This window comes from Lygodium microphyllum, chromosome 14 (genome assembly GCF_053477565.2).
Source record: "Lygodium microphyllum isolate KBCC chromosome 14, Lygodium_microphyllum_v1.1.10, whole genome shotgun sequence".
In the NCBI taxonomy this organism is placed as follows: Eukaryota; Viridiplantae; Streptophyta; class Polypodiopsida; order Schizaeales; family Lygodiaceae; genus Lygodium; species Lygodium microphyllum.
In genome coordinates this window covers 109959133-110103311 of record NC_141148.1, presented here as the reverse complement: position 1 = coordinate 110103311, position 144179 = coordinate 109959133, and the positions used below count along the sequence as shown (strand labels likewise).

General features: G+C 40.6%; 1 protein-coding gene across 1 annotated transcript; it reads right to left on the bottom strand.

Moving 5' to 3' along the window:
* Positions 1-8100: 8100 nt before the first annotated feature.
* On the bottom strand, positions 8101-9672 carry LOC148025979 (uncharacterized). Its single transcript, XM_087692036.1, has 2 exons — positions 9170-9672; positions 8101-8200 (listed from the first exon to the last, which is right to left on the bottom strand). Exons 1-2 carry the CDS (start codon positions 9670-9672, stop codon positions 8101-8103), a joined length of 603 nt encoding a protein of 200 aa, XP_087548162.1.
* Between the last annotated feature and the right edge of the window lie 134507 nt (positions 9673-144179).

Sequence of the window (144179 nt, the reverse complement as noted above, 5' to 3'; positions counted from 1 at the left end):
TCCACTATGATTGGGGTGCTTGTCGTTGTCACTGTGATGGTCAGGGTATTGGGCAAGAGGTTAGAGGAGGTTAGGTGGAGTGCGGACTTTCCCTTTCCTTCTAGGATAGGTGGAGGTAATTCTTCCGACACTTGGGCACTGGTTTCCAGCCTCTCTTGTCGAGGTAGGCTCATTGCTGCTAGTTCCTCCTACCTGCACTATTGTTCTATGGACATGTGCAAGCTGAGTCCTCATCTTCTTTCCTTCTCAACTTCTCCTCCTGTTTAGCAACTTTTCTCCTCCTCTCTTCCTCGGCTCTTTTTGACTCAACCTTAGCTTTTAGTAGGTCCGCTTGCTCTTTTTTCTTCCTCTCTTCCTCCTGCTTCTTCTTTTTCGTATACTTTTTAGGCGTCTTCACCTTCCTCTTGCTGGATTGAGCTTCTTGCTCTCCCTCTTCTTCACTAATTGTCCTCTTGCTTGATTGTTCTTTGTTGTGACAAGGAGGTGACCTCTCAAGCATTTCATTTTATCCCTCTTCTTTGTCTTGCACCTCTTTTATCACCTTCCGAATAAGGATGGTCAAGAATCCTCCATACCCTATGAATGAGGCCTTGGCTGGGGGCTTCTTCCTATCAATTCCCTTTGATGCTAGGGATTTTCCACCAATCATTCTGCTTCCAAGGTCTAGTGTCTTGACTGATTGGTCTATGGTTTTCTTGACATAGGCATTCCAATCCACTTCATGCAATGAATGAGCCACCATGCTCTCCAGCACGAGCATGTTGATCCTATGTATGATCGAATTGTATCTTAGGCTAGAGAAGAGGGCATGGATTACCTTGGCTTGAAATCTAACCTCTACGTCGAGGATGTCCTAGATACGTATGCCATCATTTGTTAAGACACTTTCCTTCTTCATCCCCAACATGACATAGACATCTCTTTTATGCCTCTTCTCCACCTTTGGTTCCAACCCCAATGCCTTCTTTACTAAGGCCTTGCTGAGCAGGACCTGCACTTGCTTGATTCTTTCTCTGCTTGCCAAGGACACTATCCCACTCTCCTTATTGGGGTCATACGTCCTCAGGAATTCCACACACCTAGTGTGGAACTCTTCAATATACGTGGTGAGGTTGCATTGATCCACAATCCTCCTGACGACTTCCTCACTGGTCACTACCCCTTTGATATTGTGGATGCTCCTAAACTTGAGCTAGTTGTACACCCAATTTTCAAGGAGAGACTGTACATCACTCTTTTCTCTTTCGTGAAGGTAGGAAAATGGGCTTGGTCTTGCTGCGACATCTTCAACTCCTATCATAAGCCATGGTTTGCCAATAGTGCAAATAATTACTCAATGAAAGAAAAGACTTCATGCTTGGTAGATTAAATTTTTTTAAGTATAGAATTAGAATTTTTCCTCCAATAATCCTAAGTCTATTGCTTTCAAATTTTATTGTCAATTCCTCAATCACAAGTTGCTTCATCCTACCATTGAGGTCTCTCATGTGTGATCTTCCTTTATGGTTTTTCTTATGTGTTTGGTTTGATTCACCTTACCTCCCCCCTCTTTGAATTGAAAAGAATCCTTCCTAGGATTATAGGGTTAGAGGATGAAATGTGTTCAACACATAATCTTAGTGCTTTACCTTCATATGAGCCAGGCATAGAATTTTGGATTTTACTCAAAATTAGCATAGTTATCCATGTCGAAAGGGAGGATATCTTCGTGCATAATGTAAGTGAGGATGTCAAGCAAGAAGTCATTGGACTCCACTCGACTAGCGACATGCAACTCCTCTTGAGTGAGGATGCGATCTAAATAAGGATGTCCCCTTAATGTGTTCGTCCAAGGGTCAGTTATTACGAATGGAAGTCAACACCCTATAGGAAGTTGGAGCAACATAGGTTAGGTCATATTCAGATTCCTTGATTGCAGGTCATTGTTCAGGTTTGGTCATTATTTGGCATCCCTCTAGCTCCCATTGCCCATGTAAAGTGTACCATTTTCACAAGAAGCAGGAGTTGTGGTTGGTAAGCTGTTTCAACTTCTCAATTTCTTAGTTTGTGGCCATGATTGTATTCTTGCTATACGATGAAATGAGAAACTACTTGATTGCTTGCTCTTGGGATATCTGAGTTGTAATTAACTCCCGAGCTGCTTCAGAAGCCTTAACGAATACAAATTTTGACTCCTCTCAAGAGCAAGGGAGTGTTTGTACTTCCATTGTTATAGGTTTTTCCAAGAGGCCTAAGTCTAATCGATCATAGCTTTTAGCCAAGGTCATGAAAGTAGCGTCCAAGTGTCAAAAGCCAGTAATCAAGTCATCCTCTTATTTTCAGCTAAGTCTCTGGCTAAGGTTAGAATTGATCGTCGCTCATAAGAGAGTCAAAGGCCAGTGGCTTGATAGGACTAGAGAGTCTAGTAGCTATAGTCGCAGCTTGGTTTTCTCTTTAGGTTAGAACTTGGCCTCATGTTCGATGGGTTTAGTGGTAGTTTTGGTTATCATGCTACTAGATGCATTTGAGATTTGAGGGGTATCATCAGTGCAAGAACTGGGCATTTTTATTAATAGCAAACCATAATTTTGGGCAATAGACTGGTTCAGGCCCTACTAAGCTATGCTTTGGGGGTTCAATGGACTTAGCAGTTGTATTCTCTTGTGTTGTGAGTGTCTCTAGCATGATGTTTTTTGTGGTAAAAAGCTTGGGGGTGGAATTTGTGTAAGGACTTTAGTTTCTTTGATTTTAGGCAGTCAAATATAGGTGCTACCTGCACAATAGCCTTATGCTTGCAATAAGGCCTTGGGGACCCATTGCGGCACCATACATCGGTGTTTATAGTGTCATCTTGACATCCTAGGTTTTGGGTGGGGATCATTAGCCTTGCGAGGCTGTGGGTTGCTATTCCTAGGTGGCACTCTATGTTTAGGTACCCATCTAAATTGGGGTTCATGGGCTTCAACGTTGGTTCTAGCAAGTTGCTGGTATCAAGGCTTAGTAGGTTGCGATGAGCCATGACCCCCCTCCTTAGTCTTGACAGTGGGTTCCTCTATTGGTGGCTTTGTGGTCTTGGAAAGAGTTGCGCCGCCCTTAACACAATATTAGTGAGTTTGGGAATCTCCCAATTTCCATTTTTCCAATACTAAAAAAGTGGAGCCTGGATAACATGCCCATAAGTTTCTCAAAACTATATGATGTACCTATCATTGGAAAGCTCTTGAAAAATTGAATCTATTGAGATATAGAGTGCTTGATTCGGAGTTATAGTGTTCAAGTTATGACAAATCCAAAGTTTTGACCACCTATCCCAAACTTATGGGAAATTCCCGTATTCCCCAATATGGTGTTTCTTGTAGAAAGCTATAACAATGCGAACGTTGCTGATGGCTAGGCGGATACGCAGTGTTGACTGATAGTCGACATTGCAACGATCTTGCTTCTTGAAAGTTCGTCCTAACAGCGATTTCGTGCTTGCATTCTTAGTGCTAGGCAACACATAGAAGATTATTGGTATGCTTTTAGACATGACAGACATTGCAACCTTGCACTTTCCTAACAATGTGTAGGGTTAGCCTCCATAAGGCTTGAGAATAGCATTAGTGGATTGCAACTGAAATTTGCCAATTTGGATCCAATGGTCACGAGTCAAGATATTAAAATCATCTCCTTCATCAATGAATGCATTGATGGTGCATGTGTATTTAGTGGTGACTATCATGCATAGGTAAGCTAGTGGTACTGCTTCCTCATCCTCACCATCCACCTCCATGATAGTGGCTACTCGTACATGGATATGGGGTGCTAGCATTGGGGGCTCATGCAATGGGTGTGTGGAAGGGAAATACTTCTTTATGAAGTTGCCATTGAAGAAGCCTATGCCCTCACCCTCTAGGATTTCTAGTTCTACGTTACTAGTTTGGCTGATGGTTTGAACCTTAAAAGGTCTTAGCCCACGAAACTTCAGTTTTTGTTTATGTCTTTTGATTGAGTATAGTGGTACTAAGTCACCCTATTTGAAGCTGCACTGCTTAACATGCTTGTCAAACTAGCTTTTGCATCTTGCCTTCTCACATATGAGCACATGGGTGGCTAGAAGCCGGGTTTCCGTTAAGCGCTCGAGTTCAATCAAGCATTCGGTCCATGCCCCCTTCCCATCCCATCTTTCTTGAAGGGCTATCTTGAGGCCACTTGGTATAAAGAATTCCAAGGGAAGGAGTGCCTCTGTACATGTCAATTTAAAGGGGGTCTACCTCTTGTAAGCCGTGCGATAGGCCCACAAGGACATTTGGTTAGGACATTAACTAGGAAACTTTATTTGTTAATTCGTCTTGACCGTTTGCCTGTGGGTAATAAGGTGAGGATTTTCGAGGGATGATTAGGAAGGAGGACAGGAGGTGACCTATCACTTCGTTAATGAGGTGTGTACCTTGGTCGCTAATTAGTTCAGATGGGGCAGCCAAATTGTGAGATCACTTGCTCCCATAGTAACTTAGCAGTGATTTGAGTGTCATTGTTTCTTGTAGCTCGTGCTTCTGCCCCTTTTGTCACATATGTGGTAACCACAATGATGTATTTGGCTTGTGAATATTGTGCTACAAGACTAATAGGTCTGATGAAGTCAATCCCCCATTTCTTAAAGGATTGCCATGTGATAATTAGGGTTAGCTCCTATCAAGATTGTGGGAGAGAAGGAAGGAGTCTCACTTGTAGCTTTCTTGCTTGCACAATGGGGGAATACACACACAGGTGGAGGCTGAAAACAATTTTCTTCTTCTTAGTTGTGTAAGCCAAAAAGAACTCAAGTACATAGAAATAGAAGAACCCTATATATGGGTCTCAAACCAAACTCAACTAACTAAGGTAGCATACTAACTGAGCCACGAACTAGAGTAGATAAGGATAGCTGTCAACTAGCTATTATTCATGGGCGGTGTACCAATTGCATCTGCCAACTGACAAGTCACTGACATAAATGCACAACGATCACCCTGGCATATAACAAGTGGAGCTCGATATCTCAACACTCCCCCTCGAGCTCAATCCCAATTCCTGCACACCAAGCAGGTCTCTGAACTTGCGCAGCTTCTCTGCGCCCAATGCCTTCGTGAATATGTCAGCTACCTGATCCTCTATGCTGACATAAACTAGATCAATAAGACCTAGTAAAACCCTCTCCCGTACATAGTGATAATGCACCTCAATGTGCTTTGTTCTAGCACGATAGACTGGGTTATTTTCCAAGTGTATACTGCTCATGTTGTCACAATAAATGACAACTGGCCCATTTGTAGGCTGATGCATATCATAAAGTAGCTTATGCAATCAAGCTACCTCACATGCAGCCATTGCTGTACCCCTGTATTCAGCCTCTGTGCTCGACAAGGCAACTGTAGGCTATTTCTTGCTTCTCCAAGTGACTGCAGCACTCCCAAAAGAGAACACATATCCACTGGTAGATCGTCTATCAGATATACTACCAGCCCAATCAGCATCAGTGTATCCATGCAACTATATCTGAACTCCAATCTCATAAAGTAGTCCATACTGCAATGTGGACTTCACATACCTGAGTATACGTATAGCTCAAACTGGCCTGGTAATAGTCATATAAATCAAACTTCCTACTATGTGTCTGTACATAGTAGGGTCTTCCAGAAGCTCACCTGCATCTGCGCTCAGCTTCACATTCTGCTCCAAAGGAACTGAAATAGGCTTAGAGCCTGTCATCCCATATTTGAATAGCATGTCCAATCCATACTGCCTCTGCAAGATTCGTATCCCACTTGGTGATCTAATCACCTCAAGGCCCAAGAAATAATGCAGCTCTCCCAAATCCTTCATCTCAAACATATGCTTCAATAGCATTTTCACATGAAGGATATCTTCATCACTGTCACCTGTCATAATCAAATCATCAACATAAATGACAAGTAGCATAATATCTTTCTCTGTTTTTCTCACATAAAGTGAGAAATCTGCCTTGGAAATTTGAAAGCAAATAGTGACAAGATACTGTCCTATCTTGTCAGACCATGCTCTAGGTTCTTGCTTCAAGCCATACAAGGCTTTCTTCAACCTGCAAACAAACTCAGGATGAACAGCATGCACATAACCTAGTGGTTGCTCCATATAGACCTCTTCTTGCAAATCACCATGCAAGAAGGCATTCTTTACATCCATCTGATATAAAGACCCCATCCCTTTGATGCAGCCATAGCAATGACTGCTCTTACGGTTGCCATCCTTGCAACCGGATTGAATGTTTCTTCATAATCAATGCCATATATTTGTGCATACCCCTTGACTACTAATCTTGCCTTGTACCTATTCAGAGAAACATCTGCATTGTGTTTCACCTTATAAACCCACTTACAACCAATTGCATTCTTATCTTTAGGCAAAGGTACCAATGCCCATGTAGCATTTGCTTCCAAGGCATCCATTTCTTTATCAATGGCTTTCTCCCATTTTTCTTTTCCCATAGCTTGCTCAAAAGAAGTGGGTTCTGGTTCCTGTATCACTTTGACCATATATGCATAATGAATGGCTGTAAATCCATCAAATTTCAGCCTATCCACAGGATACCTAGCTCTGGTAGACCTGCGCAAAGTAGGTTCACTCCCAGGTGCTCTCAAAACATCCCTGGTCTTCCTTACTCCAGGTGTAACAATAGAAGGAATACCCAATTCATCATCAATGCTCTGTTCTGAGCCACAAGATTCACCATCCACATAAGAGTGACCTGCATTCACATCAAACATGGGCTGATCTACCTTCTTTTTTCCTTTTCGTGATACTTGCATACCACTATCTACATTGCTTTGAGAAGATTCTCCTTATCTCAATCTGCCTATCCAGGGCGAAGAATGTGAACCACTGCTAGAGGATGCTCCAGGTCCACTAATATCTTGTGACTACTACTGTGAATTCTGTGTAGCATTACCATTTTGTGCATCTACATTATCAATCACATTTAGTGGTTTATACCAGCTACTCATCTCATCAAAAACAACATCTTTTCTCACTGTAAACTTACGAATAGAAGGGTTATAGCATCTATACCCTTTCTGCTGCAAAGAGTAACCAATAAAGATGCACTTCTCAGCTTTTGGATCCAACTTGGATCTCAACTCATCTGGCACATGAAACATAGGCAATGCAACCAAAAATTTTCAAATGAGAAATATTTGGTTTCCTATCAGTATACCTCTCCTCTGGAGTCATCCCATGTATTGCTGCAGTGGGAGTCCTGTTCATTATGTAGACTACTATAGCAACTGCCTCAGCCCGATAAAAATCAGGCAGGTCTTTTTCATTGAGCATGGCACGAGATACCTCTCCAATATGCCTGTTTTTCCTTTCTGCAATTCCATTTTGTTGTAGGGTATGACTGCATGAATATTGCTGCTTTATGCCATGCTCCTACAGGAACCTTGCAAACTCATTTGAGAGGTACTCTCCCCCTCCATCTGACCTTAGGTATTTTATTTGCAGGCCTGTTTCTTTTTCAAACATAGCTTTAAGAGTTTTGAAATGCCCAAAAACTTCACTTTTCTTTTTCATAAAATACACCCAAACTTTTTTGCTATAGTCATCAATAAAAGTGACAAAATAATGACAGCCTCCAAGAGATACAGCTTTAGTAGTCCACACATCAGAGTGGATTAATTCCAATGGCTTCTTACTCTCTTGAACATGTCTAGGAAATGGCTTCCTTGCCTGTTTTCCAAATTGATAGGATTCACATACCTTATGCATTTCTGCAACCTTGAATTTAGGCAATCCTGCAACAATATTTTGGGCCTGCATTGATTTAAGTCGCTGTACATTAACATGACCAATGCATTTATGCCAGATATCAATATCTGCAACTACACCGGTCCCATGTGCAAACATTGCTGCACTCAATTCAGGCATGTCTACATCCAACGTAAACATTCTGCCTTTCTTCTTTCCTTTTGCTATCAAGTGACCTTTATTTTTCATATCCTCAACAAAGCATCCATGAGGATTAAATCTGACCTGCAAGCCCTGCTGAATCATTTGACCAACAGAAACCAGATTCTTGGTGATATTCGGGACATGAAATACATCGGACAGGTATTTCTTTTTCCCATCCTACATAGACAAAGGAATTTTTCCAATCTGCACAATAGGATGTGCAGTATTATCACTAGTCTCCACAAATCTTAGTTTTTCCATTTTCCTTGCATCCTCCATCCATTCTGCATGACCTGTCATGTGGTTTGATGCACCTGAGTCAACATACCATACATCGTTGCTTTGTTTTACACTTGTCACAGAATTTTTCATGTGCTGTACCATAAACAAATGCTCATTTTTGTCATCACTGTCGAAATGAGCGGGATCTAGGACATGGCAGTGAGCTATGGTGGATGGAAGAAGAAGAATGAACTCATGATGATAGAGACAAAGACATTGTTTGTTACACAAGTGAATTAGGTTCCAAGATTGAGACTTGGACTCATAAACACAATCTTGTGTATGACTGACAATGACATGACACTTAACTGAAAGTACAAAGCATCATGACATTGTATTCATTCCATATGAAAAATGGTAGTCAAGTACAATGCTTTATAGTTGTTGGATGGGTAGCAATCTTCCCTCTCTGTGCATATGGGATTACTACAGTCTGCATGTCCTAAACCTAGACTGCCTCATACAAAGAGTCTACATTAGGTGTGATTGCAAATATCTCAACACCCCTCCTCAATCACAACCAGAAAGTACAAAGTGTGTAGAGGCTTTAGTGAAAGTAACACCTGCAAAGTGTGGGCACACCATAAACATAGCAAAACACCAGAGGCTGTCGCAAAAAAGGTTAGGTGTGGGTACCACAAACATGATGGTCATTCAGAGGCTGTAGCAAGGGCCTTACAGAGGCTGTAGTACAAGGCTATATGAGAAGTTTTACAAGCTTATGATAAAGACATTTGGGCTAGACATTACAAGGCTAAAGAAGTTAGTAAAAAATTGATGGATCAAGGACCACAGGCCCTTGTGGTTTTCAGTCTTTTTAGGTATGCCATTATGAGCATAACAAATCTTCTTGTCCTTCTTCATCTCGATGTAGGTTTTCTTCTTCTTCTTTTTCTCCACCGTTTTGCTTGCATTGGTCATTTGGTCCTCTTCAGTCTCTTGGTCTTTAATTGCATTGGTAGTCTTCATGTCCATGTCCAACCCTTCAATCTCCTGATCCTTGCGATACATCTCATGAACTATAAAACGCCTCATACTCTCAACAACATCAAGTTTCCTTTTCTTTCCAGAAACCCACCCACGAGGGTATGAAGCTGCTTCAAAATCTGGAGGTGGTAGCAGACTCTCTGGCAACCTCTCATGACCCCTCTTGGGACCCAGAGGTTCAAACAAGGAGCATCTGCGCTCACTCATCATCTCCACATCGTTTCCTACAGCCACCTGGTCACCAGCCTCTGAATCTGGCGCCTGTTTTTTTCCCACAGACAGCCTTAGCCTAGCTGGTGTCCTTGCTCCAAATGTGGGTGTGCTAAAAAGGTCCTCATCCAGAAGCTCATCTGCTACTATTTCAATGTTCTTCCTGCTGCGAAGCCTCACAAATGTCTTTGAACCAGAGTGCAATGGAGCATCAATGTTTGAAACCTTGGTGTGACTAAGCTCGAGGCCCTGTAGCATGGGAACCTTCATCACTTCTACTCTGTATATAGGCAATTATATGTGCATAGATATGACCATCAAGGGAATTGAGTATCAATCGAGCCACTGCAGATCACAAGCTCAGAGTGAAATGATTGTTAAAGGCTTCAAAATCAGATTTATCAATCACTCTGGCGGCGCTGATTTCCTGTCAGCTATGCACCCGCATAAGCAGCTTTCTTCAACAAATTTTTCCTTGGTTTGTTCTCTGAAGGCCCACCACATCACCATAGGTTCCCAGCTCAGGCCTTTGGTCTTGTTGAGTAAATCTATCACTATGACAGGCTCACCCTAAAGCCAATGTTGTTGGAAATGATGCAACCTCTCTTTTTCAAGCTTCAATATTGAGGGGCAGTAGACAAAATTGTCAAATGATGCACTCCTATTGGCAGCTCGCTATAAGCTGAGGAAACCCGCTTTTGAAACAAGTCTTGTAGATGCACACGATGTGTAGACGGCTCATATGGTGGAATGGAGGATCGAGGAGAGACCTTCGATCTAGGCAGATGTTCTCGTCTTCTGAGGAAGGACAGGTAGTTGCTCTCTTGGAAGAAGAAGAGAAGACGGGGACAAAGGGAGAAATTAGGTGTTGCAATTCAGACGATCCATCTAAAATCTGTTCAGAAATAGGCCTGCGTAGGAGATATTGATGGTGTGATGCAATCTGAGAAAGGCCATATATCTGGAATCCCTGATGATTGACTCTTGGAGAGACCACTGCCGATGCTGTGAGTGGTGCAAGCAGTGAATTCACAGGACACACAGGCTACAGTCAGCTTTGAGATCGAGTGAATTCACAAGACACACAGGTTGCAGTTAGTCACCCTGGCAAAGGAGGTCAATTTTAAGATCCAAGATGCAGTCGTGCAAGCTCCAATCAACAGGACGATGTTGTAGATGTTTGAGTCCACAGGAGGAGGACGATTGCTCTCGGGTAGAAAAAAACAATGAATGATGAAGAGACAAATGGGAGAGGCTGGAGGCTATGGCGTAACCTAGTTTTAAGGTGGTGTGTGTGGCCTGGAGGGGTTCCCAAATTTTTTGAGAGGAATCAAGAAAGGCTAGAGAAGCAATGCCATGCCCGACTGGGCTCTGATACCATGTCCAAATGAGCGGGATCTAGAACATGGCAGTGAGCTATGGTGGATGGAAGAAAAAGAATGAACTCATGATGATAGAGACAAAGACATTGTTTGTTACACAAGTGAATTAGGTTCCAAGATTGAGACTTGGACTCATAAACACAATCTTGTGTATGACTAACAATGACATGACACTTAACTGAAAGTACAAAGCATCATGACATTGTATTCATTCCATATGAAAAGTGACAGTCAAGTACAATGCTTTATAGTTGTTGGATGGGTAGCAATCTTCCCTCTCTATGCATATGGGATTACTACAGCCTGCATGTCCTAAGCCTAGACTGCCTCATACAAAGAGTCTACATTAGGTGTGATTGCAAATATCTCAACAATCACCCTGTCTACTAGAAGATGCATAATTCCCTTGTTGCAATTTTCCATTTATGATGTCATTCTGCTTTTTATTGCAGTCTTTAGCCATATGACCCATTTTACCATAGTAGTAGCATTCAACATTACTGTTTGCATTTTGGTCTCTTTGCCATCCACCATGACATCTTTGGCTCCCCCTGCCTCTAGAGTTACCACATCCTCCTCCATAGGACTGGTTTTCTTGAGTTTTCTGCATATTCTGATTTCTACCACGGCCTCCAAATCGGCCTCCTCTACCTCTGCCTCTACCTCTTCCAGCATTTGAGTAGAAGACTGCTTCTTTTGAAGTTCCTCCTGAAGAAGATGCACCACCATTTCTCTGCTCCTCAGAAATTAGAAGAGCAATCAACTCCTCAAAATCAGGAAATCTTTCACGAACAGAAATGGATGTTCGGAACTGTGCATAATCCTTTCCTAGACCATTCAAGGTCACAGAAACTAAATCATCATCTTCCACTGGCGACCCAATGGAAGGAAGTGCATCTGCAATCTTCTTCACCTTCATGTGGTAGTCATTAATGCTCATACTTTCTCTTTGCACATTGTGCAACTCTTGCTTGAGGTGCATTTTCTTGGCTTGCGTATTTGTGCTATACATTTTTGACAAAGTATCCCATGCCTCCTTTGGCGTACTTGCATCTTGAATATGCACAATCATAGAGTCTAAAATGCTGATAGAAAGCCAGTATATAACTTTCCTGGCTCTCTCACGCCATGCTTTAAATGCCTGCATTTGCTGTTGATTGGGAACATTAGGAAGAACTGGTTCTTCTTCATTTCCTGCAATGAATTCCCAATATCCTTTTCCCATAAGGAAATTCGTCATTCTGAACTTCCATGCTTGGAAGTTGTTCTTGTCAAGCTTTTCAGTGACAATTTGTGAAAGAGAATCAGACGCCATTACAGAACACTGCAAAAAATTCTGTCACTGCAAAGAACATAGCTTTAGCCTCACAAGGGAAAATCTACAAAACTAACGAAAGTGGTATTTTGCCACACAGTCACTTCCTAGTGACGATTTTGCATCAACAGGCAACAAGGATGATTCTATAACTCCCAATGTCTCTGTGCACAGGCATACGATGCAATTTCTACAGTAACTTTTCACCGACCTGTAGAATAGTGGTCGCATAGCATAAAATAGGGCCTTTTCTTGAGTGCATGCAGAAAACTTCCGCCTCCAAAACAGGCCCCGAAATGGCCTCAAATAAAAAAAAACAGAGCAACCAAAGGCTAAAGCCCTCACTCGCAGCATATACTGCCCTGTTGCTACACCGCGAAGGGCGTCTCAATCTGAGACAATGCACTCTTGCACTTTCCGGCTGTGCTACCTACAGAGACTTGCTCCCAAAACAGAAAAATGAAAGCAACACTGGTCCTCTTACCAAAACACCGTGAACTTGGCTTGCTTTCTTGAGCTCCATACCATGAAGAAGGCTCTGATAACATGTCAAGATTGTGGGAGAGAAGGAAGGAGTCTCACTTGTAGCTTTCTTGCTTGCACAATGGGGGAATACACACACAAGTGGAGGCTGAAAACAGTTTTCCTCTTCTTAGTTGTGTAAGCAAAAAAGAACTCAAGTACATAGAAATAGAAGAACCCTATATATGGGTCTCAAACCAAACTCAACTAACTAAGGTGGCATACTAACTGAGCCATGAACTAGAGTAGATAAGGATAGCTGCCATCTAGCTATTATTCATGGGCGGTGTACCAACCGCATCTGCCAACTGACAAGTCGATGACATAGATGCACAATGGTCACCCTGGCATATCACGAGTGGAGCTCGATATCTCAACAGCTCCATGCTGTCTTTGTCCAGTTGCTCATCATTTTCCAGGTTCTGACATATGTCTTCTTGTTGGTCGAGGATTAGAATCCAATTGTATCTCAAGTTTAAATCGTGTATCTTGGACCATTTCCTTTCAAGCTCGTCCAAGAGGTCTTGGAGCGGCTTAAGATTCGTTGTTAGATTGCTAGCCGGATTGCTAGCCGACTTATCAGTTAAGTTTCCTAGAATCTCCAAGATCTCTCATCTATTGTTTGGGACTTAGAATGCAACATGATTGGGTCTTCAACATGTAGGCATCGTGTAGACTGCCACACTGAAGGTGTGTCCTTGAGCTTACCAGTTACCTTGATGGCATGTTTGTACTCCTTAGTGTCTGAGAGCATCAAATTGATGGCAGCAAAGACATGCATCCAGTCTTGCTCATCTTGAGGGCATGGGATATTCTTAATAATGGTCCCATAGGATCCCCTAGTCAGTTGTCCGTCGCCCTTCATTAGTATGGTGGAGATGGCATCAAGGTCGACTAGCATAGTCTTCCAAGTGTCCATCTCTACTCTTATAGCCTCTGTTTGATTGCCTAAGAAGATAAGACTAGTGCCCCAATCTTCTACGACTCTCACGTTGCACATTGACGGTTGGCCTAGCAGGATGTCGTAGTCCACTCCCTTCATGATGATGAAGTCAACCAATAATTGGATTCCTGAAATCTTCACTAGCCAATTTTCTAACACTTTGAATGGTTTCACCTTCATTCCATTAGCCAACATGACATTGAACCTAGTAGTCTTGACCAGTGGGTTACCCCACGTCTAGAGTACTGCATGGCTTAGCACACTCACTCATGCCCTTATGTCTACAATCCCCTTTCTTGTGACATCTCCTAGAGCTAGGACCTGACAATGCCGCATGCATTTTCATACCTTCCAAAAAAGCATTAACATGCAAGGATTTAGGCATGGAATGCAACGTCAGACTCAGTATTTGAGTTTTACATCATTCCCAGGCAAGCCTGTGGTAATTGGCTCATTTGATTCTTTAACCCATTGTTTCAGCTCTAGCCATAGCATTGGATGTTGCCTAAGTAGGTTGCCCAAGCTGAGAGTTACAAAGGTGGTAACTAGTGTATTGAGGAGGTTGCTAGTCACTTGCCTCTCTCCTAAGTCTATGGTTCTTGGCCAATGGCCTTGATTGTGTTGCTAGCTTGAAGCATTTATCCTTTGTCTAGGTGGCTCTGCTAAAAAAAATGTGGATCTAGAGCATGGTTATGGCACATGGAAGATGAATATTAAGCTCATGAAAACATAGACAAGACTTGACCTATTACACAATTGAATAAGGTTCTAAGATGGAAGCTTGGACTCATAAACACAATCTTGTGTATAAGACTAACAATGACAAGACACTAACTTAAATGGTAAAGCATCATGATTTTGCATTCATCATATGTATGTAAAATTGGTAGTCAAGTACAATGCTTTATAGTTGTTGGATGGGTAGTAGTTTCCCGTTCTGTGCATATGGGATTCAGTCTGCATGCATGTCCTAAGCCCATAACTTCCTTAGACAAAGAGGCAACAGTAGGTGTGATTGCAAATATCTCAACACCCCTCCTCAATCACAACCAGAAAGTACAAAGTGTGTAGAGGCTTTAGTGAAAGCAACACCTACAAATTCTGGGCACACCATAAACATGGCAAAACACTAGAGGCTATCACAAAAAAGGCTAAGTGATGAGGAGTTTACAAACTTATGTCAGAAGCATTAGGGCTAGGCAATACAAGGCTGGAAATAGTCTAGTAAAAAATTGGGTCAAGCATCGGCAAGTCCTTGTAGTTTTCAACATTTCCTTTGACATAGATCTTCAATTTATGGTAGGTCTTCTTGTCAGTGTAGTCCATCTTGCTCTTTTTTTATACTGTACTTGTTCTTCACTTTTCTTGAAACTTCAGTGTCCACCACCTTGATCTTTTGGTCCTTTTCTTCTAGGTTCTCTTGGTCTACTTCTTTATTGACTTTTCTTGCAACAGTTGCATCAATCTTCATGTTCATGTTTCCCTCAAGCAAAGGTATCATCTTTAAGGCAACGGAAATGAATTCAATCGCTTGCACTTTTTTCGAGGTAAGGCATGTCTTTAGGTTCTTCAAATGAATACATTGATTGCTCTTTGGTGTAGGTAGCTTCATGCCCTCCTACAAGTGGATCACAAGAATCTTTTATGTATTGTAGATAAACAACACAAGTCATGTTACTCTTCATGAAGTGTATCCAAATAGATATCTTCTTGTTTGTTATTGACATCAGCATCAAGTAAGTGAGATCATACCAGTAATGAGTTGATCTTTGAATATACTAAAGAGCATAAGCGCCAAGAAGCACTATCTTAGTATTAAGAGATACTATGTTGATGAGCTTGATGTTGATGCTGATTCCTTCAATGTGACTCCCCTCCTTGCTAATGTGATGGATAAATCTTGCTAGTAAATCAATTGAATATTTGTTGGATACTCAGTTCAAAGAGAGAGAGAGAGGCAAAATCTCCAGTGGAGTGGAAGGAGTGGGAAGAGTGAGATTGATGATGCTTGAAGTCTTCAAATGCACTAAGGTCTCCACACATTTCCCCTTCTTGATGATTTGATGGGCAAGTGTTTGCTCAAATCAAAGTGGCAAAATCTTTGTTTGACTGGCACGAGACAGAAAATGAAGAAAATTGAAGCTTTTGAGAAGTTGGTTATGGCTGCCAACTCTAGGGTTTATGGACGTGGTTTTTCAGCTCATGTATTTTGTGGATGTAACCATTTTGCACAAGACTTGATGAGAAGGAAGCTTAGGTAATGAGCTTCAGTTGCCCTATGGAGATGGACTAGATCACAACATGTAGAGGCAATTCGAACTTGTTACAATATAGGCTTTACATCATCCTCCCCCTTTGGGATATTTCCTCTATAGCACAAAAATTTTCTTCTCTTATAGTCAACTATTGACTTTATATTAGTTCGGTTTGCTGCCAAAGCATAAGATGAGAGGACCAAAAAGTATCCTTCTCTAGAAAGAGAGAAACTAGGACCATAACCAAAATCCGAGCCCACTAGGTTCTAGTGAACTATAGGATTTGGGAGGCTTCAATCTCCTCTTCCTTTCTAATGTTAGATCTAACTTTGTCTAGGGAGGACCTCCTGATTGAATTCATAGACGAGTTAGGATTAAATATAGAGTATACTCAATATACCTTGATGCTTTTTTCTCCTTGCTAATTTTGGCAATTTATAGTTTTGACCATCATGAGGAGTTGCCAATGCTATGTATATCTAGGTTTTAGGCTAAGGAAATGGACCAATATGAGAAATGGCATTGACAATGTTTTAAACATGCTACAAGTTAAATAAGTAATTACAACAGTCACAGATTAATTGGCAAAATTCAAATACATAAGCAAATGTAGAGCGGTTACCTTGTCATAGCTTTCGAAGTTTTGTTTTTGCTACTTGACGAGTGTCTCCATCTCCAAATGTGGAAGTGAGCTCGCAAAGAAATACCTCATAGTTATGAATTACTGGCATATTCTTTTCCAAGATTGGGGTGAACCATGTTCAAGGTTGACCACAAAGAAAATTCCTAATGAATCCCACCTTGGAAGCATAATCTAGATACCTATCTAGTTTCTTGTGGATATAGATCTTGTTGCACAAATACCCTGAAATTTGAACCATCACCATTGATTTTCTCTCACATCATAATCTTGGTTCTCCTATTGAGGTTGATAAACATAGAGTCATCTAGTCACTTCCTTGTTTGTTCTGTAAGTCTCTGATCTGGTCTTGCATCTCCTAAAGCATAGAGCCTAGATGCATAGGGTGTTCTATTTTAGGTTGCACTTATCATTCAATCAAGACTTCAAAAAAAATTTTGGAGGTTCTGAAGGGAGGCCATGATTCTTTCAAGGGTTGCCTACATGGTGCTCAGTAGGGCTAGAAAGTAGTCTTGCCAACCTATTATGGAAGCACTAGACTATGCTTGAGATACTAGACTAGATGCAAGATTTGTTACAAGAATTGTGATTTGAAGATAATCGCATGTAGGGGAACAAGATATAATGATAACTTAACAAGATACATAAAATCCCACAATCCAAGACCATAGATATAGACAACAAGACTCAATAGGATATGAAGGATCACACAATGTGGGACTGTAGGTATGGATACAAGTTATCAAAATTACAAGAACTCCCTTGATGGGAATGAACAAGATACAAAGATAGTACTAGACAAGACCTCGTGCTACGAGATTACAAGGTGAAAAGAGGACATGAGTATAATGGAAGACAAGACAAGACTAGATACCATGACTACATGAGAACTAGATCTTTATATGGCCAAATTAGTGAAAGATGAGTTGGATTGACTCCTAAAGATAAGTTTCATTGCTCTAGTAGACCTGTGGATTGAACACAGATTGAACATCCCCGGTTGTCATTGTTCCCAAAATGAATAAGAAGCTGTGGATATATGTGGATTACTAGAAGCCGAATGGATTCATAATCCCAGATCCTTTCCCTATCCCTTACTTGGATACCGTACTAGATAAAATAGTTAGCCATGAGATGTACTCTTTCCTCGATGGTTTCAATGGATACGATCAAGTGTGCCTTGCCTTCGAGAAGACCAAGCTAAGACAACTTTCATTATTGCATAGGGAGTGTATGTATGCATATGATGTGGTTCAGCCTCAAGAATGTGTTGAGAGTATAGGCATATGAACTCTCCTTATGTAGGAGTGGATAAGGGCAAGCAGGTGTGAATGGTCCTGAGAGGGGAAGGGGAAACCCTAACCCTAGCCAGTTGGGACTATATAAACAACCCGGGGGTAAATCAACCTTTGAGTGAGAGTGACCCAAGTTGTACTTTCATGAGCAACTGAATAAGCAAGACTTGTTCTTGTACTTGTGAGCTCTTCTCTCCCTCTTGTGCAACCTTCAATCTTGGCTTCCACTCTAATTATTCACATAGTATCAGAGCCACCTCTGAGCTTCCCTCAACCTCATTACACCTCTAATTGCACATGAGCCTTCATATTCTTCTTCTTGCGTCTTGGCCTCCATAGCCACAACTTGACTGACCTCCGTTGGAGGACATGGGGAGATCATTTTAGGTCAAGTTTCCTTCTACAGACTTCATCCCTAGTTCAAGGCACCTCAATAAAACACTTCAAACATAGAGATTAGATAGCCATGAAGACGTCATTGCTAGAATTTGTGAATTTGGTGAAGTTTTTGCTGACTCCAATTCAGCTCCTTAGTATGGCTTGTTGTGGGCATAATCTCATTAGCTATCATAGGGGTATTGTAGCCCCTATAGTAGGCCAACCTTCCTTTAAGAGGGTTTGACCTAATTCCTCTCCTATTTTCTACTTTCCTCAAAAACCTAGCTATGGGTTTCCTAGAAGCCATAGCCAAAAAGCTTCAAGCTTTCCTATTCTCACTTTTTTCAATTTGGCCATTATCAACATAGTGATTCTAATAAATGAAAAACCATTGTCAAGATTTGTTACTTCCCTATGGAGTAATGCAAAGTTTCTTCTCATTCCATGGGCACTACTAAGCTCATAAAGATCGACCTTCATTATGAGTAGAATAATGGAAGTTGGTACAAGTGCTTCTTAGGTATTGATGCATTCAGCTGATGTTTCCTACTATTTGCTGCTAGAAAATAAGAGAAATGAGTATTATTGTGCTCTCCTCCTCTGATTCATCCCATGGAATAGAGTTGATTGATAAGCAGTGTTCCTCCAAGAACTCCTCTAATAGGCCACATTATCAAGAGGAGCCAGAAGTGCAATCTAAGCTTACTTCACTAAAGCTAAGGAAAACAATCAAGCACAAAAAAAGGGTTGGTCAAAGGCAAGGACCACCTAAGTCCTATTTTGAAATGCTCCATATGTGTAATTTTCAACCATTCTCAACCTTGAAGTGCTAGTTGTAAAATCTACATTATTGTCATCCTTGCACTAGTGGCCCTTGTAAAGGATTAGACATTGTTACTTGCACTAAGCAAGTAGTAAGACCTTCCTATGGCCTTAGCCTATGCTGATATTTGTCCTCAAATTCATAAATTTGAGGCAGAGACTTTCACTCATGGCAAGTACTCATTAAGTACAAAATGATGGAGAGAGATTATTGGCCTCTCATTCAAGGGACTAGAGTTGTTGATCCTACAAATCTTTCTGATGTGGAGCATGATCAACATGCTCAAGAAATAATCATGTTACACTTAGATGAATCCTTGATTCATCACGTTGATCAACTCTCCACTACCAAGGAAAAATGGGATGAGCTTGAAAAGATCTATGGTTCTATAGGTAAAAACACTAAGATTTCCTTAAGATTGAATTCTTCATCCTAGAATATAAGAAGGAGAAGACTGGGGACAATTTATTTCTCATATGAACGGCCTCATGACACAACTTTCTTCAGTGCAAGCACCAATCCATGATGAAGATACTATTGCCATTCTTTTAAAAGCAATCAAAAAGGTCTTTTCCACACTTGTAGCAACCCTTACTAGTATTCCCAATCCTACCTTGGCAAGTACTATCCAATCTTGTTTGGATGAAGAAAAAAGGAATCACAGAAGAAGGAAGCACCAGTCAGACATCTACTCCAACATCCCCTGACCAAGTCTTGGTGCATACAGTTGCCAATAAGTGTATTTCTTGTAAAAATAAGGGGCATATTGCAAACAACTATGCGAAAAAAACCAAAAAAAGATGAAATATAATAAATGCAAGAAGACAGGACATATTACAAGTAAATGTCCTAACCATCCTAAACTACCTAAAGAATTGGAGGCCAATTTTTCCTCTCAATCCACAGATGATCGACTCTTATGAGTCCTATATCCCTTCTACCTATAACCATCCTTGTAAGCCTATTCTATAAATGCATCCTTATTTGGGTTAAGGGGGGCATTCTCTTATGATTTGTATTCCAATGCCACCTGGCATTGACAGGGGGTGTTGAGAGTATAGGCATATGAGCTCTCCTTATGTAGGAGTGGATAAGGACAGGTAGGTGTGAATGGTCTTGAGGAGAAGGGGAAACTCTAACCCTAGCTAGTTGGGGCTATATAAATAGCCCTGGGGTCTACAGGTTAAGCTTGTGGCTCTGCCTTTACCACCTCAAAGTGATGGGTTGACTAAAACACTATAAGATACAGGCCTGATACTAATGTTCAAAGTGACAAGGAAAATGTTCATTTATAAAAATTTCCCCCATCTGCACTAAACGCGTCAGTATGAGCATCTCTATGAAACCATCGCAACTTGCGTTGGTATTGTGACACAAATACACATAAAAATTGTGACAGTTTGCGATACGTATTGTGATGCAAATAGTGACTCATGCAATAAATTTATGATGCTAATAGCAACAGTTACAAAGAAAAAAAAGTATGTAGCAGGGTAGCAAGCTGTCCTGCACACATAGTACTATGCAATGTATTTATATTCTATAAATGGATTACATATTAAGTGTGTAATGGTCGTCAAGATGAGCACAAAATGTACTTGAACCCATAAGACTGATACATAGAATAAGTGCAAGATCACTGATGAAAACTCATGGAATCATGGCAAGATACAAAGGATGATAACAGCATATTACAGAGAAGATGTTTGCATAAATCACATGACCAAAAAGAAAGAGGATGTGTGCTTCACAAATCCAAGCACGAGCTATAGATCCTCACCATCCAAAAGCTCGCATCCCATTTGTACTAAGACCATGTCTCTCTTCATATCGAGTCTTCCGGCTAGTGGGATCACGTTTTGTAATGGAGTGCTGCAAAGAAAACATAATACGACTATTGGAAACATGATTTTTTAGTACAAGGGATATTGCAAATAAGAAAGAAAGAAGAACAAAAGAAAAACTTACAAAGTTCTCCAGATAAGTCCTATGGTTGCCACTCCCAAGATGATGGACCACCCCTACCTCGAGTCGTGCCTTCATTGCATCTCGCTGTTGTCGCCAATGTCCTAGAGAATGTAGCCTTCTCCCTAAGTCTCCGCACAATTCATCTATGTCTATCCACTTGAGCTTTGAGGCCCCACTCTTGAGTGGCTTGCCGATTGTCTATGTGACATGTACACACAAATGCACTCCATCATTCACACTATGAAAAACCTATTTGTCACAATGAATACCAGAAACTTCTCATGCAAGGATATTACTATGTAGTTCTTTCTCCCCTTTGGTATATTCTTCTAATGGTCCAAGACAAGTGTGACATATCCTACAGGAGGGGACACAAGTGCACTAGAACAATGAGATGGAGACACTGCATTGGTGCCTCCACAACAACCACCTAACCACCCTCTCTTGAATCTGCACAAGAGCAAGGAGTAGCACTGTATCTCAAGCCAATCACGGGCTCACATCATCCATGTCTCTACAATACCCCCCAGAACCATTCCCTTTGTCTGGGCCTAGTCTGGAGCGTTGATCTTGCCTACTAGAAATCAAAGCATTAGACCATGCCAAAGTAGATCTAAGAAAACGGCTTGATGGTGTCTGAGACAGCTCATGGTCCACCATATCTTTGAATTGGGCCATCTGATCTGGAGACATACATGTGAATATCTTCTACAACTCCTCGTTGCTCATCCCTTGACTCATCCTATTCTCTAAATATCGCCAAAGTTCACTTGCATAGACAGAAAGTGATGTTAGCATAATCAATATAAAGATTCAAGAAAAGCACGATAATATAACTCTAAAAATAATAATGTTACTTAAAATTCAAATTTTAGAGTACCCTTATAAGCAATTTATCAATGAATTGAGTAGGCGGATACTGCAAGTATGGCATAGCCTATGGTCCCATGTCAATCTCCTAGCACAACTCCGCATACACTGGAAGGTCGATAGACAAGTCATCACAAAAGGATGAGTCCACCTCATTCTCACAGAATTATTGGCCTCCTGTCTTTCCATCATCATTACCCGATTGTGCCTCCTCTACACACTCCAAGCCATCTTTGACATCCACCCCTTGCGATATCATCCCCTCCATCTACATATTATCCTCATTTATTCTGGGAACATTGCTTTCATAATTCACTCTTGCACTTTGGGGAGCTAAAGGCATAATATACCACCATCGAGGTTGTCGGGAGTTTGGATAGAAAATTACATGTTCAAAATCACATATAAGAGAGATTCAACATTTGTGACATATTTGTGTTGTGAAACTTCTTTTAAAAATAGTTCATGCACCTGTTCACAATGGACCGACAAGATAAACATAGTGCGTAGATCCATCCATCTTTTCTCAGAATCTATTTTGAGAAATCTAGATGGACCAAGCTACCTTCTAACCAAGCACGTTGTCACACAAAGCCTTTCAGGGTTTTCATGAAGCAGTCCAAGAAGAATATCCATCGTGTATGGACAGGTCTCACAATCTCCACTTCATCTACAAGATGCACCACGAGGTGGGTTTGTATCATGAGCATGTTAGTAGGCAGGTACTTCTCAAAGAGACAGACTGTCTCCACTGCTCCTCGCCTAGTGGATTCAATAGAGGATGTCTTGATCTCCTTTTGTGAGATCCATTACACTAAATTTTACAACCTATAAATTTCCCCACGTATTTCTAGAGTGAGGCATCTTGTGATCGCAATCAATATTACAATCTGCTACAAATGAAGAAGCATTATGAATCCAAATAGTAAAATACTCAGGCCACTTACAATCAAGGCAAGTATAAACCTGACATATCTTATACCAATCATGGGATTTTAACCCTGATAATTGGTCGTCTTTAGAAAAAACAAATATGAGAGAACGCATCATACCCATTGGGGTGCAGATAGACCTCATAATTTGCTTTAAAATGTGCTCTTCTTTAGTGGAAAAAACCCAAGGAGCGTAAGGTAGTTGCAAGTGACCATCAATACTCAACTATGGCCCAAAGCACCTCCATCTTGCCTACCTCCTTCAAATCCATTCATGCCCCTACATTGTCTCTCTTTCCTATGATATGTTCCCATAGTAAGATGCCAACATTCTTGAAAATATGGATGGGATCCAACAAGTGGTTGATTTGTAAGTGGATCCAATATGGAAACTTGTAGAAAAACAAGAACTATTGCATTCTGTTTGGATGTGACTCTGTGTGGATCATTTTCAAATCGTACAATCTTTGGGCATTCATTCGTGCTGGAGGTTATCCAAGAAAACCTTTCCTTAGTTCATGACCCTCCGTCAAGAAAGCAACGTGTCCTTGATATACCATCTTCTTCATGGTTTGTGACCTTTGAGAGTCTAATTGTGGCCCACACAATGGATATGCATGATAGCCTAAGGTAACTAGACCTATCCCAACACCCTTATTTAGTGAACAAAAACTTAAAAAAGATATGATAGATATCACTAATAAGAATGGAAGCGTACTTACCTAAGCGCTCCTTGAATCCTCAAAAGTCATGCATGGTCCACATGAGAATGGCTTGTATATTGACAGACCGTCAACCATCGTGTTTGCTCATATCTTCCACAAAAACCCCCTCCTCCCACAAAATCTTAAGCGCATGGACTAATAGATGGAGATAAACGTCCATATTCTTGACTTTGTAGCAGCCACGAATGAGCGAGCTAAGAATCAGGTGTCCTTTCTTCATAGAAATCCATTGTGGAATATTGTAGTTAACAAGGACTACAAGCCACACACTGTAAGAAGTTGAGCGTAAGCCAAATGGTTTCACGCCATCCATAGCAAGACCGAGCTAAAGATTCCTTGGCTCTCATGCAAAGTGTGGAAAGGTAGACTCAATGTGGCTCCATACGCATGAATCCACTGATATTTTTTGGACTCCATCTATGGATCTATTTTGCACATGCCACATTATCTGAGGGATGGTTTGGCCTTGCAAGTCTTGTTGATACCTATGAGCATCACACTTTGGACATGTCTTCATAGTCTCGTACTCTCCTTGAAAGAGTGTGCAGTTGTTGACACATGCATGGATGTTGTTATAGTCCATGCTAAGCTTTCATACAACATGTTGCACATCATCACGAGACTCATGTATGGTATTTACAAATGGTGATATATGATGCTTTAGTAACTTGAAAAGAAATCATAAAACACCTTGAAAAAGCACAATTTTTTTTAATATTAGTACCCAAAAAAATCAACGAAGCGTACGTAGAATATACATGAATAACTCCGTTACACTCGCATCGCTCCACCCGTTTTTTTTCTTTTTTGCACACTTAGGATTCCAAGCAGTATCTTCAGGCGAGATACTCGGCACCCATCATATAATGGTATGGATGCTTCCTCTCTTAGTAAATCAGATGTCTCAGCATCCATGGGCATCGATGCATTGATCATTGCCTCCATCTCAAGCTCCAAGATTAAAGGAATGTTCGAAAGACTACTTGTCTCCTCTGGTATTGATGGTATAGACTAATTTGAGCCTTCCAAGTGGTGGATTGGCTCAGGCACTCCATCCATCACACGCCCCATGAACTCTTCTAGCTGGCTACAATAGGTGCATTCCTCCTTGGCATGAGATGTCACCTCCCTATATAAATTTTATGGCCACGTCTAATGTTTTTGTATATGATATTCAATTAGTTTGTGAAATTTCAATATAAGTCATGATTGATACACAATTTTCTTACAGTTTGCTCAAAGTGTGAGATCATCTGATCAATGATCTTCAATTGGAACTTGCCAAAGTGTCGTACATGTTTCTATAGACAAGTGATGCTTTTGTCTGATTGCCAACTTGCATTGAGAGTAAGGACACGGGACACGCTGATTAAGATACACCGCCTCGTGATCTTGAACATCACAATCAACATCGTTTTCCATTTTGTCTACATTACAATAAAAAATTATTTTTAATCTTATTTTCTCTTTTTTTTAAAAAAAAATTCAGAAGGGATTTCTTTTCTTGTAACTCAATAGTATGAATGTCAACTGAAACATCTTGGTTTACAACACATAACAAACTAGTTTAATATACATTATAAAGATTTCATATAAACTTTCTTATATTTTAATATAAAATTTTAGGAGCTATTGAGCTTACACAAGTAGAAGGCAAAGAGTCATCTTTTAGTTAAGTTTTCCCAATATTACATCATGATAAGAATCCTATTATAAAGATTTACCCATGAAAATTAGATACATTAAAAGTATGGTTAACCATAGATTCCTTCAAGATAAACATTAAACAACTTTTAGACTTTCCATCCACTATATCTACTTAAGGTTGGTTCTAATATAGGGAAGATGATTGGCATTGATAAAGCAATACATGCCATTCCATATTTAACACATTTCATAATATAGAAAGATCATAAAGTCAATCTAACATGTGCACAAATTGATCCCTTTTCATCCAAATTCTAGAGAGTGCATGGCTTTGCAAATCTAGAGACTATCGTCATATCTAGGTGCATATCTATATTTGTAACATGTCTATCCCTTGAATCCTAATGGCACAAATTTATCAAGAGGTAATCAATGTAACTTCCGCTCAAAAATCCCTTGTAATTATAATTAGATTGTATTACCTCAAACTACTTAAGTCTACCTCCTCATAGGGAAAGTTCCACCTCAACCCCACAAGGATCAAGCTAAAGCAAGCCTTAATCGTGACTATAGTCTCCTACCATGGTTATCTAACATTAGCTTAAGATAACTAGTTTTCTATCATCTCTCAGACTTAAGTGGAACATTGTATTGATTTAAAGAGAGTGAGAAATGAGGGGGAGTAATTTGCAACATCAATCACTTTATTAATAAGATATAGTCTCAAATTAGGCCCCCTAGAATAACATTGATTTGGATCTAGGATGACACACTAGGATAGTTGACATTCAATCATTTCTAAACTTAACTTAATCTAGCATTTCAAAATTTTAATGCAATTCTCTTGGCTATAACTAAGATCATTTTGTTATATAAAAAATCCATGGGCAATTTAAACACCCCTTTCCCCCCAAGAGTAGCTTTAGTTTTCTAACTAACCTAATACAATTTATCCACCTCTCTCTGCACTCATCATTTCATGTTCTCTCCCCCTTCTCTTTCTTTCTCTCTCTCTCTCTTTCTTTGTTGCCCCTCTCTTTGTTTCTCTCCACCCCCTCATGTTTTCTCACTCATTCTCCCCTCTCTCTCCCTTTCTCTCTCTCTTTCTTTCTTATCTTTCATGTTTATTCTCTCGTTCTCTCTTCCTTTTTCTTCCTTCTTCTCCCTCTCTCATTTCCTCTCTTTATTCCTCACTACACCTCATTCTCAAGAAAAACAAATAAAATAAAATAAAAAAGAATAACAAACCAAGTGGAGGCAATGTACTCACCGCAAAGGCCTAAGTATGGATTCTTTGTCCTCTCTTCATATGACAGCCCGTCTTCTTCCTTCCTGCACTTCCTCCTCTTCTTCGCAAATGGCAACGGGCAGTGGCAGCGGTAAGAAGCTCTACTTCTCTCTCTTTCTCTCCCTCTACCTCACAAAGCCATGATCTCTTTCACTCTCTCTTTTTCTCTCTCTCAAACTCTTTGTGGAAAAATACCATGCTCGAGTTTTGCCCGCTTTTTTTTTCTCATAGTAGTATCACTAATTTGCATCGAAAATGTCCATCGCTATACCCCCATTCCCTTGTAGTGAAAAGTGTCTCAACAACCTACTTTGTAGGATCCACATTGAGTAGGACATAAATTTACATCTGAAATTTCACAAAAGCTAAAAATTGGTGATACATGCTTTCTTTTGCTTGCAGAAAGAGCTTGTTTCTTGTAGATATTGGAAAGGTATGGGATAGCCTTCACATTTTAGCCAGATGAAATTGGATGTATTGATACCATAGTTGCACCTATGGTGATATTTACAGTACCTCATGTGCCATGGAATTTAAAGCCTATTTCAGTGCTTAGGGCATATTTTCCTAAGCTGCTAGATCTTTTGAATGAGAAGATTAGAATGCAGATTTCGAAGCCTTTTTTAGCTCTATATTCCAATTGGTGGTTTACTATTCCAAAGAAGAATGGTTCTTTGAGGTTTATAGAGGATTTACAACCAGTTAATAAAGTTACCATAAGGAATGTTGGATCATGTCTAATAGTGGATGAATTTGTAGAAGCATTTTCACACAAGGCAATTTACTCTATGGGACATTTTTATTCAGGATATGATCAGTTTCAGCTTGCATTAGAAAGTCAGGGTATCACTACCATGAAGACACCACTTGGATTGGTTAGGATGTATATGCTTCCATAGGGAGAAACCAATTCAATGGCGCATATGATGAATGCTATGCATAAAGTTTTGAGGGATTCTTTCCTCATTTGACCTTACCCTTTCCTGATGATGTGCTGATCAAAGGATACAATCTCTATGAGAAGAATGAAGAGTTGAATGAGCATGGATGTAGAAGATTTATGGCTGATCATATTGTTGATTGTGACATGATTTTGAGCCGTCTTGAAGAAGATTTATGGCTGATCATATTGTTGATTGTGACAGGAGAAAAGTGAGTTTTTGGAGTGGAGGAAGTACTAGTTGTTGGGCACATGTGTGGACCATATGGAAGAAAGCCCTCACCAGTAGAGATTGATGCCATAAGTAGGATGCACGAGATATGTTTGAATTTATATGAGGTAAGAATATTTTTGGGTGCATGTGTCTTTTACTTGATATGGATTCCGCATTTTTCTCATGTGGCTAAAATTTTATATCAGCTCTTGAGAAAAGGGCAAAAGTTTTGGTGGGATAAACAACATACGAAGGCATTTTAGAAGTTAAAGAGCTTATTGATTTCAACCCCAATACTAAAGAGAGAAAATTATGAGAATGGGCAACCTATTATTCTCATCATGGAAACAAGCCTAATTGGCATTGGTTGGGTAGTGGGTCAAGATGATGCTGATGGGAATAGGTTTGCCATTCAATTTGGAGCAAAGGTCCTCAATGAACAACAACGGCAATATTCTCAAGTCAAAAGAGAGCTTTGGGGTGTAGTGACAACCCTTAAGTGTGATAGGGAGTATTTTATGGGAGCTCATGCAAGGACACGATGAAAGAGTAGCTAAGAATTTCAGCCTTTGCTTTATGTCCTGATACGACCACTCATAATGTCGTTATAGGATATATGCCTATTGAATTAATGTATGGAGACTATTTCTACTTGGAGTGTTCTATCATAGGAAGGGGGTTTGAATAGAGAAGAGTTGTTGTTCCTTTGCATTAGATAATTAGGAAGAAGACCTAAAGACATTGACACAGCCATGAAAAAGCTGAAGACCTCAAGGATCAAGAACAAGAAGAGGTTTGACAAGCGACATAGACTTTGACCACGAGCTATACAAGAAGGGGATTTGGTGCTGGTTTATGAGAGTGGCTTGGAAAATCAGCATAGTGCCAATCGGAAGATGGAAAAGTGATGGTTTGGTCCATGTGTGGTAAGGTTTATTTTTTTACAATGCTACCTATGCATTAAATGAGATGGATGGGACAACTCTAAGGATTCCAGTGGAGCTAGAAAATGTATCAAGCTATTTAAACATAGGGAGTTTTCAGCATATGAGTTGAAGGAGTTAGATACTGAGCATGAACATGAGAATATGGAAGAAGATGAAGACATTAACATGGCACAAGATACTTCTTTTGACATTGTAGATCCATAAGACTTTAGCACATGCCAAAGGATGTCCAAGTTAAGAGGGGGTGGATGTTGTGCCGCTACGCATACATAGTGTGAAAAAATCTAGAGTGCATCATCATTCGACTTTCTTATTAATCTAGAGACTCAATGCCATATTAGTCATTAGTGTCAGTGTCTATAGTGTGGATGGTTCAAAAATATTAGATTTTTGGACAATGTTTAGCCTATTTTAAATCTTTTAGATATTATTTCTTGTAAATATTCAAAATTTGTAGACAACTTCTAGAATAGGATGACATGTTTTTAAAAAAAACAAGTGGTTTTCAGACATTTTTGAGAGATTTTATGCAAAAAGAAGGATTGTTGAAATCACGTGATCGCAATTTATAGGTAGCAAACAACACTTCGAACTGGGAGAAGAAGGAGTGATCCGAGAGAATTCTGACCAAGTGTTTTGGTATTTTATCTCCCTTTTAGAGCCAACAGAAGCATCAAACTAGTGGTCTGAGTAGTAGAGAGAAAGCTATTGTTTTATGCATGTTTTTAATTTATAAGAGATTTATCTTCTCAGAATGCAAAAATAAATTGACAGGCTTCACCTCTATGAATATTAGTCTATTTCTTTAAACCCCTTCTCTTCTGTCTACTCATCTCCCTAAATCTTCCTTAACCCTACTATCTCTTTTCCTTGTGGTAGACTTTCGACCCCAAACGCTCCGACATCGGATATGGTTATGATATTCTTTGGCACTTGGATTTGAGCTACATTTGATGTATTTGGGCTTTGGTCATGGGTTTTGGTCACTTACTTTGAGCTTTTATACTTACTTATGGATATTGAAGCTTCATTTGACACCTACACTCCAGTATATATTTGTGATGTGCTTGGGTTTTCTAGTTACTTTGATGTATATATATTGAGCTTTTTTTGCTCACTTTCTAGTCTGCATAAATATGTTTATACTTAGTAGATCTTGGTTCTTTGAGACAATAGGACTCTTGGTCCATGTATATGCTCTCTTATATGCTATTGCATATAGTTACCTCCATTTGTGGGTTAATTTGTTTTTTTGTGCTTTGGAAACCAATACTTACCTATCTTTGTAGTTTGTGAGTGATATACAAGTTTATGGGATGTATGGTTTACTAACGCTTTGAGTTTTTGATACTACAAAAGGAACATTTAGTAGTCACAATATGTACTAAGAGTTGGTTTGTTGAAGTAGATGTCGATCTGGTGCTAAACAAGACTTTGATCAAGAGACTAGTATTTATCTACATGTGGAAGGTTACATGAAAATATATTGATGGCGATACCCCTTTAGCACATAAGTCTTTTAGACCTATGTAATGCAAGTATGGTTGTGCTACCAATATGCATACACACTCTTTTTGAAGAATTTTGAGGTGATATTCTTTAGCAATAATTAGACAACATCGATATACTATATTGATAATGTTGAGATACAAGGACAAAATTTAGAGTTATATCAAGCTTTGATGTATTTTGATCTTTTCTCCTATTTTACTTTTGTTTTATTGAAATTTGGTGGCTAATTTGCAGTCATTTACAGCAGTCCATTCTCTTAGGTTTTATATCAGTATATTGTTATTATGGCATGTTCTTCAAATGATAGTGCTATTTTTAATATTGAAAAGCTTGATGGTACAAATGTCACCTATTGGAAGATGCAAATATGGTAGATATTGGTTCAAAACAAGCATACTAAGCCTTTGAAAACCAAGAGTGTAAGCCCAAAGGCATTGATTATGATGCTTTAGATAAGTTGAATGAGCTTATATCCACTACCATATTGTCATTATCAAAACAAGTTTATTTCAATGTTGTGGCACCTAAGGATAATAATTGGAAATCATGGAAGAAGATAGGTGATCTTTATGATAAGCAAGGTTATGCTTCACAAATGTATTGGTTGAAATAACTCATGAACCTTTGCATGAAGGAAATGACTACTATACCCTTGCATTTGAATGCGTTTCACTTGATTTTTAGCTATTTAACTTCCCATGGCATTGAGTTTAAGGATAATCTTTCTTCCTTGTTCTTGCTTGTGACACTTCTTAAGTCATGGGCCACTTTCTCTACTGCCATGTTTGTGTGCCAATATGCTTAAGGATGGATTGAAACTTCAAGATGTTGAGGGTGCCTTGCCCAAAGAGGACTTGGTAAAATATAAAGAATGTGGATGTAGCATATACTTCTCATAGCTTGGCTATTAAGGGTAGACATGATGGTAAGAGCAATAATGACCACTATGGTAGACTCACAGAGGTCTCACTCTCATGGGCAGTCTTGGAATAAGTCCCATGGTCATAAGGCCTCTCTTACATGTCCTTATTGTGGAAAATAGGGTCATATTAGAGGGCATGTACTTGCATGAGGATATTTGAGGGATATTTTGAATTGAAAATCTGAACAACACAATATTAGTGAGTTTGGGAATCTCCTAATTCCCATTTTTTCAATACTAAAAAGGTGGTATCCAAATAACATACCCACAAGTTTCTCAAAACCATATGATGTGACCTATCATTGGAAAGCGCTTAAAAAATAGAGTCTATTGAGCTATAGAGTTCTCCATTTGGAGTTATAGTGCTCAAGTTATGACAAATCCAAAGATTTGACCATGTATCCCAAACTTATGGAAAATTCCCATATTCCCCAATATGGTGTTGAATTGCAATTATTATTTGAGCAATTGATGATATTTGAAACTAGAACCTACAAACTATGACAAGTTTTTGAGGATTATCTAATAGCACTGTGGTTGCCTAGCTGAAAAGATACTGCATTGTCTTGAAGTGTTGAATATTGCATTATGCTACTGCAACAAAAAACTGATAATATTACTCAAATTATGGGGGAAAAACTTGACATCAAGAACTATTCTTTACGGATATTTACAATGCAAAACTTCCTAATTGGAAGAGGCTACTAGGATCTTTGCAGATGAGATGAAGTATAACTGAGACTCCCAGAGAGAAATCCAACTATAAAGCACCTGAGAGCTCATAGGTAGTGGTCAGAAAGAGCTAGTAAACTTTTGCATTGGTTGTCAGTATGCATCTCACATACAATGGCTATGCAAATTACTAGTTATCAAACTTCAAAGGATGATTGGAAAATTCTCATGAAGAAATTTGGTAATATTTCTCATGCATGAAATATTCAACTAAAACAATAGTTCAATAATATGACAAGGAATCACATGAGAATTTAGGCTTATATGATAGAGATTAAAACCTTGTAGATCAATTTGCTATTAAATTTGGTTTCGAAGTTGATTATGATGATATGATTGTAGTTACCTTGAATGGTTTGAGAAAGGAATAGAAGGCCTTTGACACATCAATCTTTGTAAGGACAAACCCCCTAATAGGGATGAGCTACTTGCTTTGTTACTGCATGAGGAAGTCAAGCTTTGCTTGAGTTGAGTACCTCTCAAAGTAGAGATATTGTATTCTACTCAAGTCACTGAGCTAGAGGTGGTAGAGCTTGTGGAGCTTTTTGAGGTCATGGAGACACAAGAATACCTATGGACATCAATTAAAAAATGCATAGCAGATTCAAAATGCACAAGACCAGCAAGGATCTAGATCCTTTAGAGGTAGGGGGGATCACCTAGATACATAGGTGGTTCTTGGAAGTCTCATGATCAGTCTAACATAGACAAATCTTATCAATACTATGGGAAGTATGGACATATAGCAAAGGACTATCATGAAAAGTAAGCTGGCATGAAAGCAAAAGGTAAATCACATGGTAACTATGCATCCTCTAGTAATGATACTAATGTGCGATGAACAAGCGACAACTGCCTAATCATTTAGCAAAGTGGTTAATCACTTTGTAGGAGTTTGATTACGAGATTAGGAGTAAGCCACCGAAGCTACAGGGTGTTGTGGAATGCCTTATGGATTTTGGGGAGTCAAAAGAGACTTTGGTTGAAGAAAGGGATATTGAGGAAATATTTAAAACTGATACGGCCTCCATTCCATCTTGGTATGTTGTATCATGCATTACCTATCAATAGGAGAGACTGGATGATGCCAGGAGGCATATTCCACGGTGGATTCCGTGAGGTTTTACGATGGATTCTGTAAACTTAGATGACCGGGGCTCATACACAAAGTGGATTCTTTGTGCGAGAAGTTGATGGGGATGCCTGTCCTTTTCGGGCATTTTATTAATTTAGTGTGTACATGGGTGATTCCATAGCGGGTGATTCCGCAAAATGCATATTAAATTAATAAATGTTTATGAGTTTAGAGTGCGCACTCGTAATAAATTAAGGTTAGGATTTATTTCTAACCAGTTGATTTATTTATGTAGCTGAAGACTGCTAGGTATTCACTTTTCTCAATTTAATTGTATTATTTTACTAATGATTGTGAATGCTTCAGTTGATGTGTAGAGATAGCAGCAGTGGCGGAGGAAAGCATCGGAGTCTAGCGAGTATTCGACCTATGGATTATATTTTGATAGGCGTCACGCCTATATTTTGTTATGTCTATTGAGGCATCGACTATTTATTATTATTTTGTATGCGCCTATGCGCACGGATATGTTATTTCTATTTGGACATTGAGATTGGGAGTGCTAGACTCTATGGGCACTGTCCATTGGCTTTATTTCCTATTTTTGTAAAAGCAAACTCAAAAGCTAAAAGCTTGTCATATTTTTGTAAATTGGGCTATTATTGAGCATGAAGATGGAAATATACATAAAATACATACTTTGTGAAGCGCTCACACAAGGCATGGGGGGAGATTGAACCCAATTGGTCTCTTGCTCTTGTCGTTCATGCTTCTTACATTGTTTTTTGTGCAAAAAGGTAGAGTTCATTGTTCTTGGGGACCTTCCGGGATTCACTACGTGAGCATACTGCGACCGATCTGCGCACCAATGGTATTAGAGTGGAGCTGAGATCAAGAGCTTCCAATCGCTACCCATCTCGTGCGAAGGCGGAGCTCCTGGAACGATCGGGCTCTACAGTCAATCTCGTCACAAACCGTCAATACAGGCAGACTTCTGGCGATCAAGAACCCCTGTTTCTACTCTCATATCGCGAAGGACCAGGTTGTACAGGCGGAGGACCACTCCATCATCTCCATAAAGAAGTCGTGGAAATACAGTAAGAAGCTCATATCTATCTTCTTCAAAAAGCTTAGTCTTAAAGCTTAAAGGCTTAAGGAATTTAAGAAGCTTCACAAAACTTGTCATCGAGATGCAAGAAGATGCCCGCAATTTCCGTGATGTCAGCAAACGGCTGCCCATGTCCTCCACGATTTGCGTCATTTTCCTCAATTACCCCCCCTTCCATAATTTAAGCTATTAAGCTTAAGCCACTAAGCTTTCATCAAGTCAGACAAGACAATCAAGTGAACAAACTCCAGGTCCTACACTTCCAAAATCAAGTCCTGCAAGTCGGCTATAATCAAGTCCTGCAAGTTTTGCAAGTCGGCTAAGTCTGCAAGTCGGCTAAGTTTGCAACTCTGCAAGTCAGACTAGTCAACTGGAGTCAGAACTGACTAGTGCTCAAAACTCCTAGAAGGGTTGTTCCTACGCAGAAACTCTAAACTGCAAAGTTGTTTGTGGCAAGGTATTCTACCCATACCCAGGTTCGCTAAAGTATTTTCAGCATACGAGGAAGGAAATATTGCAGATTTTCTGAAAATTGAGAAAGAAATACCCAAAAATACATAGCCTTGTAACCCCGAATTTGAGGTACGCTCATCCCGCTAACCTGATTTTGAGTGAGAAAGGTCTTTTGAGTTTTACAGGATGACGACACCACATATGGATGACCCTATGGCTAAAGACGACCTACCTGAGCCTACCATGGAACAAAAGATGGATCTCATCATGCTGCAATTGGAAGAAGAACGAAGGGCTAGGCAAGCATTGCAAGCGCAATTGACCAAATTACAAAGAGCGTCTACCGACAAAGAAGAACCTCAAGCTGAAGATTTGATTCGACGTACCATCGACGCCACCCTTGAAGCTCAAACCATTCGCAAGGAATCAAAGATAAGTAAAGGAAGTTTCAAATTTCGCACTTTCAATGGCATACAAGAAGGAAAGACTGTTTTATCATTCATTAGCTAGTTTGATGACTATTTCCATGAGGAAACCTATCCAGAAAAAGATAAAATCAAGTGTGTTACTAATCATTTGGTAGACAAAGTATCACTTTGGTGGACTGTAGTATGCAAGAGCATAGAATGTCCTGCTACTTGGGAAGATTTCAAGAAGAAGTTCATGCAGAATTTTCTACCACCGCAATTCCATGAGAAGGCTATCAAGCAATGGGATCTACTTCAACAACGGGATCGTGAGCCTATACCACTGTATACAGAGCGTTTTTGGAATGCACTCCTACAACTACGCATGCTTGAAGACGTACCAGAGACGACACATAAGCAGAAGTATATGTCTGGACTTCTTGGACATTACTACGCTGAAGTGAACATGTTCAAGCCTGCTACCCTTGAAGACGCCATCTCACTAGCTCACGACACTGAAGATAAGTTATGTGGTAGAGACAGACGACCACAGCAATTCCAAGCCAATGGTAATTATGGATCTAAATAGTTCAATTCCAATTTTAGAAGGTTTAATCCAGGTCGTTTCTCTTCACCATCTTTCCACAAGAATTGGGCTAAACCACCTGCATTACCATCTAATGTCAATCCAAATCCTAAGCCTATTCCACAAGCAAATCCAAATGTACCCAGACTTCTAGCCATTGCAAATAATGTAACCAAAGCCAAGCCAATAGTATGCTATAAATATCACCAGCCTGGACATCTCGCAGCAAATTGTCATTCAAAGAAGCCACCAGCTCATATCAACTATCTTGGAGACATGGACGAAGACGAACATGAGGATATGCCTGATTTCACTGAAGATGAGGACGACACTACTACTACTACTTCCGACACTTTACCAGGTATGTCTACTCCACATTCATTATTGACTATGAAATGTTTGGTGCATGGAAAGGAAAAGACTATCTTGCATGATGACGGTAGTACTCATGACTTTATTTCAGCAAAATTGGTAAAGGAATTGAAATTACAGACTGTACCTATGCATTATCGTATAAAAGCTACATTTTTAGGTACTAGGTATAATGGTACACAAGAAGTACAAGACTTAGAGATTCAAATTGGTTCATACACTGAAAGAAGAAATTTCTTAGTTGTTCCATTACAGTCAAGTGACATTATTTTAAGAATGCCTTGGCGACACCAGCATAACCCCGATATAGATTATTCCACACACACAATGAATATTGATTTTCAAGGAAAATCTATTACATTATATGGTATGCATGCATCTAATGTTTTTCCATTGCTTTCGCATACTCAAGCAAAACGTGCATTACGCAAGAGTACTAAATCATATCTCATTTGGGTGAATGAATTGCAAGCAAAGGAAAATCATATGCACCCTAGGCATAAAGAATTTCTTGCATATTTTAAGGACTGTTTTGCAGAAGACCTACCACCAGGTTTACCACCTTCACGTCCAGAAGACCATAAGATTGATTTGATCCCTGGCACACAATCACCTTGCAAAGCACCATATAGGCACAATCAGATAGAGCAAAAAGAAATCCAGAGTCAAGTTGAAGAATTACTAAATAGAGGTTTAATTCAACCTAGCAGTTCTCCATTCGGTGCACCTGTACTCTTATTCAAGAAAAAGAATAATACCTATCGTATGTGTATTGACTACCGAGCTTTAAATAAGATCACTGTAAAGAATAGGTATCCTATACCTAGAGTTGATGACCTTATGGACAAACTGCAAGGATATTCTATATTTAGTAAAATTGACCTTAAGCCTGGATATCATCAGGTGAGGCTAGATAAATCTGGCATATTTAAAACTGCATTCAGAACACAGTTTGGCCATTACGAATTCTTAGTCATGCCATTCGGATTGACTAATGCACCTGCCACTTTCAGTAGAATGATAAACCGTATCTTTTTAAAATATCAGTACTGTGTGATTGTTTTCTTTGATGATATTTTTGTGTTTAGTCAAAATGAGAAAGAGCATTATAAGCATTTGTCATTAGTTTTTCAGTTATTGAAAGAAAATCAATTGTTTGCAAATCCTGACAAGAGTGAATTCTTTAAGACTGAAATTGAGTATTTAGGTCATATTGTATCATCTGAAGGAATTAAAGTTGATCCTAAGAAAATTGATGCAATATTGAATTGTCCTGTTCCTAAAAACGTGCATGAGTTATGCTCATTCCTTGGTCTTGCTAGTTTCTATAGGAAGTTTGTACGTAATTTTTCATTACTTGCTTTACCATTAACCAAACTTCTCAAGAAAGGAATTGTTTATCAATGGACGGAAAATCAACAGAAATCCTTTGACTTACTGAAACATGCATTAACCAATGCCCCTGTTTTACAGTTGCCTGATTTTAATAGACCATTCTTTCTAGTTGTGACTAATGCTAGCGGATCAGGAATAGGAGCCGTACTAATGCAAGACAATCATCCAATAGCATATTCTAGTTGTAAGCTGAAACCCTCTGAGCTGAAATATTCCACATATGACAAAGAACTATTAGCAGTAGTACAAGCATTAAGACAGTGGAAACACTACTTAATGGGTTCAGAATTTATGATAAAGACCGACCAACAAAGCATTAGACATTTACTTAGCCAACCCCAAATTTCTGACCGTCATATCAAATGGGCTTCCTTTATTCAAAGTTTTCATCCTATCATTCAATACCAACCTGGAAAAGAAAATGTAGTTGCTGACGCATTGAGTAGAAGACCTACAATTCATAATATTTCTGTCATATCTTTTGATTCTTTGATTGCTATGAAAGATACATATCACCAGGATATTACTTTTCATTCTGATTGGAATAAATTAGTTCAAAATAATTTTATTCCTGTTGATTCATTGTTATATAATGATGGATTTATGTTTTATGAAAAGAGACTGTGTGTTACTATTCCATTTCGATCTTTTGTTTTAAATGAAATTCATTGTCCCCCATATCAAGGTCATAGAGGTATCATATCTACATTACATATGTTAACTGAAGATTTTTATTGGCCGCATATGGATGCAGATGTATCTAATTTCATTTCTGAATGTTTGATTTGTCAAAGAGTTAAGAGACATCATGGTAAACAGTATGGATTACTAATGCCTTTGTCTATTCCATCTAAACCTTGGGAACATATTTCTATGGATTTCATTACTGGTTTACCAAATACTAAATCTAACCATGACATGATTTGGACAGTTGTAGATAGATTTAGTAAGCAAGCATATTTCATTCCATGTAAGAAAACTTTAACAGCATCACAAGCAGCACAATTATTTTTGAAAACTGTTTTTACTAACCATGGATTGCCAAAAGTGATTATTTCAGATCGTGACTCTAGATTTTGTAACAATTTTTGGATTACCCTGTTTGCTAATCTAGGCACAAAGATTGATTTCTCATCTGCATTTCATCTAGAAAAAAATGGACAAACAGAAGCCACAAATAGCACCATTCTAGATCTTTTACGTGCATATACTATCTCTAAACCTCAGACATGGGACACTCATTTGCATTTATTACAGTTTGCATATAACAATACCCCGCACACATCTACAAAGAAAGCACCGTTTGAAGTCATTTATGGATATAGATTATCTACACCTGTTGCATCTTTGTCTAATAGAATTCAGAGTGCTGATGATATTGCTAGTATTCATAACAGTATTTTTGATGAGGTTAAGGATATGATTGCTAAAGCCCAGCAATCATATACTAAACAAGCCAACAAGAAAAGACAAGCCATGAATTTCAAAGTTGATGATTATGTTTGGTTGAGAATAGAAAAACATAGGCTGCAAAGTGTAGATAGACATCCAGTTGTCAAATTAGCTCCTAGATTCTATGGACCATTTAGAATCATTCATAAAATTAATGATAATGCATTCAAGTTAGAATTACCATCTCATTGGAAAACTCACAATACATTTTACATTAGCTTATTGAGACCATTTAGAGGCCAATTACCTATCCACCCTATTTATGAAAACCCACCTTTATTAGAGGAAGAGACTGAAATACTTGAACCAGAAGCTATCATAGACACTGACTTTATGACCACTAGAACTGGCCGAAGGTATTCTAGATATCTAGTAAAATTTAAGAATCATCCTGTAGAGGAAGCACAATGGATGCACGCTAGAGACTTAAATGCTTTCCCCACTCTGTTAGCTCCACATTGAGCTAATAGCAATTGAGGTCAATTGCTATCCCACCCCGGGGGTATGATGCTAGGAGGCATATTCCACGGTGGATTCCGTGAGGTTTTACGGTGGATTCCGTAAACTTAGATGACCGCGGCTCATACACAAAGTGGATTCTTTGTGCGAGAAGTTGATGGGGACGCCTGTCCTTTTCGGGCGTTTTATTAATTTAGTGTGTACATGGGTGATTCCATAGCGGGTGATTCCGCAAAATGCATATTAAATTAATAAACGTTTATGAGTTTAGAATGCGCACTCGTAATAAATTAAGGTTAAGATTTATTTCTAACCAGTTGATTTATTTATGTAGCTGAAGACTACTAGGTATTCACTTTGTCGGTTTAATTGTATTATTTTACTAACGATTGTGAATGCTTCAGTTGATGTGTAGAGATAGCAGCAGTGGCGGAGGAAAGCATTGGAGTCTAGCGAGTATTCGACCTATGGATTATATTTTGATAGGCGCCACGCCTATATTTTGTTATGTCTATTGAGGCATCGACTATTTATTATTATTTTGTATGCGCCTATGCGCACGGATATGTTATTTCTATTTGGACATTGAGATTGGGCGTGCCAAACTCTATGGGCACCGTCCATTAGCTTTATTTCCTATTTTTGTAAAAGCAAACTCAAAAGCTAAAAGCGTGTCATATTTTTGTAAATTGGGCTATTATTGAGCATGAAGATGGAAATATACATAAAATACATACTTTGTGAAGCGCTCACACAAGGCATGGGGGGAAATTGAACCCAATTGGTCTCTTGCTCTTGTCGTTCATGCTTTTTCATTGTTTTTTGTGCAAAAAGGTAGAGTTCATTATTCTTAGGGACCTTCCGTGATTCACTACGTGAGCATACTGCGACCGATCTGCGCATCACTGGAGCGAGTTTATTAGAATCAGAAAAGAGCAAAATTAGACAGTAGGCTTTGAAATTTTCCTTGGTCACAAGAACATTATATCAGCAGGGGGATCAATGATATCTATCATCGATGTGTGCTGCCTGACAAGGTTCCATTCATTTTGGAAGAGTGCAATGATTCCTCTTGTGGAGGAAATTTTGTTGGACGACTGACTACCCAAAAAGCTTTAAGAGTCGGATATTGGTGGCCGTCCATTTTCCAAGATGCATTCGAGTATGTTAAGAGATGTGATACTTGTCAATGACATGACAGTAGAGAGGATAGGAAGTGACCACTTACTTTGATTATGGCTATACTTCCATTTGAGAAGTGGGGCATCGACTTTGTGGGTCGTATTACCTTGTCATCTTCTACACAGAAGAGATATATCATAGTGGCTAGGTTGACTACTTTACAAAGTGGTTAGAAGCACAAGCGGCAAGGAAGGATGACGCAGAGGAGACTGCTAGCTTCCTATTAGAGCAAATTATATGTCAATTCAATCCACCAAAAGAATTAGTATCGGACCGTGGAACCCATTTCCTAAATAAGGTGATTAAAAGCCTGGGTAAAGCGTGGCAAATTAAGCATAATAAGACAACTCCTTATAACCAATATGCAAATAGGCACGTTGAAAGTACTAATAAAAATCTTGTGGGTATTTTATCGAAGATAGTGTTAGAAAAGAAGCAAGGCTGGGATAAGTAACTATATGTAGTTGTGTAGGCATATAAGATGACATTTAAACAAGCCACTGGCCACACCCTGTTCAAGTTAGTATATGGGGAGAGTGTGTTTTTCCCTTTGAGATTGAGTGGCCAACTGTAAGATTTGCAATCAATCCTTCTTTGGGTGACGAGGATGCACTCTTCGAGAGATTTACGACTTTGGCCCACTTGGATGAGCTTAAATTGCAGATTATATTGCATCAAGAAGTGGCTAAGGGTCGGATGAAGCAATTGCATGGTTTAAAAGTGCAGAAATATACCTTTAAGAAGGGACAATTAGTTCTATATTATGATGCACATAGAGAGTTGTTTCTAGGAAAACTTGAGCCCAGATGGGATGGTCCCTACAAAGAACGTAAGAATAGGAAAAAATAAGGGAAGATCAGAGCATACCCTATATGGCAAGCGATGGTTAGTATGGGTGATGCAAATCAAAGTGTTTTGTCATCACTACTTACAAATTCTAACAAGCATCTCTTTTATATACAACGAGAAGGTGGGATGGAGCCTTCAATACATCCTCTGAATATAAATTTGACTATCATAATTATGAGTAGAGGTGACCATGGCTGGCTATGTGAACCTATTGTGAATGTACGCATTGTATTTTGATGGAGCGTCCAGGGGTCCAAGGAAGACAGGGACTATAGGGGTAGTTATTAGAGATCCCCAACGTAGAGTCGTGATGAAATTAGCTATTTATCTTGGGGTTGGATTTAACGATAACACGGTGGAATATAAAGCTTTGATCGTGGGCCTGAATTTTGCTAAGAAGGGCAACATCCGTCAGTTTGTTAGTAAAGGGGGATTCCCAATTGGTATTGAACCAACTAAATGGGACTTACACAATATGAAATCCCATTCTTTCTATATATTATCGCATTTCTATGACCATGCTCGACGGGTTTGAGAGAGTGTCTCTTTAGTTGGTTCCATGTTATTGGAATCCGTTTGTGGACTTGTTAGCAAACTTTGCTTATGAAGAAGACATTTTCTTCAATTGTGGTCCTAGTTTGGATATCTCTATTAATAATGAGATAGGACGGGGTCGATTATGGGGAATATCAAAGCATACCCTATATGGCAAGCGATAGTTAGTATGGGTGATGCAAAGAGTGGTCGAGACCCATTTTCCTTTGTTATCTTGGACCTATAGGTTGGTCAGACGACACCTATGCGTACACCCCTTGCTATTTATGCAGAAGGCATGGGTCACAATTTGATGCATTTAATTTAGGGAAAGAGCCCTATTTCCTCCTTAGGATGGATCATCTTGTTGAATATTAGCAAGATTTCAAAAGGGGGGATATATACGAGATATTTTGTTTTATTCTGTTAGGCAAAGAGGGGCAGTTCTTTTTATGGTTTTAATTCTTGAATTCCTTAGGCCAAGAGGGCCAATTTTGTGGGGTGTGAATTTTGATATTTCCTTAGGGCAAGAAGGCCATATGTCTGTTTGGTGCAAGTACGTTTAATGTTTTTCTGTTTTAGTAGTTTCATCAACCAGCTTTCTTGGAGGGAGCCTTTACTACATGGAAGCTTATTGTGGCCATTGTAGGTGGTGTCGTCCGCTTTTTTGAGTTTTTCCCTTAAGTAGATAATGTTATATGTGTATGTAAGGGTTATTTTCTTTTTGTTGTTGGGGACTGGCAATCAAGGCATGCCGTCCTAGGGTTGGTTAGGTATATCTAGGGGAGATTTGAGCAATTGTCTACTTCCTGTTAGGACATTGTGAGGCAATAAAGACCTGTGATAGAGGCTAGTCCTTGTGACCCTGTCCTTCCTACTTGCTAGGCAGTCATTCTAGGAGTCCTTGCTACTATGAGGCAATTAGAGAAGCCTACCAAAATATTAAAGAGAAGAGCAAGTTCTAAATCAATCTAAAAATAAAACTTATAGAGGTGTGTAAAAATGGATTCTAACCCTTCACTAAGAAAAGGAAAATAAAAAGGAAGAAAGTTCCTATAAGCACTTGACTATCGCCTTCTGGAGGCTTGGTACATTCTTGGGGATGAGTCAAGGATGAGAGACCGAGGGTCGATGCCTTGCCTATTGGGGTAGCAGCTAGGCAAAAGAAAAGAAATGAAGGCTAGAGTGAAAACAAAAGTGAGCATTAAAAACAAGATTAAGTGTCACCTCGTGAGAGCTTGGTAGGTTATTAGGTACCGAGTCAGGACATGAGGTCGATGCCCTATTCTCCTTAGGTCATTCTACGCTCAGCTCTCTCCTTTTTAGATGCCACAGTTTAAAACCTTGAACTAAAAATGTGTTACAAGAAAAATATGATGACCAAGCTATAGAAATCCTCGCCTAGTAGGAGGTCCTAGTCCAGTTGTCCTAAGCTAGATAGGTAGTTCATACCACCACTAGGATTACCTCTTTGATTGGCTTTTTTGACAGTCCATGTTCAAGCAGTTGGTTAGAGACTTGCTGTGGATTTCTATCAGATTATGTTTGAACACACATTTCAAGTACATGATTCATAGAAATTCACAAATTAGGATATTGATAAATAGGCCATGAACGCACGCTATATAGAGAATATATATATATATATATATAGTGAACCCCCCAAGGGCCTATCCCTTGTGGATTTTCCTGCCTTGATTCTATCAAAGGGTAGGGTGAGAGCTCCGGGTTTTTTTGTTGTGTATTTTTTTGTATCAACTTGATGCTTTCTCTAGTTATGTTTGTGCAGATCTGTTCGTGGGATTCGATGGGGGTTAAGTTACCCTATCCCATGGTCGCCAATGAGAGCAAAATTTAAAGACCATTAAAATGCAAGAAAGATACGCAGAAGAGCCCATTAAAGTGCAAGAAAGATATGGAGAAGAGTATATTTAAGGTGGGAATTGGACCTTGTCGGAAAGCAATAGAGATAGATTTGACAATTTTTACGAGTCGTGGAAGACGGAATTTCAAAGTGATTTTGAAGAGAACTTGTAGATTTTTCATAATTTTTCCAGACATTGGATTGCCCTAGAGCGAGTGACCGGTAGTTCAGGACCTTGAGTCAAGCAAATAGAAAATTTTAGAGGTTTCGGAGGCCCAATGGGCAAGATTTACAAGGCAGGCGGGCCAAAGGGATAAAAAATTTTGGGCATGGGCACTGTGGAGCCCCCCTAATTTTAAGAAAATAATCGTGATTATGGGGGTGCTGCCATTTCAAAATGGTGCCAAAAAACGTGATCCCCCTAGGGGACGATTTTTACTATGGAGGCCATCATAGGCAGAGAGAAAACCCCCCATTTGATCACAGTAGTGAGTTCTTCATCTTTCTCACCTCTGATCATTGCCTTTGCTGGGTGAAATGGCTATCTGATCAGAGAGATCCAAACTGAGTCATTTTCTCTCCTCCATCTCTCTCCCCCAAGAGGTGCTTTACATGCAGAAAATCAAGAAGAGGATGAGATGAAGGATACTTGTCCAACGTGGACCGGATTGCTCCAAGATTGAAAGTAGGATGATAGGAAATATCCAACATGGTCGAGGAAGTGATAAGGGATCCGTTGGTTGCCCATAACTATTTAAAAAACTCATGCAACATGTAAATAAGCAATATGCTCAATTTTTACAAAGAAAATTTCATTGTTTTGATGTTTAATGGCTTTAATGATGTGCACATGGAAATGAAATTTCTATGAATCATGTTTGAAGTAAGTTTGAGGGTTGTACATGATAAAATGTAGAACCCATAGTCGTAATTAATAATTTAAAACCCAAAATACGTCATAAATGAAGAAGAAATGATGATTTATTCCGTTTCAGGTTGGGGAATAAAGTTCATATGGAATAAAAAACTAATAAAAATCAGTGTTCACTCAATATGATCAATCAAGTTACATGAATAAAAAAATATCACATTTTTTATGGACAAATAAATGGGAAATTTTAGAGAAAATAAGAGAAATTTTAGTTTTGGCCTAAAAATTTAGAAAAAATACACTTTATGTTCATGAGAGTATAACAAGGCTGGAACATGAGGATTAAGCCTTAATCGAGACTTTTTTTAATGTTAGAGTATGTTTTTATTGATTTTTATATGAAAGATTACATAAAAATGAACGTTACACCTACCCAACGAATGCAAAACATAAACTGTAGGGGGAAGAGGGTTTGCGAATGTGGTTGATTGCTGAAAATGATTTAAATTATAATCTATTTGTTTATGCATAACATATAGGACTGACTATCATTTGAGCTAAGGAGACTAGTAGCACGAAGAAATTCGATGCTAGTCTCTATCAACGCCACATGCATGAAAATCATTGAAGGGTTGTTTCTGCACTTCACCTAGTTGGCTTCAAATGATAAAATGCTTGAGCACAATGGTCATCCACACTTGCATTGAGCATAACGTGGTATCAAACCTAGATACATTGCAATTGTTTTCCAAACATTGACCTATGTGGAGTGTGTAAGAAAACCCAAGCTGTAGGGTAGATGAATGGTTTTTTGGAGCAAGCTTGGTAAGGAAATATCAAATCTCCTAGATCGTTCAAAATATATCAGAGTGGAGATTGTTCATATGTTCTTTATGTTAGAGCAGTGCATGTTGAGGCCAATCCTCAAGGTGTAGAATAGCTATAATGGGACCATGGCATTCAGCCGAGGAGTTGCCTCCTATGTTTATGTTACATGGTATATTATACGAAGATGTATGGGATCTTCCTCTGAGGAGTAAGGAAGGGAAATCGTTGGACTATGTTCTACTACAAATGCGATATCTATAGTAGCAATTAGGGCAGTGTGTCCCTTGGACGCTCCTGGCCACGAGGCCATGTGGGGTTATCTTCTGAGTGTTAGAGAGGCTCGGCTAGTGCCTATAGCTAGTGTTGGGCATGTTTTAGGTCCCAACACTTATTGATGGATAATTTTGTGACTGCATACCAAAAACATGGAGTCCCAAGAATAACACTAAGCAAACAGAGAAAATAAGAAAATCTATCTTGTTATACCAAAAATCATGTTTTTCATATTTTAATCAACCATAAGAAGAAAAAGAGAATAACTAATCTTCATGCAACATCATATAGTTAATCTCCCATGGATTTATCACAAAAAATATTGATTATATTCTTCATAAAAACCATTAAATAATCACAAGAATGCAAAATAATGATAAAATTGGAATGAAATTCATCATATATCATTCATATTTTGTCATCTTTATAGTCTTCATATTCTTCCTCTTAATATCTTATGTAAATACAATGTTTCTTCATAAAAATTGGCTATCTCTCATATACACTCTCCCTCACACATGATTTCTCTAAATAGTAAATGATAATAATAAAGAATTAACCATAATAATCATCTCTTGTTCATGGATACCCCTCCTAAGAGGTATGCCTGATATAAAGAGGCACCAGAGCCACTATATTGTCCCTTCAGAGCTCATCAATATCATTGTCACTTCAGTCTTTAGTTCAAGTCTTCATCAGCTAATTTTTTTCCTAATTCAAGCTATTAAGAGCTTCCATTCTTCTCTTTTCAAGATTATAAAAAATCCCTAAGCTAAACATCCATCCATCAGAATACTTACATAAGCATACAGAAGGCAACAGAAGGTATATAGAAACTTAACAATACTCTACAGAAGGTCTACAGAAGGCATAAAAACCATATAACTCAAACAAAACCAACTCAAACTATCAAAAAACATCCAATACACTCTTAATCCTTCCTCAAACCATGCATTCACAATTATAACCTCTCAAATAGAAAGAAAATAGATCAAAACAAAAACAAAACAAACCCACAAGAACCAAACAAAAACACCATAGAACCAATTGGTACATCATAACTCAACTAAAATCCATAATGATCTTATCAAATATACTCATTCCATTCCAAAACTCTTCAAAATACTTTCAAACCATTCAAAAGTCAATCAATAAAGCAAAAAATCAAACAAAAACCACTCAAAAATCCAACAAAAACTAGCTAAAAATATAGTCATTTCAACACTCAACATCTAGACAAAGAAGGCCAAAAGGAAGAAAGAGAAATAGAGAAAGAAGAGAAAGGGAATGAGAAGAAGAAGGAAAATTCAAACGTCAAGACACCTCCCAAGCTAAGCTTGTGGCTAAGTATGAAGCAAACCCTAATTTCAATTCAAGGTCACACCCCATCCAAGCCAAATCAGACCAAAGGAGGAATCAAGTTGCAGTTTGAGCTGTTGTGCCAAACACACACCGTATACACAAGAGGAAGCTCACTCAGTGTCACCACACAACAACACACAATAATTTCTCCTCAAATGACATTTCTTACATAAAAGGTAAAGTGATTAGTAAAAATATTATTAGATAATGAAATTTTTGAATCAGGAAATGAGAATTTCCACATCAATCAATTCATACATTCCATGCAAGCATATTTTTACTAAAACAAGAAAAAAAATCCATTCATCATTTTCTTTTGAAATTCAACTCCTATTTTAATTTTTCATTCTCATTCACCTTCCACTTTACCACCTACCCCTTGGAAATGATGAAAATCCTTGCTAGGATTGTGGAAGTAAAGGTATAAGGGCCATCATTGTGTCCTTGGTGCGCCTTATCATTTCTAGAGCTAGTCATAAAAATTTGGGTTATACTCGAGTGTCACGTGACATTTCATTTCCTATGTGGATCGATGCCCACCTACGTGATATAAGTCAATAGTCACCCGAGTTGATTTGGCTTGCAATCTAGAGTTTCTCCTCTGTTATGATCCTATTCAAGTATGGATGTAACATGATATTGTCTTCTAACAGCCAATTCTTGTCAGTGCTAATATCCTAAATGAAGTTGGGGCCACATTTTTTTGGTCATACTCAGAAGTCTTGATGGCATGTCGTTGCTTCACATTGTTCATGATTTGATAATCCTCTTGTGCCCATTTAATGCATAGAGTATATCACTTGTATAAAAAAATAGACTCAAATTTGACTAATTATTGGAGCTTAGCAAGTTCCTATGTGGTGTCATGGGTTTTTTCCTCTTCTTGAAGGATGTGATTAAGCTTTGACTTAAGACACGTTCTCTCTAAATTTCATCGGGAATTAACTTTTTTGCAATGGTGGGGGCCTTTGTGAAGATGAATTCTATATTCTTCCCAACCTCATTTGCTATTTTTTCATCTAGTAGGCCTAGGTCCAAGCATTCATAACTTCTAGCAAACAATGTGAAAGTTGGTTCCAATCATTGGATGCACATTACTAAGTCATCTTCTATGTCCATGGCCATATTGGAAGCCACTTTAAGAATGGATCTTCATTATTATAATGGCTTAAGGCTTGCTCTCGTGGCTTTGTTTTAGTTAGACTAGACAAGTTGGTACATGGTATTTCTACTTTGGGATTCTCATTGGGTTTGGTGAACATGGTTTAAGAAGTTAATTGGGTTTGGAGTTCAATTGATGCTTAATCATAGTTATTAGAGCTAGGAGCTCCTTAATGATTAGTTGCTTATTGAAACTTAGTTGAGCTTTTGGTCAATAGATCACAGGAGCACTCATGGATTGAGTATTCTTCCTTTTGGTTTTTCTCCTACCCTATTTTGATTTATGTTGTGGGCCTTTTTTTTTGGAGCATGAGGTTGAGAGGCATACATACCACTTGTGAGTTTAGGTAGCCACACCAAGGTGTTACCTTCATAGTAGACTTGGGCATGCAATGGAACTTTTGAAACCTACTGTGGTCTAGTCATCTGTGCACCATAGGAGCACCAACTCCTCCTTTTAGGTTTAGAGTGTGAGGCATGAAAGTTGTGAGTTTTGAATGATCGACTTTTGTGGGGCTCTAGTCTAGGCTTAGGAACACACTTGGTTGTTTGGTCCATACCTTTCATTGTGGTTTTTCTAGATGATGGTAGTTGGACTTCATAATGGGTGTATGTTACAATGCACTACCCACTTCCTCAGGGTTGAAACTATGGCTCACTATCAATGGTACTTCAAGCTTTTGCATGGCTGTGGTACCCTTGGTAAAATCTGTTACTATTCTAACATTTTATATGGCAAGGTGGATGCATTGCGAGTCATAGTTGACATTAGAGTGAACTTATTTTTTGAACATGCAACCCAATAGTGGTTCCTACCAACACTTTGTTTGTTAGGTAGCACATAAAACTTGATGGGTAGACTCTTAGTCTTGATAGAAACCATTAGTTTGAACTTCCCTAAGAGTGAATAGGATTGTCCCCAAAATAGGCTAAGTTTTGCATTGGTTGGTTGCAATTGGGACCGTCTAGTGATCATATGTTAAGATATTAGAGTGAGATCCCTCATCAATTGATGCATCAAAGGTGTATGCCTTCTAAGTGGTCAGTGCTATATGCAAGTTGGTTGGTGCTACTACTTCCTCATCCTCATGCTCTAATTCAATGATGATTGCAATGTTGACATTCATTGGGGGTTCCATCATTGGAGGTTTATGGAGTGGACATAACATAGGATAATATTTTTTTATATGACTTCTATTGAAAAATCCTATGCCTTCCCCCTCTAAGATTTTGAGTTTGACATTGCATGTTCTATTGATATTGCAAACCTTGAAAGGTCTCAATCCCATGGATTTCACCTTCTGCTTGTGTCCCTTAACAGAATACAGTAAGACTGTCTCCTTGCTTGAATTCTCATTTTTTGAGGTGTTTGTCAAACCAAATTTTGTGACATGCCATCTCATAGATTAGTGTATGGGTTACAATGAGACAAGTTTTAGATATGCATTCTAGCTCTACCAACCAATTTGTCCATGCTTCATTGCCCTCCCATCTCTCATGGACTGCTATTCTCAAGCTTGGAACAAAGAATTATATTCGTAGAATTGCTTCAATTTCATAGGTCAATTTGAATGGGGTCTATCCTCCTATGGCCATTTTGTAGGCCATCCTATATGCCCATATAAAGGTTCCATGCACTTGTTGTCCCAGTCATTGCATGAAGCAAAGACTATCTTTGTTAGAACATTCACCAAGATCTTGTTCATGGACTCAGCTTGATTGTTAGCTTGAGGATAATATGGTGAGGATTTATTGTGGATTTTCAAGAAGGTAGACAACAAGTGAGCAACCACTTCATTGATGAAATGTGTACCTTGGTCACTAACTAACTCTATGGGACAACCAAACCATGAGATTACTTACTCCCAAAGGAACTTGGCTATGGTTCTTGAATTTTTACAAGTTCCTTGAGCTTCTAATCACTTGGTGAAATAATCTGTGGCAACAATGATGTACTCGGCTTGTAAATACTATGTTGCAAAGTTGATTGGGCCAACAAAGTTAAATTTCCATTTCTCAAATGGTTGATATGCAATCACTAGGGTCAACTTCACTTTTCCTTTCACAAATAGGGACTTTGGTCCATTGGCACTCATCATAGTGCTTCATAAAACTTAGCTACATCATGGAATAGCGTAGGCCACCATAGTTGAGACTAGAGCACCTTGGATGATGTAGTGTCTCTACTAAAATCTCCTCTAACGATCCCACCATGTGCTTACATGAGCATATCATGCATTTTGTGTTCACAAATACATCTCATTAAAATTCCATCTTATCGTGATTGATATAACTGACCAGCAATCAACTAATTGGGTTTGATCTTCAAGATTTTTCTTTTTAAACTAGCATTTTCTATGGGTCATTCAAGAAATCCCTTCTCTAGGATGTGGACTATATCATCTACCCAATATTGTTTGAGGTCTACTCTAAATAAGTCTCATTCATCATTGGATATTCTAAACATATGTGCATTTGATAGGTCACCAATGATGCCCTGTCCAACCACTTTACCTGCTATGAGTATACGAGATATATGATCTCCCATACAATGCATTTATCTTTGCTACCATAGAGAATTTAAATTCCAACATAAGAAGTAACCATCAAGCAATGAGTTTGGTTGTGCAAGGTTTGTTCACAAGATAAAGCAATGCTTGATGATCCATGAAGAAGGTAAAGGGCATCACTAGAAGATAATGCCTAAACTTCTTTATAGCAAATACCATAGCTAACCCTTCCCTCTCTATTGTGAAATGGTTCATTTCTATATCAATGAATTGTTTGCTAGCAAAGGTCACTAGATAATCAAGGTTATGCTCACCAAGTTGGCACAATATTGCCCCTACAGAAAACTTTGATGTATCAATGTGTACATGTGATGGGACTTGAAATGGACCGGCACTGGCTATGGCACTAGCCGGACCTCATGCTCATAACAGACAAACACACCCTCACGACCTCGCGGACCAAGAGTGTCAATCTGTTGCTAAAGGACAAACTGCCCTAAAGCCTAATCTATTGCGTTTATAGTCTTATAGTTTTGTAGTCCAATGTTTCCCTTTGTATAAACTCCTCAGAGGGAGAACCCATACACATTGGCAATAAATACCACGATAATCACATACATGGGAGGCAACCTCTCGGTAGAAACACCGCAGCCCCATTGCAGCTCTCCTACATTGCAGGGATTAGCCCCTTGATGCGTTGCTCAACATATAAAACAAACAAAAAAACTCCACTCTTCAATTTCGAAAGTAATCCAAGAGATGATAACATGTGTCCTTATTAAAAAATCCCCCAAGAAACGAATGTATATTCTACGGCTTAGGATGTCTTTTCACACTCAACATGATCATTGTCATTGAAAGCAGGTGCTATGTATCCAGATTTTTTTATTCCGATACCATGGTTCCATACACATGCAAAGGTGAATGATTCTAAAGTGCTCAAACATCATTTTCAAATCAGCAATGTGCTTTGTGCACAATCAGGCTTTCAATGCTTATTCCCTAACTCGTTGCGGCAATGAAAGGATAGCACCGAGACAATACTCGTGCTACTATCCTCTTAATCAAAATAACACAAACTCTATGTCATGGTATGCATTAAAAAATCAGCAACAATGAGCACGCAAATCACACCATTCAAACATCCCAACCCCCTACGTTTAGGTATTGCTTTTATTGCACAGGTGTAAAGGTTCATTTTGTCGCATTTTGATGTAGAAAAAGTAATAAATCACAAACTTTGACAAGGAGATAGAGCAAATTGAGGCTAAACCTCATACTCCACCACTACCATACATCCACGAACAATTCTTATATTTTTCCTTATTTTTCCAAGACGTATTTCTATTTTTCTCCTTATTTATTCCATTTATTTAGCAATAAAATATGATATTTTCTAGTTTTTCTTGTTCCAATCACTTCAGCCTACTAACATTTAATTTATCTTCCATATTCCTTCCATGGGAACACTTTTGCCCCTCCCGAAACGGAAAAACTACCACTTTGCCACTTAAAAACCGTATTTCGGGCTTACGAGAATTAAATAAAGCATGTAAATAATTGCAAAACCAGGATTTTCTAATACACAGCAATTATTCATAATGCAAACAGCTTACAAACAAATTTTCATCCAATAAGAACATAATTATCATCATAAACTATCAAAAATCCGTCATTTTCTTCATAGAAATGGTCATACCGTGTTTTTACATAACCCGAGACACCTTGAATGATTGCATACTCAGCAAACAGAGCCTCTATTTCTCTCAATCTAATGCTGTACTTCAATCTTCAGCATCTCCATCCGTTTCCATCACCATTTTCTTCATTCTCCCTCCCCGATTCCTTCATCAAGATGGCACACATGAACAACCCATAGAGAAGAGAGAGGGAGGAGAGAGAAAGACTAGAATCTATTCTCTTTATCCATAGAGCCATTGCTTGCGCGAAGGGCGGCGATAAGACCAGCCAAGAGAGAGAAGTTGGCCCTCAGTGTCCATTGCATAGGTTCTTCATAGCCAGCAATCACCATGATGAGGATTCATGGCGTAAATTTCGGCGCCATCAGACGTCCACGCTTTCTTCATCTCTCCATGATTTCTTTCATGCCCACTTGATCAAAAATTTAAGGGGGGTTAAAATTCCCCAAAGGGCACCCCCCCTTTGGTCCAAGTTGTGACCACCCTTTCAAATGTTGCCCATCTTGTGGCCATTTCCTCGTCCGGACTCCGATTCAAACTCTGAAAAATCTTGGGCATCCGGCTTGACATCCCACACTGACTGGAAACTCCTAACATCCTGCACTGTAGTCGGAAAAATTATAAAAAATCCACAAGTGTCGCTTGGGCGCCTTTTTAAAGCAGTCTTTCACTTGGTGCTTAAAATCATCCTAGCTATAGCCGCCGCCTTCGATGTTAAATATTTTTTTCCTAAATTCTGGATATTTTGGTAAATTTTAGGCACATCCTAGGCTCAGAACTACGCTCTCATTGGCGACCATGGGATAAGGCAACTCAGTGCGTCGAATCCCACAACAGATCTGCACAAAACAACCAAAGGAAGCATCAAGCTGATACAAAATAAATACATACTAAAACACATCACAATGCTCACCCTACCCCTTGACAAAACCAAGGCAAGAAATCGACAAGGAGTAGGCCTAGCATAATCTGATAGAAAGTCTGAAGCCAGCCCCTAACTGACTGCTCCAACACGGCCAAACTAAAAAGAACTATCAAAGAGGTCGCCCTAAGTGGTGGTCTGAACTACCTATCTAACTAAGGACAACACAACTAGGAGCTCCTACTAGGCGAGGACTCCTATAGCTTGATCAAGAAGTATTTTCTTTTAGCACATTTCTTCTTTTAGGTTTTTATTTTTCCATACTCGGGCATGTAAAAAGGAGGGAGCTGAGCGTAGTGGCCCAAGGAGAATAGGGCATCGGCCTCAGGTCTTGTCTCGATACCCAAGAACCTACCAAGCCCTCGCAAGGTGACACTTAATCCTTTTTTTATGCTCACTTTTATTTTCGCTCCAACCTTCCTAACTTTCTTCTTTTCCAGCAAGACGCCACCCCTAGGAAGACAAGGCATCGGCCCCAGGTTTGACTCGTCCCCAGGAACCTACCAAGCCCTCACTAGGCGATGAGCAACTGCTTATAAATTTTCCTTTCTTTTCTGTTCTATTTTTATAGGGGTTAAAACCCCTTTTTACACACCTTTGTATCCATTTATTGTCTTTAAGATATTCAGAGTTTTTTTTCCCCTCTCAATCATCATCATTTTTCCTCGGCAGGCTTCTCTAACTGCCTCACAACTAAGTAAGAACTCCTAGATTGGCTGCCTAGCAGGCTAACAGAACAGGGTCACTAGAACTGCCTTCTAAAACAGGTCTTTTGATGCCTGGCAATGTCTTTACAGGAGGCAATGACTAGTCAGATCTCCCTCAGACAGACCTAAACTTGGGACTTCATGCCTTGGACGCCGGTCGACCCAACAAGAAAAGAAAATCCCCTACAAGTACACAAACACATATAGCATAAAAACACGGTACTCATAAAGGAGAGATATCACCTGGATAGGGCCATGAGAAGCTTCCACGCGACAAAGGCTCCTTCCAAGCTCTTCTTTAAACCTATCTAGCACAGAACTAAAACAAAAAACCATTAACTGCACCCATACTTAACAGACGAGTGGCCCTCTTGGCCTAATGAAATAAAACATTTCACTACAAAAAATTGATCGGCCCTCTTGGCCTAACGAAATAAAACAAAATAGCACCTACACATCCCTCCCAGAAATAGTACAGACATACAATAATATGCTCCTTTCCAAGGAGGAAAAATAGGACTCACAGCGCTAAGCTAAATGCATAAGCTTATGACCCATCCCTCCTGCATATATAGTAAGAGGCGTATGCATAACATGTTGTCTAATCAACCTATGCGTCCAGGATAACAACGGTAGATTGGTTTTGGCTACTCTTTGCATCACCCATATCCACCATCGCCTGCCATATATTTCATGCTCTAATAACATTCCCCACAAGTGATCGGGTCCTCTCTCATTATTGATAGCAATATCCAAACTAGGACCACAGTTGAAGAAAAGGTCTTCTTCATAAGCAAGATTTGCCAGTGAATCTGCAAACTGATTCGAGTAACGTGGAATTAGTTGAAGAGACACTCTCTCAAACTCCTCAAGGAGGGTCATCGCAGATTGATGATACATACAAAGGATGGGATTCTGCACTGTGTATGTCCTGTCTAGCTGATTCAAGAGCAACTCGGAATCCCCAAACAACCGCTGAATACCACCTTGCTTGGCAATATGCAGTCCCATAATCAAGGCTTTATACTCCACCATATTGTTAGTAAATCCTACCCCGAGATAAGTAGCTAACTTCATTGTAACTCTACGTCGGGGATCTCATATTACTACTCCAACACTTCCTTTTTTATTAGGGCCCTTGGACGCTCTGTCAAAATGTAATGTGTACATCCATAATGGGTTTACACAGCCTGGCATCATGAACTCCTCTATTCCTAATTATGATAGTCAAAATTTAACATGTTTAGAGGATGAACTGACGGCTCCATCCCACCTTCTTCATTAAACTCAACAGGGATACTTGTCAACATTCGTAAGTAGTGATGGTAGAAGACTTTGATCTCCCACACAAATGTTCCGTCTTCCTGCTCAATCACTTTGTATCCTTTGCTCCACCAGATAAGTTTCCCCTGATGGTATCTCTGTTCCAGATATGGGTGCTCCAAATAAGGAATTAACTGCCCCATCAACCAGCTTTAAGCTCTTTTGCAGGTCTCAAATCAGCCCCAGCATGGACCTGCAATGCACTCCTGTTGATAGATAATGCGTAATAGCAGCATACCAAGATGGGATAGAAGCTGTATCAATTTTAAACATTTATTGCACTTCCTTCAGCCAACGCCTCTTTCGGCTCCCTGAAATCCACAAGGCATTCCACAATACCCTGCAACCTCGGTGGCTTACTCTTAATCTCATAATCCAACTTCTACAAAGTAATTAACCACTTTGCCAAATGATCAGGCAGTTTCAACTTGTTCGTAAGCAATCTAAGCCCTTCCGCCTTTGTATAGAAAACTGCCTTATCATAGAGGATGTAGTGCTTGAATTTTTTAGTCGCAAAGACCATCGCAAGGCACAACTTCTCAATGTAGGTGTAGTTAATTTCTCATATGCCCAATTTTGGACTAGCAAAAGTTATCGGTTGATACCACTTTTCCTCCTAGATTTGGACTAAACAGCAGCAGCTGATACTATGCATGGTGGCTGCTGAAAATATGTAAAATACCTCATTTCTTTTAGGTGCTTTTAAAACGGGTGCTTTTACTAGCTCCCTTATCACATCCTCGAAAGCTACCTTACAAGGGTCACTCCATACAAATAGACAGCTAAAGGATAACAAGTTCGTTAATGGCAACGTCCTTTTTTCCAAGGCATTTATGAACCTACGATAATACCCTATCGATTGACAGAAAGCTATGTACCTCTTTCGAAGTGCGTGGTGGACTCATAACGACTATGACCTATAAAATATTACACGGCGCAGCGAACAGAATCTGAGAAAGAGATAGAGAGTACACAACAGATAAGAGGAGAATCAGTAAATTCTTTAACTCCAAACAACTGATACAAAGATGGCTCTGTCCACCCGTGCGCTTCCACTGTGTGAAGCTTAGATGGCGATCTAGACAGAAGATAGGTGAAGAGCTTAAGGCTAGCTGGAACAACAACTCTGACTGGGTGAAAGATGAGTGAGTGATGGCTGCGCAAGGGTTTAGCTTTTATAGCCCGCAAAGGTTGTTAGGTCGGCCTGCTGACCCACCTACCATATGAGCCTCCACTAGTCGGCCAGGGAATATTCCCTTTACAATAGGGGCCTCTTTTAACTCCCTTACACCGCAACTCGATGCAATGCGCCTCGAGTTGCTACCAGCTTAACCACTCCGTCTAACCCAAAGATTAGACCCACAATGGTCACCTTTTTGCCATCCGGTCACATAGACCTCATCTGCAAGTCAGGACTCCACCAATGTCCGGGCTCACACTTGGCTTCTCCTCATAATGGGGGCCTTACAACTTTGAGCACCATGGATCATTGGTAGCACCTAATGAGGGTGGGGCATTGATCATATCTAACACCCCCCCTCAATGTCCACCCATAGGTGAACTATCTCCTCGGCCCAATGCCGAGTCTCTGAAGATGAACTTGAAGCAGATCCTTCGTAAGTGCTTTGGTGAAGATATCTACTCCATTCTCCTCTATTGGACAGTAGACCAATTCCACTATCCCATCCTCCATCAAATCACGCACATAGTGATACTGGATCTCTATATGTTTGGTGCGTGCATGAAACACTGGATTTTTTGGCAATGGCGATGCAACTCTGATTGTCACATCTCAGCACAGTTGGTTCTTCATCCTGCACTCCCATATGCCATAGAATCCTTCTCAACCATACGGCCTCACATGCAGCAAAACAAGCTGCCTTGTACTCTGCTTCGATAGAAGACAATGCCACTGTTGGTTGCTTCTTACTAATCCAAGAGAAAATTCCTGAACCCAAAGAGAAACAATAACCAGAAACTGACTTCCTGGAATCAATGTCTCCTGCCCAATCTGAGTCATGGTTCCCCACAAGAGAAGTTCCAAAACTGTATGTGATACCATAGTCGAGTTTTCTTCAAGTATCTGAGCACCCGCATCCCAGCCTTCCAATGACTCTCATGAGGTTTGTTTGAGAACCTACTCAAAACACCAACAGCAAAACTGATATCTGGTCTGGTGTTACACAAGTAGATCAGACTGCCGACCAACCTCCTATACCTCCCAATGTCTGCTAGTACTGATGTATCCTTGACGAATAACTTTGCATTCACTTCCATAGGTGTAGCTATCTCCTTGCACTCGATCATGCCAAATGCCTTCAAGATCTCCCATGCATACTTCTTCTGAGAGATGAAGATCTTTCCTGGCCCTTGCCAGACTTCAATCCCCAAACAATAGTGCAGCAAGCCCAAGTCTGTCATTTCAAACTCAAAACTCAAAGCCTTTCGAGTTTGGTTGATCATATCTTCATAGTCACCTGTAATAAGAAGGTAGTCCACATATAGAACAATCACTACAGACTTTTTACCATCCCTGTAAACATACAAGCTAGCATCTGAGGAACATCTTTTGAAGTTTAGGTTTAAAAAGAACCTATCTATCCGCTGATACCATGCTCTGGGGGCTTGTTTCAGCCCATACAATGCCTTCTTCAGTTTACACACTTTGTTCTCAGAATGGGGTGCCTCAAACCCTGGTGGCTGAGCCACGTGCACCTCCTCCTTGAGGTCACCATTTAAGAACGCTGACTTAACATCCATTTGGTACACTAGCCACTTCTCATGGGCAGCCACTGCAAGTACTGTGCGAATAGTGGTCATTCTGGCAGTTGGGGCAAATGACTCTTGAAAATCAAACCCTTCAACTTGTGAAAATCCTTGGGCAACCAGTCTAGCTTTGTACTTTTCTAAGGTACCATCAGCCTTGTACTTTACCTTCCAGATCCACTTGGTGCCAATAACCTTCCGCTTTACTGGTCGATCCACTAGCTCCCAAGTGTCATTCTTCATTATGCTGTCATACTCGGCCTGCATAGCAGCCTTCCATGATGGATCTGCAAGTGCTTCTTCTAAGTCAGTTGGGTCCTTTACTTCTCTCATAATCTCAACCATCAAGGCCATATTGACTATGTGAGCAGAAGCCCTCCTTTGCTCCTCTATTCTCTGAGACCTCCTTGGTCCGTCTGCCTTCTCCTCAACAGATGCATGCATAGGATTATTGTGGTCATAGAGCTGCTTCACCCAGCGCGACAATGGCTTTTCTGGTGGGGTGATGTCAGGTTGGTGAACTTTTTCCTCATCATCTGAAGATGATGCTTCCTCCTCCTTAAGGATAGGGATAGCTCTCGGGACAGGTTCATAGTGGACTACTTCTTCGCTTGATGATAAAGTGGAAGAACTTGCCTTCTCCTCCTCCACTGTATGCGGCTCCTCCTTGAACACCACATCACGGCTCGCAATGATCTTCTTTGCCTCTTGGTCATATAATTTGTAAGCCTTCTGCTCATCACTATAACCCAAGAAGATACATTTTCTACTTTTTGGTTGTAACTTGTTTCTCTTCTCATCTGGAACATGTGCATAACATTCACATCCAAAAATTCTGAAATGTGAGACAGATGGTTTCTTACCAGTGTAAGCCTCATGAGGTGTTTTTTCCTTGAGAGCCTTTGTATAGCTCCGATTTAGAATGTAGACTGAAGTATTAACAGCTTCAGCCCAAAAATGGTTAGGCCATCTCCACAATGGTGCGATTCCTGTGTTCCACAACACCATTCTGCTGAGGTGTGTGAGGCATCGTCAATTGACGCTTGATCCCTTTGCTCTTGCAAAAGCCTTCAAACTCCTTTGAGTTGAACTCACCACCACCATCTATTCTAAATTTCTTCACACTTTTCCCTGTTTCATTCTCAACAAGTATTAGCCATTCTTTAAACTTACCAAAAGCTTGAGCCTTATCACGAAGGAAGTACACCCACATCTTCCTACTGTAGTCGTCGACAATCAACATAAAATAAGAAGATCCCCCCAAGGCCTGTGTAGGCATCTTACCACACAAGTCAGCATGCACCAACTCTAGAGGAGCCTGTGCTCTATTCTTGCTTTCTTGTGGAAATGCCTTTCTTTGTTGCCTGCCCATCATACAAGCTTCATATGGTTCCTTCAATTCAGTTATTGTAGGTAGGTGAGCAACCATACCTTGCTTTTGCATCTCCTTCAATACTGCAAATCCGATGTGTCCAAACCTTTCATGCCAAAGCTTACTTGTGCCCACTCCAGCGGTGGCTGTAAGAGCACTTAGCTCATACAGGTTGTTCCTTCTTTCTCCTTTGCCAACAATTGTGCCAGCACTATCAATAATTTCTGCACTTGTCTTCTTGAACCTCACTTCATGACCAAGATAAGTTATGGCAGCAAACTGATAGAGATTTCTCCTGATTTCGGGAACATACAACACATTTGAAAGCTTTTTGACTTCACCATTTGCAGCAACAAAAGAAATAGTACTTGTGCCTGCAGCAGGGCATTTAGCATCATTTCCAACCGTCACAGTGATGGATTCTTGTAGAGGCTGCATAGAATTGTATAGACCTTTCTTGTTGGTCATGTGACGGGAGGCCCCACTATCCAACACCCAAGAGTCAGTGGTAGATTCTTCTTGCGCCGAGGAGTACACTTCCTCAATGGTCGCCATGAATAATTCCAACTCTGCTTCAGCCGTATTGGCTGTCTCTTTCCCTTTACTTTTAAAGGTACCATTGTTTTCATCTGCCTTCTTGACACGACAATCTGCAATTGCATGTCCTTTCTTCTTACAGTAGAACCACTCTCCTTGAAACTTCTTCTTGCCGCCCTTCTTCTTTTTGTCACCATCATTTTTGGTGGAGGAAACACCTTTGCCTTTTGCATTGGCAGAGAATGCAGCATTTCCATTGTTGCTTCCTTCTCGGGCTTTCAGCCTCAACTCCTCCCCCATTAATAATGCACAAAAATCCTCAAAAGTCAAAGCTTGAGGTCTCACCTGAGTATTAAGGGCAGTTACTAGTCCATCAAACTTTTGTGGACAAATCCGAAGACACCTCCAAGCTAGCTCTTCGCTAGTCTTTTGTATCCCAACACTAGCCATCTGGTCGCGCAGATTCTTAATCCGAGTGATGAATGCTTCAACTGTCTCTCCTTCAACAAACTTCTCCGCTGCTAGTTGATTCTCCAAGTTTTGAATCCTTGTTTGGTTTTGTGTTTCATACTGACTCCTTAGTACATTCCAAGCCTCTGATGCTTTGGTTGTATGCTGAATCAAAGTCAAAACACTATCAGAACAGCTTGTAACTAAGGCACACAATGCATATGCATTCCTTCGTTTCCAAGCTCATAGAAAATCTACATTTGGAGGAATCATCACACTAGGATTTGATGGGTCGGGGATAGGCTGTGGTTCTGCGTCAGTCCCCAGCACAGTCTCCAGAAGCTCATAATAATCAAGGATAGTTGTAATTTTGAACTTCCACAAGGTGTAGTTTGTACCATCTAACTTGCCTTCGTTGAAGGTTGGTGGACGAATCCTCAATGTTTGAATAGCTGGTATAGCAGCACCACCTCCTGCACTGCTTCCTGATGCGCCAGAACCGCTTCCCGGAGTCAACATAGTTTCTCTTTGCTATTGAAGCCTTTGCCTCTTGCACGCTCTCCGATCTCTAGAGCCCCCTGGGCTCTGATACCATGTAAAATATTACATGGTGCAGCGAACAGAATCTGAGAAAGAGATAGAGAGTACACAACAGATAAGAGGAGAATCAGTAAATTCTTTAACTCCAAACAACTGATACAAAGATGGCTCTGTCCACCTGTGCGCTTCCACTGTGTGAAGCTTAGATGGCGATCTAGACAGAAGATAGGTGAAGAGCTTAAGGCTAGTTGGAACAACAACTCTGACTGGGTGAAAGATGAGTGAGTGATGGCTGCGAAGGGGTTTAGCTTTTATAGCCCACGAAGGTCGTTAGGTCGGCCTGCTGACCCACCTACCATATGAGCCTCCACTAGTCGGCCAGGGAATATTCCAAGGAATATTCCCTTTACCATCGGGAATATTCCCTTTACAATAGGGGCCCCTTTTAACTCCCTTACACCGCAACTCGATGCAATGCGCCTCGAGTTGCTACCAACTTAACCACTCTGTCTAACCCAAAGATTAGACCCACAATGGTCACCTTTTTGCCATCCGGTCACATAGACCTCATCTGATATTCAAGTCAGGACTCCACCAATGTCCGGGCTCACACTTGGCTTCTTCTCATAATGGGGGCCTTACAACTTTGAGCACCATGGATCATTGGTAGCACCTAATGAGGGTGGGGCATTGATCATATCTAACAGACCTTGATCTTTTCAGGGTCAGTTGTTGCGATCCCTTCTACTGAACTGACCACATGGCCTAGCAATAGCCCATAAGGCACTCCAAATACACACTTCCGTGGGTTAAGAGCGATACAAAATTATCTGCAGCACTCAAAGCACTTTCTTAAAATAATCAACATCCTTTCCCTTATAATGGCTACCCCCAAGTCATCGATAAATACTTTCAACTCATTTGGGGAGATGTCACCAAAGGTATTGTTTGCTGTTCGTTGCCATGATCCAGGTTCATTGCACAAACCAAAGGCCATCTCATGGTATGAAAAAGTACCACAGACAGTGATAAAAGTCGTTTTCAACTTGTCCTCGTCTACAATTGCCATCTGGTTGTAACCCGCAAAGCAGTCCATAAACTAATATATTTCCCTACCCACTAATTGATCCAAAATCTAGTCAATAAATGGCAACGGGTAGTAATCCTTAACCATTTTGCTTATTCAGCTCTCTAAAATCTACACATAGTCGGATCTGGTTGTTTTTCTTCTTCCTGATAACAACTGGTGAATACCATTTTGTGTGCTGAACAGGGAAGATTAAACTAGCTTTTCGTAACTTCTGTAACTCCTCAAACAACCCGTCCCTCAATTCAAAAGGCATACACCTTACTTTTTGACGCACAAGATGACTACCTTCTTTTACATGAATAGTATGAATAGCCAGATTGGGAGGAAGGCCTCTCAGCTCATCATAGCTCCAAGCAAAGATGTCGTGGAATTCTTGAATCAAGGACACATAATAATCCCTTTCTGCTAAACTAAGCATGGAACCTAATTTAATTGGCCGCGAATCATTCGGCGTGCCAAGGTCTAACTCAATCATATCCGCGTCTCTTATCCTATCTTGCGGCTCTATCGGCTCATTGAGAGTTATCTGATAAATATCCTCTGTAGTGGACCCCTCTCTAGATTCATCACTGGATGATGTCTCACTAACCAGATGGATCATCTACTGTTTCTAATTCAGTAGAGGATAAATGAGCTCTCTCACTCTAAGGAAACTCAGGGTAAGCATCGACTAGTACTCTATTAGCACCTCTTCCTAGAACCACTCAACCAGCGGCTATATCGACTTGACAATCTATTCGTAAGATCCAAGGCCTACCTAGCAAGACTCGATAGCTAGGACGTCCTGCAAATCTTATCACCCTAAAGTCCAAGAAGCATTCTATACTTGCGACTGTAACATGGACCTTAGTAGTGCAACCTTCTGGTTGCCTTAGACTATCATCAGCCATTCTAGGAAGGGTGGAACCATCTTTTTGAATGCCTAGACCCAACCTCTCCATCAACTCTGAACTCATGATATTGAGGGAGGACCCAGTGTCTACGATGGCATGCTCTACTAATATTCCATCCACGTATGTTGGAACCCTAGGGCAATTCTTTTCAAAATGATCATGCCAATCTTCCCCTACTCGTGCTATGCCCAAAGGTTCTACAATATACCCAATACGCAGGATCTTCTTAGAATCCTTGCATACTCCTAGAGATAATTTAATCAATTGTAAGAGGTTCATATCTGGTTTAACTTTGCAAAGAGAACTTGCTAAATCAAAATCATGATAAGTAGCCAAAGTTCTCTTTTCTCACCAAACCATCCTCTCTTTTGGTCTTGGGACCGGCTTTGGTGCTTCTTTTTTGGCTCTTGCCTTCTTTCTTGGCACTTCCTCATCCTCCTTAGGATCGACTCTTTTGTCAACAGGCCTTAGAGGTCCACCTTCTACGCTAGGATTCAGGACTTGCATCCCCTTATCCCCTTGCTTAGGGTTTTCCTCAACAGGTTTTACATTATCTTTATCACCCTCTTTAGCCTTTTGGCCTCTTGTCACGGCTCATAGGTTAGAGGTTTTAGCGCCATTGACACGTACAGCCTCAATAAGGCTGACTCCATTGCCTTGTGGCAACTCTTCTATGAAGGTTTTTCCCCTTTGTAGTATTTGTCTTGGTCCATCATTTTGCTGCAGGTTATTACCTTGCGCTCTATAATTAACTCGACTTGGCTATTTACTCCCTTGTTGGAGGGAACTAATCTTACTCCAATAGGTAGCAGCTAAGTGGCCCAACTTCCCACAAATATTACATTTAACATTTGGATAGTTTCTAAGAAAATGTTGTCTGCCACACCACTTACAGAATCTTGAGGGACCACCCTCTTCAAGGTGTCGACTTCTTATCAGATTCTGCTGCTTCTTCAGGAAATTGACGTCAACAGCTATTTGCCGATATTGTTCGAAAATCATGTCAGTGTAGTGCTTCATCTTATCCTTAACTTTGCCAAGGACATTAGAGCACTTGACTCATAGCCTTGATCGTCTATCCGTCGTTCCATTGGCCTAACAATTTGATTGGGCATTGGTTGTTGACTCACAGGAACAACATTAGGGTTCAAAACTTGGCCTCCAACATTTGGTGGAGCCAACTAACTAGCCATAGGCATAGTCACACTGGGAGGAGCTAGCAACAAAGGTACATTTTGAACCATGCTTCCTCTCCCATTAGGGTTATTCATAGGCATCCCTTGACTTCCATTCATTAATGGTAAATTTCCTCCAAGTACTAAACCCACATTAAGATTTATTCGAGAGGAGTAGGCCATATGTAATCGTCCAAGTACTAAACCCACATTAAGATTTATTTGAGAGGAGTAGGCCATTTGTAATCGTGACTTTACTCCTTCTGCCCGCATGATGGCGGTGTCTATATCAACCAAAGCCACACTGCTTAATTGTACCTGAATATTGAAATCCAATCCATGCAAGAAGTATTGCAATCGGGCAACCGACGGAATAGGAATGTAAGTTTGTAACTTACGAAACACTTCCTTAAGATTCTTGGCATAGGCTTTCACATTCTCATGGGGGTCTTGGCATGTTACATTCAAAACACGTACCCAGTATTGGCCACCTCTTTCAAGGGCATATTCTCCTCGGAAAGCTGCATAAAATTGTTGGATTGTGGTTATGGTTCCAGTCTCTATGCTATGATACCATACTGCAGCCCTTCCTTTTAATGTCATGTTAAAGAACATCATAAGATGTCCCTCATCTTGAATATGGTAATTAAACATTAGTCTTTGGAATTCACAAATGTGAAACTCCGCACCTTCTTTGGCTAACCCATTAAAAATGGGCAAAGGAACTCCTAAAGCTAGCAAATTCAGCGTCCCTGCAAGAATTGCAATCAGTTGTGCCATGACGACAATCGCATTGACAATACGAGTTTGGACCAATGGGATCACACCCCCACTTGAAGTGGGTTGACTTGGCGGAAGGGGGGAAGAACTTATGCTTCCTCCTGCACCTAAAGGACTATATTCAGCAGCTGGGTTACTAAGACCACTGCCTCTTATATGTATCGGGCTACTCCTTTGAGGAGAATAGCGACTTACGATCTTCAATTGCCATCTAGCCCTCTCAGCACGTTTTGTTTTTTGTATTTCAGCTTGACGGTCCTTGTCAGAGGACATAAACCAACTTCTTGGTCCCTAAAAACCCTAGATTCGAGAACCACCACTTATTGGTAGCTCCTGGCAAACGCACCAGTGATGGGACCTGAAATGGGCCGGCACTGGCTATGGCACTAGTTGGACCTCATGCTCATAACAAACAAACACACCCTCACGGCCTCGCGGACCAGGAGCGTCAATCTACTGCTAAAGGACAAACTATCCTAAAGCCTAATCTATTGTGTTTATAGTCTTATAGTTTTGTAGTCCAACGTTTCCCTTTCTATAAACTCCTCAGAGGGAGAACCCATACACATTGGCAATAAATACCACGATAATCACATACATGGGAGGCAACCTCTCGGTAGAAACACCGCGGCCCCATTGTAGCTCTCAATCCTTCAACTGCAAAATCCCCCAAGAGATGATAACATTGCAGCTCTCAATCCTTCAACTAGTTGGGGGATAATTTAGTAAGGACACATATAAAACAAACAAAAAAACTCCACTCTTCAATTTCGAAAGTAATCCAGGAGATGATAACATGTGTCCTTACTAAATAATCCCCCAAGAAACGAACATCTATCCTACGGCTTAGGATACCTTTCCACACTCAACGTGGTCATTGTCATTGAAAATAGGTGCTATGTATCCACGTTTTTTTATTCCGATACCATGGTTCCATGCAGATGCAAAGGTGAATGATTCTAAAGTGCTCAAACATCATTTTTAAATCAGCAATGTGCTTTGTGCACAATCAGGCTTTCAATGCTTATTCCCTAACTCGTTGCGATGATGAAAGGATAGCACCGAGACAATACTCGTGCTACTATCCTCTTAATCAAAATAACACGGGCTCTATGTCATGGTATGCATTAAAAAATCAGCAATAATCAACACGCAAATCACACCATTCAAACATCCCAACCCCCTACATTTAGGTATTGCTTTCGTTGCACAGGTGTAAAGGTTCATTTTGTTGTATTTTGATGTAGAAAAAGCAATAAATCACACAATTTGACAAGGAGATAGGGCAAACTAAGGCTAAACCTCATGGTTTGCCACTACCATACATCCACGAACAATTCTTATATTTTTCCTTATTTTTTCAAGACGTATTTCTATTTTTCTCCTTATTTTTCTCATTTTCTTGATTTATTTAGCAATAAAATATGCTATTTTCTGGTTTTTCTTGTTCCAATCACTTCATCCTACTAACATTCAATTTATCTTCCATATTCCCCCCATGGGAACACTTTTCCCCCTCCCGAAATGGAAAAACTACCATTTTGCCACTTAAAAACCATATTTCGGGCTTATGAGAATTAAATAAAGCATGTAAATCATTGCAAAATCAAGATTTTCTGATACACAGCAATTACTCATAATGCAAATAGCCCACAAACAAATTTTCATCCAATAAGAACATAATTATCATCATAAAAATTAAAAAATCCTTCATTTTCTTCATAAAAATGGTCATACCATGTTCTTACGTAACCCAAGACGCCTTAATGATTGCATACTCAGCAAACAGAGCCTCCATTTCTCTCAATCCAATGATGTACTTCAATCTTCAGCATCTCCATCCATTTCCATCACCATTTTCTTCATTCTCCCTCCCCGATTTCTTCATCAAGATGGCACACATGAACATCCCATAGAGAAGAGAGAGAGGGAGGAGAGAGAAATACTAGAATCTGTTCTCTTCATCCACACAGCCATTGCTCGCATGAAGGACGGCAATAAGACCAGCCAAGAGAGAGAAGTTGGCCTCCAATGTCCATTGCATAGGTTCTTCAGAGCCAGCAATCACCATCATGAGGATTCATGGCGCAAATTTTGGTGCCATCAGACATCCACGTTTTCTTCATCTCTCCACGATTTCTTTCATGCCCACTTGATCAAAAATTTAAGGGGGGTTAAAATTCCCCAAAGGGCACCCCCCCCTTTGGTCCAAGTTGTGGTCACCCTTTCAAATCTTGCCCATCTTGTGGCCATTTCCTCGTCCGGACTCTGATTTGAACTCTGAAAAATCCTGGGCATCTGGCTTGTCATCCTGCACTAACTGGCAACTCCTGACATCCTACACTGCAGTTGGAAAAATTATCAAAAATCTACAAGTGTCGCTTGGCCGCCTTTTAAAAGCCGTCTTTCACTTGGTGCTTAAAATCATCCTAGCTGCAGCCACCGCCTTCGATGTTAAATATTTTTCCCCTAAATTCCAGATTTATTGGCAAATTTTAGGCACATCCCGGGCTCAAAACTCCACTCTCAACATGGAACATAATGGATCAATCTGAGGCTCTTAAGATAGGAGCTGCATTTAGAGCCTATTTAAGCCTTTCATAGGCTTGTTGACATTCTTCAATCCACTTGAATACTATTAATACTTTGTGCAAAGGTCTAGCAATCATTGTATAGTTTAGTACAAACCGTCGGTAGTATCCGATGTAGCCCAAGAAGTATTGAACTCCCTTAAATTTGGTCAAAGGGGAAAGGTTTACAATTACCTTACTTTCAAGGAGTTTATGGCTATCCCATTCCTCGATACAACATGCCCTAAAATACAACCATGCTTCATCCAAAATTGGCACCTTAAAGGGTTTAGTGAGAGACCATATTGCATGAACCATTCAAAGACTATGCATATCTTTTCTAAGTGCTCCTCCCAGTTCGTGTGGATGCACAAGTAATTGACAAACACTTCCAACCATTTTTTGAGAATATCCTTGAAGATGGCACACATGAGGTGTTAGAAGGTAGAAGGGCATTGGTCAGCCCAAATGGCATGACTATATAGGCAAACACCCCCCATTTGGTGATAAATGCCATCTTGTGCCTATTGTCTAGACGGACTTGCAATTGGTTATAACCTGAGAAGCTGTCCAAGAAACCCTAGGCTTCCTTTCCTACCACTCTCTTTAGCATGTGCTCAATGTATAGTAATGGATAGTTATGTCTCTTTGTACTTACATTGACCTTTTTATAGTTTACGCACACTTGAATCTTTCCATTACTTTTCATGACTATTATTATGGGTGATACCTAGTATGTGTGCTCTATCTCATAAATAAATATTGAATTTAGTATCTTATTAATCTCTTTCTTCATGGCATGTGCGTGCTTAGGATTCATTGAATATATTCATTGCTTAACTTGTACTAGATTGAGGATCATTGGAATATTATGAGTCACAGTACTCAAATCTATTCCCTTAAGCTCATCTAAGGACCATGTAAACATATCAGAGAATTCCCTTAAGAGCTTTAATAGTTTAGTCTCTTTGTCCTTAGATAGGTTATTTGCTACGTACATGAGTCGAGGCTTGTTCCCTTCCCTTGCCAAGTTGACTTTCTTAACTCTTGCTTGTCCTTCGATGTGTTCATTTGTCTACCATTTTTGCTCGGCTCCTATTAATACCACTCATCCTTCTTAAACTTCATGAAGCAGTTGGGTAAATCCTGGGGTTTTTTCTATTAGTCAACCTCTAAAGGCTTTGACTTCTTTCTTCCCTCTTCCTCTAGTTTCCTCCTGCACCTTAGGTGGATTGGGAAGTCCTCCTTAGTGCATTTGGTACTAGGTTGTTGAGGCATTTTGGGGTCACCATCAAAGCTTACCTTTGACTCACATTTGCACTCGCAATCCTCACTGAAAGAGGCTATCTCCCTTGGTTGTCATAGTTTTGAGGCTGACTCTACTCCAAATAATGATGTGGTGCTAGGCTCGACTAATCCTACCTGCTCATAATTTGCTACCTCTAGGCATTCTAGCCAAGTTTGATTGCAATGTACCTTGGTAACTCCTTTGTTCACTCTAAAAATGTTGACCTCTCAAGGTCGGGAGTCTACTCTAATTTTCTCAATTACACTTCCATCTGTGTCATATTCTATGGTCTCCACTTTCTCTTCATTTTTTTCATTGATGGAACAATAGTCTTTGTACTCATCATTGAAATCCTCATACTCAGACTATGTGTTGTTTTTAGGGTTCATGTTCTCAAGTTTTTTCTCAATTGTAATGAGAGCCGAGTTGTATGTCAGCAATTTTAAGTCATGCACCTCAGTCCATAACCACTCCTCACTCTCCCTGTGATCCTTGAGGGGCATTAGGTTTGCAGCAACAGCCAGGTTGCTAGCTATCTCACTTGACAACAAGTAGTCAAGGATTATATGGAGTTCCAATTTGTTAGTTGGGACATGATAGGTTATTGGTGTCGGTCAGCTGATGGGACTCCTAAACATCATGCATAGGGGTACTATGGGTAGGTTAGGAGTTGTGGATTTGTTGGGTTTTCTAGCTAAGTCTAGAGCTTTTGCCTATAGTCATCCTCATCATCTAAGAATGGCAAAATAATGATTGCCAATACATGCATCTAGTTGTTCTCATCCTCAGGACAAGGAATGTACTTAGTTATGGTTCCACAATCACTTCTGGATTTTGAGTCACTCCTTAGTATGGTAGAGATGACATCTAGGTCCACTAGTGAGGTTTTCCAAGTGTCCATCTCTACTCATAATACTTTTGATCTATTGCCTAAGAATATCAGGTCATTACCCCAATTCTCTATCACTTGGGCATTCCTCATATAAGGTCTACCTAGCAAGATATCATAATCTACTCCCTTCATGACTATGAAGCTTATGGAGAATTGAATTTCCGCTATCTTTAAAGGCCAATCCTTTAGGACTTTGAAGGTACTAACCTTCATCCCATTTGCTAGAGTGATATTGAATCCTACAATTTTCACCAATGGGTTTCCCCAAGCTTGTAGGACTACATGGCTAAGTACACTGACTTCTACACTTGTGTCTACTATCCCCTTCCACATTGTATCTCCTAGGGCGATGATAGTTAAGACTGTGTGCATCTCAATTCCTTCCCAAAAGAAATTCACTTGTGGGTACTTAGATATTGGATTCAACACATAAGGCTTAGTATATCATCGTAGCTTCATGGTCAGTCTTGCAGTTTATGTCTATTAGTTTGTTCTAGACATTGCTTCAACACTTGCCATAGTGCAGGGTTTTGCCTAAGCAATTCTCCTGGTGGCAATGTTACAAGCATTGATATAAGTGTGGTTAGAACATTGCTAACCATCTTTCCTCCCTCTACTTCATGAACTTGCTTCCACTGCTCTTGGGAAGGTTGTTTATTCGTGGCATCCATTTTCTGCCTATGTGCCTGTGCATGTGGTGTTGTTACCTCTCCTGCTCTCAAGTACGCGAGAGAGACTAGTGGGCTCATGATTTAGAGTTTGTTAATATCATCCTCAATGATAGGTTTGGCATCTTGCAAGTGGTCTTGTGCTTCTTTTATTGATTCTTTGACCTTATCCACAACCTTTAGTTATTGGTTGAGATCAGGGTACTCTCAATCTTAGCACTTCCCTTCTTCCTTGTCTTAGGAGCAGATGCTTTTACTTCTACATCAGTAACCTGATTTTCCTTTGTTAAAGTGGTTGCACTCTCTGTCTTGAGTGTTATTTTTTCCTCAGTCCTCTTTCTTCCCCTTTTCTGGCTATTCTTCCCTGTAGAGGCTACATCTAGATTACTAGTCCAAGTCTAGGTAATGATACACCGACCTGCTTCATTCAGTCTTATATCATGACATTTATGGGGCCATGGGTGTGGCATTTTTTTCCTGTGACTCAACATAAAAGAGTTCGAGTGGCACAAATGATACAATTATCAAACTAGTGAACTATAGGGTAGTGGGATGAGATATGACTTGGATGGTCACACATACAACATGATATGGGCAAATGGTTATGACGTCCTCCTACGCCTTTACCTCTCCCTCTGCCTAGAGCCATGACTTGCACAAGCCTAAAGTCCAGTAGTATGGGATCACCCTCCTTGTCATAAGAGACATAAGGATTCACATACAAGTCTTCCTCCAGTGGTTTCTCTACAAAGTGCACTGTAGCATCACTTGGTGGATGGGTCATTGTAGGTCTTAATGGTCTAGGGATTCTTATGAGATTAATGTCGATCCATGGAGTGGTTAGCTTTGAATCGTTAGGCATGGGTAGATCCAAAGGGGCTTCTTTTCCCAAATAAGGATACCTAAATCCTTGATAGTATGGCTGGGCATAGGGTTGCTGGTATGGCAACCATCTCAAGATTGCATAGCATCATATTTTTAATATTTTTCAATTGGTATAAAGTTGAGATCTAGAATCGGGACACTCAGATGGTTGGTGGTTCCCTCCACAATGCATACATTGCATGTGAGGTTGCACCAACCTTCATATTGACTCCTATAGTCTAATCAAATCTGAATTTAGATTAGTTATCTCTTGGGTCTAGTCGATATCCTTTCCTTTATCTTTCTTGCTAAGGGTTGATCGTTTGCTAAATGTCGGGGTTCTCTTGACATTTCTAAACGTTTTGTTCCTTTGTTATCTAGCCATTGAGCTTCTCTCTCTGAGAAAGTCATCCAATCCTATAGCCTCCTCAAAGACTCTTGCTAGCACATCCCTCTATAGATTTTTCTAAGTCCTTATAGAGTTCTTTGTTGTAGATCTTATTGATGAATATAGTAAAAACCGCTTTCTCATTGGGTCATTCCAGCTATAAGTATCCTCTTGTAGAGACCCCTCACATGAGTGATGTAGTCTTGTATGTCCTCTTTGTCTTTTGGCTGACATTCACTTCATTATCTTAACAATGAGGTTATTATAGTATCCTACCTTCAAGAATCTCTTAATCAAGAGATCCTTTCATTGAAATTATTGTGTTTGATATTATCTAGACTAGTAAACCAGTTTCCTAAGTAAAGTTTGAATGATTGTGCCCATTGAGTAGGGTCCATGAGGTTGTTAGCCTTGCACACCTACTTAAATTTCTTGATGAAGATATTGGGATCATAACATGCTTGATATTTATTGAGTTTCTTAGCGACTATGGGTATCTTTCTTTGGCTCCTAGCATTTAGGGTGACTCCTAGCCCATGACTCCTAGCCCAGCTAGCAATGATGCGACCAAGGCTACCCCACTTTGCTCAGCATTAATATTGTCTAGCAATCATTTTGTGAGTAGCTTACTCACTATAAGGTCTTCTTTTAAGACCCTCTCTCTATTGGTTTTTCCTCCCATTCTATTTCTACCTGAGATGGCTAGGATCCTATGAACCTCCTTAAGCTCTCTCTCTTAACATGACCTTTGAGCCCATTGCTCTTGGCTATAGATTGCTATGCGCTGTAGTAACATCCTTCCTAGCCTTCTCTCCTTCTCAAGATCAACTATGGTATCGGTTGGAGGACTTCCATGATATGCTATACTCGTTTTTTGTATATATTGTGTGTAACATGTCCACCTCTTCGCTTACAGGACACGTCTTAGCAGCCCATTGGGAAGAGGGACTAGAAAGCTCTGCCCGGCACTCCCATGGAATGTTACGGGGTTTGCCATCTAGGTATTTCTGAGTCTACCACGTAGCGGAAGTATTCCGGCTATTCCCATTTAGGACTGACCTGAATTAGGGAATCCTTTAGTGGTCAAATTCCTAGAGAGTGACTAGCGTCGAACCCCAGGCGAACTACCTTACGCAGAAACATCAGGGTCAAAGTGGATTCATGCTGTACTTGGTTCAAGGAGAATGGGAAAGGAGAGGGATGCAAAGCTCGACCTCTTTACCCATAAGGCATAGTCCCATTCCGTTCCCCTAAAACAACATAAATCGGGGTTCGAGTAACCTAGATTCTAGGTCAACATTCCTTGTTGTACATTTCCTTCAAGAGAAGTTTTCTGTTATCCAATTCGCTTGAGAAAAGTTCCCGGCCAACCAGGACCACCCATCTCTAGGACAAACCCATGGCCATATCCACTGCACTTTCCTCAGGGTTGCTTTAGTTGTCTAATTACCTACCACATTTAGTTGGACATGCATCAAGCAGCTTCCTTAATTAGCCAGTTAGACACCGGTTCCTTCACATAATCTTAGCACTTGACATATAAAAACAATGTCAAACAATTTCCTTTTCAACAGGTTATCTTACTTATCTTTGGAATACATCCATAAAATCCAGCCCGTAGGCTAATCCATAATCCGCCCGAAGGCAATCCATAATCCACCCAAAGGCTATCCAACAATCCACAAGGATTACTAATCCAAGATTCTGCCTGTAGACTAGTATGTGGGTCTTGAGATCCAATTCTGATTCACATTGGCCTCTTGTGCAGGGTTCGGAAGGCGAGGGATTTACGACCAGAGCTCCCCTTGGCACCCAAGCGTCCTCCTGCTCCAAGTAATGCCCAACGGAGAGATCTCTCACGGCGGGTTCGATCCACATTCCCAGTGTGGCTAACAACCCCCTTGGTTAGGGTCAGGCAAACAGTCGGGGGTAACTGATGCTGCCTCTCCCTTCAGGCCTTCAACCTAAAGCATTAATTATCTTTCCATCTTTAGTTCCTTGAGCAAACAATGCAAACAGTGCTCCTAAATTGTTACAAGCACATTCAATCCAGTGGTCGTTTATTTGGCCAATTGCTAACGAGTGAATCCTTATCTCCGAATGCATCCAGCATTTGATCCGGGATCAATTGAAACTTGGCAAGATCCCCAAGGGTCTGTTTGTTCACCCTTTTGTCCTTGGGTTAGGGCCATACCTTGTTAACCCAAGTTAACCAACACCTTAGGTTTCATAAATTAATAGTAAATCCTAGTGACCATGTCGCTCTATCTTGATTGATCCTTTGCTTAACAAGCAATATATAACTTCCCTTATCTTGGCAAATTACCCCAAGAAGATGATGTAATAGGATGAATACTCATCCTCTTGCAAGTTATACTTGCGCTAGAACCTGCCAACCTCATTCTAAGGAATTGCAAATCTATCTTTTGATTAAACCACAAGGCCATGCAATGTTGCAACTTGTTGCACAAGTGTGGCTCTTAACTCATGGGATCATTTCACCCATTGAACAGCGTTTCCTGGTCAAGGAATTTATGTTTAGACAAGATGCAGGGTTTGGGGTGTCTTCTTACCAACCCAACCCTAATTGTACTAGGCCGACAACGTTCGATCCTAAGGTTTCCAAACTCAATCCGAGTTTTTAGCATTAGGTCGAATGATCCTTAGGGTAGAAACCCTAGATCATTTTTTGCATGAGCGTCCAATTGACCCAAACATTCCGTGAATGTGGGTAGGACCTTTGGGTTTGAGGGCTTCGACCTGGCGTCCAAGTACGATACTATACCACATTTCTGACATGCCAAGCCTTAGCTAGTACTTGAGGTGTTTATCGTATCGACTAGTTGTGCCTATTCGAATCCCTAACGATTATAATATTACGGGTGATTTAGCTAAGTTGAACTACTTGACTTGCGACAAGGATGAGCCTTCCCTAGAGGTGCTAAGCTTGTTCTAAAGGTGTAAACATATGCTAAATACCACATTTCGTGCAAGTATATGATTTGTCACATCTATGTTATGCCATAACCCTTTACTTTTCTTACTAAGGTCACGACGAATGATAACTTGCATGAAACCTACTAGGGTTTACATCAAAGAATCATGCCTACAATCCTTTTGTCTGAGCTTTAGAATTTCATGCTTTGATAATCCATGCACTCTTTTTTAAATGCAAGTCGATGAAATGAAATTTACGAATATGTAACATGGGACTCTTTTCTAAATACAACATTGTTAATGAAGTTCATGTGACATGCAACCTTTAATCCGTTCGACAACATCTTTGCATGCGACGTGCAATGTCCATAGTTTCATTTTCATGTCATGCAACGGAAGCTAACAATTTCCTCATGCGAGTCATAACAAAGGAAGTTATTGACTAAATGCAAGATACTCTTTTCCTTCATGGCCAATGCACTTAACAATTTCTTCTTTAACCCTAGGCAATATGCATTTTAGACTTCCACTTTGAAAATGCACGACAAGGCAATTTGCGACTAAGTTCATAGGGCGGGTAAGTGATTTACATTTATAACTTTGGAGATGAAAATGATCCAATTCCATGATATGCACCATTCCTTATCCATCATTTACAGAGATACTTTTGCAAATGCACTTTTATCACTACTTCATGAATTAATGATAAGCGTAAAATGCATTCTCCCTATGGAATTAAGCATGCTTAAAGCATTTCTTTATGTGGAAATAAATTTGTGGAACCTGGGCTTGTGGATCCACGGTGATGTCCACGTGTAAGTTCGGGGAAGAACCTCCTACAGGTGCACCTTGCGTCTTCCTGGGAGCCATTGTTGATGACTTGAACTCCACGGATTCCTTCTAGCCTCTAGTCTTGCTCTCCAAGATTGCCATAGGCTGATACCTCCTCCTCGTGTAGAATTAGGAGCTTTATGAGCTCGGTTTTAAAATCGGGGAAGGGCACGTAGGAACAAGGCCTATGTCCCTTATCCTTAGAAGCTTCTTAAAGACACTTCTAAGATGCTTCTGATTGAACAAAATCAACGTGGAAGGGCTTCAATGATTGGGAGAAGAAAAACATTGTTGACGGGGGGTGATTCGGACGATGGCAGGGAGGGCGATTATGGCGGTGGCTGCAACAGCAGTAGTAGGCATGTGTGGTGGCTACCAATAAATTCGATGTGGGAGATAACCTTGCAAAATTTTTATGCGGTGTATGGGGAGTAAGTTCAATAATATTTTTGAGTGAAAATATTACATTGTGTGATAAGTCATTGGATGTCATTCGGGTACCTTGCCATATTGATGTTAAGGTACAAGTCAAGATCATTCTCATTCGATCTGGTACCTACCATGGTGCTTGTTTCCTGACCCACTAGTACTTCTATGAGGTTGACTAGGCGAGCTAAAGATGTGTCTCTAATCTTAGATAGTCCTTCATTTTCTTAGTGGTCTGATGGTTCTGTCCTTTTTGGATCTTTGGCTCTAGTTTCTTGGGTCACTCTTCTAATTTTCAAGGTTTCACTCCTACTAGTGGGTTCTTTTCTTAGTTTAATCTCCTTTATTGTTTGCTTATTAATCCAATTAGTCTACAAATGTAGACATACTTAGACTAATACTCCTAAATCTTCCAATATCTAAACTATCAAACAAAGGAGATCGAACACCATCCAACTCCCTTGCTTCCTACCTAAACCAATCACTGTTTTTGGAGAGAAATTTCTACTCTATTATTGTCGAGACCTAGAATGGGTACGACACTAGCTCTAAGGCTCTAGCTAATAAGCCTCTATACTCAACCAAAACACCCCATGGCCTCACAAAGAGGAATGTTTGAAGGCTATACATTGATCCAAACAAATAAGCATTTATATGTCTCGTAATCCAATGGATAATCCTTCCTAAACTCCTCACAAGGAGCCCATACACATATTGGTGTTGTACAACACATTAAAAAAACACAAGGAGCACCCCTTAACTAATTGTTAGGGCCCCTCTATGGCTCTCCTACACCTCAAGGATTGGCCTTGAGATGCGTTGTGCATACATAAAGCATTTATGATACATAATCCTCTCTTGTAATCAATCGTTCTAGGAGATAAAAGGTAATCCTCACTGCACACTCCCCAAAGAAAATGAATATCTAGCCCTAGAGTTTGGGATACCTCATTCTTAGTGTGGGTCAATGTTTATGAAGACAATTTCCATTCATCCAAGATGATACCATGTGTTGAATGTGATGCAATTGTGAATGATTCATAGTGCTCAACCATTTTTCGTATTCATTGAAAACAACATTGTGACACTATGAAACCATTTCTTTTCATGCTTTCATTCTAAACCTAATTGATACATTGCATAGGGTCAGCAACCCACCGAGCATGCTCATGCTACTGAACCCCTTTATTCTTAGACCATGCGTATCCTTTATGCATCATGCATCAATAAAAATCAGGTTTAATATTTAATCCACACTTATTACACCCTCCTCTCCCTACTCTTTAGAGTTGTGCATTCGGGTGGTAGGTTTAGAGAGTGTTTTATTGTATTTTTCTTCATAAAAAGTAATAAATACTCACTTTTACATAAAGATAGGGCTAAACTAAGACTAAACCTCGTGCTTCAACCATACCATACATCCACATATACATATTTTTTTCTATTTATAAAGTGTAAAAATCTTTTTTTTATTTTTTCTATTTTTTCTATTTATTTATCAATAAATATTGATATTTATTAATTTTTTAAATGTAACTTGATTAGATTTGTTGAGAATTATTTTCATCCCTCATTTCATCCCATGCGAATAACATTGGTACATAAAAATCCCCAAAATCCATGATTTTCCTAAGACAACAATTTACGAATTTTACATGTTTATAGAAAAATTAATCAACGACTAATTCTTGCTAATTTTCTTGATATTTTGGATAAATCATATCATTGACAATCAGAAACAACCATTTTCAATCGAGATTTATCATAAAAGGATGAAATTTTTCACTTACTCATAAAACTACACTTTATTTCACATGCATCTCACATTTGGAAGGCCGTTGATGCCAATCAACAACCATAACATTCCTCCAAACGTTGATCTATACTCCACCTTGTCTCACCATTATCTCCCAATCAAAATCTCTCAAATCAGCCCACCCCTCTTTCACATAGATCGATGCATAGAAAATGTGCACAAGAGGAGAGAGAGAAATTGATTTTTGAAATCCCACACCGAGCATCCATTTTTCACGATTCACGAGGTGATTGGGAGAAAAAATTTCATGGAGTACATTGATACCATTAGTTTTTTGGTTTACTTGCAAGCCCAAATCTCTCTCTCTCTCTCAAAATCGTCACATAGGAGAGGGTGCGCCATTTTGATGGGGCCGCCATTTAAAAAAATTCCCTCTCCCCCCCCAATTTGTAAAAATTTTGGGGGCCGAAGGTCCCCCAAAAGGCTCATGCCCCATTTCTTTCACAATCTTGGTTATTATTTGACCCCGATGATGGGACCTCAAATGGGCCGGCACTACCTATGGCACTAGCTGGACCTTATACTCATAACAGACAAACACACCCTCACAGCCTCGCGGACCAGGAGTGTCAATCTGCTGCTAAAGGACAAACTGCCCTAAAGCCTAATTTATTGCATTTATAGTCTTATAGTTTTGTAGTCCAACGTTTCCCTTTCTATAAACTCCTCAGAGGGAGAACCCATACACATTGGCAATAAATACCACGATAATCACATACATGGGAGGCAACCTCTCGGTAGAAACACCGCAGCCCCACTGCAGCTCTCATACATCGCAGGGATTAGCCCCTTGATGCGTTGCTCAACATATAAAACAAACGAAAAAAATCCACTCTTCAATTTCGAAAGTAATCCAGGAGATGATAACATGTGTCCTTACTAAATAATCCCCCAAGAAACAAACGTCTATCCTATGGCTTAGCATGGCTTTCCACACTCAACGTGGTCATTATCATTGAAAATAGGTGCTATGTATCTAGGTTTTTTTATTCCGATACCATGGTTCCATACACATGCAAATGTGAATGATCCTAAAGTGCTCAAACATCATTTTCAAATCAAGAATGTGCTTGTGCACAACCAGGCTTTTCAAATGCTTATTCCCTAACCCGTTGCAACGATGAAAGGATAGCACAGAGACAATGCCAGTGCTACTATCCTCTTAATCAAAATAACACGGACTCTATGTCATGATGTGCATAAAAAAATCAGCAATAATCAGCATGCAAATCACACCATTCAAACATCCCAACCCCCTACATTTAGGTATTGCTTTCGTTGCATAGGTGTAGAGGTTCATTTTGTCATGTTTTGATGTATAGAAAGCAATAAATCACAAACTTTTACAAGGAGATAGGGAAAACTGAGGCTAAACCTCATGCTTTACCACTACCACACATCCACAAACAATCATTATATTTTTCCTTATTTTTCCAAGACGTATTTTTATTTTTTCTCTTATTTTTTCTATTTTCTTGATTTATTTGGAAATAAAATATGCTATTTTTTGGTTTTTCTTATTCCAATCACTTCAGCATACTAACATTCAATTTATTTTCCATTTTTCCCCCCATGGGAACACTTTTTTCCCACTCGAAACGGAAAAACTACCATTTTATTGCTTAAAAACCGCATTTCGAGTTTTACAGGAATTAAATGAAGCATGTAAATCATTGCACAACCAAGATTTTTTGATACACAGCAATTATTCATAGTGCAAATAGCACACAAACAAATTTTCATCCAATAAGAACATATTTATCATCACAAACTATAAAAAATCCTTTTCTTCATAAAAATGGTAATACCGTGTTTTTACGTAACCCGAGATGCTTTGAATGACTGCATAACTAGCAGACGGAGCCTCCATTGCTCTCAATCGAATGCTATGCTTCAATCTTCAGCATCTCCATCAATTTCCATCACCATTTCCTTCATTCTTCATCCCCGGTTCCTTCTTCAAGAGAGTACACATGAACAACCCATAGGAAAGAGAGAGAGGGAGGAGAGAGAAAGACTAGATTCTATTCTCTTCATCCGGACAACCATTCCTTGTGGGAAGACCAGCGATAGAGTCAGGCAAGAGGGAGAAGATGAGCCCCATTGTCGATTACATGGATTGCTTTCAGCCTGCAAATCCAAGATCTATGAGGATGAAGCGAAAAATGCGCCGCCCTGCCTAATCACATTTTTCTCCATGCTTCTTCACAAAAATTGCATGAAAACTTAAGGGGGTGGGGGGGGTCCAAGGTCCCAAAGGGCACCCCCCCTTTGGTCCTAAGTTTGGCCACCTTTTCATATCTTGGCCCATTTGTGGCCTTTTCCTCGTCTGGGCTCCATTTCGAGCTCTGAAAAATCCTACGCGTCTGTCTCGACATCCCGCACTAACTGACAGCTCCTCGCATCCCACACGGCAGTCGAAAAAATTATCAAAAATCCACAAGTGTCGCTCGAGTGCCTTTTAAAAGCCGTCTTGCACTTGGTGCTTAGAATCGTCCTAGTTGGAGCCGCCGCCTTCGATGTTAAATATTTTTCCGCTAAATTTCGGATTTTTAGGCAGATTTTAGGCACATCGTAGGCTCAAAACTTCGCTCTCATTGGCGACCACGGGATAGGGTGACTCAGCCTGTCGAATCCTACAATCGATCTGCACAAAACAACCAAAGGAAGCATCAAGCTGATACAAAATAGATACATACTAAACCACAACACAGTGCTCACCCTAGCCCCTGACAAAACCAAGGTATGAAATCCACAAGGAGTAGGCCTAGCATAATATGATAAAAGGTCTGAAGCTAGTCACTAACCAACTACTCTAACACGGCAAAACTAAAAAGAACTATCAAAGAGGTTGCCCTAAGTGGTGGTTTGAACTACCTACCTTACTAAGGACAACACAACCAGGAGCTCTTACAAGGCGAGGACTCCTATAGCTTGATCAAGTAGTATTTTCTTTTACCACATTTCTTCTTTTAGGTTTTTTATTTTTCCATACTCGGGCATGTAAAAAGGAGGGAGCTGAGCGTAGTGACCCAAAGAGGACACGGCATCGGCCTTAGGTCCTGTCTCGGTACCTAAGAACCTACCAAGCCCTCGAGGTGACACTTAATCCTTTTCTGACACTCACTTCTATTTTTGCTCCAACCTTCCTTACTTTCTTCTTTTCCAGCAAGATGCCATATCTAGGAAGACAAGGCGTCGGCCCCGGGTCTTGACTCGTCCCCAGGAACCTACCAGGCCTTCGTAAGGCGATGATCAATTGCTAACAAATTTGCCTTTCTTTTCTTTTCTATTTTTATAGGGGATAGAACCCCTTTTTACACACCTTTGTATCTATTTATTTTCTTTAAGATATTCAGGGTTTTTTTCCTCTCTATCATCATCATTTTCCCTTCGGCAGGCTTTGCTAACTACCTCACAACTAACAAGAACTCCTAGGATGGCTGGCTAGTAGGCTAGCAGAACAGTGCCACTAGGATTGCCTTCTAAAACAGGTCTTTCGGTGTCCGTCAATGTCTTTACAAGGGGCAACGACTACTCAAACCTCCCCCAAACATACCTAACCTAAACCTAGGGACTTCATGCCTTGGACACCGGTCCCCAACCAAGAAAAGAAAATTTCCTACAAGTACACAAACACCTATACACAAAACCACGGTACTTGTAAAGGAGAGATATCACCTGGATAGGGCCACGAGAAGTCTCCACGTGACATAGGCTCCGTCCAAGTTCTTCTTCGAACCTGTCTAGCACAAAACTAAAACAAGAAACCATTAACCGCACATGTACTAAACAGACGACTGGCCCTCTTGGTCTAAAGAAATAAAACATTGCTCTACAAACACGGATCGGCCCTCTTCGCCTAAAGAAAGAAAATAGAATAGCACCTACACATCCCTCCCCAAAATAGTACAGATATGCAAAAATTGCATGAAAACTTGAGGGGGCGGGGGGGTCCAAGGTCCCAAAGGGCACCCCCCCTTCGGTCCTAAGTTTGGCCACCTTTTCATATATTGGCCCATTTGTGGCCTTTTCCTCGTCTGGGCTCCATTTCAAGCTCTGAAAAATTGTGCGCGTCAGTCTCGACATCCCGCACTGACTGACAGCTCCTCGCATCCCGCACGGTAGTCGAAAAAATTATCAAAAATCCACAAGTGTCGCTCGGGTGCCTTTTAAAACCCGTCTTGCACTTGGTGCTTAGAATCGTCCTAGCTGGAGCTGCCGCCTTCGATGTTAAATATTTTTCCACTAAATTTTGGATTTTTATGCAAATTTTAGGCACATCCTGGGCTCAAAACTCCACTCTCATTGGCGACCACGAGATAGGGCGACTCAGCCTGTCGAATCCTACAACAGATCTGCACAAAACAACCAAAGGAAGCATCAAGCTGATACAAAATAGATACATACTAAACCACATCACAGTGCTCACCCTAGCCCCTGACAAAATCAAGGCATGAAATCCACAAGGAGTAGGCCTAGCATAATATGATAAAAGGTCCGAAGCTAGTCACTAACCAACTGCTCTAACATGGCAAAACTAAAAAGAACTATCAAAGAGGCTGCCCTAAGTGGTGGTTTGAACTACCTACCTTACTAAGGACAACACAACCAGAAGCTCTTACTAGGCGAGGACTCCTATAGCCTGATCAAGAAGTATTTTCTTTTATTGACCAGATTTTGGATCAATTAGCAGGTAGGGAAATATATTTGTTTATGGATTGCTTTGCCGGATATAACCAGATGGCAATTGCAGAAGAGGACAAGTTTAAAACAACTTTCATTATTGTTTTTAGTACTTTCATTACCTAGATCATGGCAACGAACAATAGAAAAGACCTTTGGTGACATCTCCCCAGATGAGTTGAAAGTATTTATTGATGACTTGGGGGCAGCCACTGTAAGGGAAAGGATGTTGATTATTTTCAGAAAGTGCTTTGAGCGCTGCAGACAATTTTGTATCACTCTTGACCCATGGAAGTATATCTTTGGAGTACCTTATGGGCTATTGCTAGGCCATGTGTTCAGTTCAGTAGGAATCACAACTGATCGTGAAAAGATCAAGGTTATAGTCGCTATGAATCCACCACGCACTCTGAAAGAGATACATAGCTTTTTGTCATTGGTAGGGTACTATCGGAGGTTTATAAATGCCTTGACAGAAAGGATGTTGCCATTAACGAACTTATTATCCTTTAGCTGTCTATTTGAATGGAGAAACCCTTGTAAGGTAGCTTTCGAGGACGTGAAACAAGATCTAGTAAAAGAACCAGCTTTAAAAGCACCCAAAAGAGGTGAGGTATTTTACATATTTTCAGCAGCCACCATGCATAGTATCAGCTGCTGCTATTTAGCCCAAATTTGGGAGGAAAAGTGGTATCATCCGATAGCTTTTGCTAGTAAAAAATTGGACATATCAGAAATTAACTACACCTACATGGAGAAGTTGTGCCTTGCGATGGTCTTTGCGACTAAAAAATTCAAGCACTACATTCTCTATGAGAAGGTAGTATTCTATACGAAGGCGGAAGGGCTTAGATTGCTTATGAACAAGGTACCACCGCCTGATCGGTTGGCAAAGTGGTTAATCACTTTGCAGGAGTTCGATTATGAGATTAAGAGTAAGCCACCGAGGTTGCAGGGTATTGTGGAATTCCTTGTGGATTTCGGGGAGTCGAAAGAGACTTTGGTTGAAGGAAGTGATATTGAAGAAATATTTAAAATTGATATAGCTTCTATCCCATCTTGGTATATTGCTATCACACATTATCTATCAACGGGAGAGACTGGAGCTGGTTTATCAAAATCAGAAAAAAGAGGAAAATCAGACAACATGCTTTGAAGTTTTCCTTGATTGCAGAAACACTATATCGGCAGGGTGTTGATGATATCTATCACCGATGTGTGATGCCTGACGAGGTTCCTTTCATCTTGGAAGAGTGCCATGACTCTAGGTGTGGAGGGCACTTCGCGGGACGATTGACGGCACAGAAAGCTTTAAGAGCTAGATATTGGTGGCCGTCCATCTTCAAAGATTCCTTTGAGTATGTTAAGAGATGTGATACTTGTTAAAGACATGACAGTAGAGGGAATAGGAAATGCCCACTTACGGCTATCATGGCTATCCTTCCATTTGAGAAGTGGGGTATTGACTTTGTGGGTCCTATCACCGCGTCGTCTACTACCCAGAAGAGGTACATTATAGTAGCAACTGATTATTTTACAAAATTGTCAAAAGCATGGTGACGAGGTAGGACAATGCAAAAGAGATTGCAAGTTTTCTTTTAGAGCAGATTATGCGCCGTTTCAGCCCACCGAAGGAACTAGTGTCAGACTGTGGAACCCACTTTTTGAATAAAGTGATCAAAAGCCTAACTGAAGCTTTGCAAATCAAGCACAACAAAACAATCCCCTATAATCCACAAGCAAATGGGCGAGTCGAAAGTACTAATAAGAAGCTTGTGGGTATCTTGTCTAAAATAGTCTCTGAGAAAAAACGGGACTAGGACAGGAAGTTGTATGTGTCAGTATGGACGTATAATACAACGTTCAAGTGAGCTACTGGCCATACTTCATTTAAATTAGTTTATGGGAAAGAGTGTGTGTTACCCCTCGAAATCGAGTTGCCAACCATACGGTTTCCAATTAACCACTCTTTGGGAGATGAGGATGCACTCTTTGAATGTTTCACGACCATAGCCCACCTGGATGAGCTGAAATTGCAGAGCTTATTACTCCAGGAGGTAGCTAAATGTCGGATGAAGCAGTTGCACGACCTTAAAGCAAAGAAGTATACCTTTAAAAAAGGGCAATTAGTTCTGTATTATGATGGGCGTAGGGAGCTGTTTCTAAGGAAGCCGGAACCTAGATGGGATGGGCTCTATAAGATTGTCAAGATAGGGAAAAATAGGTCTACGGCTCTACTAGCTGATTTGCAGGGAGTAGAGTTTAAAAATAAGGTTAATCTTAATAAGATTAAACCTTATTATTTCTAAGTATGCTAGCACAGATAAATGCATTACAGGTCCATGCTAGGGCTGATTTGAGACCAGCAAAAGAGCTTAAAGCTGGTTGATGGGGCGGTTAATTCCTTATTTGGAGCACCCATATCTGGAATAGAGATACCATCAGGGGAAACTTATCCGGTGGAGCAAAGGATACAAAGTGATTGATCAAGAAGATGGAACCCTTGTGTGGGAGATCAAAGTCTTCTTCCATCAATGCTTACAAATGTTGACAAGTATCCCTATTGAGTTTAATGAAGAAGGTGGAATGGAGCCGTCAGTTCATCATCTAAACATGTTAAATTTTGACTACCATAATTACGAATAGAGGAGTTCGTGATGGCAGGCTGTGTAAACCCATTGTGGACGTACACATTATATTTCGACAGACCGTGCAAGGGCCCTAATAAAAAAAGGGAGTGTTGGAATAGTAATCCGAGATCCCCGACGTAGAGTTATGATGAAGTTAGCTACTTATCTCAGGGTAGGATTCACTAACAATATGGCGAAGTATAAAGCCTTGATTATGGGACTGCATATTGCCAAGCAAGGTGGTATTCGACGGTTGTTAGTAAAAGGGGATTCCCAGTTTATCCTCAATCAGCTAGATGGGACATACACAGTGCGGAATCCCATCCTTTGTATGTATCATCGAACTACGATGACCCTACTTGAGGAGTTTGAGAGAGTGTCTTTTCAGCTGATTCCACGTTTACTGGAATCAGTTTGCGGATTCACTGGCAAATCTTGCTTATGAAGAAGACCTTTTCTTCAACTGTGGTCGTAGTTTGGATATTGCTATCAATAATGAGATAGGACCCGGTCGCTTGTGGGGAATGTTATCAGAGCATGCAATATATGGTAGGCGATGGTTGATATGGGTGATGCAAAGAGTAGCCGAGACCAATCTACTGTTGTTATCCTGGACCCATAGGCTGATTAGATAGCATGTTATGCGTACACTTCTTGCTATATATGCACGAGGGATGGGTCATAACCTTATGCATTTAGCTTAGGGCTGCGAGTCCTATTTTTCCTCCTTGGAAAGGAGCATATTATTGTATATCTGTACTATTTCGGGGAGGGATGTGTAGGTGCTATTCTGTTTTCTTTCTTTAGGCCAAGAAGACCGATCCGTGTTTGAAGAGCAATGTTCTATTTCTTTAGGCCAAGAGGGCCAGTCGTCTGTTTAGTACAGGTGCACTTAATGGTTTCTTGTTTTAGTTTTGTGCTAGACAGGTTTGAAGAAGAGCTTGGACGGAGCCTATGTCACGTAAATACTTCTCGTGGCCCTATCCAGGTGATATCTCTCCTTTACAAGTACCGTGGTTTTGTGTATAGGTGTCTGTGTACTTGTAGGAAATTTTCTTTTCTTGGTTGGGGACCGGCGTCCAAGGCATGAAGTCCCACGTTTAGGTTAGCTATGTCTGGGGGAGGTTTGAGTAGTTGTTGCCCCTTGTAAAGGCATTGCCGGACACTGAAAGACCTGTTTTAGAAGGCAATCCTAGTGACCCTGTTCTGCTAGCCTACTAGGCAGCCGTCCTAGGAGTTCTTCTTAGTTGTGAGGTAGTTAGCAAAGCCTGCCGAAGGGAAAATGATGATGATAGAGAGGAAAAAACCCTAATATCTTAAAGAAAATAAATAGATACAAAGGTGTGTAAAAAGGGGTTCTATCCCCTATAAAAATAGAAAAGAAAAGAAAGGCAAATTTATTAGCAATTGATCATCACCTTGCGAAGGCCTGGTAGGTTCCTGGGGACGAGTCAAGACCCGGGGCTGACGCCTTGTCTTCCTAGGGATGGCATCTTGCTGGAAAAGAAGAAAGTAAGGAAGGTTGGAGAAAAAATAGAAGTGAGCGTCAGAAAAGGATTAAGTGTCACCTCGCGAGGGCTTGGTAGGTTCTTAGGTACCAAGACAGGACCTGAGGCCGATGCCGTGTTCTCTTTGGGTCACTACGCTCAGCTCCCTCCTTTTTACATGCCCGAGTATGGAAAAATAAAAAACCTAAAAGAAGAAATCTTTTCGTAACTTCTGTAACTCCTCAAACAGCTTGTTCCTCAGTTCAAAAGGCATATGCCTTACTTTCTAACGCACAGGACGACCGGCTTCTTTTACAGGAATAGAATGAACAACCAAGCTGGGAGGAATGCCTCTCAGCTCGTCATAACTCCAGGCAAAGATGTCGCGGAATTCTTGAATCAAGGACACATAGTCCTCCATTTCTGCAGTACTAAGCATGGAACCTAATTTAATTGGCTACAAATCATTCAGCATGTTAAGGTCCAACACAATCACATCCGCGTCTCTTATCCTATCTTGTGGCTCTATCGGCTCATTTAGGGTTATCTGATAAATATCCTCTGTAGTGGACCCTGTCAAGATTGTGGGAGAGAAGGAAGGAGTCTCACTTGTAGCTTTCTTGCTTGCACAATGGGGGAATACACACACAGGTGGAGGCTGAAAACAGTTTTCCTCTTCTTAGTTGTGTAAGCCAAAAGAACTCTAGTACAAGGAAATAGAACAACCCTATGTATGGGTCTCAAACCAAACTCAACTAACTAAGTTGGCATACTAACAGAGCCACGAACTAGAGTAGATAAGGATAGCTATCATGTAGCTATTATTCATGGGCGGTGTACCAATCGCATCTGCAACTGATAAGTCGGTGACATAAATGCACAATGGTCACCTTGGCATATCACGAGTGGAGCTCGATATCTCAACACTCCCCCTCGAGCTCAATCCCAATTCCTGCACACCAAGCAGGTCTCTGAACTTTCACAGCTTCCCTACGCCCAATGCCTTCGTGAATATGTCAGCTACCTGATTCTTTGTGTTGACATAAACTAGATCAATAAGGCCTAGTAAAACCCTCTCCCGCACATAGTGATAATGCACCTCAATGTGCTTTGTTTTAGCATGATAGACTGGGTTATTTGCCAAGTGTATACTACTCATGTTGTCACAATAAATGACAATTGGCCCATCTCTAGGCTAATGCATATCATAAAGTAGCTTATGCAACCAAGCTACCTCACATGCAGCCATTGCTGCACCCCTGTACTCAGCCTCTGTGCTGGACAAGGCAACTGTAGGCTGTTTCTTGTTGCTCCAAGTGACTGTAGCACTCCCAAAAGAGAACACATATCCATTGGTAGATCATCTATCAGAAATGCTACCAGCCCAATCAGCATCAGTGTATCCATGCAACTGTATCTGAACCCCAGTCTCATAAAATAATCCATACTGCAATGTGGACTTCACATACATGAGTATGCGTCTAGCCACATCCAAATGCGGTTTCCTTGGAGCTTGCATAAACTGACTTACCAATCCAACAACATAGCTCAAATCTGGCCTGGTAATAGTCATATAAATCAAGCTTCCTACTATGAGTCTATACATAGTAGGGTCTTCCAGAAGCTCACCTGCATCTACGCTCAACTTCACATTCGGCTCCAAAGGAACTGAAATAGGCTTACAGCCTGTCATCCCATATTTTGACAGCATGTCCAATCCATACTGCCTTTGCAAGAGCTATATCCCACTTGGTGATCTAATCACCTCAATGCCCAAGAAATAACGCAGCTCTCCCAAATCCTTCATCTCAAACTTCTGCTTCAATAGCATTTTCACATGAAGGATATCTTCATCACTGTCACCTGTCATAATCAAATCATCAACATAAATGACAAGTAGCATAATACCTTTCTCTGTTTTTCTCACATAAAGTGAGAAATCTGCCTTGGAAATATGAAATCCAATAGTGACAAGATACTGTCCTATCTTGTCAAACCATGCTCTAGGTGCTTGCTTCAAGCCATACAAGGCTTTCTTCAACCTGCAAACAAACTCAGGATGAACAGCATGCACATAACTTGGTGGTTGCTCCATATAGACCTCTTCTTGCAAATCACAATGCAAGAAGGCATTCTTTACATCCATCTGATGTAAAGACCATCCCTTTGATGCAGCCATAGCAATGACTGCTCTTACGGTTGCCATCCTTGCAACCAGACTGAATGTTTCTTCATAGTCAATGCCATATGTTTGTGCATACCCCTTGACTACTAATCTTGCCTTGTATCTGTTCACAGAACCATCTGCATTGTGCTTCACCTTATAAACCCACTTACAGCCAATTGCATTCTTACCTTTAGGCAAAGGTACCAATTCCCATGTAGCATTTGCTTCCAAGGCATCCATTTCTTCATCCATGGCTTTCTCCCATTTTTCTTTTCCCATGGCTTGCTCAAAAGAAGTGCGTTCTGGTTCTTGTATCACTTTGACCATATATGCATAGTGAATGGCTGTAAATCCATCATATTTCAGCCTATCCATAGGATACCTAGCTCTCTAGACCTGCGCAAAATAGGTTCACTCCCACGTGCTCTCAAAACATCCCTGGTCTTCCTTACTCCAAGTGTAACAATAGAAGGAATACCCAACTCATCATCAATGCTTTGTTCTAAGCCACTGGATTCACCATCCACATAAGAGTGACCTGCATTCACATCAAACATGGGCTGATCAACCTTCTCTTTTCCTTTTCGTGATACCTGCATACCACTATCTGCATTGCTTTGAGAAGATTCTCTTGATCTCAATCTGCCTGTCCATGGCGAAGAATGTGAACCACTGCTAGAGGACGCTCTAGGTCCACTAATATTTTGTGACTGCTGATGTAAATTCTATGCAGCATTATCATTTTGTGCATCTACATCATCAATCACATTTACTGGTTTATACCAGCTACTCATCTCATAAAAAACAACATCTATGCTCACTATAAACTTACGAGTAGAAGGATTATAGCATCTATACCCTTTTTGCTACAGAGAGTAACCAATAAAGATGCACTTCTCAGCTTTTGGATCCAACTTGGATCTCAACTCATCTGGCACATGTACATAGGCAATGCAACCAAAAATTTTCAAATGAGAAATATCTGGTTTTCTACCAGTATACCTCTCCTTTGGAGTCATCCCATGTGTTGCTGTAGTGGGAGTCATGTTCATTATGTAGACTACTGTAGCAACTGCTTCAGCCCAATAAAAACCTGGCAGGTCTTTTTCATTGAGCATGGTACGAGATACCTCTCCAATATGCCTGTTTTTCTTTTCTGCAATTCCATTTTGTTGTGGGGTATGATTGCATGAATATTGCTGCTTTATGCCATGCTCCTGCAGGAACCTTGCAAACTCATTTGAGAGGTACTCTCCCCCTCCATCTGACCTTAGGCATTTTATTTGCAGACCTGTTTCTTTTTCAGCCATAGCTTTAAGAGTTTTGAAATGCCCAAAAACTTCACTTTTCTTTTTCGTAAAATACACCCAAACTTTTTTGCTATAGTCATCAATAAAAGTGACAAAATAATGACAACCTCCAAGAGATGCAGCTTTAGTAGTCCACGCATCAGAGTGGATTAATTTCAATGGCTTCTTACTCTCTTGAACATGTCAAGGAAATGGTTTCCTTGCCTGTTTTCCAAATTGACAGGCTTCACATACCTTATGCATTTTTGCAACCTTGAATTTTGGCAATCCTGCAATAATATTTTGGGCCTGCATTGATTTAACTCGCTGTACATTAACATGACCAATGCGTTTATGCCAGATATCAATATCTGCAACTACACCGGTCCCATGTGCAAACATTGCTGCACTCAATTCAGACATGTCTGCGTCCAACATAAACATTCTGCCCTTCTTCTTTCCTTTTGCTATCAAGCGACCTTTATTTTTCATATCCTCAACAAAGCATCATGAGGATTAAATCTGACTTGCAAGCCTTGCTCAACCATTTGACCAACAGAAACCTGATTCTTGGTGATATTCGGGACATGAAATACATCAGACACGTATTTCTTTTTCCCATTCTGCACAGACAAAGGAATTTTTCCAATCTGCACAATAGGATGTGCAGTATCATCACCAGTCTCCACAAATCCTGGTTTTTCCATTTTCCTTGCATCCTCCATCCATTCTGCATGACATGTCATGTGGTTTGATGCACCTGAGTCAACATACCATACATCATTGCTTTCTTCTGCACTTGTCACAGAATTGTTCATGTGCTGCACCATAAACAAATGCTCATTTCTGTCATCACCCTGTCTACTAGAAGATGCATAATTCCCTTGTTGCATTTTTCCATTCATGATGTCATTCTGCTTTTTATAGCAGTCTTTAGCCATATGACCCATTTTACCACAGTAGTAGCATTCAACATTACTATTTGCATTTTGGCCTCTTTGCCATCCACCACGACCTCTTTGGCTCCCCCTGCCTCTAGAGTTACCACGTCCTCCTCCATAGCACTGGTTTTCTTGAGTTTGTTGCATATTCTAATTTCTACCACGGCCTCCAAATCGGCCTCCTCTACCTCTGCCTCTACCTCTTCCAGCATTTGAGTAGAAGACAGCTTCTTTTGAAGTTCCTCCTGAAGAGGATGCACCACCATTTCTCTGCTCCTCAGAAATTAGAAGAGCAATCAACTCCTCAAAATCAGGAAATCTTTCACGGACAAAAATGGATGTTCGGAACTGTGCATAATCCTTTCCTAGACTATTCAAGGTCACAGAAACTAAATCATAATCTTCCATTGGCGACCCAATGGAAGCAAGTGCATCTGCAATCTTCTTCACCTTCATATGGTAGTCATTGATGCTCATACTTTCTCTTTGCACATTATGCAACTCTTGCTTGAGCTGCATTTTCCTAGCTTGCGTATTTGTGCTATACATTTTGGACAAAGTATCCCATGCCTCCTTTGGCATGCTTGCATCCTGAATGTGCACAATCATAGAGTCTGAAATACTGATAGACAGCCAGTACATAACTTTCCTGGCTCTCTCATGCCATGCTTTGAATGCCTGCATTTGTTGTTGATTGGAAACATCAGGAAGAGCTGGTTCTTCTTCAATTCCTGCAACAAATTTCCAATATCCTTTTCCCATAAGGAAATTTGTCATTCTAAACTTCCATGCTTGGAAGTTGTTCTTGTCAAGCTTTTCAGTGACAATCTCTGAGAGAGAATCAGACGCCATTACAGAACACTGCAAAAAATTCTGTCACTGCAAAGAACACAGCTTCAGCCTCACAAAGGCAAATCTGCAAAACTGACGAAAGTGGTATTTGACCACACAGTCACTTCCTAGTGACGATTTTGCATCAACGGGCAACAAGGATGATTCTGTAACTCCCAATGTCTTTGCGCACAAGCATACGATGCAATTTTTACAGTAACATTTCACCAACCTGTAGAACAGTGGCTGCACAGCATAAAACTGGGCCTTTTCCTAAGTGCATGCAGAAAACTTCCGCCTCCAAAACAACCCCCGAAATGGCCTCAAATAAAAAAAACAGGGTCGCCATGGGCTAAAGCCCTCTCCCGCAGCATATACTGCCCTCTTGCTTCACCGCGAAGGGCGTCTCAACCTGAGACAATGCACTCTTGCAATTTCCAATTGTGCTACCTGCACAGATCTGCTCCCAAAACAGAAAATGAAAGCAACACTGCTCCTCTTACCAGAACACCGCGAGCTTCGCTTGCTTTCTTGAGCTCCTTACCACGAATAAGGCTCTGATACCATGTCAAGATTGTGGGAGAGAAGGAAGGAGTCTCACTTGTAGCTTTCTTGCTTGCACAATGGGGGAATACACACACAGGTGGAGGCTGAAACAGTTTTCCTCTTCTTAGTTGTGTAAGCCAAAATAACTCTAGTATAAGGAAATAGAACAACCCTATATATGGGTCTCAAACCAAACTCAACTAACTAAGGTGGCATACTAACTGAGCCACGAACTAGAGTAGATAAGGATAGCTATCATGTAGCTATTATTCACGGGCAGTGTACCAATCGCATCTGTAACTGACAAGTCGGTGACATAAATGCACAACGGTCACCTTGGCATATCATGAGTGGAGCTCGATATCTCAACAGACCCCTCTCTAGATTCATCACTAGATGATATCTCACTACCAGATGGATCATTTGCTGTTTCTAATTCAGTGGAGGATAAAGGAGCTCTCTCACTCTGAGGAGACTCAGGGTAAGCATCGACTATTACTCGATTAGCACCTCTACCTAGAACCACTCGACTAGCAGGTATATCAACTTGACAGTCTGTTCATAAGATCCAAGGCCTACCTTGCAAAACTTGATAGCTAGGATGTCCTACAAATCTTATTACCCTAAAGTCCAAAAAGCATTCTACACTTGCAACTGTAACATGGACTTTAGTAACGCAACCTTTTGGTTGCCTTAGACTATCATCAGCCATTCTAAGAAGGTTGAAGCTGTCTTTTTGGATGGCTAGACCCAACCTCTCTATCAACTCTGAAACTCATGATATTGACGGAGGACCTAGTGTCTACAATAGTATGCTCTACTAATATTCCATCCATGTATGCTGGAACCCTAGGACAATTCTTTTCAGAATGATCAAACCAATCGTTCCCTACTCGTGCTATGCCCAAAGGTTCTACAATATACCCAATACGTAAGATCTTCTTAAAATCCTTGCGTACTCCTGAAGATAATTTAATCAATTTTAAGAGGCTCACATCTGGTTTGACTTCGCAAAGAGAACTTGCTAAATAAAAATCATGATAAGTAGCCAAAGTTCTCTTTTCTCGCCAAACCATCCTCTCTTTTTGTCTCGGGACCAGCTTTGGTGCTTCTTTTTTAGCTCTTGCCTTCTTTCTTGGCACTTCCTCATCCTTCTTAGGATGGACTCTTTTGTCAATAGGCCTTAGAGGTCCACCTTCCATGCCAGGATTCAGGACTTGCGTCCCCTTATCCCCTTGCTTAGGGTTTTCCTCGATCAGTTTTGCATTATCTCTATCACCCTCTTTAGCCTTTTGGCCTCTTGTCACGGCTCGTAGGTTTGAGGTTTCAGTGCCATTGACACATATAGCGTCAATAAAGCTGACTCCATTGCCTTGTGGCAACTCTTCTATAGTGGTCTTTCCCCTTTGCAATATTTGTCTTGGTCCATCATTTTGCTGGAGGTTATTACCTTGCGCTCTATGATTAACTGGACCTGGCCATTTACTCCCTTGTTGGAGGGAACTAATCTTACTCCAACAGGTAGCCGCTAAGTGGCCCGAATTCCCACAGATATTACACTTAACATTTGGACAGTTTCTAGGGAAATGTTGTCCACCACACCACTTACAGCTGAATCTTGAGGGACCATCCTCTTCAGGGCGTCGACTCCCTATCAGATTATGCTGCTTCTTCAGGAAATTGATGTCAATAGTTATTTGCTGATATTGTTTAGAAATCATATCAGTGTAGTGCTTCATCATATCCTTAACTTTGCCAAGGACATTAGAGGCACTCGACTCATAGCCTTGATCGTCTATTGGCCTAACAATCTGATTGGGCATTGGTTGTTGACTCACAGGAACAACATTAGGATTCGAAACTTGGCCTCCAACATTTGGTGGAGCCAATTGACTAGCCATAGGCATAGTCACACTGGGAGGAGCTGGTAGCAAAGGTACATTTTGAACCATGCTTCCTCTCCCATTAGGGCTATTCATAGGCATCCTTTGACTTCAATTTATCAATGGTAAATTTCCTCCAGGTACTAAACCCGCATTAAGATTTATTCGAGAGGAGTAGATCCTTTGTAATCGTGACTCTACTCCTTCTGCTCGCGTAATGGCGGTTTTTTTTATCAGCCAAAGTCACATTGCTCAATTGAACCTAAATATTGAAATCCATCCATGCAAGTATTCAAATTGGGCAGCCAACGGAATAGGAATGTAAGATTGTAACTTACGAAACACTTCCTTAAGCTTCTTGGCATAAGCTTTCACATTCTCATGGGGGTCTTGGCGCGTTACATTCAAAACATGCAACTAGTATTGGCCACCTCTTTCAGGGGCATATTCTTCTCGGAAAGCTGCATAGAATTGGTCGATTGTGGTTATGGTTCCACTCTCTATGCTATGATACCATACCACAGCCCTTCCTTTTAACGTCATGTTAAAGAACATCATAAGATGTGCCTCATCTTGGATATGGTAATTAAACATTAATCTTCGGAATTCAAAAATGTGAAACTCCACATCTTCTTCGGCTAACCCATTAAAAATGGGCAAAGGAACTCCTAAAGCTGGTAGATCCGACGTCCCTGCAGGAATTGCAATGGGTTGTGACATGACGACAATAGGAGTTTGGACTGATGGGATCACACCTCCACTTAAAGTGGGTTGACTTGGTGGAAGAGGAGAATAACTTGTGCTTCCTTCTGCACCTAAAGGACTATGTGCAGCAATTGGGTTACTAAGATCACTGCCTCTTATGCATATCGGGCTACTCCTTTGAGAAGAATAGTAACTTACAATCTCCAACCGCCGTCTAGCCCTCTCAGCACTTTTTTCTTTTTGTATTTTGGCTTGACAGTCCTTGTCAGAGGACATAAACCAACTTCTTGGCCCCTAAAAACCCTAGATTCGAGAACCACCACTTGTTGGCAGCTCTCGGCAACAGACGCACAACTGATGGGACCTGAAATGGGCCGGCACTGGCTATGGCACTAGCCGGACCTCATACTCATAACAGATAAACACACCCTCATAGCCTCGTGGACCAGGAGCATCAATCTACTGCCAAAGGACAAACTGCCCTAAAGCCTAATCTATGCGTTTATAGTTTTGTAGTTCTGTAGTCCAACGTTTTCTTTTCTATAAAATCCACAAAGGGAGAACCCATACATACTAGCAATAAATACCACGATAATCACATACATGGGAGGCAACTTCTCAGTAGAAACACCGCGGCCCCACTGCAACTCTCCTACATCGTAGGGATTAGCCCCTTGATGCGCTGCTCAACATATAAAACAAACGAACATACTCCACTCTTCATTTCAAAAGTACTCCAGGAGATCAACCATGTGTCCTCACTAAATAATTTCCCAAGAAACGAACGTCTATCCTAAGCTGCTGTAGGATAGACGTTCGTTTCTTGGGAAATTATTTAGTCATGTTTTGATGTATAGAAAGTGATAAATCACAAACTTTGACAAGGAGATAGGGCAAACTCAGGCTAAACCTCATGCTTTACCACTACCACACATCCACAAACAATCATTATATTTTTCCTTATTTTTTCAAGATGTATTTCTATTTTTTCTCTTATTTTTTCCATTTTCCTGATTTATTTGGCAATAAAATATGCTATTTTCTGGTTTTTCTTGTTCCAATCACTTCAGCATATTAACATTCAATTTATCTTCTATTTTTCTCCCCATGGGAACACTTTTTCCCCACCCGAAACCGAAAATCCACCATTTTACCGCTTAAAAACCGCATTTTGGGTTTACAGGAATTAAATGAAGGATATAAATCATTGCAAAACCAATATTTTCTGATACACAACAATTACTCATAGTGCAAACATCATACAAACAAATTTTCATCCAATAAGAACATAATTATCATCATAAACTATCAAAAATCCTTCATTTTCTTCATAAAAATGGTCATACCGTATTTTTACGTAACTCGGGATGCTTTGAATGATTGTATAACCAGCAGACGGAGCCTCCATTGCTCTCAATCCAATGTTATGCTTCAATCTTCAGCATCTCCATCAATTTCCATCACCATTTCCTTCATTCTTCATCCTCGGTTCCTTCTTCAAGAGAGTGCACATGAACAGCCCATAGGGAAGAGAGAGAGGGAGGAGAGAAAAAGACTAGATTCTGTTCTCTTCATCCAGACAGCCATTCCTCACGCGAAGACCGGCAATAGAGTCAGGCAAGAGGGAGAAGATGAGCCCCATTTTCAATTACATGGGTTGCTTTCAGCCTGCAAATCCAAGATCCATGAGGATGAAGCAAAAAATGCGTCGCCCTGCCTGATCATGTTTTTCTCCATGCTTCTTCAAGAAAATTGCATGAAAAATTGAGGGGGGGGTCCAAGGTCCTGAAAGGCACCCCCCCTTTGGTCCTAAGTTTGGCCACCTTTTCATATCTTTGCCCATTTGTGGCCTTTTCCTCGTCCAGGCTCCATTTCAAGCTCTGAAAAATCCTGCGTGTCCGTCTCGACATCCCACATTGACTGACAGCTCCTGGCATCCCGCATGGTAGTCAAAAAAAGTTTCAAAAATCCACAAGTGTCGCTCGAGCGCCTTTTAAAAGCCGTCTTTCACTTGGTGCTTAAAATCGTCCTAGCTGAAGCCGCCACCTTCGATGTTAAATATTTTTCCCCTAAATTCCGGATTTTTTGGCAAATTTTAGGCACATCCCCGGCTCAAAACTCCGCTCTCACCTGGCCTTTGCTTCATCCTCATTCAACACTTGATTAATGATCCAAAAAATCTTGCACATCTAGGTTGATGTTGTGAATGGTTGGGAAATGGCTGGGAAGTCCTCTTACTTCAATCCATTAGTCAAAAATTCAATTTAAAAATATGCAACCACCACAAGGTTCAAAATTTGCATTCCCATCGTCTATGCTTACTTAAAATCGTCGAATCCACATTTTTCACCTCCGTTGGCTTTGAATTTGCACGTAAAATTTGTATCATTCTTCTCTTTCCCATCATGTCTTGGGCATTTAAATTGCGCTCTCACAATTGCTAGATTTGGAGCATGCAAAAACTCAAGCTTGAATCCATTGGTCCCAACAATAGAATCAAAATTTTTTTGCTCTTGCAAGCACACCAACAATACCCGCGGACCGCTTATTGCTACAAATGTTTCAAGTCAAGAGCTATGGATGCCTCTCGCATAGCCATGTGTACTCTCCCACATACAAATGTAGTGAGCTTACCTTAGAGTCTGACTAGCTAGCCTTCTCCCACAAATCCACCAATAGCTCCATGATCAAGATGCGCTTTTAGAAGAGCTCCATCTCCTAGCTCCAAGCTTCAAGATCCATAGCTATGCGCATGAGAAAGGGGAAGAGAAAAAGATGATAATGAAATGAGGAGAAGAAGAGCTTCTCCACTGTCCCTCACTCTCTCATATATAAGAATGAAGCAAGAGCAAGAAGTAAGAAGAGAGCAAGTTTGTCCACATACCAAGAATGAGCTTCTTCATTCACTTTTTGTCTTTTATACATGCCCTATCTCCTCCTTGGATGGCCATATCCCTTTTTGTTCCATCTGTTGCGAACAAGGATGTGTGGTTTGCACATAGTGAATGGAAGAAGCTCCCTCTTTCTCTCTTTTACTCATAAAATTGCATACGACTCATGAGAAATTGAAAAATATAGAATAAAAGAAAAGGTAAAGTATGATGAACGACTCAAGATTGGGTTCAATCTCCCCTCAACATGAAGTGGGAAGCTTCCTTCATGCCGTATTTATAATAATATTATGAAATCTTCTTTGCCCAAGATTTAGGCCCTTTACAATCACTCTTTGCATAAAGAGTTTGAGTAAACTGAAAAAGAGATAGAGTAATTTGAATTAATGGATGCTAGCAGTTGTGCATCCCACAACTCTCTAGAACCATTAATATTTTATTTGAACATATCTTCTAAAAATCTATTTTGCTAATAAATATTTACATAGAGACTATGCGCATGCTTTATGAGAAAGAGCGGTGCGTCTAATACAATAATCCAATAATTGCCTAATAAATTCTTGAGGAAATAATCTTTAGAATGCTTGTGCATGTCATGGCTTTCCAATTCTCCTTGCTCTACACATCAGCTGCCAAAAATTCAGAAAATCATGTTAGAATAATAACCAACTGAATAATTGCAGCTAGTCTCATAAATCAATTAATTTGGAATTCCATACAATAATTAGTTCATGAATACGTTAATACTCATGTGGATAAAATGATACCACCCACGTTCACACTTGCATCGACGCCCGGAAAGGATAGGCATCTCCATCGACCTTCCGCCTAAGACAATTCTTAGGAATGTGCCCCGCATTGATGGAGAACCATTTAAGGCACTCATCCCGCCAACATACACACAAAGGAGAACCATTTAAGGTGCTCATCCCTTTGCATAGGTTCCACCTGGCAATACCATCACTCTTTTCCTCCTCCTCTTTTATTAGCATGACCTTAGTCCATGTCTCTCATTCTTTACAACTTGCATGGAAGAGTACCCGACACTCTTTTACAAGATAAATTACAAGGCCTCTGGTGCTCTTTTCGAAAAAAATATTAAGATGCACTTATTCTTGTGCACCTTCCTCTTATGTTTAGACTTTTTCTGTGCTTTGTATAATCCAATTTTCCTTATTGCATCTTTTTCCTCTGTCTTCCTCTTGCCTTGGGATTGTCTTTTACTTTTGATTTTCCAAAATTTTCATCTTGGTCTTCTTAGGGTTAACACCAATCCTCATCTAGTTGGGGCCAGAACTTTCTACCAAAAAGAGAGGGATTCCTTCAAAAGGAGCTAATCCAATATCTCAATCCACACCAAAAATTCAAAGGGGGTTGAGTCCTTCTAGCCCAAAAGCCAACTTATATACAAAGAAAGGCTAGTGGCCACTTTGTACGAGTTTCAATAATCCCACAGTGCAATGAGAAGTTTAGTTTCCCAATCCTTTTGATAATGTTCCACCAAATTAGTTAGAATCATGGTTCTTCTAGTGAAACCAGACAAGACATTGGCCTAATAATAGTCAGGTAGATATTTTTTTAAATGACCAAGAAGAAAGTAGTCATGCATTTAACTACTTTATTGATGAAATGACTTTCCTACTAACAAACTGCATCGCATATCCATACTAGGTTATAGTATCCTTCAAAAGATAGGAGACAATAAAATTGTCCCAATTATTTTTTAAGTCCTATACCTACACCCACTTAGTGTAATAATTAGTGGATGTAAGAATATATCTATTCTTGATTTGGGCTAATGTTGGCTTGATTAAACCAACAAAATCAAGTCTCCATTTCTAAAATGGTTCTAATGGAAGAATGGGATGAAAAGGGAGCTAACGATCTCAAGCTAGTAGCAAGAATCACATTGGTGGATCCATTTCTACACATCACCATGCATTGTTGGCCACTACAATCTAGTCTGCTATATCTTTCAAATGGTCACTTCCACCAAGAAATGACTGCCAGTGACTCCTTGACGTCTCATCTATAATAGTTTTCTATTTCATTAGTAGGAACACCCTCTAAAGTACTGTAAAAATTTCCAATAATAATGATGTCCCAATATGCATTCAAAAGACTGACTGAAAAGTGCCAAATGCTTTCATTAATCAATTGACAAGTGATCTAGAGCTTCTCCCATCAGTAGAAGAGTAAGCATCTCTTCATACCAAGAACATGGAGTATTCACAAGTTCTTGTCTCAAATTCATATCTATTGCAATAGCAAATGGTTGAGCATAAGGAAAATCATCATTCACATCTATCAAAACTTCACCAAAATCATTCATGTCTATTAGAACTTCACCAAAATCAAGTCCAGAAAGAAAGTCAATGAGACCACATGATAAACACTAGGCCAATGAATAACCCAAAACTTGAACTCTTGAAGCAATAAAATCCATAAAGATAGGTGACCAATAATATTCTATCACTTAATCAGTGACCAATGCAAAATGATCAACATGAAATACAAAGAGATGACCCAACAAATAGTGTTGAAACTTTTTGACAAAGCACCTTAAGCATTCATGTTCCATAACAGAGTAGTCCTCAACCATGGAAAACCATTAGCATCCTCCCACACAATGGCATTGTTGATGGTGCATAATTTGAAGCATCCACAAAGACATGGAATTCCTTATTCCAATCTGAAGGGATAAGAATTAGAGCCATGGATAGTATCATGAATCTGTCAAAATGTGTTATCAGTTTCCTTGTACAATTGCCATAGAAACGACAGCACAGTAGATGACTCAAAAATGACACTGACATCGCTTTCAACATTTAGAGCCCAAGTTAAAGAGCGAGACATAATCACAGCAAAGAGATCAAGCATAGAAAGGTAAAATAAAGACTCAATCTTGAGTGTATTGCTGAAATCAAAGTCACTATATTAGTTAGGGACTAAATGGTCGCAACACAATTCTATGAGATACAAGAGTGAGACACTGACGAATACAATGGACAAAGTAGTACTACTATCAAATACACTGACTTGGGATAGTACAATATAGCTTTACTGTTAGAGTGCACCAAGGATTCCAGTCAAAGAAATATTCTAGAAGAAAGAATTAGAAATGATATGGCATAGACCAAGAAGACCTCCTGCTACTTGGCCTCCAGGATAATGAGTATGCTTGAACAACAGTAACAAACCATGATTTTCTTTCTCCTAGTTGCTCTTGTAGTGGGTCCTTCTCATTACCTATGTGCCATGTCAAGAAATAAGAGATTCTCTCCACCCATGTGTTGTGCTAGGTTGAGCCTAGAGTTGAGCATTAGTGGTGGGTAACTTCATTTTGCCATGAGTGGGAGCAAATGGATTTTTAGAGAGTGGATTGTTAGGGTTAGGATATCCACCTCCCTGACTTGGGCTTGGATAATCAAGATTTGTGGGTCCATCCCCCTAATTGGAGCACATCTCCTACTTGATCTAGAGCTCGTATGGAGGTGAGCACTTTGATGGCACTTTGGAAAAGGGTGAGAGCTGGCTATTGGGCTGAGGAATGCTCTCCTTCTTCATCTATTGAGCTACTCTAACTTGTTGTTTCTTTGGGATGTGTTGCCAAGGGAGGTCTTATCCCACCTTGAGAGTCATAATTCAAGTCTAGGATGGCCTACTATAAGATTTGGATTTGCTCTAGCTCTACCTCAATGTTCCATTTCTCTGACCACCATCATCTGCTACTTTAGGCCCGTAGTGCTTGTGTGAGAGGGAGAAGTTGAAGAGATTTGAGACCATAGCCTTGGGTGATTCTTCCTCATCCCTCAAGGTTTGGATGGGCTCCTCCATGATAAGCTACTTCCCTTTTCCAATAGGCACAGAGTGCTTTCAGGATAGGTCAAGAATCTCCCTTCAAAAAACTAATCCCTCAAGGTTTGGATGGGCTCCTCCATCATAAGCTACTTCCCTTTTCCAATAGGCACAAAGTGCTTTCGGGATAGGTATGGAATCTCCCTTAAAAAAACTAATCCAAAGGGTGGTCACTCTAGACTTCATCAAGGTGATGAGCTTGAATTTGGCCACCAAGCTAGAGGCAAAGTGTGTTGTGATAGAGTTGGTGGGGGAACTCTCACCTTACTTGCTATGTTGAGGAGGGAATAGGGCCATAGCATTCAATGGTTGGGTGGGATGGGTAAACTTAGCCTTAGAGTTTGGCCCATTCGGATTCAGGTGATCAACTTGCATAGTGAGCTCCTACTACCGATGGTGCTACTGTTGTGTTAGGAAGCCATTGAGGAAGCTCACTATCTAGAGATCCATGTCCCACCTAAGCTCTTGTGGGATTAGGATGAAAGGTATAGGTGTGGTGGTGATAGGGAGGAGCTGGGTAGTTAGGGTGATGTTCGAGCTACAAGATCTTTGACTCGTTAGCTAGGGCTTAGTCTCCTATTGGGGTTCATCTTTTTGCAGGCACTTTTGGCCCTTTGATCCAAGAGGGCGAGTTTGGAGAAGATACTAGTGGTGGTTGAGATGGAATTTTTGGGCAAGGAGGGATTTGGGGTTTTCTAATGGGGATGTGCTTAGGTGGTTGCCTACTTGTCGCGATTTCTCTATAAGTGGTCCTTTGTTTTGAGAACTTGGTGTTTGATGGTGGCTTGAACCTCATCTTTGAGCCCTTGTCCTTACTCACCTTCCATGGGCTCCTCGACTAGGTTGGGTACAGGCTCTACCATGGTTTCCATCTTCGGATGAGACCGGGGGTGCCAACCACCACTAGGGAGGAAAGGAGATAGGTAGGTTCAACCAAAGAAGGGTGGGGGGGAAAGAAGGGTGAATTATTTCCCACACATCACCTTCATGGTCTTGATGGTGGAGGCCTAGTGGCCAACACATCAGGCCTCAACAAAGGCTCAACAAAGAGGTGCTCCCAAAGAATATGGGCCCAAGCAACAATAGGAGAAGAAGGAGAGAAGAACAAAGAGGCTACCTTCCTTGAAACATTGAAGGTCCTTTCCTATAAGTAGAGTGCCTCAACTAAGAACTAACGAGCTTCCTACTTTGACTTGTGTGATGCAAGGATGTTGCAGAGCCGGTACTCCTTGTTGGTGATTGGTGGGCCAAAGACATCCTCCATTTCCTGTGTTATGGAGAGAGTCGTGGGTTTGTAGAGCCTATTTTGGCAAAGTTAGGTTCTCCTACCCATACTGGATGGAGAGATTTTACTTACATCCTTGGATGTGGGTGACATGGATTTTGTTGAGTTGTTTTAGGATTTGATGGGGTGGTGGATTGGGATAGTGGTCCATGGGAGGGTGATGAAGTGGGTTAGCTATAGTGCATCCAACCAAGGGTGGGTGGTGTTGATGGCCTCTATAGTAAGGAGTTACACTTCCTCAATGTAAAGATGGAGGTATGCCATAGACATACACATAGAAAAAGTTGCAGGGAGGCAAGGAGAGGGAAGATTGGGCAGCTAAGGCAATCACAATATTAGGGAGATAAAGAATGAGAGTAGTGAGAGAGGAAAATTTCCTTAAAAGGCTTGTGAATTTATGTGCATGGATTTTTGCCAATGCATGTGCACCCCACATTAGCAAAACAACCCATAACCATAAATGATGTGACTAAGATTCTTGAGAAATCATGTAGTCATTGGGCATATTCTCAAATAAGTGGACATCATAAATGCCAGCCACATCACTAGGACTTGTGACTTCTGTATTGAATTAAATTTGAAGGTAGGCGAATAGTGGAGAAGACAATTTGGGATCTGATGTAGAAGGAGAAGTGGGGAATCTAAATTGAGGGGGAATGGGAACTAGAAGCCTTCCACATGGTAATTTTGTAAGCCAGAATCCATTAATAGTAGACCTTGACAATAACTTACCCTATAAGTGAGTCAAAAAAAAAAAAGAATTAGTGTTGGAGTCATGAAATACCTAGAACAAACCACTCCACTAAAATTTGATCTTGTTGGGAAGTTTCCCCATCTGGGTTTTGAAAACCAGGACAAGTTGGCATATGCAAAACAATGTCTTCTTGGATAGTCGATCGACTTGGTTTTTGTGTCGAGCCTAGAATTTGAATAGGATATAACTGTTGCATATTCAATCTTCTTCAAGTTGAGTGATGCTTCCATGTGGAATGGGAGGCATTCCCCTAGAATCAAATGATCTTGTACTACCAATCAAAAATAGGGGACTACAACTTTGAGTGTTATAATTGCTTCCAATAAAAAGGCTAGCTTGTAGATGGAGTCATGTCCATTGTGACTATGGAAGATATTTGGAAAGCAAAAAGTGCAGCAAGAGGCTTGGTATCCCAATCTTTCTAGTACCGATTTACCAATTTTGTTAGAATAATGCATAGAACATTGTTGGTGGATTCTTCTAAGCCATTGGCTTGCAGATAGTAAGGAGATTAATTTTTATGGACAATTAGAAAGAATGATGTCAGCTCTTTGATGTCATTATATACAAAGTGTTTACCTTAATCACTCATCGATTCAAGTGGCATGCCATAGGTAGTGAAGATATCTTGGAATAAGCACTTTGCTAACTTGGCAATGTTGCTCAATAGATCCCAAGACTCTAGTACCCATTTGCCGTAGTAGTTTGTTTCCATCAATATGTACTTGTTGTTGGTGTAGGTAGTAGTCAAAGAGAGGGGTCCAAAAGTATAATCCCCACTTCTGAAAAGGTTCCAAGGGTAGGATTGGTTGGAGTGCTAAGCCATCTTTGGTAAGAGTCACAATGTTCAATCCACTTACAAACATCCCCTTGCATCCTTGGCCACTATAGTCCAACTTGCTAGATTTTTTACTCATCCAAGAGAGCTATGCAAGGCATCTCTCTTTCTCCCACTTTAATAATTGTCTATTGTACCATGAGCCCAATGTGTTTGTGAATAATGAATGCTTGGAATAAAATGAGCATCTTCTTCTTCATGTACTTGTTGATGGACATCCCCATTATACATAGCCTTCTCTCTATGCTTATAATGTTGCACATAAGACCAATTTCAGCCACCACTATAAGCTTGTTGTCTATACTCCCATTTAACCCATTTTCAACATCAGCCTACTCCAAATCGCCATTACATCAATCATCATATTCCCTTTGAAGTTGTTTCCCCATGTATTTGTCAACCTGTATCAATGCTTGCAAAAATTCACCATCAAACTGTGTTTTTCATTTTAGCATATTAATGATGACATTATGAAATTCACACTTTGCGATTCCAAGAACTTTGCCAAGTGTGAATTCCACTCTATTGCTAAGTATGTGATCTTCCAAGACCTTTTTAAGGTTTGTGGAAGTCTCAAGATCCGATTGTAACCTATAATCAAGCTGCTTGCTCTTTTTTTTCCCTTCTTGTTTCTTCTCTTGAGATGCATCCTCCATAACATGCTCAGGTATGACTTTTTCAGCCTCTTTCTGCTGCTCCATTTTACTTTGTGTTGTGCATTTAGATGGGCATGAAGTGGAAGGGCCAACAATGTCCTTATCTCTTCTTCTCTTTTCTTCCACAAGAGCTTCTTGATTATAAACCTTAGCCAAATGAGCAAAGACTAAAAATGAATCCACTGGTGTACTCAATCATGTTCTCCCTTGTATACTCAGACTTGCATCATACAATTCAGTCTTTGATGTTTTTTCATTTTCTATGCGATATAATGCCGGCATCCAAATGTAAGATTTTGCTTCAGCCATGCCTCCTTTACGAGCTTCTTTAGTCCTTTTGATTCTTAATCCATATGTGGTTGCATCTATGGCCACAAATGTTGTCATTGTTGCCATCTCTTCCAACCTCTTATGCATGCCACCATTTCCAAAATTTGGCTCTATTGTAAGACCAATTTGTGTTGCATGTATTTTTCCATCTTTCCAAAAGATTATCCTTTTTACTTTTGCTTCATGGTAGGCTTTACAGTCTCGCTTTCATGCTGTAAACTGTCACACCAAATGCATCTCCTCTTGTATCCTTCTTTGTATGGTCTTTGGGCTATTGCTCGCACGAGCCTTCTCTGCTACCTTAACATTCAACTTTTTCACCTTTGCATAGATTTTTGTCAAATTTAGCCTAAAATCATGCATGCCTTTGATTAATTCATCCACAACATCACCTTTAATAGCTCGACTAACTAGTATACCCACTTGTTCTGCAATAGCCACAGGCACCTTGGTGGCTGCAATTTTAGCCCCCTTCTAAGCACTAGCAGGTGTGGTGCATGTATCCCATCTTGCTTTCATTTGCTCTCTCTTTACCAACATATGCACTACCTCTATTACATTAGCCCAATCAAATTTCAATCCTATTTTGGAAGAGGCATCTTCTAAATGATCACTTAGCTTCTCTTTTCTTCATACAACTGGATGAAGGCCAAAACATTTTGACCCTTAAATTGCTTCAATTCCTGTCCCATTGCCTGCAATGCATTCACAGCTAAGGAATCAATTCTTTCTACTTCCGATCAAGTTTGCATCTGCTATTGTAACAACAATTGCCGTTTTTGTTGTTGATGCAACAAAGCAATCATCTATTGTAAAGCATCACCACTACTTGAACATGTAGAATCCCCCATCTTTACACACATGTTGTCGACTTTCACATCAGGTTCACCATTGTCGAAGCGTTTGGGGTCAAAAGTCTACCATGGGGGTAAGAGACATTATGGTGATGAAGGGAGATTCAGGGAGAGAAATTGATGAAAGATAAGGGGTTTGAAAAAATAGAAGATGTAGAAGAATACTCATAAAGGTGAAGCCTGTCAACTTATTTCTGCATCTTGAGAAGATAAATCCTTTGTAGACCAAAAACATGCATCAAACAATATTTTCTTCTCTGCTACTCAAACCACCAATTTGATGCTTCCATTGACTCCAAAAGGGGGGGTAAAATAATAGGACCCCTAGTTAGAATACTCCCAGATCATTGCTTCTTCTTCCAGGTTCTTCTCCCATGAGTGCTATTTGCTATCTATAAACTGCGATCGCGTATCATGTGATTTTGCCAATCCTTATTTTTGTATAAAATCCCCCAAAAAATGGCTGAAATCCACTTGCTTTTTATTTACATGTCATCCTATTCTAGAAGTTGTCTACAATTTTTGGATATTTACGAGAAATAATATCAAAAATATCAAAAATATGTTAAACTTGTCCAAAAATCTAGTATTTTTGAACCATCCACACTATAGACACTAACACTAATGACTAATATGGCATTGACTCTCTAGATCAATAAGAAAGCCAAATGAAGATAAACTCTAGATATTTTCACATTGTGTGAGCATAGCAACACGACAAGGGGCTCATATATTAATGCTAGATATCACCATAGACATATAGTGTACCCAAAATATCATGTGGACATAATAGGCATTCAAAGCATGAAGCTTACTTATGTATGCTTATTGTCCAAAATATTATGACAACAATAAATCTCTATAAAATTGACCTATTCAAGCTCTAAGTAATCCAAATAGAATCGTAAAATCCTAATCTACCTTTAGGGCACCAAAATAGCATCCCTAAAGCATCAAACATGCATTATGGAATTTATTGTTTGTTGTCTAAACCAGAATTGTTCCATTTTGTGTGAAATAGAGAGTAGAAAATTGCATAGAATAAACATTGTGAGTGGTTATATTTGTAACTCTCATCGTGCTCTTTTTTTCTAACTATTGAACACCTGAATCTAATATCATATTCAAAAGTTATGGCCAAAATATGATAGTGTTATTAAGTTACCATAGATATCTAAGACTTCTATAACATGCTCTATATCCACTCAAAATGGATAGAATGACTACTTCTCTATTCAATGAGTACTCAACAAGGCTCAACTACTTAGTGAGCTAGGAGCAAGCTAGAATAAACCAAAGAAGGAGAAACTCAATAGATATCTCGAGAGGAAGAAACAATGGTTGCCATGAAACCTTGAGTTAAAACTTTGAAAGCAATCTAAAGTAAAGGATGAAGAAGCTCCTTGAATGGTTGGCTTTGATACTAGTTGAAAGGTAGAGTCCAAGTAGAAGTACACAGGCAAAAGCAAGAGCTATAGTGGATAGAGAAAGAGAACAAGAGAGAGGGACACTATATGTGGGAACTCTAATAGTCATAATGTGTGATCCTCCTCCCCTTATTCAATAGACTTCACTAAAAGAATAAAGAATAAAGAGATAGTGATGGGCACCTACCACCTGTAGTGTACAGGTATGTAGTCACAGTGTTGTGTGAAGTAAATACAGGGCAACAAGGCACAAGCACCTTTACCCCCCACAACCTTTTCCAGATTTAGTGCCCAAGGGGAAATCTTGTTTCATGCAAGTGAATACTTTTATCTTTTGAAGAAAATAAAACCTTTTTTAAAAGTATTCTTATAATTAAAATATCACAATCTCTCTATGTATGATCTATATTATTGCACCAATACATATGCAAATAAATCCTTCATGATCTTCCAACTAAAAATCTCATATCTCTTTCATTAACTCCTCCATGTATCATCTTTTGGAGTAGAAATTTCAGTTATAACTAGTTGTTTACTTGCTTTGCCTTTTGCACAATTGGAGTGGCTTGTACACAATGGCCAATTTGCTTCTATATCTTTGTCTTTTCATAATCTTTGATAGTGCATACTACACATCTTTCTAGTTTGTCTTTAATCCTTATTCTATACCATCATCTTTTAAAATATTTTTCAAGTTTGGGTTGCAATGAAGGGACTGCATCTTGAAGATAATAACTCAAATTTCTTCATCTCTAATATCAATTGCTTTGATCTATCTAGTTGCTCATACTTGTGATATTTCTATTTCTTGTGCTAATCTCTTTTTGGGCTTTAAAACCTCCTCCAAGAAGGTTCTATTTGTTACACATTTAGTATCCTCCATAAAATACTCATCCTTTGGTGTTTTTGAGAAATTATCCTAGCTATTGCCATGTTCTGTGAAAATAGATTTGATGTGAGATCTAGCATCTAAAACTACAACAAAAAAAAAAGGAATCATTTGGTTCACAAGAATAATAGAAAATTCTAATTTGTCTCATAGTGTTGCAAGTACTTTGATATATCATGGTCTTCAAACTACTTCAATTTAGCCATAATTGACTAAAGTTCATTTCTAATACTCTTTTCATGCTTATGCATCTTGCGTAATATACAACAAATTAACTTGTCATACAAATCCTGCATTTGTTGAATCATCCATGCTATAGTACTCTTTTTTTGACCTTTCACATCAAGTTAACCAAAGATGTCAAGACATTTGGCATGTATGGTGCCAAAAGACACCACGTTATCAGGGGGTATGTGTCAAGCCACAAACCATAAGGGTTGAAGAAAAGAATCAAGATAGATGGAAGATAGGAGGGTTCTAGAAAGATTTTGTATACTACACTTGAAAGACTTTACACAATAATAGCTACACCCTTTGGTCACAAACACTACATCTAAGTCAATTGCTTAGACTAAACTCTTTCAAGAAGATAACTTGGACACTCTATGCAACCAAAAGAGATCTACTACAATGAGAAATAACATCGCTTTGATAGCCCAAAGCATCCATTCATAATAAGCAAGTAGGAACCTTAAGGAAAAAACTTTGTAGTATTGAAACCTTGAGGAGAATAGCTCTATCCTAAACTTACTGCAACTTTTTTCTCTCTAAGTTTCTCCTTTAAACTCAAAATATGGTGTTTTGGGTTCCTGAATTACATAGAAAAGACCTATCAATAAAGCAACGAGCACTAAAATTGGACCTAGTCTTTGAATAATTAAATATGCCAATTTTTATAAAATGCATTGTTTTTGTATTTTTAGACATGGACATGTTGCAGCACTTAAGTTAACTCATGGCATGTGTTTTGATATACCCAAAGTTCTCACTAAGTTAATACTGGTAGTAGACGTTACAAAGTGTGTGCTTTTTAAATGTACGTCCCAACAAAGATTTCGTACCTACATCCTTTGCATTTGAGAACACATCAAAGATCATGGGCAAGCTTAAAAACTTGATAGAGACTGCAACCTTGCACTTTCCCAGAAGGTCATATGATTGGCCTCCATATGGGCTGAGTTTGGCATTAGTGGGATGTAACTGTGGTTTGCCAATTTGAATCCAATGATCATGAGTCTCAAAGGCAACATGGCTTTGATATATTATCCAACTATGGTATGACAGCATGTAAGCCTCTTTCAGTATCATTGGAACAAAATGTGAAGTTTAGTACTGGAGTTGGGGATGAGATAAAAGACTCTATTATGTTCCAAATAATAGTAGGGAGTTTGATTTACATGACTATCACAAGGCTAAACTTGATCTATACTATTGGCCTTGTCAATCAGTTTATGTGAATGCCTAGAAAGCCTCATTTGGATGCAACTAGATGTGTATTGAGGTATGTGAAGTCCACTTTACAATATGGACTCTTTTATGAGGTAGATAAGAATATACAGGTGTTTGGATACAAAAATGCAAATTGGGCCGGTAGCATGTCTAACAAAAGATCTACTAATGGATTCATGTTTTCCCTTAGTAGTGCAATAGTTACATGGTGTTACAAAAATCAACCTATAGTTGTTTTATGGAGTATAGAAGGCTGAGTATAGAGGTGCTACAATGGCAACAAGTGAGGTGGTATGGTTGCAAAATTTATTCGGTGGTTTGGATTTGCAGGGAGATGGTCCAATTGTCATTCACTATGACAACATGTGCAGCATACAACTAGCTAAGAACCTAGTGTTTCATGGTAGGACAAAACACATTGCCGTGTACTACCATTTTGTGAGAGAAAAGGCACTTGCAAGAGAGATTGACTTGGTATATGTTAGCACACATGATTAGGTATCTAGAATTTTCATTAAGGCATTGGGTATAGAGAAGCTTTGAAAGTTTTAAAGCTTACTTGAATTTGCAGAGATATACAATTGAGCTTGAGGAGAAGTACTGTTGAGATGGCAAGCTCAACACATATAGACATTGCTGATGGACCACCTCATTAGATGGATCCCCATGTCTATACTTAGCACGCCGGTGTTCATTATGATCCTCACATGGCCACTGACTTATCACTTATTATATTTAGTTTATTGTACCTACCTACAACTGGCATAGTTATAATAGGAGTCAATTAGTATAGTCAGTTATGCATTGTATGACTTTGTATGCCACTTTCCTTTATGTTGTATCTTATCTATACTTTGTGTACATTGTATTGTGTGTGGAAGAAGAAGAAGAAAAATCTGGTAAGAAAACATTTTGGCCTCCATCTCTCTTCTTGTGTCATTAAAAGTGAGCTTCCTCTTATACATATGGTGTGTGTTTGGCACAACAACTCCTCAACTAAGTCCCCCCACTATGTGATTCTTAACAAATGGGACATGTCTCACACATTCTTGGTATGCATATTATGTATTATTCCTCAAAGGGGCTCCTTAACTTCATAGAGAAGGACTACATACAGAAGATCCTTGAGAGCTTTTATATGCAGCATGTTAAGCCTATTGGATGTCCTTTACCTTTCTATGTGAAGGTCAATTAGATAGATTATCCCTAATTAAATGAGCAAAAGGCCAAGATGACTATGATGACCAAACTTGCATCTCCCTTTTTCACATAAAGTGAGTGATCAACATCAGAAATATAAAAGCCAATATTGACAAGATACTCTCCAATCTTGTTAGGCCATGCTCTAAGTTCCTGCTTCAGCCCCCCATAGAGTGCCTTATTTAACCTACATACATATCTAGGATGCTCTAAATCCTCATAACCTTCTGGCTATGCCATATATCACTACAAGATATAGGCCTTATACCGACGTTTAAAGTGACAAAAATACAAACAACAAAATTTGCCCCCATCATCGTAAAAAGCATCGTTATTAACGATGCCATAGAACAGTCGGTATTGGCATCGCTATCAGCGTCGCTATTGGCGTCGCTATGTACGTCGCAAACCATCGCTATCAGCATCGGTAGCGATGGTTTGCGACGTGCATAGCGATGCCAATAGCGACATCAATACCAACACTGATAGCGACACCAATACTGATGCTGATAGCAATGGTTTGTGACGTGCATAGCGATGCCAATAGCGACGGGAGCAGTAAAATTTGCGACGCTAATAGTGACAGTAACAGGGAAAAAAAAATTGTGACAGGGCAGCAAGCTGCCCTGCTACATATAGGACTGTGTGCTTTATGAGAGCCATACAAAATAGTTTCTACACTACTGTGTACAATGCGCTTGCAAACAAAAACAATGTATACTGAAATCATAAAATTGATACATGAAATAAATACATGATCGCATAAAAAGCGATTGGTATAATCATGACAAGATATCACTAATACATAGAAAATGTCTACATAGATCAGGCGACTCAAAAATAAAGGTGTGTGAGCTCCAGGGATCCAAGGGTGAGCTACAAATCCTCATCCCCCGAAAGCTCGTCGCACCACAAAGGAGAATCAAACGGACTCTGCAGAAAAAGAAACAACACATCAGTCCACCATACAATAATGCATTCAAATATCTCATGGTAACTACGGACAAGAAAGATGAGTGACTTATAGGGCCGTCGCGTCTATACAATCGGTTGATCAATGCAGTGAGACCGTGCCTCTCTGCATATCGAGTCTCAAGGCCAGTCGGATCGCGATTTGTAATGGAGTGCTGCAAAGAAAACAAAATGCTAACTGTTAGAAACATGATTGTTAGTACAAAGAATATTTCAAAAAAATAAACAAGCAAAACAAAAGAAAAACTTACAAAGTCCTCCAAATATATCCTATGGCCGCCACTCCCAAGATGATGAACCACTCCAGCCTCGAGTCGTGCCCTCGTCGCCTCGCGCTGCTGACTCCAACATCTTGGAGAATCTGTAGCCTCCTTCCTCAGTCGGCGCCAGTCATCTGCATCTAACCACTTGAGCTTTACATCCCCACTCTTGATTGCCTTGTGTGTGTCAGATTGTCTATGTGACATGTATGCATGCATGCAATCCATCATCGAGCCCGTAAAGAATCTATCTACTGCGACTGGCACCGAAAAACTCCTCCAGTATGTTCTTCCAATGATCCAAGACGTTGTGCTCAAAAACTTGTTGGCACAAATCTCTCATGCGAGCCATCACCCTCCTCCCCTCATCATTCATGATGATGGCTCCTGACCTACTATCAACTAGATATCCATAACCCCCAAGAGTCTGCCTAAGATGGGTCCTCTCCCATCTGCGTCCACGCTCATGGGCATATCCAAGAGACCCCTGTGCATCTGGTGTATCGACGGGGGTAATATCTATCAGAGTGGCACCCATAGGGGTGCCACTTGTTGATGGCTGTGCAAAAGCCGGAGTAACTGGAGTAGACGTCTCCACAGGTGTGACAAATCCGTAAGGTAATGCAGCTCCAGCTGAACGACGAGAAGGAGACACCGCATCCGTGTCTCCACAGCTTCCACCTGAGCCCAAGGCACACTCCCTAGAAGGGCCATGAGAGCGAGGAGTTGCACTTGTATCCCGTGTCGACCGCGGGCTCACTGCCTCTGTATCTTTGTAGCATCCCCCTAATCCTGATGCACTCCCTCCCTCTGGCCCAAATCGTGAGCGTCGAGATCGTCTGCTCGAAGCAGAAGCATCTGATTGCGCTGAAGTAGATCTAGCAGAGCGCCCTGACGAAGACCGAGACAGCTCATGGTCTGAATCTGGCGATCTGGTCTAAAGACATGCATGCAAAGATGTCCTGTAACTCCTCATCGCTCATCCCTCGACTCATCCTAAAAATGTCACCTGCATAGACAAAAAATGATGTTAGAATAATCAATTTAAATCATACAAATCACAGTAATATAAATCATTTAAAAAAAATCTAACTTAAAATGCATATCTTATGTACCCTTATAAGCGATTGGTCAACGAATTGAGTAAGTGGATACTCCAAGTATGAAGTATCCTATGGTCCCATGTTAATCTCCTGACACAACTCCGCATACACTAGAAGGTCGATAGACATGTCACCACAAAAGAATGAGTCCGCCTAATTCTCAAAGAATTCTTGGACTCCTGTATTTCCATCATTGTTAGCCGATGCTGGCTCCAAGCTTTCGACGGCCTCCACCCCTTGCAATATCGACCCCTCTATTTGCATATTATATTCATCTATGCTCGGAACATCGCTTTGATCATATACTCTTGCATGTCGGGGAGTTGAAGGTATAACAAATCACCATCGAGGTTGTCGGGGGTTTGGATAGAAGATTACTTGTTCACAAACACATACAAGAGAGTTCAAACCATTGTGACATAATACAATTAGCAAGCAAATGAGTCCATGCACTTGTTCACAATGGGCCGGCAACACAAAGGTGTCGCACAAATCCGTCCATTTTTTTTCGGAATCTATTTCGAGAAATCTAGATGGACCTCATCGAACTGTTGCTCCGGCTCCTCCAAGTACCATTTTGAACCACTGCACATCGAATAGTATCATGGAGAAGCTACAGTAATCCACCATAACAATACTTTGCAAGTTTCCAAAATACTCCATCTCATCCACAACCGTGTTTGGATCCGTTGCTCATCATCAACTCTCTTGCTCGAACCTTGCCATGATACCACAGTCCATTGTGGAGTGCATTTTGTCGATACGCTCCACGCGAAAATGCCGTCCGTGTGACCACGCTGCACTATATATTTTGTACTGTACATTGAAACACTCAAATTAGATGTCGCATATAAATTTTAGATACGATAGATTCTAAACCCCTCATCACCTTTGGACTACATCCCCTCGAGAATTCCCACTCCTCCATTGATACCTCTGTCCCTTCGCAAGACGCTGCGGTCAAAGCTCCATGCAACCATTGCATTGATATAAACCATGGCATCTCCTCCATGCCTTTGGGATATCAATCGGTCGATGATGCGTACTACGTCGGTATTCAGCTCGTGCTTCCTCTCGATCTTGCCTAGCGATCTGGTACTTGGCGAGCCACGTCTCCATAGAGGCATGGTGCAACATACAAAAGCGATTCACTTTCTCTTCCATTGATGCACCCATTCTTTTTTCTACCCGTACATGGTTCGTGACCTTCGAGAGTCTAACTGTAGCACGCACAATGGACATGCATAATAACTTGAGGTAACCAGACTTGTTCCAACACCACAACCTAGTGAATACTTGATTGAACGAGATAAAATATAGATATTACCAGTGAGAGAATGGAGGCCTGCTCACCTGAGCACTCTCCCAATCCTGGAAAGTCATGCATCGTCCACATGAGAATGGCTCGAATATTGGCTGACCGCCGACCATCACGCCTGCTCATATCTTGCACAGTGACTCCCTCCTCCCACAGAATCTTAAGCTTATCGACTAATGGACGAAGATACACGTCCATATTTTTTACTTTGTAGCGGCTTGGGACGAGCAAGCTAAGAATGGGATGTCCTTTCTTCGTAGAAAGCCATGGAGGGATATTGTAGTTGACAAGGACTATAGGCCACACACTGTAAGAAGTTGAGCGTAGACCGAATGGGTTCACTCCATCCATTGTGCGACCGAGCCGAAGATTCCTTGGCTCTCGGGCAAAGCCTAGGAAGGTAGAGTCAATGTGGCTCCATGTGCAGGAATCTGCTGATATTCGTTGAACTCCATCCGTGGACCTATTCTGCACATGCCACGTTGTCAAGCTCGCCATACCGGACGTACGAAACATGTGGTTTATGCAGGGGATAAGTGGAAAGTGTCTGAGAACTTTTTGAGGGATGGTTTGCCCTTGCAAGTCCTATCGATACATGTGAGCACCACACTTTGGACGTGTCTCCATAGTCTCATATTCTCCTCGAAACTGACAGCAATTGTTGATACATGCATGGATGTTATTGTAGTCCATGCCAACCTTCCGTAAAACATGTCGTGCATCATCACGAGACTCAGGCATGGTATTTGCAGGTGGTAATATATGATATTTCAATAACCTGAAAAAAAATCATAAAACACCTTGAAAAAGCACAAATGTTTGTAATAATAGTGCCGAAAAAAAAATCAATGAGGCGTATGTACAAGGTACCTGAACAATTCGGTCACACTCGTATCGCTCCACCCGTATTTTGCTTGCACACTTAAGAGTGCAAGTAGTGTCTTCAGCTAAGATACTCGGCACCCATCATATAATGGTATGGATGCTTCCTCTCTAAGAAGATCAAAAGTCTCGACATCCATGGGAATCAATGCATCGATCATTGCCTCCATCTCAAGCTCCAAGATTGTAGGTAGGTCTTGAAGGTTGCCTGTCTCCTCTGGCATTGACAGTATAGATTGGCCTTGCGAGTGGTGGATTGGCTCCTGCACTCCATCCATCGCACGTCCACGTACTCTTCTAATTGGCCGCAAAGGGTGCACTCCCCCTTGGGACGAGACATCACCTCCCTGGATAGAAAATTTGCCAGCAAGACCCAATCTTATTGTATATGGTATTCAATTAGCTTGCGAGTACAATGCATGATTGATATTAACTTCAATTTACCATTTGCTGAAAATCTGCAATCGCCTGATCAATGATCTTAGATTGAAACTTGCCAAATTATCGTACGTGTTCTATAGACAATCGGCGTTTTCATCTAATTGCCAACTTGCATTGAGAGCAAGGACATGGGACAAGCTAATTAAGATACGTCTCGCGATCTTGAACAACAGGACCTTCTTCGTTTTCCATCTCGTCTACGTTACAACAAACAATTTGAGCACTCATTTACTCGATTTTATAGATGTTTTCACTTCTGTAATAAGTAGGGTTGAATGCTATTTTGTCAGAGAAACTTCATACTTATTGCTTGTTGATGCTTATTGATTACTTTGCATGCTACACTAATGTCTATGGTTGATGCCATATACTTGGCCATGCTTCTAGAATGCACTTGGATTGAGATTGAAGCTTAGTCTCATTGAGTTTGACTGTCACTTCTCACATCAAGCATTAATTAAGACACTTCATGCCTCTTATCATTGGATGATACATGAGCCATTTGTTAGATATATTATAGTGAGACAATAGGACTAATTGTGACGTGTACATGCTCTCTTGATACTCATTGGATGCAGTACCCCTATCGTAGGATGGTTTGATGTTTTATCTTGGATCTAGTACTTATATCTGTCATAGTGTTGTCAGTGGTATTTATATGCTTCTAGGTTATGTATTGAGCCTTAGTGCCCTCTCTCATTTCCTTTTCTCTCTCCTCTGTCTCTCTCATTTTTTCTCTCTCCTCTTCCTCTCTCATTTTGTTTTCTCTCTTCCTCTCCCTCTCTCATTTCCTTTTCTTCCTTAAATGTTTTATTTGGAAAATATCTCCCTCTCTTCCTGCTAGCTTTCACTCAAGACCTAGTGCATAAAGCCACCCATTGAACTCTTCATCTATTGGCACCTTCCCTGTCAAGTAGAAAAGAAATCATAATACCTAGTTTGCTTTAGGAACTCTTCATCTATTAGCACCTTCCCCATCAAGTAGAAAAAAATTCAAGAGTGCATAAAGCTTCCATTGACATAGAATGCTTGCTTTAGATTACCTAAAAATTTTATGTTCTTCTTCTTGGTTCCTATCAAGGAAGAGGGCCTTACAAATAGTTTTGACATCAATACTCTTTTCCTTTACCTATGTGGCATAAGACTATGCTTCGATTTCCCACCATCCTAAGTGACTTGGAATTTGAAGTGTTGAGGGAGGTCACCTCCTACGCTTTTCCCCTACATGCATCCATAAGGAGAGGACAAATGTAGCGATGGAGTAGTCTTTCTTGTCAACACTCATTTGATGCCATTTTTTGTGGACAAACTCAAAAACTCATTCAGTGCCCTTGAAATTTTTAGTGACAAAGGTACTTGCCATTATATAAACATAAGAATGGGTATACATATATGATACAAACACACTAGATGATCTCCTAGTAGCACTTGTTGGGGCTACTTGTATTATTGTGAAGTTGTGAGTCTACATCATGCTCATGCATTATCATGCATCTACTTCTCTTTGTTCATAAAAGAAGAACATACAATAATTTTTGTTTGGTACAAATGATGCACTAAGTAATTATGTGCAAAACCCCAACATTCTCAAGAGGTAGAATGTTATACTTTTACCAAATTAAAAATATTATTACAAAGAAAACACATTGATAGAAGAGCAAAACTTCATTTTCACAAGAATTATATATAGAATAACATAATTGAATTGTAATTAGTTATAGTAAAATGTCAAAAGTAAATCATTACAATCGGTTAGTGTGCCTAAGTCGAAATATGAGCTTAGAACATGGGCAAAGAGAGATGAGAATAGAGCATGGGGCATGTAGGCTCGGGGGGTCCACTAGGGTTTACCGTATGGTACCACGTGAGTGTAAGGGAGGGGGTTATTTAAGGGAAGGAAGGTAGATTTTATAAGGTAAGGTCCCATAAATAGGGGGTAGATAAGGGGTATTTTCATATATTTCTTGCACACATGTGACGTATCCTTATTATTACTAGTGAATCCCCTATGCATGTAGGCTTTGGGAGAGGATTCACTATGCTTGATCATGTATTGATCGTCAAAGCTATTATATAGGAGGGTAGGACACATCAGAAGAGGATTTATTGCTATTTTCTATATTTTTGCAATGCATTTGACATGTGTCTTGTGCTAGGCTCAAGTTGCAACCATAGAATAATGGCACACTAGACGATCTATAGTGGGGATTCATGCCTTGTATGATTTCGTGATTGGGAGGATACATGAACTAGGAGGGATTTTTGATATGGTGGATAGTTGCATCCAAATGAAGGAGTGGTGCACACTTTCACCTACTCTATTTTGTGTTTATGATGATGAGCTCTCAGATTATGTGTTTTGTTTGGGGGGACCAATTAGCAGGCATATTGATATCCATTTTATTGTATGCAAATGATGTGGTATTGATTGCAGACTCCCTTGAGGGCTTTTAAAGACACATGGATGCATTGCAAACTTTTTATATGCATAGAGGATCAATAGTGAACCTTTGGAAGATAAAGATGATGGTGGTTAATAGTAAATTCAAGTCATAAAAATAGACCTTGCTCAAGTAGATGTCAAGACATGGATAGCAATGATATAGAAAGTAGAGACAAAGATGGCCTTTTATTGAGAGCATCTCCTTCATACCACAAAGGTATTGCCCACAACCTCTTCCATTTCCTCCCTCTCCCTCTCCCTCTCTTTCTGTCTCATTTCCTCTCCCTCTCACAATATATCCTAACACTCTCCAAAAGAAAAAGGGAGAGGGAGAGAGAGAATGCACTCTCCCTCCCTCTCCCTCTCCCTCTCTTTCTCTTTCTCTCTCAATTGAATGCACATACATGACAGCTTGCAAGATCACTTCCCCCATGTAACCATTCAAGTTCTCCTCATCAGGGATTTGCAAATGGCCTATAACATACATGAAATATAACAATTGGACCTCATGGGAAACCAGCTTGTCTACAAATCTATCAAATACTGCCCTCAAGAGATCCGCGGACCATAGATTTGACCATCCATCCTCTAGAGGTTCCAAATCCACATTTCTTAAAGAAATATACAAGACAAACCTCTTCTAATTATATCTGATCCAAAAGGATGGAGGGGGTGACACCAAGTCAATATAGTGAATAAAATCTTGTTGCATGCAATCCATACAGTGTTGAAGGTGGTCCATTTTAGCAGAAAATCCATCACACATTTTGGCTTTATGTTGCAACTGATCAGGCTCCTCTTTGGAAGACAAAACAGAAGATACAAGAGTTGGAGGAGGAATAGAAAGAACAACCACCTTTTGGTGAAGTTTTTCAATAAGTTTCTTTTGGGACTCTACAGTTTCCTAAGAGTGCTGCGACTGACCCTCACTAATACCAAGTCTACTAGCCAAAGTGACCATTTCCTCAAGGGCAAAATTTTTCTCAAGCATTAGAGATGCATTCTCCTCCCCCAATTTAGCGACCTTAGATTCGAGCTCTTTAATGGTTGCCTTCTGTGAATCCATTAAGGTTGTGGCAACAATCATTTGTTTATGGATATCACTAAGTGTAGCCCTTTCGAAAGAGAGATCCTCTAGTGCCTTACTCAAGTGACTGGCTAAGGAATCCACCTTGTCTTGCATGGAAGTGTAAACACTTGTGTACTTCTTGTCTGAAGACAAGAAGTGAGGGAGGTTTCCAAAGTAGATTGGACACTTGAAACCATCTATGGAAGCATGGGTCTAGATAATATGGTTTGTAAAGATAAAGGGATCCGTGAATCTAGCTGTCCTTCCCTTTGAGTTGCGAATAAATTGGTACAAGAGAGAAATGAAGGAAGGGCATTGCCAGAAACAGCAGCAATATATGCTTGTACAGGGGAATCTAATACAAGAGGACTCAAAGGACCCTTCATACGAAGGCACTTGTGTCGAGAAAAAACAACATGGGACTCTTCATCTTCTGAATAGGTTGCATGGATAGAGAATAAGGGACGGAAGGTGGAGGCTTCACCGGTAAAGAAGTAGGATCAAGCACTAGTACACCAACAAGAGGAGGTGAACAAGTGATAATGCACTATAAGAAGGTACCATAGGAGACATTAGAGTTGACCCTTCCGTACTTGCTAAAATGTTGATCCAATTTGGATAGTTGAAAGCATGCCTAATTGAGCTTAGCACCCTCTAGAATCTTCACAGAAGCTGTGAATAGTTCCTTGGATAGATACTTAGATACAGATTTTCCATAATACACTGGTGGTCCCGGAGGAACTGGCATAGCTGCTTCCATATGGGAGAATAGATATGGGCAATACATACCCCTAAACCGTTAATAAGCTGGTTGAGAAGCAAGGGGGTAGAAGTTTCCTTCTTCAAGAGCATGACAATCTCTTCAGTAGTAAGTAATTGGTTACCACTGGGCACAAATGAAGTAGAAATGGGCAAGCATAGTGCTTCATTGATATTAGTTGTAGATAAACAAAAGGTGCGGTTATAAACCAGAACAGACTAGTTTTTATAAGAAGCCAAGAAGGAGTAACAAAGCTTCTTGTCCACAGGCGGCAATGTGAGGGCAACAAATGGGTGGAGGCCTGCACCTCAGATGCAATTTGCCTCTAAAAGGAGGGAATAATCATGGACTGCGAGGGGAACATGTTGTACCACAATCGGAGGGGTAGAAGAAGGTGCCATTGAGACTATATCAAAAATCCACACACACAAAACTAGGAATAAAAAGAGAAAATCTGCAAAATCCACAAACAAAGCCACCACTAATACCATCGACAGGAGAAAGATTTATGACAGGACTGACTAGACTGATCCACACCATCCCAAGCAAACCACATCCTACAAAAAATTTAACATGACCTACGCACATATGTGACCGAAAGCTTCGTGATATGCAAACAATCAAGCACCCTCATCCCGTAGACAAACACACAACAAAAAACAAAAGTGTCACACATACCATAACCCATACACACAGACTCAAAAAGTCATGATTGAACCAAAAACTCTGACCGAAAATAGAAAGAATACCGATTGGTCAGACTAATAATCCCAAATCCCATTAAACATTCAACGGCCTATAGTGCGGTGAAGTGGGTGGGTGAAACTAACAACTCACTTTTTAGATGATCAATTAAGCATAGATCATTTTGTTAATTTAATCCATTAATGCACGGTGAGTCGGAAACGTAGCCCCGATCCCCGCTCGGACTAGACATAACTTAACTTGATCGGGTCTCTACTGATGCAATTCATTTTTAGAATTAGATGATGTGTGGCACTTGAGTGCGTGCATGCGTGACTTTGGGGGGTTCAATTTAATTATGATTTAAATGTGTCTGTAACGCACGTGCGTATGCACTTGTGAATGGTTGTTAATTTATAAAAATTAAGTGGGTTATAGTGCAAAGGTGTGTATGCAAGAGCGGGGTTCCTTTTACAATTAATGTCTTGTTAATTTTATTTAGAATTTTATGATGTGCATTCTGTTTATTTTGTGTGTGCAACACTCAATTGATTTTTATTACAATTAAATGTGTGTTATGGTGCAATGTGAGAGAGGGAAAAAGAGAAAAACTTGGTGATGTGTGGGTCTATTTGCAAAGTCTGATACCACGTCCTCAAAGATGGAATGCATAATTGATGAGAATCCACAAAAATTTGACAAAAGGTCGACTAACAATAGTCATCCTGCCATATTGAAAAAACGGAAACCAACTAACGCCTGGACCAAACAAAAAAATGATATCGTGACCAAAATAAATGAAAAGATGGATATTTTGGATTTTGTTTTGTATGTTTTGATTTGTTTGGTTTGGTTTTTTTTATTTTGGTTTTTTTTTTCATACCATGATGGTATAGTATGGAGATGTTTTTTTTGTTTTTATACATTAAATGGAAAGAATTTGTGGAAATATGAGGGGATGGTTGTGTGGTTTTGTTTGATGTGTTTTTTTTGGTAAAAAAAACCAAGAAACGGATGTTTCCCAACACGAAGATTGAAAATTATTTTGTTTCAGATATTTAGAAAATTGCCGATCATGGTTTTGAATTCTCAAAGGATTTTAAATGATAAGTACATGTTTATAAGATTTTTGGTGAAAATTTTATGTGCAAAAAAAAGGTTGATATTTTCCATTCAAAAAATTTATCCAAAGTGTGAAAGAATAAAAATGAGTTTTTTTATTTTTTGGATTTATTTTTTGATTTTTATGTATTTTTATGGAATTTTTATGAATCTCTATCATTTTTTGAATGATTTTGGCCAATTTGGATTTTTTTAAAATTTTCTAATTACATTTTTCATCAATAAAAATTTTTAAAATGTGGGAAAAGATTTCATAAAATTTCTATAATTTTTTGGAAATTTTTATACTTTTTTAAAATGGATTTAATGATTTTGAAAGGATTTTGGGGATTAAAAAATGAATACCCGGTTACACTCGTTTGAACAGCAACGACCTCGCACGACCATGAACGAGTCTACCATGAGTCCTCATGCGTGAACACTCGCGAAGACCACGAGCACATTGATCAGGTACTGAAAACCATGCGCAATCTCGCACGAACCACACAAACACACATGCAATCCCCAACGAACCACGTAAACACATGTGAACGGTTGGAATGGAGGGACAAATAGAGGGGGGTGTCTACGAGGGTGAATGGGGGAAAGGTAGGAAGGGGAGGTTAGGAGGAGGTGGGTTTACGAGAGGGAAGGAGGTTTAGTGTAATATCCCGAAGGCACCCGTGAACTGTCTCAATGGAGGATAATGGGATTGGATAAATTCTTTAGATATAAGCAAAAATATATATATATATTTCCCCTCTCCTCCAGCCGACTATCGAGCTGGAGGAAGAGGGGAATAGTATGGTAGGCAAGTTCCTTGCTGGAGCTTGCCTAAGCTATGGCACATGCGCCTCGCCACGTAGGGGGGGAGGTCCTCACCTCCCCCAGATTATATAAACCCTTTGGGTAAGAAGGGAGCAGAGGGCTGCCATGAGTAGGAGGAAGTTTTCCTACGCCGTTTGAAGGTCGGAGAGGGGGACACACTCGCTGTGCTAGCCGCCTGGGCAGAGGAAAACGACTCCATCGAAGGAGGGAGGAGCCGCTGCCGCCTGACTTTGCCGTCCGCTGCTTGTCCTCCCAGCACGCCACTTGCACTCACAGGCCCTGCCACCCTCCCATCACGCCGTCAGTCGCCGTAAGCTTTCCCCCCCACGTGGGGAAGCTTTAGAAGCTTCTTGGGGGGGAAGCTGCCAAAGGACTTAATAAGCCCCCCTTCACCCCCCTTCTTGTGCCTTCCTATACCTTATTATCCCCCTCCCGGATCCAAATCCTCCACTTCCCATAGCTCTTTTAGGCCTTCCTCTTGAAGTTCTTCATAACCTCTTTCCCACTCCCTGGGATTTAATCCCTTCACCGGCGATTCTTGCATTTTTTTTTCCCCTTTTATTTCTGCCAAGTGAATTTTTAAAACCTCTACTCCCCGAGATTTAAAACCTTTCCGATTGTACACCCACAAGCCCCGTAGCCCGGCTTTGAAGAGAAGAAGGGGAAGCCTATAAGCCCTTCCCACCAATCACCTACAAGGCCGGCCCTAGGATTTTAGGGAAGGAGAAGAAGAACTCTAAAGCCTCCATTCTTGCAAGGCCCATTCGCAAGAGCCCTTTCCGCAAACATCCTCGTAACGCCTCAATTTTTGAAACTCCATTCATAAAATCCCCATTTCCAAGAACTTTGTAGGAGCTCCATTTCCACAAACCAAGTGCCAACCCCACAAGGCCTTCTGTAAGCCAAATCTTGCAAGCCCGTACTTCTTCAAGGATCTGTACTTCAAAGGGGATTTTCGCGTAAGAGGGAGACGTGCCAAGATCATAAGACTACAAGCCAAGGCAAGAAGTTCAAAATCCATGAAGGCTAACCAAAGATCGAATTCACGATGGGCCCTAAAAAAAAAGTCACAAGGCGCGCCTGCGGAAGGATCTTCTCCTAGTATTTACGTGGATATTTCTCGGAGTCCACAAGTCCAGGTTTTATCTATTTGGATTCCACACAAAAGTATTGAATTAGTCACGATAACTTCATGGATTAGGAAGCACTCATGCATGTTCAAATTCAACTAGTCAAGTTAAATGCAATTGAAAAAGGAATTGGCTATTTGAACATTTACTAGAATTAGCTCAAGATATGAAAATTGGTCATTGGTACGTTCAATGGAATGAATGAAAAGAACATAAGGTGTCTATGCATTTTTAGGACCTTACGAGTAAGTTTCCTTTTGTGCATTCAAAAGTGAGGAGCCTAGGTCAACTGTTGCCTCATTACAAGGTTGAAATTATTGAGGTACACCTTTTTACTAGGCATGGAAAGATTATTGGCATGTCACATTTTTAGATTAATCTTCTTGGTAATGATTCATTAAGGAAGTTGTTATCACCCGTAGGAAATAGCAAAGCATGGGAATAATTCTAAGGGCTGCATTAAATAGGTTAACTCTAGCTTCAATTGGCATAAATCTCATTTAACTACATGTAGTTAGGAAAGGATTGCATGTTGCACACTCATGGCACGTAAGAATTTCATTCATTTAGTGTACGAATATTTCTTTCAGAAATGTAGTTAGGGATTGCGAATCTAGAGGAAATGAATCGCGTGCTTACGTGAGTTATGACGTAATGCAACTAGTTTTTCCCCTCTTAGATCAAGACAATATCTTTAGGAATGGCTCGTCCTTGTCGTAAGACAAGTAAATGGGTTTACCCAAAACACCTAAACCACAAAGGACTCATTTAGGATGGTTAAATCGATACAATATACTCCAAGTGCTAGCTAGGGTTTAGCACATTAAGGACTTGACCTAGTTTCACGCACATGTTACCAAGACGAACCCTTAAACCAAAGGTCCTACCCACATTCACGGAATGTAGGGCACAATTGGACGCTCATGCATAAAACGATCTAAGGTTTCTACCCTAAGGATCACTCGTTCAAATGATGAAACTCAGATTGACTTGGAATTCCTAGGACCGAACGTTGTTGGCCTAGTGTAATTAGGAATGGGTTGAGTAAGAAGACACCCTAAACCCTGCTTCTCGTCTAGAGATAATTCTGTGACCAGAAAACGCCATTCAATGGGTGAAATGATCCCATGGAATAGATGCGACACTTGTGCAAAAAGTTGCAACGTCGCATAGACTTGTGATTTGTTCACAAGAGAGTTTTGCCATTTCTTGAAATGAGGTTGGCAAGTTCTTGCGCAAGTTTAACTTGCAAGAGGATGAGTAATCATCCTGTTACATCATCTTTCTTGGGGAATAATTGCCAAGTAAAGGGAAGTTAGGTATTTGCTTGGAAGCAAATGATCAATCAATAAATTGGAGTGACATGGTCGCCAGGATTTACTGTTAAAAAAACCTAAGGTATTGGTTAAGTTGGGTTAACACAGTATGGCCCTAACCCAAGGACAATAGGGTGAACAAACAAACCCTTGGGGATCTTTGCCAAGTTGCAATTGATCCCGGATCTAATGCTGGATGCATTCGGAGAGAAGGATTCACTCCTTAGAAATTGGCCAAATAAACGACCACTAGAATTGATTGTGCTTGTAACAGTTTAGAAAGCACTGTTTGCATTGTTTGCTCAAGGAACTAAAGGATGAAAAGATATCTAAAGCTTCAGGTTGAAGACCTGAAGGGAGAGTCAGCTTCAGTTACCCCCGACTACCTATCTGACCCTAACCAAGGGGGTTGTTGACCGCACCGGGAACATGGACCGAACCCGTCGCGAGAGGTCTTTCCGTTGAGCTCTACTTGGAGCAAGAGGACGCTTGGGTGCCAGGGGGGCTCTGGCCGTAAATCCCTCGCCTTCCGGGTCCTGCACAAGAGGCTAACGTGACTGGGGATTGGATCTCGAGGCCGCATACTAGTCTACCGGCGGAAGCTTGGAATAGTGATCCCTGGCGGATTACTGGATAGCCTTCGGGCGGATTATGGACAGGCCTACGGGCGAAACTCCTTGTATTTCAAAGATAAAATGATGAAATGTAAAAAGAGAACTTGCTTGATATTTTTTTTCTATGTCATGTGATAAGATTACGTGAAGGGACCAGTGCTTAACAAGATTAATTAAAGAAACTGATTGTTATATGTCAAATTAATGTGTTAGATAATTACATAACTAAAACAAACTGAGGAAATGGTTGGGTGGTCCTGGTTAGCTGGGAACTTTTCTCAAAAATCTCGAAGAACAGTGGGATGATCATCATCATCAAAACGAATAACGAGAGCGATGACCTAGAGTTACGTCTTACCCTATTTTACACTGTTTTAGGGAAACAGAATGGGACTATGCCTTATGGCAGAGAGGTTGAGCCTTGCATCGCTCTCGTTTCCCATTCTCTTTGAACCAAGTGCAGCGTGAATCTACTTCGGACCTAGCATTTCTGCGTAAAGTAGTTCGCTCGGGTCTGACGCTAGTTGCTGTTAGCTAATGACCAAATCAGGAAAACCAAAATTCAGGTCGATCCTAAGTGGGAACGGCCAGGATACTTCCGCTACGTGGCAGACGCGGGAAGACCTAGATCGCAAGTCCCATAATATTCCATGGGAATGCCGGGCGGAGCTTTCTAGACATTCTTTCCGATGGACTGCTAAGACGTGTCCTGGATGATTCTAGTGGACACGTTACAGTTGGTATAAGAGCGAACCAACAAAGGACTTGTTTTTAAGAAATTTTAATAAGAAAAAGTAAAGCAAATGTTACTATCCCAAACATTTCCTTACTTTCAATGCTGTCTTGCAGAATTATGAAGCATGGAACAGGTTCTTAGTGTTCCGAGTCATGTTTATGACCGCGATGCATTCCACGGATTATCGACAAAGGGTTGAGATGATGAATATCCTAGACCGCATTTACAATCCATCGCCTTGTACGTGGAACAGAGATGGATGGGTGTTTCAGGGATCTATTACATAACTACCTATCGACGTGCGTACCTTCAAATTAACTTGAAGAGAATCAAGTGGATGGAGGATTTGAAGATCGTGAAGCTATTTGTCTTTGTTGAGGCTCACTCAAACGTGACCCTACAGGTCGGGGGTCGAAGGATTAACCTGAATAAGTATGTGTACGGGGAAGTGATTCAAAGAATCCTTGCCGACCGAATCAAGGTTTTGGGACATCATGAGAAGAATGGATATCAAAGGAAAAGATACCCTAGTCTTCCAATGAACTATCGATTCCTAAAAATCGATGATCCCAATCTGTACTACTACTCAGTTCCTGTAGCTGAATGCAACAACATCTTATTCTCCTCGAATTAATGTATTAACTTGTTCCATCGCCCCAAGAAATAATTGTAAGGGCTATGCTGATATGAATGTAATAAATTTTTGTTAAAAATCAACGATTGTCTTGACTGTGAATATTGATAAAGAAGTAAAGTGATTTGGTCACTTGGCTAAAGGAATACGCGGACGTAGTTCCTAAAAATGTTAACAGAACTCCCGCTTCAAAGAGAAGTAGATCATGAGATCAAGCTAGTAATAGGAGCTGCGCCAATTGCAAAGAGACCCTATAGAATGTCTATCCCGAAAGCAATTGAGCTGAAAGGAACAAACTCAAGCAAATGCTAGATCAGGGCTACATCCGTCCTAGCAGTTCACCTTGGGAAGCACCAGTACTGTTCCAGAAAAAGAAAGATGGAACACTTCGACTATGTATTGATTACGGTGGGTTGAATCAATCAACAGTCAAGAACAAATATCATATTCCTAGAATAGATGAGCTTCTTGATAGTCTTCAGGGTGCCAAGATCTTCTCCAAGATTATCTTAGGTCTGGTTACTATCAGATAAGAATCAAGGAAGAAGATATCCCAAAGACGACCTTCAACACTAGATATGGACACTTTGAGTTCTAGTTATGTCATTAGGGCTTACGAATGCGCCGGCCACCTCAATAGGTTAATGTAGGATATCTTTAGACCATATCTTGATAACTTCGTGCTCGTCTTCTTTGATGACACTCTAGTCTATTCCAAACAAGAAGGAGATCATGAACCCCAACTTCGGATTTTCCTTGAGACAAGGAGGTCACACAAGCTGTATGCTAAGATGACGAAATATGCATTCCTCAAACATCAGATTAGTTATCTGGGATTCATCATATCAGCAGAAGGAATCTCAGTGGAGTCGGCCTAAGTTGGAAATGTTCTAGGATGGCCAAATACCAACAACTGTCAAAGAAATACACAGCTTTCTTGGATTGACAAGATGGTATAAGGTCTTCATAAAAAACTATGCTTTGATTATAGCACCTTTGATAGACTTACTGAAGAAGCAAACGTCCATTGCATGGTCAACTACCGAACAAACTAGCTTTGATAGATTGAAGCAAAGACCTATTCTAAAACTTCCTGACCTCAATAATGAGTTTGAGGTAGTAATTGATGCTAGCACACTTGCCTTAGGATGTGTGCTCATGCAGAAAGGTCATCTTGTAGCATACTCTTCAAGGAAGCTGAAGAGCCATGAGAAGAATTATGCTATCCATGATCTTGAACTTTTAGTTGTCAAGCTTGGAGACACTACCTACTGGGTAACAAGTTTACACTAGTGACTAACCATAAGAGTCTCAAATGGATTTTTTACCCAGAATGAGCTCAACTTGAGGCAAACGTCGGTGGATGGAAGTATCGGAGGAATATGATTTTGAAATCAAGTACCGACCAGGGAAGGAGAATGTAGTTGCCGATGCACTCAGTTGCAAGGTATTCCTTAATTCTCTAATCTTGCAAAAATCCATAAATGGCTAGATCTCTAGCTACAAAGGTGTCCATGCCAAACAACCCAATACTTGGGCTAGCTAGAGAAGAAGCATGCCACGATCTAGCCTATCAAAAGATGCTAAGAGAAATCTCTATCAAGGATCACGACCAAAAGCTACAGGCTAAGTACCATGAATTCTCTGTCAATAGTGGACTTGTCTACTATAGAATGAGAGCATGTATACCGGCAAGCCAGTCACTTAAGCAGAAGATATTGTGCGAAGCTCATGATTTCCCTTTCTCAGGACATCCTGGCTATTCCAAGACCCTCAATGCAATTAGGAAGAGCTACTATTGGGAGAGTCTAAAAGGTGGCATTTTCAAATATGTCACTGAGTGTTTGTCTTGTCAACGTATCAAAGCCGAACATGTCATGATGCTAGAGAAACTACAACCGCTTGACATTTCCCAAATGAAATGGGAATTCATCAGTGAGGATTCTTGTTGTAGGCCTACCCCAAGCCCTGGGAGGATACAACTCTATCATGGTTGTGGTTGACATGTTTGCTAAGGTTGCACCTTTTTCCTGTAAAGACAAAACTATAAAGCCTCAAACATTGCAAGGTTGTTTATCAAGGAGATATTCAAGCTACATGGGCTACCCAGAAGAATCATTAGTGATCGTGATTCTCTCTTCACATCACACTTCTGGAGAGCTATCTTTGAAGCCATTGGGACTCAACTCTGTTTTAATACAAATTACCATCCCCAAACTGATGACCAAACGGAGCAAATAAATCAAGTCATCAAGGATATGCTTAGGGCATACTGCTGTTGTAAACCAAAAAGGTGGATTCGATACTTGCCTTTGGTTGAATTTGCCTACAATGCTTCTTACCAACAAAGCATTTAGATAACCCTTTTCCAAGCATTGTATGGTCATGACTATCGAAGTCCCCTAAACTTCTCAGATCCAACCTTGAGGGTTGAAGCTTCTAGGCAGATGTTGGAAGAGATGGATGACCAAGTGAAGTCAATAAGATAGGACAGCCAAGCCACCAAGGATAGACAGAAGGCATACGTGGATCTGAAGTGTCAAGATTGAATCTTCGAGGAAGGAGGCATGGTCTTCATTCGCGTACACCCAAAGAAGAGCTCCCTATCCTTAGGAGATTGCAAGAAGCTAAGTCCAAGGTATTGTGGACCATACAAGATCTTCAAGTGCTTAAGACCTAATGTGTATAGACTGCAACTCCCTGAGAACCTAAGGGTTCATAATGCATTCATATCAGTCTATTGAAGAAGTATATACCTAATCCTAACCATTTACTTAATGACCAATAAGTTGTAATGCCTAGTCAAGGAGTCCTTCAACTAAGGGTTGACAGGATCTTAGATGTTAGGGAGAGGAAACGAAGATCCAGAACCTTGAGAGAATGCCTCATCCAGTGGAAAGATTATCCCGAAGAGGATGCCACTTGGATAGAGGAAAGCACTCTCAACCATCAATAACCCCAGTTTATCTTGAGATGAGGACATCTCGATTCCTCCAAGGGGGAGAGAATGTAATATCCCGAAGGCACCTGTGAACTGCCTCAATGGAGGATAATGGTATTGGATAAATTCTTTAGATATAAGCAAAAAAAAAATTAATTATTTCCCCTCTCCTCCAGCCGACTGTCGAGCTGGAGGAAGAGGGGAATAGTATGGTAGGCAAGCTCCTTGTTGTTGGAGCTTGCCTAAGCTATGGCACATGCGCCTCGCCACATATGGGGGGAGGTCCTCACTTCCCCCAGATTATATAAACCCTTTGGAAAAGAAGGGAGCATGGGGCCGCTATGAGTAGGAGGAAGTTTTCCTGTGCCGTTTGAAGGTCGGAGAGGGGGACACAATCGCTGTGCTAGCCGCCTGGGCAGAGGAAAACGACGCCATCGAAGGAGGGAGGAGCCGCTGCCGCCTGACTTTGCTGTCCGCTGCCTGTCCTCCCAGCATGCCGCTTGCAGCTGCAGACCCTGCCACCTGCCCATCACGCCATCAGTCGCCTTAAGCTTTCCCCCCCACGTGAGGAAGCTTTAGAAGCTTCTTGGGGGGGGAAGCTGTCAAAGGACTTAATAAGCCCCTCTTCACCCCCCTTCTTGTGCCTTCCTATACCTTATTATCCCCTCCCGAATCCAAATCCTCCACTTTCCATAGCTCTATTAGGCCTTATCTTGAAGTTCTTCATAACCTCTTTCCCACTCCCCGGGATTTAATCCCTTCACCGGCGATTCTTGCATTTTTTTTCCCCTTTTATTTTTGCCAAGTGAATTTTTAAAACCTCTACTCCCCGAGATTTAAAACCTTTCTTATTGTACACCCACAAGCCCCGTAGCCCGGCTTTGAAGAGAAGAAGGGGAAGCCTATAAGCCCTTCCCACCAATCACCTACAAGGCCGGCCCTAGGATTTTAGGGAAGGAGAAGAATAATTCTAAAGCCTCCATTCTTGCAAGGCCCATTCGTAAGATCCCTTTCCGCGAACATCCTCGTAACGCCTCAATTTTTGAAACTCCATTCATAAAATCCCCATTTCCAAGAACTTTGTAGGAGCTCCATTTCCACAAACCAAGTTCCAACCCCGCAAGGCCTTTTGTAAGCCAAATCTTGCAAGCCCGTACTTCTTCAAGGATCTGTACTTCAAAGGGGATTTTCGTGTAAGAGGGAGATGGGCCAAGATCATAAGACTACAAGCCAAGGCAAGAAGTTCAAAATCCATGAAGGCTAACCGAAGATCGAATTCACGATGGGCCCTAAAAAAAAAAGTCACAAGGCGCGCCTGCAGAAGGATCTTCTCCTAGTATTTACGTGGATATTTCCCGGAGTCCACAAGTCCAGGTTTTATCTATTTGGATTCCACACAAAAGTATTGAATTAGTCAAGATAACTTCATGGATTAGGAAGCACTCATGCATGTTCAAATTCAACTAGTCAAGTTAAATGCAATTGAAAAAGGAATTGGCTATTTGAACATTTACTAGAATTAGCTCAAGATATGAAAATTGGTCATTGGTACGTTCAATGGAATGAATGAAAAGAACATAAGGTATCTATGCATTTTTAGGACCTTACGAGTAAGTTTCCTTTTGTGCATTCAAAAGTGACGAGCCTAGGTCAACTGTTGCCTCATTACAAGGTTGAAATTATTGAGGTACACCTTTTTACTAGGCATGGAAAGATTAATGGCATGTCACATTTATAGATAAATCTTCTTGGTAATGATTCATTAAGGAAGTTGTTATCACCCGTAGGAAATAGCAAAGCATGGGAATAATTCTAAGGGCTGCATTAAATAGGTTAACTCTAGCTTCAATTGGCATAAATCTCATTTAACTATGTGTAGTTAGGAAAGGATTGCATGTTGCACACTCATCGCACGTAAGAATTTCATTCATTCAGTGTACGAATATTTCTTTCAGAAATGTAGTTAGGGATTGTGAATCTAGAGGAAATGAATCGCGTGCTTACGTGAGTTAAGACGTAATGCAACTAGCTTTTCCCCTCTTAGATCAAGACAATATCTTTAGGAATGGCTCGTCCTTGTCATAAGACAAGTAAATGGGTTTACCCAAAACACCTAAACCGCAAAGGACTCATTTAGGATGGTTAAATCGATACAATATAATCCAAGTGCTAGCTAGGGTTTAGCACATTAAGGACTTGACCTAGTTTCACGCACCTGTTACCAAGATGAACCCTTAAACCAAAGGTCCTACCCACATTCACGGAATGTAGGGCACAATTGGACGCTCATGCATAAAACGATCTAAGGTTTCTACCATAAGGATCACTCGTTCAAATGATGAAACTCGGATTGACTTGGAATTCCTAGGACCGAACGTTGTTGGCCTAGTGTAATTAGGAATGGGTTGAGTAAGAAGACACCCTAAACCCTGCTTCTCGTCTAGAGATAATTCCGTGACCAGAAAACGTCATTCAATGGGTGAAATGATCCCATGGAATAGATGCGACACTTGTGCAAAAAGTTGCAACGTCGCATAGACTTGTGATTTGTTCACAAGAGAGTTTTGCCATTTCTTGAAATGAGGTTGGCAAGTTCTTGCGCAAGTTTAATTTGCAAGAGGATGAGTAATCATCCTGTTACATCATCTTTCTTGGGGAATAATTGCCAAGTAAAGGGAAGTTAGGTATTTGCTTGGAAGCAAATGATCAATCAATAAATTGGAGCGACATGGTCGCCAGGATTTACTGTTAAAAAAACCTAAGGTATTGGTTAAGTTGGGTTAATAGGGTATGGCCCTAACCCAAGGAAAATAGGGTAAACAAACAAACCCTTGGGGATCTTGCCAAGTTGCAATTGATCCTGGATGGAATGCTGGATGCATTCGGAGAGAAGGATTCACTCCTTAGAAATTGGCCAAATAAACGACCACTAGAATTGATTGTGCTTGTAACAGTTTAGAAAGCACTGTTTGCATTGTTTGCTCAAGGAACTAAAGGATGAAAAGATATCTAAAGCTTCAGGTTGAAGGCCTGAAGGGAGAGGCAGCTTCAGTTACCCCCGACTGCCTGTCTGACCCTAACCAAGGGGGTTGTTGACCGCACTGGGAACATGGACCGAACCCGTCGCGAGAGGTCTTTCCGTTGAGCTCTACTTGGAGCCCGAGGACGCTTGGGTGCCAGGGGGGGCTCTGGCCGTAAATCCCTCGCCTTCCGGGTCCTACACAAGAGGCTAACGTGACTCGAGATTGGATCTCGAGGCCCGCATACTAGTCTACGGGCGGAAGCTTGGAATAGTGATCCCTGGCGGATTACTGGATAGCCTTCGGGCGGATTATGGACAGGCCTACGGGCGGAACTCCTTGTATTTCAAAGATAAAATGACGAAATGTAAAAAGAGAACTTGCTTGATATTGTTTTTCTATGTCATGTGATAAGATTACGTGAAGGAACCAGTGCTTAACAAGATTATTTAAAGAAATTGATTGTTATATGTCAAATTAATGTGTTAGATAATTACATAACTAAAACAAACTGAGGAAAGTGCGGAGGATGGACCAAGTCCATCCTACGGTTGGGTGATCCCGGTTAGCTAGGAACTTTTCTCAAAAATCTCGAAGAACAGCGGGATGATCATCATCATCAAAACGAATAACGAGAGCGATGACCTAGAGTTACGTCTTACCCTATTTTATGCTGTTTTAGGGGAACGGAATGGGACTATGCCTTATGGCAGAGAGGTTGAGCCTTGCATCCCTCACGTTTCCCATTCTCCTTGAACCAAGTGCAGCGTGAATCTACTTCGGACCTGGCGTTTCTGCATAAAGTAGTTCGCTCGGATCTGACGCTAGTTGCTATTAGCTAATGACCAAATCAGGAAAACCCAAATTCAGGTCGATCCTAAGTGGGAACGGCCAAGATACTTCCGCTACGTGGCAGACGCGGGAAGACCTAGATCGCAAGTCCCGTAACATTCCATGGGAATGCCGGGCGGAGCTTTCTAGACATCCTTTCCAATGGACTGCTAAGACGTGTCCTGGATGATTCTAGTGGACACGTTACATTTAGGAAGGGGGTGTGGGGAGAAGGTAAGGATGATAAAGGGAAGGGGGGCTTAGTAAGGGGGGGGGGGGTGGTTGGGAAGGGGGGGCTTAGGAGGGGGGTGGAAGGTGAAGGAGAGGAGGGCCAAAGAGGCGGCGGCAGTAGTTGTGGGCGAGGTGATGGCGACCACAGTGGTCGGGGAGGAGAAGAAGGAGGAGGAGGAGGAGGAGGAGGAGAAGAAGCGAGAGAAAAAGAAGAAGAAAAAGAAGAGGAGGAAGGAGAATGAGGAGGAGTAGGAGGAAGAGGACAAAGAAGAAGAAAGAGGAGGAGGAGGAAGAAGAAGCGGGAGAAGAAGAAGAAGAAGAAGAAGAAAAAGAAGGGGAGGAAGGAGGAGAAGGAGGAGAAAGAATAATAAGAAGAAGAACAAGAAGAAAGAGAAGATAGTTTGGGGATGTGGGGGGGGGGGGGTGTTGGGTCATGAGAATCGGGAGGGAAGGGGGAGGGGGGGGGGGGTTGTTTTTTTAAAATAAAAAATAAAAATAAATAAAAGAAAACCATTTAAAAAAAGGTGGTGCACCCCCGTCCCATGCGCGTAAGTGCGGCGGGGGTAAAAAAAATTACATTGGCGTTATCAAACAGACCAAACCGGTGTTGGGAGAGTCATGGATGCAACGGGGGTGTCTTGAGGCGCGTAAAATTGAAAACACACGCGTTCACGCGTGAGGTGAGGCGCGCAAGAACACGATGAAACAAAGAAAAATTAATAACACGCAAACCATGCATTGGAACGAAATTCCAGAAAAATGAAAAATGGGTTGGGCGACGAGGGAAAGACGATGGAAAAGTGCAACAGGGTGTCCAAGGCAAAATTAGGACATTCATATGGGAAGAATGTGAAAAACGGTTTGGAAAATACATACGGGGATTAATATTAGAAAATCCGCTCGCCAAAACACAGGGCAGAAAGAAGGAAAAATGTGCAAAATAACATGTTTGAAAAATTTATCACATCAAAACACGATTCCGATTGAGATAGGATGCATTCACATGGAAAAAACCCAAAAAACGGACGCGAAAAGGGACTCAAAAATTAATACGAAAATAACTAAGTACCGGAACGAAGGGCAATAAAAAGGAAAAATATACGGGGGAAGTGGATTCAGAGAGTGGTCACATCAAAACTCATGTCCGGGGGAATGAGGAGGAGTGCACATGCAAAAAACACAAAAAAAGTCCCAAAAACACATTGAAAAAATAATGACTAAAAATCCAGCAAGAAAAATAGGACAGAGAAAAAAATAAAAATATGGAAAAATTTTGGCTGGACACGGCTATTAAATTGAACCGGAATGCTGGTGAAAATAGGGCAAGTTCACATGGAAAAATGTAAAAATACACACCAAAATGTCCTGAAAACTTGCAAAATTAAGAATCAATGAACCGTGCATTGGAACAACGAGCGGTAAAAAGAAAAAATTGCAAGGGAAAGGTGTAGGGTAGGGATGTTACATCAAATTGTTGTACCGAAGAAAAAAGAAGGCGTTCACATGGAAACACATCCAATTGATGGAAAATGGGTCAAATAATAATAATTCAAGAACCGTCGAGCGAAACAGGGGTTTGTAAAAAGGAAAAGTGTTCAGCACGAAGGGAAAAATAGGGATGTAAGGTTGGATTTGGGTTCTGGTGAACGTAGAGTGCATTTACATGAAAAACTTCAAAACAAAGAATAAAGAAAAATAGAGAAGGAACGTCCCCAAGGGTGGATTGGATGTGGATAGGTGGGTGGGGAAGGGACTCCATCAGGATAAAATCGAGTAATGGCATAGATGCATGATCAAAATGAGGCATATGTAGGGGTAATGCATCATAGACGTGTAGGGACGCGTCCCCACACTTAAAACCTGAACGGTCAGGGTTAGGTGCATCAACACAGCCTAGGACTCATCAACCGACCGGACTCTAATATCCCCACACCTAACACATAACATACACTTGCAATCATAAGGATAAGGTTAGAAAAACTTGGCCTGTTGTTTCGCGTATGGTTGAAGGAACAATGACTGCTACAGAAGGGTGGGAGTCGACTGTGCAGGAGGTACCACAGCTCACTCCAACATTCAGCCAATATAGTAGGGACCATGCAACAGCACCCACGGAGGTTGCTGGTTAATAAAGCCTGTCAAGGTAGGTGTTATTGATGAAGGATAGCCACTTAGCTCACGGGCACTCAGATGGGATGAGAAAACAGTCACTCGTCCCATTACATACATCACTCGAAGTGATATTGATGGAAACCCAGATCTCACACCTAGTTTAGAAATCGACAAGGGGGATGGTGTAGAGGGAGTATGTCAAGGTGCACAGTTGATGGTGCATTAGTGCATCCAACCCCGTTTGACATAGGTGCAAGGGAGGAAGGCCAGGGAGCCTTGATGTGCAGTGTATAGAAGAGAATGATGTGTCCTGTGGTGATTGCAGAGACCAATCCCATGGGTGCATAGGGAAAGGAAAACATACCTTGCGCCAAGTGTCATAACAACCCTCAGTCTCACCTCTCGAAGATTGTGGTGAGGACATGCCAGTCACACTCAACCCTCTTGTGTTTCTCTCTCTGTTGATAGATACAGGAGGGCAACCCGTTCCTAAAACCCATTGATGTTAGCCTCACAGTCACTTGTGTAGAGGTTGTATGCCTTGTGCATATTTGATGGTGCAACTGTGCATCCCACCCTATGCCAACATACAGTGCAAGAAGGAAGGCCAGGGAGCCTTATAATGCAATGCACAAGAATAGATTGTGCTTTGTCCATTGAGAAGCCCAACTCGTGTGTGTAACACTCCATTCACACATCTCACCTCTCATTTGAATTGAAGGGAAATGAATGGTTACTCACCCCACCCTTTGTCTCATGCTCATTGATAGATACAGAGGGCAAACCATACTCACATCCCCATCTGGTTCGAATGAAGATGGCTGGTTGGTTGTTGACAAGGTGCTGATGACAAGGCATACCAAGGGAGGTAGCCAATTGATCTGGTACTTGATTTTATCTGTAGAGCATGTCGTCTTTGGAAAAGATAGTCTATTGTAGGGAATCAGTCCTTTGAATGAGACGACTGATATAGTGCACCAAGGGAGGTGGCTCTGGAAATTTGCGTCTAAAAAGGTTCGGCTAGTAATTCAACTGTTCGAGACTGCAGGGTGTTTTCACCTTTTCCACAACCAGGTTCCCATTCAAGGGTGTTTACCACATTTTCTTGGAAACAAGGCCTGCTATAATAGGGAATTTCTTCCTTTTCTCCCATAGCAGTTTATTTGTTTGTTTTTTTTTCCTTTCCTACTCTCAAGGATTTTTGCACCTTTTCTCGAAGAATAGGTCGGCATGACAGGGACATAAGTCCTCATCTCCCATGATCGATATATCTTTTTTTGAAAAAATAAGAAGAATGGTAGAAATACCATGTGTTAAGACCATTCACATTACCATTGCTAGATCAGATGAGAGGAGAACATAGTAAGGATGGGAGGTGTTTGGGAGGAACTAGCAAAATGAGAATGCCACCTGAGCAAGATCATAAGGGCTATCAAGAGCACGAAGACAAGGACAATGCGATGCCCAAAAGGGAAAGGGTGGGTCGACTGTGATTGTCAAGATCCCTAGGGAGGAAATTACTTCTTCAGGGCAATAGCCATTGATCAGAAAGGGATCCTTAGAAGCGTTAATGGCTTGCACTTGGACGAAACCATTAGGTTTGAGAGTGTGGACCTTACAGGGACCCATCTAGCATTGTTGAAACTTGCCAGGAAACTTACCAAGTCGGGAATCATAAACCAGGACAAGATCACCTTCTTTGAACTCCTTGTGCTTGATGAAGCTATCATGATAGGCCTTGCGTCGCACTTGAGTGGTTTCCATGCACTGTAAGACCATCCGCCGAATCTCATCTAAACATTCCAAATGCAACAAGGGGTATTGGAGAGACTCATCATCTCCAAGGCATTCTTTGACTACCACTCACAAAGAGGGAAACTCCAGCTCAACAAGGAAGACGGCTTCTGTGCCATACACCAACTGGAAAGGGGTTTGTCTTGTAGCAGCCTTTAAGAGGATGTGTATGCCTAGAGGGCCTTTGTAAGTCGAACATCCCAATCAGGGCAATATGCAACAATCGTCCTGGTTAGGATTGAGTAGAGGATGCAGATGGTGACTTCAACTTGGCGGTTGGCTCTGAGGTAATAGGGGGTGGACTTGCGATGGCAGATCTTATACAGTTCTGTCAACTCTTCCATGATCTTGTTAAGGAAATGAGTACCTCTCTCACTTACCAGCTCGAGGGGACTGCCAAAACGGGTGATGATATTCTTGTATAGGAACAAGGCCATGCTATTACCATCATCCCACTTCAGAGCTTTAGCTTCACACGACTTGGTGACATAATTTGTACATACCATGATGTATCTGTTCTGCTTCCATCTAGTGGGGGATTGATTGGACCTACAAAGTCGATGCCCCACCTCTCAAACGGCTTCAAGTGAAGGATAGGTTGTAGTGGCATGGCACTAGTCTTGGTGGGTTTCCCCATTCATTGACAAGCATCACATCGCTTACAGTAGTCATAGGCATCCTTGTGGAGGGTTGGCCACCAGGATCGTGCGAGCAGAGCCTTTCTGGCTATTGCTTCTCCTACAAAGTGGCCTCCACATGACTCATCATGGCAAGCCTTCAGAATAATCCCAATCTTGTCTCCTACGACACATCTTCTAAGCACTTCATCTTTACATTTCTTATACAGTGCGCTGCCTAACAGGGTGTAGGGGGCTGATTCTAATAGAAGCGTCTTCCTGTCGTGACTAGAGATGCTAGGAGGATACTATTGGGTTGCCAGTAGGTTGGCGATGTCTGCATACCAAGGGGTGACAGTGTCGACCAGAAACAAGGACGCATCAGGGAGGTCTGGATCATCCTGCTCCTCTTCTGCAATTTGTGGGATACACGATAGATGATTAGCTAGAACATGGGAGTGACCAAGTTTGGTGATTACCTCGAAGTCAAACTCCTGAAATAGAAGGAGCCATCTCATCATTCTTCCCTTCACATCCGCTTTGTTCATCAGGAAGGATAGGGCCTCATGATCCACATAAAATTTGAAGTGAGTTGACAGCAGGTAGTGGCAAAACTTCTCTAGGGCAAACACCATTGCCAAGCATTCCAGCTCTGTCATTATATAGTTACGCTCTTTGTCAATGGCTTTTCTACTTGCATAATAGATGGGCTGATCAAACTTTGAGGAGCTTTTCTGGCATAAGAGTGCACCTAAGCCTTCAATTGATGCATTAGTGTGCACATGGAACTTCTTCCTCCAATCAGGAAGTTGCAGGATAGGTGCTTCAACCAGGCACTATTTCAAAGTGTTGAAGGCCTCATCACAATCCTCTGTCCAAATGAACTCTGCATCCTTCCTTACAAGCTTATGCAGGGAGGCTACCTTTGTTGCAAAACGGCCTATGAACCTTCTGTAGTAGCCCACATGGCCTAGAAATCCCCTCAATTGTTTGAGGTTGGTTGGTGATGTCAAGGCTATAATCTTCTCAATCTTTGTAGGGTATGTTGCTATCCCTTGTGCAGAGACAATGTGGCCCAATAGGACTCCAAAAGAGACTCCAAATATGCATTTTTCGGGGTTGAGGGAGATCCCATAGTCCCAACATCGATCAAAGCATTGCTCTAGATGTCCCCAATGTTTAAGGATCAAACTATAAACAGAGAAATCATCCAAGTATATCTCAATGAAGTCATGAAGATGATTTTGAAATGTAGCCATCATGACTCACTAGAAGGTAGTAGGGGCATTGCAGAGCCCAAACGTCATCACTCTACAGGCACAGGTCCCCCACTTTGTTGTAAAGGTTGTCTTGGACTGATCTTCTTTTGCTATTTACACTTGGTTATAACCACAGAATCCATCTAGGAGGACTGATCTTCTTTTGCTATTTACACTTGTGTCCAATAGTTGGTTAGTGAAAGGGATAGGAAAGTGATCCTTCTTCGTCTTTGAATTCAACTTTCGGAAGTTCACACATATTCAAATTTTGCTATTCTTCTTAGGTACGACCACAATGGGTGAAACCCATTCACTGTTAGCCACTGGATAAATGAACTCAGCTTCTAGAAGCTTTAGTAGCTCTGCTTTTACCAAGGTAGAGTAGTTTGGGTTCATTTTCCTCTATCGTTGCTGTATAGGTTTGGCATCAAGCTCTAGATCATTGTGATGCTGACATATTGTGGGATCAATCCCCTTCAAATCTTTATAAAACCACGCAAACACATCCAAGTTCTCTTTCAATAAGTTATGTAGAATCGATAGTTTCTATTTTGACAAGCTGCTACCCACCTTTAGGTGGCGTTCAGAGCCATTTGCATCCACAAAAGTCAACTCTCTTTCACATTCTACTTCACAGATGAAGGTCCCACGGACTACTTCTAGATATAGATCCAACTCCTTCAAGGGAGTGGTATCCTCACATGATGTTTCATTAGAACTGACTTCTTCTTTGGGTTGCTCCTTAGGATATTGAAATGGAATTAGGGTTGTTTCAGGTTTGGTTTCAAAATTAGCTACCTCTTGGCTCGAGGACTCATCTTTTGATGATGCATCAAAGAATGTCACATAACAGGGACCCTCTGATGTTTGTTGGGGTTGTTGGATTGGTAATTTTTGGCAAGGTACACCATCATCATTTTTTCTTGGGAAGGCTGGGTGAGGGCAGCAAGAGCCACTACTGAAAGATGGCTTATTCTTTTAAATCCATTTCTTATAACAATTTTTCATATGAGAGGGTCCATTTACCAGACTAAATGATACCATCGCCATTCTGTCCCACAGCATGAGATCTTCTTCTTTTGGTGCTTCCAGAACGTCCTCCTCATATGTATCCTCTTCAAGTGGGATAGATTCTTCCAGTTCGCTTTCATAATTGTCTTCCTTAATATCATATTTGGACTCTTCGGACTTTGTCTCTGTCTCTGTCTCTGTAGGAGCTCTATAAGAGAAGAACATGTTCTCTGTTTCATCTTCTGCCTTTGTCTCTAGCTCTGCTTTGGCCATGTAACAGGAAGATTAGTACATCCAGGCCTCTATCTCGCTATTAGAGGTAATGTCAAAAGTCATTCCTGGTTCAAGTAGGAAGTATTCACCAATTGACAAGGACTTTGCATCTTGAGGGAGTTGGCTTACAGTGCCCACTGTTAGGGACTGTACCTCTGTTTTCTTGGAAAAGATCTATTTAACAACTTCTTCTTCTATTGATGTACCATCTATTACTTCATTAGAGGAGTCGGTTATGACTTCATCAATGGATGTGGATTCATTGTCTTTTTGCCATCCATACAACTTCAATCCTACTTTGTTGGGTCCTCTGCCTAGTGTTAGGGTTCCTTTGAACCAATATGTCCTTGCTTTTGCTTCAAATAGCCAAGGTCTTCCCAACAATAGGGGGTATGAGGTCCCATAGGAATTTAGTTTGACCACCAAATATGTTAGCCAATAATCTCTTCCCACAAGGGTTGTTTTTATGTATGGGAGGATGCACGACGGTTTGATTTAGCTTTGGTTTGCCAATCTGATAAGCCACTATGTAGGTTGAATTCCTTGCAAACCTAAATCCTTCATTGTCACATCCATCATTATGTTTACTGATGAGCCTCCATCAATCAATGCATCTGAAATAAGGCATCTTTCTATCCATACACCAATCTTTGGGGCTCCAAGATCCCTTTTGCTTCAAATAGCCAAGGTCTTCCCAATAGTAGGGGGTATGAGGTCCCATAGGATTTTAGTTTGACCACCAAATATGTTAGCCAAGAGTCTCTTCCCGCAAGGGTTGCTTTTATGTATGGGAAGATGCTCGACGGTTTGATTCTGCTTTGGTTTGCCAATCTGATAAGCCACTATGTAGGTTGAATTCCTTGCAAACCTAGATCCTTCATTGTCACATCCATCATTATGTCTACTGATGAGCCTCCATCAATCAATGCATATGAAATAAAGCATCTTTCTATCCATACACCAATCTCTGGGGCTTCAGGATCCAAGAAGATGTTGGCTATATCTACATCCTTTAGAAGTTCTAAGGCTCTATTGAACTTTGTTGTTGTTGGGGGAGCAATCCTTAGGCCACGTCTTCATTTACGCTTCTTTTTCATGAGGAGGTACTTTTGTATCCTCTATTTCCTGGCCCTTGGGTCCTGTTTTTGCAACTGTCTTTGTAGCTCTCTATGGCTCTATTGTGCTCTGTACTTCCTTACTCTGGATTGCCTTGTTCTACTTTTCCCGAGGAAGGTTGAACTTTATAGTCTTGGTAGAAGAAACATTCTCTTTTGGAATTACGAGTTTTCCTTTCTTGTCTCGTGTTATTGCAGCCACTTCCAATTCCACCCGATTGGAAGCAAGTTCTTGGTTTTTTTGTTGGGTATCAGAAGTAGATTTCACTGGGGCTAGACTTGGACAATCTTTTGCAGTATGGACTTCTCCTTTGCATCGGCTGCATAAGGGCTTGTAATCCACAGATCTTCTAGGGTTTGGAAAATTTGGTGAGATATGACGCTTTTCTCCACATTTGTAACATTCCACCTCAAATCTGTGACCACCACCAGACTATCGTCCTCTGTAACTTTGAGAGGGAAACCTATTTGGACCAAAATTAGGGCCAAACTCCCTAGGCTTTGGTCCAATGTCTTGCGTTGTCATTTTGGATTCTGGCAAGTTGAATCTTGCGTTTTCATCTTTCTATCTTTCTTCATGCATCTCTTTCAGAGAGAAGATATCCTCTATATGGTCTTTCCTCAAAGAGTATAAACAGAAGGCTCCAAGAATGGTTGGTTTTTGGGTACATTTAGTGGCTAAATGTCCCGCTTGATGGCACTTTCTACACCATGTATTGGAACACATCACATCTCTCCCACCTCCCGCATGAGTGGATATATTGGTGGTATTTATCTTTAGTGTCTGTAGTTGTTTTGTAATCACATCCATAAGCTCTTTCTTAATACTTGCAATTGAGTTGGATAGGTAGTCCTTCAAAATTTCACCTCTTGGAGTACTTGTAGCATGGTTTTGGGAAGCTTCTGTTATTACTGCATACACTGGTTGGGTTGATCCAGAGGGTCCTCTGTTTTGGTTCTGATTTAGCATGCCTTTTGAGACTTGGGGTTGTTGATTCCAGTTGGTAGGGTTCCACTATTGTTAAGTCACATTAGAGGAACTATTTGAGGCCACTATTGATGTGGTTAAACCATCATTTGAGGCACTATCATCTGTGTTAGCCACACTATGGATTAGGTGCACACTTTACTACGGCACTGTTTGCATTTGGGGGTAGGGGTAGGAAACTCTCCCTGGGATTGCATTTGGTGGGTATACCATCCCTAGGGAGGAGGTAAGAATCCTCTTCCTAGGGTCATTGACAGCCTTGCTTCAACTTCGTCATATAGTCTTGCACATTCCACTACAGCTTGCAGGTTGCCTGGTCTTCTCAATTCCACAAACTTGTGAACTTCTGGTTGTAGGCCTCTTAGGAACACTCCTTTCTACATGCCTTCATCCAAATGATGGTTGGTCCATCTCTTTAGGATGGATTTCATTTGCGAGACATAAGCTTCTACTCTTTCTCCAGAGGATTGTCTTAGGTTCATGAACTCCTCTTGCATCCTCTCTTCAAAACCTTCACGCTTGAATTTATTGAGGAAGGCCAACTTCAAGTCATCCCATGTGCCAAAAGTTCATGCTGCTTGTCTCTCATACCATTGAAATGCGACGCCCTTGAAAGTGGCGAGGAAGATTGCTAACCAATGCTCAGGGGTTCTGGCATTGTTAGCCACACATGCTATCATAAATTCTGCTACATGAAGATCGGGGTCTTCATTGTACTCTCTCTTAAAAATTAGCAATGGGACCACATTTGCTGGCATCTCGTCAATATTTC

Coding starts and splice junctions, on each gene's coding strand:
- LOC148025979 (XM_087692036.1), bottom strand. CDS start 9,672: ATGAAGGTTCCCATGCTACAGGGCCTCGAGCTTAGTCACACCAAGGTT. Junction 8,201..9,169: donor GGGTTGGACATGGACATGAA/GACTACCAATGC, acceptor TGCAGAATGGAT/GGAGGATGCAAGGAAAATGG.